We start from the raw sequence: 119,069 nt of genomic DNA on the forward strand, positions 1-119,069 counted from the left end.
ACCTATTCCTGAGCTGATCCCACTTTCCTCCATAGAAGAGGAATCGGGCTGCAGCCCTGGAAGAAGCTGACTGCTCTCCGCTCCGTTTTTGGCCTGTTCCCCACTGTTCCTGTTTGGTCTACAAGATCAAACCCCCTTTTTTTTTTCCAGCTGATCTCATTCTTCTTGGAGTTTCTATGCTCTGTGTCCAAAGCCTGAGCCAGTGTTTCTGTTCAGTTTCCAAATATGAAAGCTTCTCACCCTCTCTCTGTAGTCGGCTCCCTGCTTTGAGCTCACCTTATTCTTTAGAAGCAGAATGTCCCAGCCACAAGCTTTTAAAATTCCCTTCTTAGTCTGCACATGTTCCACTGGGACTGTTTCCCCCTCAACCCAAGAAGCTGCCACACCCTGCAACAGGCAGCCACAACCCCTCTTCTCTGGGGCCGTTCTGCCCACCATGACGGAGCCCACAGTGACCTCATGTTTGTGGAGGATCCCTGATCAGGAAAAAACGTGACTCTCAGCTGTCATACACACTTCCACACATCAGCAGGGGTTGGCATTTTCCCTTGTCTGTCTCACAAATGAATCCTGGTTCTGGCTGATGCCAGCAGCTACCACCCTAACCACCAGAGGTACAGCCACGAGGCCTGTGCCCTCCAATACAGTAGCCACTGGCTACAAATGACTATTGAGTACTTGAAATGAGGTCAGAAAAACTGAGATGTTCTGAGTGCAAAATACACACTGGGTTCTGAAGACTTAGGATAAAAAAGAAAGTAAAAGATTTCCTTCATATCTAAACAATACCATAATTTGTCTCATTAATTAATATCATAAAATCTCATTAATTTATATTGATTTCACGTTGAAAGGATAGTATTTGGAAAACGTTGGGTTAAACTCATTTTACCGGTTCTTTTTAATTTTTAACGTGTCTACTGGAAAATTTGAAATTACATATGCGGCATGCATTATATTTCTTTGCCCAGGGCTGCACTGGTTGCCTCTCCATCACTCCCACCATGTGGAAGGCTGCCCTCAAAATGCCACATGTCTGTTTCCCATAGATGCAGTAACAAGTTACCACCAACTCAGAGGCTTACAAGGGCACAAATGTATTATCTGACAGTTCTAGAGGTCAGAAGTCTGACACAGGTATACTGGGTTGAAATTAGAGTGTCATCAGGACTGTGTTCCTTTCTCAAGGCTTTAGAGGAGTGTTGACCTCCAACAATAAAACAGCCAGTAATTTTACCAGCAAAATGGGTTTATTGAGGAATAGCAAAGAATTGTAATTCCGGACATGCAACCTATAGCAAACCTCAGGCAAGTTGGGAGAACAAAGGACAGAAATGGTCTTTTACAGATGTTGGGATGGGCTGTTATAAACAGTCCATTGGAGGAGTTAAAATAAATCTCCACCCACCCCTTTTGATAAGAATAAATTTCTTCTTTTTTTTGCAGGTATCTTTTTTTTAAACATTTTTTATTGAGTTATAGTCATTTTACAATGTTGTGTCAAATTCCAGTGTAGAGCACAATTTTTCAGTTATACATGAACAGACATATATTCATTGTCACATTTTTTTTTGCTGTGAGCTACCACAGGATCTTGTATATATTTCCCTGTGTTGTACACTATAATCTTGTTTATCTATTCTACATATGCCTGTCAGTATCTACAAATTTTGAACTCCCCGTCTATCCCTTCCCACCACCCCCACCTTGGCAACCACAAGTTTGTATTCTATGTCTGTGAGTCTGTTTCTGTTTTGTATTTATGTTCTTTTTTTTTTTTTTTTTTTTAGATTCCACATATGAGCGATCTCATACAGTATTTTTCTTTCTCTTTCTGGCTTACTTCACTTAGAATGACATTCTCCAGGAACATCCACATTGCTGCAAATGGCGTTGTGTTGTAGGTTTTTATGGCTGAATAGTATTCCATTGTATAAATATACCACATCTTCTTTATCCACTCTTCTGTTGATGGACATTTAGGCTGTTTCCATGTCTTGGCTATTGTAAACAGTGCTGCTATGAACATTGGGGTGCAGGTGTCTTTTGAAGTAGGGTTCCTTAAGAATGAATTTATATCTCTTGAAATCAAAAGAGCCTCGAATGGGCCACTCTTCCCAATCCCACACCTGCCCTAATTTTCCAAACCAGCACCCCAGCCTTCTGGGGACCCCAGTGCAGGGTCCTCTTCCCTTTCCTTGTGCCACGTAGATGCGACAGCTGAGGCTTGTGGCATTAACTGAGTGCCAGCATCACAGAGGGTGGCAGGAAACAGTGCTGGGCTGAGTCCCAGGTCTTCTGGTGGCTCATGTGGCTCGTTGTCTACCCAACAGTCATTCTCCCCTTCCTCTCCCTCAATGCTGAGGGTGGCTACACAACCAGTATAACTGGTGACAGAGGTCCTCTGAGTGGGGCCTGCAGGATGGCTACTTCCCTGTCAGATCCAGTGACACTTTACCTTTGCCCTTAACTTGCCTCTATTCCTCTCTAGGACTGAAGCTCTGCCTGAAGGGACATCCGCCATCATGTGACCATAGGGACGAAGGCACCCTGTTGAGGATGACAAAGCTGAAAGGACCCTGGTCCCTGATAACCTTGCTCCAACCCTAGAACCTTGACCAGCTGTGGCTTCCTGACATCTGGACTTCTTGTCATTTGAGGAAAAAAGTCCAAAACCCTATTTACTTAAGACACTGATGTCAGGCTTCTGTGATTTTGTTACACGCAAATGTAATGGATCGTCATCTGTGTCCTTTGGGAAATTTGGTCATGGATGAAGTTTCCTGGTAGGAAAGGAAAGGGCTCAGGGACTGTCCAATCTCACCATTTTGTCCTCAAGTTTGTAAGGACAGATAGAAGGTCAGCAGAAACCTGGTGTTCCTCAGTGCTCTGGTGGGTAAATTCTAGGTGGAGTTCCTCATCACAGAGCATGAGAGCCCAAAGGATGATGGCTACCATCAGAACCATTCTTTTCACTTTACTGATGAAGAAACAGCGCTATGTCAGTTACGGTATGTTTGGCTGTCAGTAAAGAAAACTCAAGGGCTTAATTAAAAGGAATTTATTTTATTCACATAACAAATCTATGTGGTCCCAGGACTGTCAAACAGCCCCATAAAGCCAAAGCATGAGGTTGGTAAGTCTCAGATTTTTCTTGGTATTTTCTTCATTGTGCAACATAGCTGCCAAAGCTCCAAACGTCACATCCTCATTCAATGGCAACCAAAACTGGAAAGAAGGGAGGACACAAGAGTAAAGGGGAGGTGGCTTTTCTTGCAGAAGATCTCCCAGAAGGATCCCAGCAGTGTCCTTCTTCCTCCCTGCCTGGGAGTAGGTCATGTGGTTACCCCTAGTTGCATTGGAGCCTAACCAGGCAAGTAGGCAGAAGTGCTGTTTCCCCAGTCATGAGCCATTACCTGGCTGGGCACACTGCCACCAAGCCAAATCAGAGTTGTGTCGGCAAGGTGTGAGGAGAGAATGCCTGAACGTGGGGGACCAACAGGGCAATGTGGCTTGTCCAGGGTCAGACAGGGACTGACAGAGGAAACAGGAATAGAACTCCAATCCCCTCGCCACTGGTCTGTGAGTGGGAAGAACCTCTGTGTCCTGGTGCAGCAGATGCCACTGGAGTATTACAATCTTGTGTTACTAGGGGAGAACACGTAAGCCAGTCATGGTTTTCCTGTGCCCTCTGCTGGAGATTGACCCAGAATGGGTGTGTGATGCAATTCTGGCCAGTGAGCTAGACGGAAAAGCTGCTAGGGGAATTCTGGGGAATGTTCCTTCACTCTTAAAAAGACATATCCAGGAAGAAGTAGTCTCCTCTGCTAGATGTGATGACTAGAACGGTGGCAGTCATCTTGTGATCATGAGGGAAGCTGGCCGGAGAACAGAACAGGCAAAATGGAGAACAGAGCAGCACAAAAGGTGGAAGAGGCCTGGGCCTCTGTTGATGTCACTGTAGCACTGAGCCAAGCAGCCCCGGCCTGTCATACCTTGGGCCCTCTTTGTATAAGAGGCACATCTTCCTTATTGTTTAAGCCTTTTCAAGGTGAGCTTTCCATTCCTTGCAGCTGAAAGCGTTCTAACTAATCCACATGTTTCCCTCTGCTCCAGGTCCTGCTCCAGAGGCAGGTGCAGACCAGCACCAAGCAGCCCCAGTCTGGGGAAAAGCGAGGCTGCGTTCTGTGTCCACACAGCTGCGGCTCACCCCTGTGCAGCAGGCTGCTTGTGACATAACCACACTGTCCACCACAGCCAGAAAGAGGCTGAGAACTGCATTCAAAACCCCAGGCAGTGGGGAGGAGTGGTTTGTGGGGGGAACTGTGGGGGTGGCATTAAAGAAGGCCATTCCCCACCCTCAGAACCCCCACGCTGCCCCCACCATGGCCCTGCCCAGCCCAGCCTGGCTCCCAGTGACCCCGGAGACAATGCCAGCAGCCACCCACCAGCTGCTTGTGGGCCAGGTGGGGCCGAAAGGCTGGTAGTTAAGTGCTGGAGAATCCCCAGGTCCCGGGATTGACCCAGAAAGGGTTTTCGTTGTGGGAGTGTGACCATTTTGTCCCCACAGCTAGCCTGGTGCCGGATGAATACAAGCCAGTTAAGTACTTTTCTGGCAACTGATTATATAAATTTGCCTCGACATGAGCTCTTTCATGCAATGACCCAGGACCCCAAGAGGGCCCTCCCCAGCCATTTGTGTTGAAATCTTGAGAATGCTGCCTCTTTACTCACCAGGAAAGGGACCCTTTGGCAGGAAGAAGGGTCTAGAGGGAGGTACTTCATGAAGCACTTTCTTTCTTGGAGGAAATGCTGGCAGGCCTGAATGTCACTGCTCCCCGCAGGCCACCTACCACCAGCTGCCAAGCGAAGCCTGCAAACTGCAGATCTGATCGTGCCGACCACGCCACCCCAAGCCGAGACTCTGATGGTGCCCGCTGCCCTAGAATTGCCGGGCAGCAAGGAACTCCATGCTCTGCTGTTCCAGCTTCATGTAGTTGGGCTTTCGGCTTGTGTCATTCCCCGGGCCAGAGTTCCCCCACCAACCCAGGCACCCGTGCCACCCTGGTTTGGCCATCAGAGTCCTAGAGATTGGATCAGGCATGGGTATGTGACTCTTTCTGGGCCAAAGAGCATCAGCTCTGGGGCTTTTGTGGGAACCTCTGGGAAAGGGATGCCCATACCTCTGGATTTGTTGGCTGGAGAGTATACAGTTGTCCCCCAAGGGGCTCGGCCTAAGAATGAAACCATCCCAGCGGGGAGCAGATCGGAAAGGCATGATGACATTATTGGAACACCTGAATCCATCTGTGCCTGAAAGCTACCTCTGGACTTTTCAGTCACTTGAGTGAAGAAATTCTCTTTGTTCAAAAAAACGCTAAACACAAAAAACCAGTTGGAGCTGGGCTTCCTGGCATTCACCTTAAAAGGCATTCATTACTAATATAAAGGCAAGGCTCCCTGTCAGGCAGAACTAATCAATCCCTCCTTTCTCTCTCTCCAGATGCCGCTCTCACAGCACTCATGCCCAGAATTAGAATTGCTGGATCATGTAGTAATTTTATTCTTCATTTTTCGAGGAATTGCCATACACTTTTCCTAGTGGCTGTACCATTTTTACATTCCCACCAACAGCGCCCCAGGGATCCAATTTCTCCTTATCTTCACCGACACTTGTTTTTTCTACTTTCTTGACAGTAGCTATCCTAATAGGTGCAAGGTGGTATCTCAGCGTGGTTTTGATTTGTATTTCCTAAATGATTAGCAATGTTGAGCATTTTTCATGTGCTTATTGGCCATTTGTATGTCTTCTTTGGAAAAAAGTCTATTTGGGTATCTTATTATATTCTGCATTTCTCTACTAATGATTTTTGCCATCTCCTCATATGTTTCTTGGCTTTAGGATTTCCTCTTCCAAAAACTGCCTGCCCATATCCTTTATCCATTTATTTCTTGTTAATTTGGAGTAGTTCTTTATTAATTGAGACTCTACTAATCTTAATTTTAGACTTTGCACATATCTTCTCTCATTTTGTTGTGTGTCATTTGGAACAGATATTTTTAATTTCAGCATAATATCAAGTCCCCCTCCTTTTATTTTTTCTTTATGGATTGTGCTTTGATATTTTGTCTAAGAAATCTTTTCCTCCCTCTGGGTCTCAAAGATGTTCTGCTTCATATTTTTCCTATCGATGTTATAATTTGGCTGTTCACATTGATTCTTTAATCCACTATCTGAGCATCCACCTTGCATGGGATAATATCATTTTTCTCTGTAAAGTGAGTCAGAGTTTTCCCAATGAGAACAACAACTCTTTCCCCACAGGCTTGTGATGCACCATTTATCACATATTAAGCTCCCTTATAACCAGGGTCCAACTCTGAACTCTCCACGCTGTCCCAATGGCTTGTCTATTCTTTCACTAAAACCATATTGGTTTTTTGTTTGTTTTTAAGACATTGTCATTGTAGTATGCAAGTTGCCTGCCCACCCTCATTTTACTTAGGCATCCGCAGACCTTTATTTCTTCTCACATGTTTCAGAGTAAGTGTACATAGCTGAAATTTTTATTGAGATTACAGTGAAGTTATAGATTAATTTGGGGGAACTGATATCGTCATATATTGGGCCAACCCCCACCCCCAAGAGCATGAGATGACTCCTTGGGGAGTGTCTACACTCCCACTTTGTGCCCACCCAGCACTGGGTAGTTTGATAAATCAATGCTAGAGAGGAAATCCCCAAGAGGGAAGGAAAAGTGGGCCTGGAATGTTCCTCAGCACCACTCCCTCCATTCTCAGCCAAGTTGGGTAGCAGAGAGAACACCGCCTGGTGAGCCCTGGAGAGAGTGGCCAGAGCCCCTCTGCCCAGATGAATGCCAGCCTGTCTTCTTTTCCAGATGATGTACAGCAGCAAAGGAGAACACTGAATTCCAACCACAGGGAGGGCCTTTGTTCCTCTGGGCCCAGGGACTCAGTTACGTGTCCTCAGTCAGGACATTCTGAGTGATGCAGTCTGGCTTGAGCCCAGAGAGAGGCTCCCAAAGTCCAGTGAGTTTCTCTGTTTCTCCCGTGGTCAGGTCAGCCAGTCAGTCTGCATGGGAGCTGGCCTGCAGGTCTTGTGGAATGACAGCTCCGTGTTTTCTGCGCACTACGTGAAGAGAACAATGAATTCTCGGTACACCCAACTAAAATCCAGGTCTGAGAGTCACGCTTCTTTTTAAACATCCAAATTGTAGCAAACAACAAAAACAAAACACGTATCTTCCAAAGAAACAACACGACTGAGGACAGAAACTGCTAGATGACAGACCTGGTCTCTGTGGTCACAAGCCATGTGACTTTCAGGTCTGAAGCATCTGTCTTAGGCAACTTCTGAGCATTAAATCTCCCTAAGAAGGAATGGTGGGGGCTAACTGACAACTGGGAAACTCAGCTGTCTATTCAGATGGTCTTCCCAGAACAAAGGGGCGTCAGGTAAATGCAAATCTGTACTCCTAGGAGGCAACGTACAACTTCTAATTTAATTAAAGGTGGTTTTGATTTTGGGGGTTTTTTTGTTGCTGTTTTTCTTTTTCGGTTCAGAAGCTCAAGTGTACCCTGATATAAAAGAAGGGTAAGGTGGGGGACAAAATGGATTCTGAGAATGCTAAAAGGACATTGCAACTTGAGTTTAAGTGAGTGGACAGAAACATACGGCCTGGGTAGATAGGCACAAAGTGGCACAAAGAAGGTTACACCCTGGAGGGGAGGGTGGGGGCAGTCACACTAGAGCTGGCTGGAGAGGAGGGAGGAGTGTGAACCCAGCCAGGCTTGGATGTGGCTTTGCTCATGCAGTTCTGAAACTGTGGCATTGTCTGGCTGTCATTACACGGTGGAGTGGGAGGGGCAGTGCAGGAACAAAGCGCAACCATCCCCTCCTTCATTTATTCTCTACGGCTTGCCTACTACTTCTTGGTCCCCGGCTGTGTGCTGGGAACAATCAAAAGATGAATGAACCTACACAGTTTTCCTTCACCTAAAGGCCGAGACAGGAGTCGGTTATTAATCAAAAAGCCGCAGGAATAAACACACTGGTCATAGGGCCAGCTGAAACTCAGGCACCTGGTGACTGCAGCACATCCCTGGCCGTGGTCTAGGGTTCTAATGAACAAAGGAAATGACACTGAGGAGGCCTCACTTGTTTTTCATGATTCCAAACTGGCTTCCGGTGATTCTCTATCTTTTCGAAGTGTCCCCAACTTGGGATTTGCTAGAGCTTGAACTCCAGCTTGGTGGCACCCTGGGAACTGCCTTCATTAGAATCTGTTTGCCCACGTGTCCTCGTCCTTCGAGTACCCCGGTCTCGCAGACGTCTCCAGGGGTCCCCACGCACCTGCAGGTCCTGCTTGGGAAGGCGAGCAGGACCAAGCACACCGCCAGGGACTCAACGATGCATCACCGCCCACCTCGCGCCCCACCCCACGGCCCGCCACGCCCACACACGCAGCCCCGCCCCCCGCGAGAATCTCGTGGCCACGCAGCGTTTGGCTCAGCACGAGGCGGGGCAGGGCGCCGTGGGGGTGGGGCTTCAGGCCCAGCGCGCGCTCCAATTGGCTCTCAGCGCTGCCTTTTAGACAGCACGCAGAAGCCACCAGCCCGCGCCTTCCGGCCTCCTCCCCGGCTGCTGCTTTGGCGGGAGTTGGCGGGCAGGTGTGAGGTGAGATTCACTTGGCCAGGGTTGGGGTATGGGGGTCACTCCCGAGCTGGGCCGGGTCGGACCAGGCCCAGGACCGCCTAGGGGCTTTCCTGCTTTGAGCACCGGCCTGGAGGACCTTTTTGGGGGTTGGTGAAGGAGGGACAGAGCGCTGGCCCTGTAGGGCTTTCCGCGCGGATGAGCCCTTCTGTGGGGTCCATGCCTGAGGGGCAGCCCCTCAGAGACTACCACTTTGCATGGTCCTCGGCCTCCTGTCACTCTAGACCCAGAGCCACTGCGGCAGGCACCCTTCCTTGCGTCTTCAGACAGGTCAGGGAACGCGCATCGTCGGTCTGGGAGGGACCCAAGTTCTGAGCACCCCCCCCCCCCGTGCCGGCCCAGGGGTGAAGAGGTCATATTTAAGTTGTGGTTCTTTGTAGGGACATCCCAGACAAGGGAACGGGTTTGAATGTGGTCCCTTCCTTGTTCAAGGGCCCCAAACTCAGATGTGCCCCGGGACCGGGCATCAAGTGTGACTGATGTGGCGTCAAACTGGAGGGCGAAAGGGAAATGGGGACAGTGGTGTCGGGCTCCAGACAGCCAAGGCCCTGTGGGGTACATGCCAGAGATGCCAAGTCACCGCTGGACACCCTGGTTTTTTATGTAACAATCTCTGTAGTTTTGAATGTTGAGGTTAATTCGTCAAGTTTTAGAATATTGCATGGCCAAAGAAAATGGGTTAAGTGAACTGCGTTTGGCCCTCAGGTGGCCGGTTTGCCACCTCTGCTGCAGGTGTCCTGGGGGAAGGGGGTGTCCAGGCAGGAGCTGCATACTGAGATCTCCATTTGGGGGGGTCTGAGTGCTAGAAAGATATATGCCAGAACTGACCTCTAGATTGTGTGAGCTGAGTGTTGACTTAGTTGGTGAGTGGGAGTTACCCCTTGTCTTTTACTCTGCCCTTTTAGGGTTAGCACGGATCTAGTGGGGGTTAGGTTTGAGAGTGAGGTGGTCTGAGGCTGGGGAGCAGACATCCTCCTTGCAAAGCAAGCAGGACTCCTCAAATTGCAGCCTGGGCTTGGGGACTCCGTGTACCAAGTATCTGAACTGGGCTGTGAGAATATTTTCAAAGTAGGAAATGTATTTGGGATGAGTGTACCAGAGCTGTGCACTGGGGAATTGTGATCCTGTTACCGCTTGGCCTCCTGGTTCTAAACTGTGCTAACTGGGGAGAGGAGGAGAGACCTAGAGGAATTCTGGGAGAGGACGTTACAGTCAGTCTCTAGCATTTCTTGGGTCCCTCCTCTGGGCAGGGCAGAGAGATGAATCAGTGCAGCCCTTGCCCTCAGGATACTTATAGATGATGCCAGAAAATGAAATCTCAGCCCTGGAGGAGGCTTCTTGCCCAGTAAACTTGGGCTGAGGGAACCAAGAAAGAGAGGAAAAGCCCAGAGGATGATGCAGAAGTGTCATGGACTTAGAGCCGTGGGCAGAATTTGACAGGGGTGAGGTGGGGTCGGGCGATGGTGGGGAAGGAGAAGGCCCTCCCAGGTAGGTGTGTGCACTGTGTAGTGGGGGCAGGGGTAATATAACTAATTGGATCAGCCTACCCATCCGGGAAATGGTGAGAAATCAGGGTAAAAGGGTTTTTAGGGCTCAGTTTCTGGGTCAGGAGGGTTCAGTGCTGTTTTATGGAAGATAGTTGTTTGTTAGTTCAGGGGGATATTGTGGTAGGAAGGAGGAGGCTGGGAGGCACCAAGTGGGATCGCCTGTGGAGAGTGCTGTGTAAGAGGAGAGGTTGTGGTCTGTCTTATCCGCAACCAGAAGACTATTCCTTGGGAACAGATCTGTGTGGCATTTTTCTGTGTTCTGACCACCCAGCTGTCCCCCATCTAGTACCCTAGGCCCACATTCCTGTAATGATTGAGTGGATAAATGTCTGTCTCCTGGTGCAGAGGGGAAGAATAGCTGAGCAGGACTGGTAGCCTTGTGATGATGATCCTGTTCCTCTTTGGCAGTCTTATGCCTTCTTCCTGCCAATCCAGCCTTGTTTGCTCACAGAAAGGGTCTGAGTTTTCAAATACAGCCCCCATCTGTGCTGAGATGGCAGATGGCAGGGTGGATGTTGATGGTGAGACAACTGATTCCCCTAATGTTAGCCTGAGGAAGCCCTGATCTGGACACTGTGATACATTTGAGGACAGTTGGCACCGTGGTGGGGCCAGTCCAGTGTCGGGGGAGAGGGCTTTGATCTGAGCCAGCCCCCAGATTCCTGCCCTGGTTCTCACCACTGCTAACCTAGGTATTGTCTGTCTGTTCTGGGGTAGGGGTTATGGGGGTCGCTCCAGGAACCCCTGGTTGTGGTCAATACTCCAGTACCTCCTCCATCCTTCTTCCTCTTCCCAGGTCAGCTTCCTCTGGAGAGAGAGGTGGAGGTGGCTGGTTCCCAGGTCTTACAGACCCCCGTGGACACCATGTTGGAAGCCCAACTCCAGACCCAGCAGAGGAGCAGCCAGAATGGTCAGGAGGTGGTGTAGCTGTTCCTATTCCCAGAACATCCTCTGCCTCCCTTCTTGCCCTGTGCCCCCTCACTCCTGGAGCCTCCCTCCCTCTGCCAAGTACTTTGAGTCCTGTCATCTCTCCCTGTGGCCCTTTTCCAGACAAGCCTGTGGTCTTTTTCCAGACAAGCCTGTGGTCCTCCGGCTTTAGGATGAAGCTGGAGGCTGTCACCCCATTCCTGGGGAAATACCGCCCTTTTGTGGGTCGCTGCTGCCAGACCTGTACCCCTAAGAGCTGGGTGAGTAATGGTAGGGCCAGGCCCCACTTTGAGTACTGTTTGGTTGTTGGCCAGGGGCTGGCTCCTGGCTCCTGGCTCCTGGCTCCCAGGCCTGGGAGAGTTGGATGGGGAAGTACAGAGGGGGCCTGAGAGGAGGTAGGGTGTGGCCCGAGGGCTGGGATCTGACATGCTTGCATGAGTCCTGTTGTTCAGTTTTGAGGACATTGCTCACTCAGAGTCACCCAGCACTCAGCACATGCTTGAAGACCTCTGTACCTCCATGTCATGTGCTGGTGCTGATGGGACCCTGGGTTCTGTTGGGGATTCAGCGTGTTCTCTGCTGTTGATGAGAGAATTTCTCAGACTTTAATATGCTACTGTCCAAGAGGGTGAGTCTATAGAGAATGCAGCCCTTCCAGTTTGACCATGAAACCCTCTTTCTTGAGCAAGCTTCAGGATTTGGAGTCAAACATCTTTTGGGAAATGCTGTGCTATAATCCTGTCTTCTGGTAGACTCGATAGTCCTTCAGGCAAAGACCACAGAAGACAGAGCAGGGGCTTTCCTTTGCTGGTTTGCAAAGGACCCCCAAGGACATGCTGTCCCTGCCCCTCTTGGGCAGGAGTCCCTCTTCCACAGAAGCATAATGGACCTAGGCTTCTGCAGTGTGATCCTGGTGAAGGAGGAGAACACCAGGTAGTCAGAGTTGGGGGTGGGGCAGGGTGGAGGGCCGGGCCTTTGGGTGCCGGGTTGCTGGGGCCCTGCTTTGTGGTGTCATTTTCTTCCTTCAGTGAAAAAGAAGGGCCCTCCCCTCTGCTCCAAACCCACAGGCGGGGACAGACAGGGTTGGAGCTTTCCTGCTGTTCCTTCTGTGAGCATTGATGGATTGTCCACTGTGTCAGGCCCTGAACCTATACCCTACTCAGTGGAGAGAGGGGTAGGAATAGGCCACAGACTAGCAGGTGCTTCCTCTTCCTGCTCCATGATAAGCCAAGCTCAGGTGTTCCCAGGCCGTGGGACTGGGGTGTGATCCCTTCCTGATGGAATGTCCTCTGTGGGCCCTAGTCGGGAGTGGGCTCTCAGAGATCTGCCCCCTGCTCTGGGGGCTGTGCCCAGGTTTCGGGGCTGGCTGGTCCGGAGGCTCTGCTGTTTCTTGTGGTCACTGGAGCAGCACATACCCCCCTGCCAGGATGCCCCACAGAAGATCATGGAAAGCACTGGGTAAGAAGGCAGGGACTGGGGTCTGGGTACTTCTGGGATCCTTGAAGGGATGACAAAAGCTCTAGGCAGGGCTGGTTGAAAGGGCTGGTTTGTAGAATGTTAGCTTGGCCTGGGGCCCCTCAAAGACGGAAAGTGAAGACTGGAGGCTGTACCCTGGGGATGCTATGGGGCTGAGGGAGGTGACCTTAGGCCTGCTCCAGCCTGACACCACTCCCCGCGACACAACAGGGTGCAGAATGTCATCTCAGGGAGGGCCCCCGGAGGGGCTGGGGAAGGCCAGGTGCCCAGCCTTGTGAAGAAAGATGTACAGCGCATCTTGGGCCACATCCAGGCCCCACCCCGCCCTTTCCTGCTCAGGTAACTCTGTGGTGAGGGGCACTCTAGGCTGGGGCTTCTGCCTTTCTGGAGAGGGCATTGGCTGGGCTTGGGGAAAGACTGGACTTATCTCTTGGGGAGCTGGATGGTGTGTTTACCACATAGCCTGAGGGAGACACTGATCTAGACCTTTTGAAGACAGCTGGCTCCTTGATGGGATCAGTCAGGTATGGGGCAGGAGGTTTGATCTAAGCCGCCCCCAGATTCCAGCCCAAGTATGTAACTGTCCTGGGAGTGAGATCTTGGGGGTCAGCCCAAGAACCCCTGATTGTGGCCTAGATTCCAGTAACCTCTCCATCCTTCCACCTCCCCCAGGTCAGGTTCCTATGGAGAGAGGGAGAGAGATGAGGTGACAGGTTCCCCCATCTTATAGGCCCTCATGCTCCCTTCCTCATTCATCCTTTTGTTACCACCTGCTCCCTCCTGCATTTATCTGGTACAAGTCTGAGCTCCTCTTAGATTCAGGGCACTCTTCTGGGGAAATGGAGGGATGCACAGGTGAGAGTGAAGAGAGATACACATGCCTGCAGGAAGGACAGAACAAGGGCTAATGCTGAGAGTAACAGCAGGGGAGGAAGAGACCTGTAAGCCAAGGACAAAAGGGGGAAAGGAGCCAGCCTTGGGGAGGTGAGGGTTGGATGTGGGGGAAGCATTTCCTACCAGAGGGAATAGCATGAGCTGTGGCTGCAGGAAAGGGCCGGGTTTGCTCAAGAAGCTGATGTGGTTGGAAGCTGGCAAGTGACGGGGAGAGTTGTGGGAGACAAAATTGAGAGGTAGAAGGGACCAGATACTCAGGGTCATACAAGAAGTTTGGATTTGATTCCTAAGTGCAATGAGAACCAATGGAAAGGTTTTAAGCAGAGAATGACAAAATTAATTGAGGTCAAGAGTAGAGAATAGGTCATCTGAGAGGCTGTTTTGTTAGTCCAGGGGAGATGTGATGATGGGGTGACGGTAGAGGTTGGGAAAATGGATGGAGCGACCAATTATGAAACTAACAGGACTCACTGATGGATTGGGGTTGAGGTGGGAGCTGTGAGGGGAAAAGGAGGAGATTACAGAAGAGTCGGGTTTCTGTCTAAGCACCTGGGGAGGGGAGGGGGCAGGCTTGGGGAGGAGTGAGTTTGGCCGCAAAAGATGTTTTGGACACACAGAGTTTTAGAAACATGACATGCTGGTGGAGGCACCGAGGCAGGAGCTGCTTATGTATATAAGTCTGGAGCTCAGAAGGGAGGTCGGGGCCAGGAACATACATTTGCAGAGCTTTAGCACATACATGATGCTTAAACCAGGGGATGAATGAGTCATTGAGGGAAAGAGCACGCAGGGCTACACACGTCGGGTTCAGCTGTGGTCAACTGAGCAAGGACAGGAAGTAGAGATTGTTGGTGATCTATGACCAGCCCTCCAGGTGACAGTTCTTTGGCTTTGTTGCAACTTCCAGTCCCTTGACTGGACCACCTTTATGCCAGCTGTCAGCCTCCCCTCTTGTGTTTCCTGCCCTCCTGGCCTAGCTTCTATTCCAAGGCTCCTTGTGACAAAAATGCCCTTGTGAAGGAGTCACTAGGGCACAACTTGGTTGTGTTTGAACCCAGCTACTTTCTGTCTCTGTACTCAAGCAGCAAATGTCACTAGAGGAAAAAACACTGGGTGGACCTGTCTCCTTTGTAAGTGTGATTCTCAGAGGGGCACCCAGCACTCTCCAAGGCTCCAATCCAGACTGCTCCTTCTCTGACTTACCACTGTCAACCGATTTCCTCCCCCCTCCCCCCTGCCCCATGCTTCATGGAGAAATAGAAGCCATCGGATGAGGACATGCTGTGTGTCCACCACATCTGCATGCTACCTGCATCTGCGCTTCTGTCCTCATTTAAAGCCAGTCCGTGTGTTGGGCCTTTGGACAACCCCTCCCCAGAGACTCTGCCTCTTCAGTTATCCCTTTTTCTTGTTGTATCACTTAATTCCTCCCTTTTTAGTTCACCCTTCCTAGCAGTTTGCAAAAACCAGGCCAGGTTATGCCTGGAGAAGGTCTTGGTTCTCCAGTCTCCTTTGGGGTAAATGGAGGCAGGGAGATGCTCTGAGGCTGATATGAGGCAGTTGTCCCATGAGGTCTTCTTGGAAGAGCATCAGCACCTTGCCGGTGTGGGCTGTGGTGTCAGGCCCGCCTTCCAGTCCCAGCACCCCTACTTCTATCCAGCAGCATCTGTAGCCTCTCTGAGCCTCACTTTCCTCTTCTGTAAAGTGGGGACAGTAATAGCGCCCGCCGTAGAGAAGTGCTGGATGGCCCTCTGGGATGCCATGGGCTGCCTTGCGGGCTGGGCCCGCCATACCTCAGACTGGGTATCACTCTCCAGGCTCTTCAGCTGGGCAATGCTGCGGTTTCTGAACTGCCTCTTCCTGAACGTGCAGCTGCACAAGGGCCAGATGAAGATGGTCCACAAGGCCGCCCAGGCGGTAAGGCCCGCCCAGGCGGTAAGGCCTGCCCTCCATCTGGATGGGGATGGGATACTGGGGACGGAGGAGCCGAGGCTAGACCAACCCCTCAGTGGGGACCAGCCCCATCAGCTGGTGGGAAAAATCCACTGCTCTTTGACGACCTTCTCTTCGTGTCTCACGGTCCTGCTCCCATGGGGCTTTCTCTAACGGCTTTTCATCATGGTCTTAACAACCATTACGCCAGTGCATTACCTTAAAAGTTGTTGACAAAGCTCCTCTGCTTTTGGGAAATGTGCTCAGAGGAAGAACTGCTCAGCTGAACCCTCTCCCTCTGGGGTGGCCCTGGGTGTGGGGGTGCTGGGCTTCAGCTCCCTGCATCTTCAGGGCGGGGGGCGGGCGCTGTTCGGCACCTCTCTGGCTCTCCCTGGAGCAGGGCTCGCCGCTCGTCCTCCTCTCTACCCACAAGTCACTCCTGGATGGGATCCTGCTGCCCTTTGTGCTGCTCTCCCAGGGCCTGGGTGTGCTCCGTGTGGCTTGGGACCCCCGCGCCTGCTCCCCCATCCTCAGGTAAAAGTCTGTGTCCTTAAGACATACAGGGGAGAGGACCCCAGGCTGGGGCAAGGATGTGTGGGGATGTAAGGGGGTGTTGCTGACAGCAGCTCCCCAGAAACCCTCTTCCTGGCCCCTCTGCTCCCAACTTTCTGCCAGCCCAGCCTGTGGGGCTCAGATGGTGGGTCAGCTGTGGGCCCTAGGGCCATGCCTGGCCTCAGGGTATTCAAGCAGGACCCAGGCTGGCCGTGAGTGGGCCAAGGCCCTCACTAGCCTCCTGCTTGGTCCCATCTCCTAAGCCCCTTTCCTCATCTTCCTTGTGGCCCACAGGGCTCTGCTGAAGAAGCTTGGGGGACTTTTCCTGCCCTCAGAGGCCAACCTCTCCCTGGACAGCTCTGAGGGTGTTCTTGCAAGGGCTGTGGTCCAGGCGGTGAGTGCTGTGCCCCCAGTGGTGTATGTGGGGCCAGGGTACGGGGGCCTGTTGCTATTCTGGCCTTGACACTTGTCTCCCCCAACCCTGTTCCAGGCTTTGGAGCAGCTGCTGCTCAGCGGGCAGCCCCTGCTCATCTTCCTGGAGGAGCCCCCTGGGACTCAGGGGTCTCGGCTGTCAGCCCTGGGCCAGACCTGGCTGGGACTGGTGGTGCAGGGAGTCCAGGTGGGCATCGTCCCAGATGCTATGCTGGTGCCAGTGGCCGTCACCTATGACCGGGTTCCAGATGCACCCCGTGACACATACCACGTGAGACCCCTCCTGCCCTTGGAGACCCCAGGCGGACACCATCTACAGAGAGGAGGCACAATATTGTGTCCTGAGGCTGAGTCCCCTTCAGGGCTGGGGTTAAGCAGGGAGTGCAAAGGAAGTTTACCCCTACAGTCATCCTCCTGTGGCACCTGCCAAGGCTGTTACAGCCTCTCTCATTTCCTTCTCAAAAGACCCTGCTAGGGAGGGATTTCTCCTGTTCCACAGATGAAAAAATAAGCTTGGAGAGGCCATGGTTATGTACCAGTTCAGGCCCAAGATACAGCTGAGCAGCAAGCATGCCGGCCCCAGGCAAGCTGGCCCACTCAGCCCCTTCCCCCATGCAGGCCTTGCCCCCTCTGGGGCTGTGGACAGGAGCTCTGGCTGTTCTTCGGAGCCTGCGAGGCTGGGGCTGCAGCCACCGGGTCTGCATCCGTGTACATCTGGCCCAGCCCTTCTCCCTGCAGGTGTGGACCCTATTTGGCAAGGCTGGGAGTCCCTGGGGTCTGTCCTGGGGCTTCTGGCAGCCTGGCCCTCAAAGCCACTGCAGGGATAGCCTTGCCTACCTCAGATAGGCTGTGTGCAGGTTTTCTGGTGGGCCAGGGCAGGCCACCTGAGAGCCTTGTCCTGGGCAGGAATACACCATCAACGCCAGAAGCTGCTGGGGCAGCAGGCAGACCCTGGAGCAGCTGCTGCAGCCGATCGTGCTGGGCCAATGGTAGGGGCAGGGGAGTTGTGTGGATCTCGGGGGGCAAGGCAGGCAGCCCTCAGGCCCCACCTTGTAAGCTGGGACCCAATCCTCCCATAACCACAGACATCACCAGTTCTAGCCTTCCCTCACCAAGCAACCTTGGGTCACCCAGAACAGTGCCAGGCACGCCTCCCTGCCTGTCATCTGAGTGTGGGTTATGGCGCACAGGCCTGGAAAGGACTTGGGTTACATGAGCCACCTTTTTCAGGGATGGGGAAACACGTTCACCTTTGAGAAAGCTTTGGGCTTCCCCATGCTGTTTTCATGCTCAGTCCCTTTGTCCTGTGATCTGTGTCTCTATCCCAGTACCCTTGTCCCAGACACTGAGAAAGAGCAGGAGTGGACCCCAGTAACTGGGCCCCTTCTGGCTCTCAAGGAAGAGGACCAGCTCCTGGTCAGGATGCTGAGCCTCCACGTCCTGAATGGTGAGTGGAGCTCGGTCTGGCCTTTGGGGGAGGCTCTCAGAGTTGGCCAGTCGTCAGGGCCCTCCATTCCTGCCCCCTTCCTGTGTGGCCCACTTGGGACATATGAAGAGGGGTGGAACCTTGCCCTGCCCCTAAGGAGTGGGGCAGCCAGGGGGAATGTGATGGAGCTGCTGAGAGTGTGCACACAGGTGGCCGCCCAGCCCAGGCCCAGGCGCATCACTGCACTGAGGTGACCACAGCTGAATAGAATAATGTATGTAAGGGACTTAACACAGCACCTGGCACACAGGGGGCTCTTAACAGCTTTACTACCATCTTAAGTGTCCCTTCCATGGCAGAGGCTGTGGGGTTGGTGGCTAGTAGGCCTACAAGAGGCAGGGAAGGACCCTGAGCTCCCAGCTTGGCTCTCAACATATACTTGATAAATGCCAGTTCTCCACTGGGGAGGGTGGGGCCCAAGGACCAAGCCTGTTCTCCCTTTCCCAGGGGTGGAGTTGGGGGGGTGTCTGAGGGGCTGCTGGGGAGGTATGCCCTTGGCTGGAAAGACCTGCTTGGTGACGGAGGGCCCAGGCTGCTGGGCCTTGGCCCCTGACCAGCATCCCCCACCCCCGGCCCCAGCCTGCGTGGCGAGCTCGGCGGTGATGAGCACGGCCATCATGGCGACGCTGCTGCTGTTCAAGCACCGGAAGGTAGGGCACGGTGCGGTGGGGGCTGGGGAGGAGGTGCGGTCCTCCCGCTCAGCCCCTCACTGCCCACCCAGGGCGTGCTCCTGTCACAGCTCCTGGGGGAGTTCTCCTGGCTGACAGAGGAGACGCTGCTGCGTGGCTTTGACGTGGGCTTCTCAGGGCAGCTGCGGTGCCTGGTGCAGCACACGCTAAGCCTGCTGCGGGCGCACGTGGCCCTGATGCGCGTCCATCAGGGGGACTTGCTGGTGGTTCCTCGGCCCGGCCCAGGCCTCATGCACCTGGCCCGCCTGAGCGCTGGGCTGCTGCCCGCCTTCCTGAGCGAGGCTGTGGGTGGTGAGTCCCCAGGGCTTGGGGTGGGTGGGATGTGTGTAGGGGTGAGGGGAATGGCTTCTCTTCCTGACCACTGGCCCCCTCCTCCCCCAGCCTGTGCTGTGCGGGGGCTGCTGGCGGGCAGGGTGCCGCCTGAGGGGCCCTGCGAGCTGCAAGGCATCGAGCTGCTGAGCCAGAAGGAGCTGTACCGCCAGATCCTGCTCCTGTTGCACTTGCTGCCGCAGGACCTGCTGCTGCTGCAGGTCAGGCCTCTCCCGCCAACCCAGCTCAGTCCTAGGCCTCCCCTTCTTGGGTGTAGGAGGGGCCCGTGCTTGCCTGAGCACTGACCCTATGGTGTCCAGTAGATCTGGTCTGGCCTCGCCTCTGGCCAGGCCCCTGCCCAGCGCCTGGCTCTCCTGAGGCCACATGGATGCCTTTCTCCCCAGCCCTGCCAGTCTTCCTACTGCTACTGTCAGGAGGTGCTGGACCGTCTCATCCAGTGTGGGCTCCTAGTTGCTGAAGAGGTAGGAAGGGCAGCTGGAGACCAAGCCCCTGCCTGGGGCCTGGCCTCTTTCAGCCTCCCACCCTGCGTGACAGCTGCCTGGGCTCCTCCTCTGCCACCCTCTGCCTTTGGGTTTGGCAGACCCCATCTGCCCTGGGCCCACGTATAGTTATCCTGACCGGACTGGACAGATGCACCAAGGGTCTCTGCACAGCCCTGCTTACCACATTTCTTGAGGGTGGTGAGCCATGGCCCTTGAGGGTGAGTGCTCGCTTCTGCCCTGCAAGTTGGCTTGGCAGGTGTCATGGTCTTGAGTGGCCTGGGGTATCCTCTTGGGCTCCCTAGGTCTGCTTTTGCTGGTTTCACCTCCACAGGCCTGGCCAGCATGTACCCGGTCTGGGGGAGCTCAGGGCTGAACCTTGGCTGGCCTGACAGGGACCAATGGCTCCCCCAGACCCCAGGCTCCCGGCCAGCCTGTGACACAGGGCGGCAGCATTTGAGTGCAAAACTGCTGTGGAAACCAAGCGGGGACTTCACTGATAGTGACAGTGATGACTTTGAGGAAGCTGAGGGCCGGTACTTCAGGGTACGTTGGGAGAAGCCACCAGGGGAGGGAGGCAGTGGGAGCTGCTCTTACCCTGGCCTGTCTTCCTCCAGCTCAGTCAACAGTCACGCTGCCCAGACTTCTTCCTCTTCCTCTGCCGCCTGCTCAGCCCGCCACTCAAGGCTTTTGCTCAGGCTGCCACCTTCCTCCACGAGGGACAGCTGCCGGATACTGGTGAGGCCCAGCCTCAGGGGAGGCAGAGGGCTCAGGGTAGGGGCTTCGCCTGTGTGCAGCCCTGGCTCTTGGACTCCTCTCTCCTGCAGAGTCGGGCTACGTGGAGCAGCTGTTCCAGTTCTTACAGGCCACTGCCCAGGAGGAAGGGTTCTTCGGTGAGTCCCAAGCAGCCAGCCCAGGCCCTGGGAGGCAGGGAAGGTTTGCTGGTGGCTGCTGCCCCCTACTGGGCAATGAAAGTCCATTCCAGGAAGGAGGGCTACAGAATGCAGAGGCCTCTGGGTCTGGCCTTAGCCCTGTCCTCGGGCTGCTCCTTCTTTAAACAAGCGGGAGAGAGGCGTCTGCCCTCCCACCCTGCCTTGTAGCCTTCGCTTCTCTTTCCTCCAGAGTGTGCAGACCTAAATCTTGCCATCAGTGCTATCTGGACCTTCAGAGACTTGGGGGTAAGAGGGACCAGTCTCACCATCTTTTTGTCCCCTTGCCCCCACCCCCACACACACCATGATAGAGCTGCTCAAGGAAGCCCAGCTGTGCCCACCCTAGTACCCAGGGTCTCCCAAGAACAGGTGTGGCAACAGTAGTTGGAGAAGATAGAATGGTTTTCCTGCCCCTCTTGGTCTCCCAAACTGCTGACTCATCCTGCTCTCAGGTGGGGCCCTGGGGGCGGTTTGAGAGGCAGCGTTTGTGCCCAGACACCACGGTGCGAGGGCCCACAGGGCTCACTGCAGGCTTCCGGCGGGGGGGGGGGGTGCGCAGCCCCCGTGGTGAGCGCTCAGAGCCCTTCTCTGTGGCCCAGGTGCTGCGGCAGACACCCAGCCCCGCGGGCCCTGTGCTCCACCTGTCCTCTACCTTTGCCAGCCGGGACAATCAGGAAAAGCTGGAACAGTTCATCCGGCAGTTCATCTGTAGCTAGAGCTGTGGGGAGGAGCCGTGCTCAGACTGCTCAGCCCCAGAATACAGCCGCGCCCCGGAGCCAGAAGACGGCGCGGAGCTGTAGACCCTGAGCTGGGCTATAAAATCTTTTTACAGTCTGATGGTCCTTTGCCCTCACTTGCTTTCTCCATCCTTTGGTGCAGTAAATGAGAGGACTGGATGAGTCCTCTTTTCCCAAGCTCAGCAGTGTCTTTTTGGGATGTGTTTGTTTTTATCTGCTCTCTCCCTCCCCACTGAGTGAGAATGCCCTATCACGCCTTAAAACAAACCCTAAAGGAAGACAAAGAGTAGTTTATTGAGGAGAGGGCCATCTCTCCCTCACCTGGAAGAGGGGCCTTGAGAGGGCTGGCACGGGCCTCTCCCTGTGCTGGGCTCAGTGGGACGGATGCCGCCACCTCGTCTGAAGTCCAGGGCCTGCAGCAGGAGCCATCACACCACCTTGTTGATGATGACGCCTAGCTCTTCAATCTCACACTGGACTTCATCGCCCTTCTGCAACAGCGTGGGCCGCGAGGCTGTCAGTCCTTTGGTCCGGCACGCGTGCGCACACACACACATCTACACATACACAGGCGTGGATCTCAAGTCTGGGCCAACCCTGCCAGGCCTTCTGGGTCCTTCTTCCTTTCCTCCTTTAGCCAACCTACCTTGAGAAAGACAGGAGGTTTCCTGAATACTCCAACTCCTGGGGGGGTCCCAGTCAGGATGATGTCCCCTGGGTAAAGAGTGACGAACCTAGGGCAAAAGGGCCCGGTGAGACAAGGGGCTGAGGTGGCCACAACCAGGCATGGAGGGCTCGGTTTGGCCTCCAGGTGGGTGTTTGGGGTGGGGCTCCGTCCCACTTACTGGGAGATCCAGGCTATCAGCTCTTCTGTCTTAAACACCATCTGGTTGGTGTTGCTACTCTGGACCACCTCCCCATTCACTCGGCAGCAAATCTTTAAATTGTGTGGATCTGAAATACAGAAACAACACTTTGGGTTTCTCCCTTCTTTCCTGCAACCGCTTCTGATAATCAACCAGAAGATGAAAGCACAGGGCACTCCCTACCCTGGAACTTTCTGGGTGGACTCGGGCCTCCCTGTGGATCTACCACCTAGCAGAGCACCTGCCTCGTGGTCACCTGGGTGTGTCAAGGAGGGGATGTTCCAGACTCTCAAGGGGGAGAGAAAAATGCCTGGGTTTTGCCTTAAAAAAAACGGATGTTCAGCCGCAGCAGTGGCCGACAACAGCACACATATAAAATGACTTGGCATCGAGGAAGGACAGGGGGGACTCTAGCACCTGATGCCTTACACGTCAGTGTCCTGGGTAACCAGCACTTTTATCTTCACTTTTGTGTGTTTTACACAGTCACAAACACACCCCTGGGAACACAACTTAACTTTACTGATGACTGACTGCAAGGGGTGGCGCGAGAGTAAACCGCGTGGACAGGGCCCCGCCCAGATGGCTGTGCTCTGTCCTCTCAACCACTGACTTCCCAGCTCCACTGTGCCCAGGCTGCTTGTAGCCACCGCCTGGTTATGCCACACATATCCCTACTGCAGAAGATGCAGGGGCCTCTGTGACAGCCACTCTCTGTGATGCTCAAAGGCTAGCACTGCTTCCTTCCAACTTAGAGATTCTCCTAGATGGTGGCTGCTAGAGGAAGCCTGACCCACACAGCACGGCACTGATCTCTGCAGTTCACTTTGCGCATGCAGATTCACCTCTGCGATGTGGTCCTCTGTAGGGGGAGGGACAGGGAAGGAGGCCCACTGGGGAATTCGTGGCCCAGGCTGAGAGATTTGCTCTAATAGAAGGAATTAACAAAAAGGCAGCTGCGGATGGCAGGGGAGCCCACACTGAGCCACACCCCTCGCTCCTGCTTCCTGTAAAGCTGCTTTTTCTTCACTGATGTATCTAAGAGCAAGAGGAAGCACAAATGGGCTCTCAAAGACCTACCTGCTACACTGTCCTTGGTCACCAAGGCAGGGCCCAGGGGGCAGAAGGTGTCAAAGGTTTTTCCCAGCAGCCACTGCTTTCCATTGCGTCTCATTTGCCAGTCACGAGCACTCACGTCATGTGCCACAGTGAAGCCAGCCACGTGGGCCATGGCATCTGTGGCCTATGGGGGCAGGGGATGTGGCCAGACTGGAGATTAGATTGACACCAACCTTTACAACAAAGGATCTCAAAGCCTTGATCCCACGTTAGTGGCCAGAGGTCGTGGGCAGGGGCAAGGCAGCGTCAGGACCAGGTAGGTGCCAACCACTTCCCAGTGCCAAGGACAGCTGGCACCACCCCTCCACCTCACCTTAATGTGCTTGCCTTTCTTTCCAATGACCACGGCCAGCTCCACCTCCCAGTCCACCTCCTGCAGAGCGGGAAACAAGCGGTGAGCTGCCTGGCTCGGAGCCCCGTCCTTGTGCTGAGGGGCTACACACTGCGCCCCGGGGCCAGGGCCTCTTAACACTGGGGGTTGGCTGCCGGCCCACATCTGCGGGTCCATGAGCCAGAGGGAAGAGCAAGGGCGGTGCCACATGCTGACCCATAAACTCTGGGCAGTGACAGGCAGCGCTCTCCCTGTGACTGCAGCAGAGCAACATCGGCCTGGGGGAGGGAGTTTAGGAGTCACTCTTGATACTTCCAAAAAAGGATGAATACCGAGTAACAATAGCTAACCCTACTGTGTGCCAGGCTCTATTCTAAGTACTCTGATGCACTAACTCACTTAAATAACAAGAAAAAGATCAACATGCCAAAACAAATGTGGGCCAAAGGCGTGAAAAAGCAGTTCACAAAAAGAAACACATACACATGACCACAAAAAAGGAAAACATGCTCAGTCCTTTCTAGTCAGCCAAGCAGCAGCAGAGAACAGATACAATTTAGCCTTTCAAACTGGCTGCCCCAACAGCAACAGCCAGAAACACAGAAAAAAACTGGGTTCCTTGGGGAAAAGGCTAATTCCAAGACTGAGACAGAGTACAAGGTGAGCCTGGAACAGCCTGGCCATAGCAAGGAAGTGCTCAGAAAGTGATGCGGATCAGAGCCAACTTGAAGCCCCGCCACTGGCCAAATTGAGACCCTCTGAGTATCAAAAAGAATGTGATGACAGATTATAACATACTGGATAAAATTTAAAATGAGGAATTCACAGTAATAATCAAAAGAACAAGGGTTTATAAAAAAAAAGAGGGAGGCAACTTTTCTTCACAGAATGCCAGCTAGTAAGAGTAGAAGGCACAGCAGAAAAATCATCTTTTTCTAACCCTTAGTGTAATAATGGATTCAGGTAAGGATAGTCACATGGTCTCAAATTACTACTGTACAGATTGCCTATTAATTACCACAGTAAACATATCTTTACAACGGAGAGATCTCGTGAACATCATTGTAAACTAAGTGATCAAGCTTTACGAGCCTCCCAATGGGACACAATACAAGTACACAGCTACTGCTACAGACTGAAGGTTTGCCTTCCCTGCTCCCAACCCAAATTCATATAGTGAAACTCACCCCTCAGTGTGATGGTATTAGGAGGTGCGGTCTTTGAGAGGTGATCAGGTCGTAAGGGCAGAGCCCCCAGGAAGAGGATTAGTGCCCTTATAAAAAGAGATCCTATGCCGGGTTCAATCCCCAGTACCTCCATTAAAAGTAAAATAAAAAATAAATAAGTAAAAAGAAATTAGGACTCCCAGTCCTCACCCTAAGAAATTCAGATTTAATTTGGCCTGGGTTGATACTCAGGCATCCATTGTTTAAAAAAAATAAAAAATTTTAAAAATAAAAATGAAGAGATTCCAGAGAGTTCCCTTCTCCCATGTGAGAACACAGCAAAGAGACAGTCGTCTATGGACCAGGAAGCAGGCCCTCACCAGGCACCAAACCTGCTGGCGCCTTGATCTTGGACTTTCCAGCCTTCAGAACTGTAAGAACTAAACGTCTAACTGATAGGCCATCTATTCTACAGTATTTTGTTATAGCAGCCGACCAGCCTAAGACACCTGTGTAGAACTCGACAAAAACGTTTAACCTGAATCTAATCATGAGGAACCAACCACACTAACCCAGAGTGTAGGTCATACTAGGGGACAGCTTGCCTGGCTTCCTCAAAATGTCTGTCATAAAAGATACAAAGGGGGTAGGGCCATTGCTTGAGGTCAGGGGTCAGCAAACTTTGGTTCACAGACAGAGTCCTTGCTTGCTGTCCGTTTCTGTAAACAAAGCTTTCCTGGAACACAGCCACGTTCATTCATTCACTATCAGCCACGCTGCTTTCACACGACAATGGCAAAGCCGAACTGTTTCAACAGACACTATATGGCAAAGTCTAATTAAAGGCACAAAAGAGACATAACCAAACACAAGGTGTGACCTTGACTGATCCTGGCCTAACAAAAAACAAACAGTACCCAAATTAAAAGTCATCTTTGGGGGCAACTGGGAATATTCCCAACTAGACTATATATCAGGTATTATTCACGTAAATTTTCTTAGTTGTGATAATGGTGTCACTGTCCTTATTCTTAGGAGATGCATGTTGAAGTTCCCATGAGTGAACTGTCTTAACGTCCGTAACTTACTTTCAAATGTTCTTCCCAGTACCCCCTCCAAAAAATGTGTGTGTGCATGTGGGAAAAGAGGGCGCGAGGAAGAGGGGATGAGGGAGAGAGACAGAGAAACAGAGACAGAAAGGTGGGGGGGGGAATGGGGGAGTAGGGGGAGGGCGGAGGGGAGACAGAGACAAAGACAGAGAGAGAGGTGGGGGAGGGAGAGGGAGGAGGAGAGAGGAAGCAAATATGACAAAAGGTTAACAGTGAAATCTAGGAGAACAGTCTGTGGGTAGTCACTGCCTTATTTTTCAACTTTCCTATAATTTCCAAAATATTTCTAAATCAAAAATTTGAAAGAAAAACTAACCAGTGTTAGTAAGGTGGTGGAGATGTAAAGTGCTTTTGTAACTTTTCGAAGGTCACTTTGGCTGATTTCTCAAAAGTTTTGAAACCCTGTCTACATTTTGACAAAGACATTCAAATTCTAAGAGTTTATTCAAAGGAAATAATCATATATCCATGGGTGGGCAAGTTCTTCTCTATAAGGATGTTCACTGCAACATTATTTGTAAATGCTAAAAACTGGAAATAACCTATCTAGCAATATGAGAACAAATGAAGAAATTATGGCCATTGATACAACAGAAAACCAAGCAGTAACCTAAAACGTGTCGGAAGAGAATATTTAATGGCATGAGAAATGTTCTTGGTGGAGACTTAAGTACATGGTAGTCATACGTACAGTATAAACAGAAACAGGACTGGAAAAACACTGAGATGATTTACAGCAGACCAGTAATGTTGCAAGCCCTGGGCAGTGGAGCCGCGGGTGACTTTTTATTTCTTTATGTTTATCTGTATTTTATTAACTTTCTATAATGCAGGTATTTTACTTTTGTAATCAAGAAGATAGAAACTACTATCTTTCTTTTCCTGAGTCCAATCTTATTACTGTATAACCCCCTGGAGTTTCTATTTAATACACTACTGAACAGGTGGCTCCTTTAGGCTGGACGCTGAGCACCTGCGTGAGGGCCCGCAGCAACCTGGGGGGACAGTGGGGAGGCACCAACCTGGCTCTCAGGCGGGAGGACCACCTCATCATAGGGCCCCACGACGGAGCTGGCAAACTTGCTGAAGATGATGGGCTCCTTGGGCACAGGCACGTTCTGCTCTTTGCAGTGGTCCACGTAGTTCATGCCCACGCACACCACCTTGTCTGGCCGTGTGACTGGGGCCAGGAAGGTCACCTCCGAGCGTGGGAGGACCGGCAGTTGGGCAGCCAGGGCTCTGCAGAGATCAGAGCAGGAGAGAGGGGCTGGCGGGGAGCAGGCCGGCAATCCTGGGGGTACGCTGGGGAGATTCTGCAGCAGCTACAAGTTTTGCTTTTTAAAATATATTTTCTAGATCAACTATCAGAGTCAGTGTGAAAATCAAGCCCAGCTATTGTCCTTTGATATCAGAGCACTACTTATATTAATCCAGCGCTGACTTCCCTTCCCCAATAGGTGATACATGTCCATGTAAGAGAATTCCAAAAGCACAAATGGATTGAATAATGGAGCAGTCTCTCTTCTCCCCCACCTCCCAGCCACCCGGCTCCACCCCTGCGTCCTGCGTAGCTCTTCCCAGCCACTCTATGTAAGCTCTTCTCCCGTCTTTTTTATGCGTATGATAGCACACTATATACATCTTTTAAAAAATATGTATTTTAGAGATCCTTACAGATCTCTCCTAACAGTATACAACGTCCTCTTTTTCACGTGGCTGCATGTTCCTGCACAGTAGAGATACGCCCAATTCTGATGGGGGCATGAAAATAGTTTCTAATCTTGCGAGCACACGAAAGTAGGGGGAAAATACTGTTACCCACACTGTGTGCTGTCAAACAACTGTTATTTTTGCCAATTTAATTAATGAAAATGACATCTCAGAGTGACTTTTAATTTATTGTTCATCAATACCTTTAGACCAGACTCCATAGGGCTCCTGGCTTTGGGAGGCCCCCACCTAATCCAGGCCAAACCCAAGAACCATCTTTAAGGAAACCTCTTTGTAGTCTTCTCTCCGCTAGGAGCCAAGTCCAATCACTCTCAGCCTCCCAAGATACCTCTTAGGACCCCAGGTCCCAGCCCCTCAGGCAGGCAGGAACTTAATCCCCCAGGAAGGCAGTGTGACAAAGTAGAATTCTGGCTCTACCACCAAATGTGTGGCCTTGGGAACAGTCAATCATCCTCCCTGGGCCTCAGTTTCCCCCTCGGGAAACTGAGAATGATGTTATGTAAAATTCCTAGGGCTCTTCACTAAGAGAACAAGTGAGAAAGGAAAGCCTGGGTTACCCAGCTCCCAGGCAAAAGAGCCACCCGCTGGTTCTGTTTCCCAGGGCAGGGATGTGGATGGGAGGAGCGGGGAGGGAACAGGGCAGCTGCTGCAGGGCAATGCTCCCTGCTGACTTACCTTCCTGCCACTGAGAGAGCTGCCTCCCCCTGCTCCAGGAACTCCACCATTGTCTTGGGCAGCGTGGGGTCAAAGGCGTTGAGGTTGATGACCCCCCCGCCATTCCCTGACTCCAAGCCCAGATGCGGGCCCGTCAGGTGGGGTGCCTGGAACTGCACCAGTCTCATGTCCCTGGAGGGTTGAAAGGGCCACCTCTGAGCCTGCAGCAGAGCCGTGAGCAAGCGTCTTCTACCAGAGGCCAGCATCAGAGCCTATGAAGAAAAAACTGGGTCGCAGGGGACAGAGGGAACCCCAAACTGTCACCAGGATACCCCAAGTTCCTCGAGCTACAGCTCAAGTCCTTTCACCCCATCAGCCATTCCTGGCACACCACACGGGAAGTGGTCCAGATTTATGTTATTTCACTCTGTTACGGAAATGACAGGCCAGCAAGAAACAAGCACCATTCAGAGGGTTGGAGTACTCAGATTTATTACGCCAGCAGGCTCAGAGGGGCTTCTGCTCCGAAGCTCTGAGCACCTCCAAGACATGTGCATGAGATTTTATAGGGTTAATTACAAGCTTGGGGTATTCGGCCAATAGGCATGGAACAGCTTTAGCAGCATCATTATCACAAAAGTAGAGGCAGGAAGGCAGCAAGCCAACATTTCAAGGCCAGATATGTCTGTTTGAAAATCCAGCTGGTTAGCAAAAAAAAAAAAAAAGACAGGGAATCAGCAAACCGACACTTATTAACTTAGATTTACAAGTTAGCCCAGCAGAACTTCGATCCGTAAACCGACACCTGTTACACTTAGATTTATGAGTTATCTTGTTAGCCCAGCCCGGCTTCTCCTTCTCAACTCCGTATACTTTATAAGGTGATTTTTCGCTCAGTGTATGTAATGAAGCATTTCTAGAGAAGCAACTACTTCACGCCAGCCACTAAGCTAGGTCCCAGGGATTCCAGTCTCCCTTTGATCAGTGCTTTCTGAAAGCTTAGGCTGTACCTGGCACCACTGAGACACTGGGCAAACAATGCAGGTCAGACACACTCAGCCCTGTCATCCTGCCTGCCTGAGACACTGATGTTAACAACTGACGCTGTAAGTAGGGTCAGCAATTGGGGCTACTGCTCTGGAGATCAAGGGCTCTGCCTCTGTCTAGTTTCTTGAGGAAGTGATGCTAAGCTGAGCTGGCCTCGGCTAAAGTAAGCAGAACTAGGAATTAGTTAAGAGGAGGGCCTAAGGGAGGGAAGCAGCTCAGGGCCAGACTGAGTGCTTAGCGTGCAAGAGGTCCTGGGGTCAATCCCAAGCACCCCCACGGTGGGGAAAAAAGAACGAGTGGAGCCCAGCATGAGCAAGTGGCCAGAGGCGAAACTGGCTTCACAGATGCAAAATTTTTAAATGCCAACTTGATCCTGTAACCTTCCTACTTAAAATGCTTCCTGCTGTTCACATGATCAAGCCAGAACCCCCACCAGGCTGTCCCAGTCTTTAGGAGCAGCACCGCCTGCCTTTCTAGGCAGTAATTATTTAGTTGCTCCTGTAGTAGGGCGGCTTAAGGAGAGAGGCTGCAGACAAAGGGCAGGGTCTGGGCCTGACAGGCATCACTGGGCTGTGTCCTGAGTTCTGGGGCCACGACCGTCTCTCACTGCTGAGCCACAATGCCCAACACTGCACCTGGCACACAGAAGGCTCTCAGCTACTCTGCTGAATGAACAAATGCCAGAAGCAGGGGCTTGACTTTTCACTACTTGGGAAAGCTTGGTGATTATCAACCTCGGAAGGAGTGACTGTGCCTTCATTCCTCAAATCACTCAGAAAGTATGAACGAGGCTCAGGTGTTGTTTTGAGTTCTAGGCTCCACTCAGACAAACCCCATTCTCTTCTTTTGTTTCTAAGTCTGGTCTCCATTCCAAGAGTCCCTCTCCTGTATAGTTCCTTGCTTTTAAAAGCAGCCGTTTATGCTCAGGTGAGTGCAGGTAATCCCAGACTCCTGGTTCTCACCCTGATAATTCAATCTGCCTTCTTCAGTTAAAGACTCATCAGATTCAAGTCAATGATCTAATCATTGTGCTGACAAATTAGTTTAGCCAGAAAACCAGGTGCTTTGAACCTCCTACCCTCCTGTCTTACACAAGCACCAACCATACCAGGGGCTGTTCAAGCTAACGTGCACGCGCTCGGATACTCCACACACTAAGATTATTACCTTGCTGTAACTGCTCCCACTGAATGCTGGAACTTACTTGAAGCGCTTTACTTACAATGTCTGATTTAACTCTCCTGACAGCTGCGGAAGATAGGGACTGTTAGTCCCATTTTACAGATGAAAAAACTACTCAGAGAGGTTAATTAAGGGATTTGCCCAAGTTCCCAAGGAGAGGAAAGCGCTGGAACTTGAATCCAAATACAGGTGACACTGAAGTTCTTTGGGCTAAAGTATCCTAAGGTTGTTGGCAGTGGGATACTTTAGCCCAGAGGTTGTGACAAGAAATAGGAACCTCCAACAGGCGATATTCTAGAGGGCCAGGGGCACCCGGTGTACCATCAGCTTTGCTTCGGGAAACTTGATCTCCTGCTAGCTACTGCCTCAGGGATAAGGCTGGTCACCTGCTCTCCGAGATAACTACAGGCCTCATTGACTGTCCCTCCCACAGGACAGGCACTTGCAGGTTCTCATTCCGCCCTACAGCAACCCCCTCAGGCAGAGCGCCTCATTTTACAGAAGGGCCACTGAGGCTTGAGGAGGTGTCACTTGCCAAGATACCAGTTAGAACGTGGTCCCGTCGCTTCTGCGGAAACCACTGTGCCGCAGACCCCGAGCTCAAACCAACTCCAGAAAAAGGTCCTTAAGCAGAGAGGCAGGGACATGAGGCCAGCAAAGGCGCAGGCTTCGCAAGCCTGAGAGACAAGGGTTTGCACCTGGGACCGCGTCCCTCCCATCCACTTGCCTGGGTCCCTGTGCCGGTCCAGTTTCCCTGTACGCCCAGCTCCGTGCCCTGCATCAGTGGGTGCTCAGGAGGGCCGGCCCGCCCGCCCGGTCCGTCTGGTCCTGCCCTCAGCGGGAGGCCCGGAGGGAGGCTGAGCCCCGACGCGCCCCGCCGTTTGGCCCAAACCTAACCTACCTGGAGCCCTGTGCTGTCGGGCTAGAACTCGCGGTCTCAGGGCCAAGGTCAGCGGGCGCCTGGGCGCTGGTCGGGCGTTCGGGAGACCGCGACCAGCCCACAGTTCTAACGCGGCAGCGCGCCGTGCGGCTCCTCAAATAAGACGTCAGCAGAGGCGGGCGCTCCCTGGTGATGTCACAGGACAACAGCCAATAGCAGGGCGCCTCTTTTCGGCGCCGGAAGCCAAGTCGCGGAGGGGGCGGGCCCAGCGCTGGAGAGTGGGTTGTCACTCACGCCCTCCTCCAGGCCTGTGGGTGGGGACAGGACTCAGGCGTGGGCAGCCGCAGACCCTTTCCCGGAGGCAGTCGCTCTCTGGGCGCTCTGCTCTTGCACGAGTTAGAAAGCGAGTGCTTCCTGAAACTTTCCGTCCCGGGCGCCTCGCTGGCCTTGCCGCTTCTGGCCCTGCATCTGGTCCAGGCACCGATCTGATCGTTGAGCAAAATGCAGTGGAGACGAGATTACCGCGTGCTGGTTGACAAAGACAGATCTTTTTGCCTTCCCATTGTGCCTTATCATTGAAGGCAGGAGGGGTGCTTGCACCCATTTTACAAATGGGGAACCTTAGGCTGGAAGTGTTTAGCTTAAGGTGACACTGGCAATGTGAGTAGTGGGACCAGCATTCTTGATCCCAAGAGAGACAGGAGGGAAGGGGGCAGGGCACAAGCATTAAAAGAATGACACAGCAACTGAGGATACGACATAAACTGATATCATATATTTGTCTTTGTCTGACTTACTTCACTTAGTATGATCATGTCTAGGTCCATCCATAAGACTATTCTTAAGAGTGAAGAAGTTCTCACCCTTTCCCCAAGGGTCTTAGTATCCATCACTGGCTACATTAATTGCTCTCCGAATTTAGTAGCAGTCCCCCTGAATATTCTGTTGCCTAAATTGTGAAAGTAAGTTATGACCCCTCTGTGTAAAGTAAAATTGGGAAGAGAGAAGCGCATGGGGAGCATGTCCAGATGTAACAATCAAATAGAAAACACACAAAGCTACTCAGTTCTTTTTTCTGTAACTGGTCACAAGGCCATAACTGATATGAACGGCTTTCTTCTTTCACTGCACACTGTGTATTTACCCTGCCCTCAATGAGATCCTTGCCTGGCTGGGTTCTTTACCTAGAGGAGTAACCTAAAATTTTATTCCCCAAAGGTTTGAGCCCATAATCATCCTGCCTTTTTTGGTTACTATAGGTTTTCATTAACCTTTCCTAATGCTGTATTTTTCATTAAACTTTATGACTAATATGTGTCCTGTAAAGGCAAATGTCTGTCCCTTCCATGATGGAGAAGGTCCAATGCAAACAACCTGCTGCCAGATGGCTGGCTGGTGCCCAGGGGGAATGGTACCATAACAGGGATCAATTTGGTCTCTGCTGTTGGAAAATTAGACAGTTAGCAGTGGCATTAGCCAGCTCAGCCTTGGTGATGGGAAGTCCACACTGCTGAGGCCATGCATGGGCTCTGTTCCCGCCATCCTGGTCACTTTGTTCATGGGTGCATTGAGCAAGCACTAGGATGGCTGGGAAGAGGAGCTAGCTGACATCTGTAGAGGACATCATTCTGTCCACCTGATTACTAAGTGTCTCCTCTACAGAGGATGTCTTTTGGTGGGCATTCCATGTACATTAGTATCTTCACAGTCTGTGCCCAGTCAGAGAGGTCAATCTACACACTTCTCCAGACTTTCTTGTCAATGATTATGATGATTAATTTTATGTGTTAACTTTGCTTGGCCCTGGTGCCCAGAAATCTGGTCAAATATTATTCTGGATGTTTCTGTGAGAGTGTTTTTTTGGATAAAATTAACGTTTAACTCAGTGGACTTTGAGTGAAGCGGATTGCTCTCCAATGTGGTTGGGCCTCACCTAATCAGTTGAAAACCTTACTAGAACAAAGACTGACTCCCCTGAGGAAGAAGGAATTTTACCAGCAGATGGCCTTTTGATTCAAACTGCAGCTTTTGCCAGAGTCTTCAGCCTGCTGGTCTACCCCATTAGATTTTGGGGGGGGGGGCATGCAAATCCTCCACAATCACATAAGTCAGTTCCTTAAAATTTATTTATCTATCTATCTATGTTTATTCTATTCTCTGGTGAGCCTTGACTAATTCTCCAATTTTTCATTCCTGTTCTATCCAAGTCCTTGAGCATGAAGCCAAACCATTAATAACTGATCATGAATCAATAACCAGTAGATTCATACTTCTGGTTATCTCCTGCTCTAGAAAATTGAATATACTGCCCTAAGTTCTATGCACAGGGAGGATTTTTCTTTACCACTGACCTTCAGGGTCATCCTTGAATGAGATGGTCTTGCTGCAACTTATAACTTTTGGGCAGTATCAGCATTATATCATGCAGACCCATCTGTAAACCATGCTTGAGTATTTTCATCCTCAGTAAACTAGTCCTAAAGAAAATCCCAGGAAGCCTTAGTCAGAGGAGCCTTAGAAGGAGAGGCAGTGCGACTGGAATTTGTTTAAAGGAACCTGAGCCAGCTGCTCCTGCAACTTAGTAGTACCTCCCACACCTGCCCGAGCTCGGCCTGTTCCATTCAGCCGTTTGCATTTGATGACAGGTTGCCACTGCACGTCCACCCTTTTGACTAGGGGGATCCAACAACACCCAGATTGCTCTGGAAAGCTCAGGCCGTACAGCTACCTGATATCCCATGGCCAGGTGTTCTGTTTCTACCAAAGCCCAACAGCAAGCCAGAACTGTTTCCCAAAAGGAGAGTAGTTATCTCAGAAGAAGGTATGGACGTGCTGTGGAGTCCTAGAGTCTGACATGGTGATTCTTCTGTTGGTGCTTCCCAGAGGCTCCATTATGGCACCTTGATTTGCCACAAACTCTGAAACTGGCAGATGACTCCTTCCCCAGTCACTGTCTGCACATGCACGAGAGACCTAGAACCAGAATCGCTGTGAGATGTAAGGCTAATCCGGGCCGGCTCTGCAGCAGTGTTTGACCACATCAGCCTCCTTGCTGGTTCTCTGCATCCACTCTGCCCCCTCCAATCTGGGGTCCAGTTTCAGCCAGAGGAGGATTTTCAAAACACTGATGTGACAGTACTCTCATCAGTGGCTTCCTGCTGCTCTCAGGATGAAATCGAAACCTTCAGAGGACCTCTCCCACTATGTGCGGGCTCCGTGCCGCCACCCTCTCCACTCCATCCGCACGTGCACCCACGATTCCGGGATCTGGCCCCATCAACCCAGCGCCTGATGGGGCAGGGCAGTCTCCCTCCTACCCTGCAACCCTTTACCTGACTTACTCCGACTTATTTGTCAACAAAAAAGTTAATCAGTCGATCTAAGAAAAACATAGAAATTTTTATTTGAGCCAAACTGAGGATTGTAATCTGGGAGCAGCATCTCAGAACAAAAGGCATTTCCATTCCTTACACCCTCTTCCACCGAAAACGTGCCTCCCATTTTCCTTGCATCCTGAAATGTTTCCCTTATTAGTTTAGTAGCTTTAGTTACATATATTATAATTCTTAACCTTAAAACCTTAATCTCTAGCGAAAACCAAGAAGTAAGTAATTGTGAACTGTTTGCCATACCAATGTTTCCTGATTGGTACTTATGAATATATTTTATAACTTCTAGAAGCATACACTCTCTCATAGAATTTCTTTCCTCAATGTGGTACAAGGATTGGTGGGTTTGGGATTATTTCTGGAGCCACGCCTCTGGTCCTGTAAAGACTGGATTTGTAAAACAAGAATAGCTGTTTTGAATTCCTCAGAAGACTGGGTGGCCTCCTCAATGAGAACAAAGGCCTGGCACACCCATTCACCTATGTTGCAATGTTTTACTCTCCCTCATTTAGCTTAGGGATGAAAACCCTGCAAAAAAAAAAAACTCCTATCAGGGTACGAATACCAGCTATGATCAGTTTAGTCAGGCGGGTAGCCTCCCATTTTGGTAGTCCACTTACAAACACTTCTGAGGATCCTCCCCGGGTTTAAGAATTTCTTTAACCATGGCTCTCAATTCAGCCTTTGATCTGAAGAAGCTTGCCTACAGCCTCAGGTGGTCCCATTTCTAAAGGTAACCCTTCAATAATGTCTTCTGTTTTGGGGAGGTTTTTTGTCTTTTTTTTTTTTTTTTTTTTTTTTACCTGAAGTACAGTCAATTACAATGTGTCAATTTCTGGCATACAGCACAATGTCACAGTCATGCAGATACGTATATACAATAAAGTCTTCTGAATGGAAAGGCAGTTCAGACCGAAGGTGACTACAACGAGTACTCAAATAAAGGAGGAAAGAGGGGACCCGGATAATCATTAATCTTTTGTTAGCCTTCTACAACAAATCTATCCATGAGGTTATTTTGGAACTTGGAAGTCTTTGGGAGCATCTGCATATCAAGTGAAATAGATACAATAGTTTAAGATGAGAGCTCCCTAAATTTTAGGAATTTAGATGTTTCTCCACTTCAAAGGATCCAAGGAGCTAGCACTACAAATATTTTTCCCGGCTAACCTAATTTTAGAGAAGAGAAAAACACTTACCACTCTTGTTTCCACTAGAAACTGTAGGCACAGATTCAGAAGACTGCCAGCTTTAACTCCTGCTCAAATTGTTTTGGAGTGCCAAGAGAACCCCCTCTTGGCTATTTCAGAATCCGGTTTCCTTTAGTATGTAATTTAGTAGTTGCAAGCATATGTAATCAAGAAAGGCCCTATGGGGCCTTCCCAAGACAGACCTGTGCCCCACATTCTCTGCTGTAGCTCCCCTCTGAAGTACCCAGGTAATACTATATGAGTCACGTTTCCTGAGTTGTTTCATGGATGCTAAAGAAGAAATTAACTGGATAATCATCAATACGTAGCCCCCAGACCTACTGGCTCCTAAGGAGTGATAATGTTAACCCCTGTGACACCTTGTTATCTCCCCATCAACCAGTCAGAGAATTGTGCACAAGGTGATCACAAACTGGGACTCCCTTCCCCCACCTGGCCTTTAAAAACACTTTGCTGAAACACCTCGGGGAGTTCAGGCTTTTTGAGCACTAGCCGTCCCAGATTGTATGACGCCCTACAATAAATGCTGCACTTTCCTTCACCACAGCCCGGTGTCGGTAGATTGGCTTTACTGCGCACGGGTGAGCAGACCCAGGTTTGGTTCAGTAACACGTACATAAACCCAGCTGGTATTCCTAACTGGCTTTGGTGGGGGAAGGTGGATCCTACTCAAGACTCTATTCATGAGGAGTCTAGAGATTGGGGGACTTGTTAAGTTGCAGTCTGATTTTGAACTCAAGGGCTGACATGCCCCCTCCCTCCCCTCATCTTGTTTGTTCTCTCTTCATCCCTCCATCAGGCCATCTTCCGCACTGGCTTCATCCCCATGGGTCCTCACAGTGACAAAATGGCAGCAACAGCTCCAGGACTCACACCGCAGCTTCAGAGAGTGAGAGAGCAGTGTCTTTCCCCAGCATTCCCAGCACAGGCCTCCCTGGGCCTCGTTGGCTGTAACTGGGTTGGGTGTCCACCCCTCAACCAGCCACTCTGACCGGGGATAGGGAATGCACCAGCTGACTGGGGCCTGGCCTTGGAGGTTGGGTGGATCCCTGGACTGCATGGACAGAGAGTAGAGGAGGGATCCCCAGGCAAGACTGGGGGGCACTGGCAGGAGACAAGGGAGGATGCAGGGGAGGCAGAAGACTGATGTCCAGCCAGCTGACCTTCCTCATTGCCCCCATGGTGTCTGTGTCGGCTAGAGAGAAGTTCTGAAGGCCTCTTACTGCCAGGGGAGTGGAGGGGCTCTGTCAGACAGGGGGATGGGTCGACAGAGATCCTGCATCCACAGGGGTTCAACAGCGTTCAAAGCCAGCAGAGAACTGAACACAGGGAGCCCTGTGCCTGGGTCGAGGTGTGAGAGCAGAGACAGGTAGGCCTGGGGCAGGTGAGTTAGAGGGAAGCTGGGCCTTCCTGCTGGAGGAACAGACAGAACAAAAGGGCAGTTGGCAGGGAGCCCAGGTCTAAGACTGACAGCCCTCAGAGGTCAGGACAGCTGTCAGGGGGAGGTTCATGGGTCGGATGGTCCTCTGACCAGTGTCACCACCACCCACAAGAGGGCTGGGTTCAGATGTCCACTCAGGAGGCCCTGAAACCCTTCCAGGGCCACACGAGGCCTTCCTGTGAGGCCCACTCCCATTACACCACCCCTTCTCTGGCCTCTCAGCTCTGGCCAAGAGCTAGGTAGTTTCTTCCAGATTCCTCATCTTGGCCTGGCTGGCTCTGTTTCCGGACCACAGGCACCATTCCCTGTGCAGACTGGGCCCTGCCTGCACCCTGCTCTCTTCTCCGATCGCTGAATCCTGCAGAGTGCACTCTGCAGCCAGCCAGCCTGCACATTCTCAGTACAACCAGCGGGTTCAGACAAAGTCTATGTGATTAGAGCTGAGCACGTGACACCAGAGCCGGCTGGCCTCCGGTGCTCCCCTAACTCGAAGGGCTAGGACCCCTGTGAGTGGGCTAGAGGCTGGGAGGGGGACCCAGGACCTGCTTTGGGCTGGCAACAGTATCCGTGGCCTTGGGGGCTTGCCTGGGATGTTCGGGCAGTGAAAAGACCGTGCCCAAGATGTCAGAACCTGGCTCAAGGAGGGCCCCGCACTAGGTCTCAAAGCCTTACTGACTCAGGTCCTGTCTGAAATGTGGCCACGAGGGAAGCTGTGAGGGAAGGCGGGACAGGCGAGGGAACACAGGCTGCCTTGGGCTCTAAGCCGACATCCCAAATACTTACATCAGCAAGGGCCCCTCCTCCTCAACCCCTCACCTGGCGCCTATTTCCTCTTGCTTTGATCACAATCCTATGGGACGTCCAAGTCCTCCTTGGTGAGCTTGGTCGCCTAGTCTGCAGCGTCCCTCATGACCCGAATCACTGCCTTGGACATTTTGCCTTCCGGGTGCCCTCCCACCCCGGACTTGTATTTCCCCAAAGCAAAGACTGTGGCTCGTCCACCGTGGTCTCCCCACGTTGCCGCCCACGCCCGGTAGGTGGAAGCTGTTTACTAAATGTAGACTGACACCTCCCTTCTTGTGGACCTGGGCACTCGGAACTTGGAGGAGGATCATGGGGGTGTCACTGCCTGAGGGGAAGGAGGAGGCAGAAATCCCACCCAAAGCAGACACGCAATGACTAGAAGCCCTCGGAGAGCAAACAGCTCTTGGGAGCCTCTGAGGTAGCGGGGATCTTGGAAGGGCAAACAGTGTTGATGCCATTAGTGAGGGCTCCAGGCCGCCGAGTCGGAGACAGGATTGTTCCGGGAGATTGCAACAAGACGTGCGTCCTCAGGAGTGCAGAGGGGAGGGCGTGGTGATTTTACAGTTTGGTTCTGTGAGGCTCACGTCTCAGCTGTTTGAAGCCTGCTCTGCACACGCCTCCTTCCCAGAGGGTCTCCCACGGCCCAGGTGGCTGTCTGCTGTCTGGCCCTCTGGTCCCTACAGGGGCCTGGGAAGGATGTGTGTGGGGTTTTCAAGCTTTTTTTTTTTCCGTTTTAGGATTTTCAAAAGCCTAATAGATAAGGCTAGGCCTGTGAAACCAAACATGCACTTTATTTGCTTCAGGCTGGAATTAAGTCAGCCTTGTGTGGTAACAGCTGTGTCGTTTGATGACAGTTATGTGTGTCCTAGTTAACAAAATACAGCTGACAGTGTGGCCTCTCTGCCAGCGCCCAGCTCAGTGGACCCTGGGCGTGCCTGTGGAATTGTTACTTGATAAATGCAGTTTTCTGAGGGAAAGCCATGTGGAAAATGAGGCAGAAATATGAAAATGTCTTTGGGGCCGTGAAAGAAATAAGTAGCTTTGCTTCCAAGTAACTTCCTCGGGGACCTAAGGGCAGGAAATTGATGAGGAGGCCGGTGTGTGGTGCAGTCGCCCCCTGGTGGCCTTTGAGGAGCACAGCACCTAGAACCAATAGAACCTCAGGTGAAGAAGGAAGAGGAACCACGGACCTTCTAAATCGTAGACTTTGCTCTGGAAAGCTGTGCAGCAGAGCAGGGTGGGGAAGGGTACAGTTGCCTTACCCAATGTTTCTGGCCCTCACTTTTCCCAAACCCCTGCTAAAAAGGTAACAAGGGGCCTCCTCCATAGGTTGTGAGAGGGGAGGAGTCAAGCCAGGCCCCCGTGACGCTCAGCGCTTGCTCCAGGCCCCAGGCAGGTCAGCGTGGCCGCGCAGTGAAGGGTGGCAGGTGGGTGGGGTGTGTGGGCAGGAAGAGAAGATGTCTTCAGGCAAATTCTGCTTCTGCCCTGTGACCTTCACCCTCCAGCCAAGGGGAAACACAGAAATGACTTCCTGGAACTGGCAGAGAAAAATGATCTGGGAATGAAACACAAATGGCACCTCGAGGAGTCCCCCTACCTTGCAGATCTGTTCAGAGGCTGCCGGGCTGGCGCATCTCACAAAGGCTTCCCAACCATGGGAACCACGCATCTGAAAATTGGCAAATGCTACAATTCGGGGAATGTTAGACAGTTACCAGCACAGCACTGGGCAGCAGCCACGGTTAATAGCAGCGGGGATGGGAGGGGCTGGAAAACCAGAGTCGGGACAAAGCCAACAAGAGTCCCCCTCCTTTTGTCAAGTTTATTTTATTAAAATATACAGGACCGAATATTGGTGGGCGCTGAGAATAGAAACCACCCTCCCAGGCCGCACCCAAGGGAGACACTTCTGCCATGCAGACATGCGGCCAGTCCGTGTCCCAGCGCGGGAGACAGACCCCTCCTTGTTGGACGTACAGCCAGTCTGGCCCAAGGCCAAGGAGGGCAGGGCCATGATGGTGACCCTCTCTCCTTTGACCTTGGCCCCTTAGAAGCAAAGCCACACCAGCTGGGAGGGGGGAGAAGATCCCTGAGCCAGGGAAAGCTGATGCCCTCCTGGAGGAGGGGAGAGGGAGCCCCCAGTCAGACTGGACATGGGTGTCAGTGCAACTCCAAGGGGCAGGCCCACCTGTGTGTGGGTGCCAAGAGGTCCCCACCGCGGCCGAGCCAGGCTAATCTCCATGGCCTCTGCCACCCCCCTCTTCCTCTGAGGGCCCTGCTCACCCTTGGGCCAGGCCTGAGCAGAGGTGGGGCGGCGGCCGATGGAATGTATGGTTTGGGAATGTTCCTCGGAAGGGCCTGTGCTGCCGGGGACAGGGGTTCCATCTCAGGCGGCCTGGCGGTGGGACAGCCCCTCTCTCTCTCTGCAGAAGGTTTCTGTAGACCTGCCATCCAGCCGCAGGCCCCTCGGCCCTCACTGTTGGCGCTGGCTTCAAGCTGACATCAGCCTCCATCCCCAGAGCAGAACCCAGCCAAGCAGAATCCCCGGGGTTTGTGCTTTTGAATGTTAGTGAGATGGGCTGGGCCAGGGATTGGGGGGGGATGGGCTTTGAGCCCCCACGACTCTGAGGCACAGAACCGACCCCCATGCTTCTTCCCCAGGGCCACCAGATGGGGGTTGGTAGGACCCAGGCCTCAGCCCGCCAGGAGGGCCTTGCCTTGAGAAGCAGTGTCCTAGGAATCCCCCGGGGGCTGCAGCCTGAGCTGGTGGGGCCCTTGTGCTTTTTGTATGGGGTTGGGGTGAGCCTGCGTGGAGGGGTGGCCACATGGCTTCCAGACCCTAACCGGGAAGAGTGGGGCTCATCCAAGCTGCTGGGCAGAGGGAGATGGGCCCACAGCAAAGAGGGAGGGAGAAGCCCCTTCCCAGGCCTGCTCTGCCCCCCACACTCCCTGGCTGTGGGCCCTGAGTTGTGTGACCTCTTTTCAGGACCTAGGAAGGTATGGATGCTTGAGGGGGTGTGGGCAGCCCTACCCGCTGCACCCCACCGAGCCAGCCCTAGCAAGGGAAGGCTCCTCCGGTCCCAGTGAAGTTGGCAGAGAGTTCCCCTCAGGTTGTCCACCAAGAAACCCAGTCCCCTGCCTGAAGGGCCCTCTTCTGGGGATGGAGGAGACGGGAGCCCACTGGCCCCGCAGCAGCGGGGCTCACCAGCTCAGTGGGCTGGCAGGCGTCCTGGGACCCAGGGCAGCGCTTCCAGGAAGCAGCGGGCTTGTCTAATCACCACGTCTTTCCTGGGCTGAACTCCCCCGACCCCCAGCTGCCCTTCTGGGGTCCTAAGGTGAGGGCCATTCTGGAACTGTAGTCAGTGGGCGGGGAGTGGCTGGGGGGGACAGGAAGGCCGGAGCAGCCCCAAAACAGCCCAATGTGGTGGGAAAGGCTTGCAGATGGGAGGGGCCTTTGCTTTGGAGACTGGAACCTCCTCTGTAGGGGAGGCAACACTCAGAGGCCAGCGGCCTGAAGACACTGCCGTTTCAGCTGCCCGCCCAGAGGCGGCCTCACCCACTGGCCTGGGAGGGGGCTGGCTGGGGTGTGTGGCTCTCACCACCTGGACCCAGCCCCTCCCTCACCTCTGCCCCCCAACCTGCCAGCCCAGAGGAAGGGTGTTTGAGAGTGTGTGTGTGTGTGTGTGTGTGTGTGTGTGTGTGTGTGTGTGTGTCTGTCTGGAGCAAACTATTCACTTTTTGCAAATATATTAGAAAAAAGTTTCTCATGGAGGTGGCTCCTGGCAGGATTGAGGTTTCTATGGGGCAGAGGTGGCAACAGCCACTCAGGGACCCCTCCCCTCGCCCTCCCCAACAACACGTGCCCTAGATGACGTTCTCGAATAGCTGCATGGAGCTCATGATGTCCTTGTCCTGCGAGGAGAGAGGACGAGAGGCCTGGTCAGCCCTGGTGGGCAGTGCCTGAATCCGACCTCGCCCTGAGCAGAGTCTCGTCAGGGACTTGGAGCCCCCCAGTCACTGGCCAGTCCCTCCGGGCGAAGGGGGAGCTGGTCAGGCACAGCCTGTCTCCAGCCCCACGGCCGGACTGCTGGCCCGTCCGGGAGCTGCTAACTCACTGATGGACAAACCCCCCACCCCGACTGGCTGCGCACTTGGATGGAGGTCGGGAGCAACCAAGGGGCCGCTCGGGGACTGAGGCAGGTGACCGAGGCCCATATCCTGCCCCCTGAAGGGCGCTCTGCAGAGGAGGGTCAGCAGCAAGGCTGGGGGGTGCTCCAGCCTCCTTCTCACTGCGTGACCCCGTCCCGAGGGCCCCAGGTCTCCCCACTGATGCGAGGCACTGAGGGACAGCGCGCTGGGCTGGGCTGGGCGGGGGGCTGGCAGGAGCGGGTTGGGGGGTGGGCTCAGGTGAAAGGGGGCAAGTGGAGACTGGAGGTGAGGAGGGGACAGGCAGGGGCAGGACATGAGGTGTCTTCAAGCCCTGATGTTGCCTACCTTCTGACAGGTTTCCAGGAACTCATCAATGGTCACCACCCCGTCCTGATTCCGGTCCATTTTCTGCAACCCAAGCCATGCCTTCAGTAAGGCTGTGGCCCACCAGGGCCGGCCCCTGCCCCCGGCTTGAGGACATGGCATTGAGTGGGTGGGTGGGCTCCCTCCGTCCCAGCCTGTCCCCTGCCCTGGATCCAGGCCGCGTAAAGTGCCCTCCTCAGCCACCCCCACCGCACAGTCTACCTCTCTGGCATCTCCCTAGTCGGCCCCTGACCTGCAGCCACTTCCCGGCAGCTTTCCTGGGCTCACGCCCCCCAGAACGCATCCCCGCTCGTTGGACCCCTGCACCTCCCTGACGGGCAGCCTGGCAGGTGGAGCGGCTGAGGCACAGGTGGCCGCATGTCTACAGGGCCCCCAGCAAGTGGGAGGAGGAGGCTTCAGCCCTGTCAGTCCCCATGGACACAGAGCAGTCACCCCAACCCACTCCTCTCGCAGGGAGGTCCCTCGTAGGACTGGGAGAGCTCTCGGAAGGCACCGGAACACTGGCCCAGGGTGTCAGCTGCCTCGGAATCCAGGCACCCCCACCTGCTCTGAGATGTGGTTCACAGACTGGGCAGTGGGGATGGTTGTGAATGGCTTCTCAGGATCCTGACCACCAGCAAGGTGAGTCTCCTTGTGGGAGGGGGAGGCTCAGAGGGGAATGGCAGGCCCAGGGCTGCCCGAAGGGCAGCAGCCCCTTCCCTGTGCAGCCGGGCTGCAGCGCTCACCCGGAAGAACCTCTCCACGTGCTCCAGGGGCGCGTCCTCCCGCAGGATGGGGTAGGTGTGGCGGCCCATCATGTCATAGATGGACTTTATGATGGCCAGCATCTCCTGCAGGGGGCCAGAGGGGCTGGCATGAGCCTGGCTGCAAAGAGGTGGGGTGGTGGGGACTGAAGGTCTGAGGGGCGGGGGTGGCATTAAAGGGGGGCACCTCCAGGGCAGTGGTGGGTAAGCAAGTGGGGCTGTGTGAGCTGGAAAGAGACAAGCTCTCCCCCATCCAGTCTGCCCAGCTAAGCTTCTGACTCTCCAAGAAGCTGGAGATAGATTCTTATGCGCAATCTCCAGAATTGGAAACAGTAGCAACCATTTCATGTACCAAAGTGTTTGGGCCAAACAAAATCAGACTGGGCCCGTGGGTGAGTGCCCCACACCCCCGTTTCACCCTGCCTTAAGGGACCACACTGCTCACCCGTAATTGGTGGGAGCCAAGACCAGCTCCACAACCCCTGCCCTCAGCTTCTCCACTGGTGTCTCCCCAAGGACCTCCCCGTGAGGAAGGATGAGCAGGGACACTGGTTGGATGGGACAGAGACATGTGGCGAGGAGCACACAAATTCCAGGCCCCCCGCACCCAGGAATGTAGGTCTGAGAGCCCAGGAGAGGAGGAGAGCCCCCTGGCCGGCTGCCCCTCCAGGCATCTCTGGATGGGGAGGGGAGGCAGGGAGCCAGGGCAGCAGGAGAGGGGAGGAGAGAGGTGGTGGGGGGCAGACAGGCGCCGGCCAACCCTCTACCTCTTTGGTGATGTAACCATCCTTGTTAATGTCGTAGAGGTTAAAGGCCCACTTGAGTTTCTCGTGGACTGTTCCTCGCAGGAGGATGGAGAGGCCGACCACAAAGTCCTGTGGAAAAAGAGGAGGGGGAGGAGTGACAATCCGGCGCCCAGAGTCTATTTCCAGTTCGCTGTGTGGCTTCCACTGAAATTCACACCTGTACAGGGGAGGCACCTCCATCACAGTGGGCGGATGGTGTCTGCCAGGTCGATGTTGCGTGAGTCTGCGGTGTGTCTGCATGTCTGTGCGTGTGCGAGCGTGTGTGTGTGGCGGGGATGGCATGGTGGCTGGTACTGATCTGCTCAAAGACATTCAGACATAATGCTGTCTTAGACCCACGTGTGTTGCCGCTGACAGAGGAGCCCGGGGCTGCTCTTTTATTGAAGGGGCGCTCTATTTTCAGTTTATCAAGTGTCTACATGTCAAGGTGCCTGAAAAGTTATAGCTTAAAAACTAACAGTGCTCAGCTCTGGAGTCACGCCGTACCTGGGTGTAATCCCCTCTGAGGTGTGACAGATAGTTTATCACTCATGTGACAAGACGTGAATGGTCAAATGGCTTCTGTGTGAAAACCTCAACTGTTGTAACAGTTGGTGGGAGGTTTGTAGGGTAAGCCCTCCCTGCCCCATGGGGTCCCCCCAGGCTGCTCTGACAGAAGAGAAGAGAAGGGGGTCTGGAAGTGGGGGTGGAGGGTGGCAGACGGTGGAGGGACAGGACCAAAGCATCAAGGGGCTTGGTCCCCACTCAAATTTTAGATTTTCTGGATCAGAGGAAGCCTGTATCAGAGAAAGATTAAGGGAAAGAGAGAAAAGCTGTTTTGGAAGAAACAAAAATTATTCCAGGAGGGGAAAAAAAAAAACTTAACCAAAACTCTTCAATTCAGAGGGTAGAAATCTGGCACCCCCCACACTAAGAATTGGATGCAATAAAAAAGGAATAATTGGGTACAAGACAGCGCTCCTGGGAATGAAAAATAAGAAAGCAAAATAACAGACTCAGAAGGGTTGGAAAAGCACGTAGAATCTTCCATCAAATAGTGCGAGAAGGCAGAGCTGGAAAATAGGAGACAAAAGCGGGTAACGAGAGGTCCACCCAAGAAGGACCAGCTGTTGGCCAGCAGGAGTTTCAGGAAGAGCCAGAGGGCAGGGAGGGGCGCGTGTCCAAGAGGGAATGAAGACTTTCCTGGAACAGAAGGCTGTGAGTACCCCGGTCCCATAAGGCCTAACAATGCGTGGAGATAGCCTGCAGTGTGGACTGCAGGCACATTATCATGATGACAGTTCAGAAAATTGGCTGCAAAGACAGGATCCTACAAGCTCCCAAAGAGAAAAGCAAAACCAAACAGAAAAAAAAAATCAGGTTCTGGACACAGGGTCGGGAATCAGGAGGCTTTGCCTTTTGATGGCAACACTGGGGGCAAGAGGCCAGTGGAGCGATGCGGCCAACGCTCTGAAGGAGAACAGCTTCCCACCGTAGCTCTGGTCCACACGACAGATCAAGCAAGAGTGAGGACAGAACGAAGGCACTCCCAGGCATCTGAAGACCCAGAAGTTACCCCATGTACTCATTCCTAGGAAACTCCAGGAAGACGTACTCCTGAAAAGAGAGAGTAAAGCAAGGAAGAAGAAGATGAAGGCCTACAGGACCAGGAGACCCAACCCAGGAGAGAGGAGAAGAGGTCCCCAGAGGGCACGCAGTTCTGATGGATGATGGAGCCGGTCGGAGGCTGGAGAGGCGTCCTTAGGGAGATGCCCGTTCACACGACTGGAGAAGCGCCGGGGCTGAATTAACGATGAGGCCACAGACTGCAGGCAGATGACAACTCAGGACCACTGTTCACCGCAGGCAAAACAAAAACATGTGCAGGAAATGGAAACGTAATCATAGTTCCCTACCAGGCTCAGCTGGGGATCAAATTCACATCATGATAGTAAACCGAGAGTGCTTATCTAATCTGAATCCTTTAGTTCTGGAAAGCCAGGGGATGGGAAAAGTGTGTGTGTGCGCGGGACACTCAACTCCCGGCACCCACGCAGAGAGACAACAGGCAGCATCTAAAACTGGGCCATCGAGAAGGAGCAATAAATGGATGCTATTAGGTGACAAGGAGAAAAACAGTGACAATCGGCTAAAACAAGGATGTGGTTGCTTCCTCGGGCGTGTCTGGGGGCTGGTAACTCTGTTTTCCCAAAGCACACCCTGTAAGTCTCCTGGAGCCTTAAAATTGTGTGTGTGTCTTTATAAGTAAAGAAGATGAAGACACACAGAAGGAGAAACAGTGTGATAGTTCTTACGTGCCTGCATCTGGGGAGTGCTAACCACTGCGGCTCGCGTATGATTTATAGAGATAGTGGAGAGTCAGAGCATCCTTGAAGTCACGTCATGCCCTCTTCCCTGGGGTCTGATTTGGGCTTTCCCAGGGGGAAGAAAAGATGCAGGCTCCGACTCGGCACAGCAGGGAATGGTGGGTCCCAAACACCCTTCCTGTGTGGGCATGGGAGGGACCTGGCATCACTGTCCTCCCATCCAGCCTTCTCAGATGCTGCATAGAAGCCCTCGTGGTCAGCCACAATGGAGGAATGTCCCTACTCAGTGTCCTTTAGCATGTGTGTGTAGCATAGTAGTGACGGTGCTAGGAGAGGTGGGTGGGAATGTCCCCGCGAGGCCACTGGCCCGTCCTCAATAACTCACAGGTGACCCCAAGTCCAGCCAGCCCATGTCTGGGTGCTTGCTGTTTCTAAATATCCAGCCACTCGCTGGCTTTAAATTTCCAGGCGCACACGGCAGTTTCATGTGGGACCGTTGCTAGTTGGAGCTCCTTGCGCTCACTGCCGGGGGGTATGAAACCCATCATGCCCACAGCCCTGCTCTGCACTGTCCCTAAGGCAAGGCCCAGGGAGGATGCGGGGCTCCCCAGGGACACAGTGGCACTGGCTGGGACACCCCAGAGTGTACATGAGGGGCGCCCCGTAGAGTGCAGAGCAGGAGGTTGTGGGGGGTGGCAAGTGTGATTAGATCCGGAGCTGCAGGCCCTCGCTTGGGTCCTGAGGTCACCAGCTTGGCCAGGGGCACAGGGGGCGAGTCACTGTAGGAGGAGAGGGCAGCCAGCAGCGCGGAGGTTTGCTCGGTTTGCCATTTACTCTTCTAGGTGCAGGCAGGGAAGTTACAACGTTTCACCATATCAATAAACTCTAATTAATACATGTCTTATCTCAAGGATATACAGAAAGGAGGGCGATCATTGTAAGTATCAATAAGGTGACCTGACTCTGCTTTTAGGGCAGGCTGAGAGGTTCGGTCTGAGGCAGTGGGGAGGGCTGAGTGTCTCCCCAACACCCCCATCCTTCCTGGGAGATACATGCCCTCCTCCCTTCTTGTAAGTCTTCCCAGAGAGGAGCACTGATATCAAGGAGAGCTGAAGGCCTGAGATCCTGTAAGAGATTCACAGCCCCTGGGAAGGCGCCTGGCAGAGAGGCGACAGCACCTCCCCCTGCAAACCCTCTGCTGACCACCTTAAAGGGGCCACCAGACCCTCCCTTGGGGAGTGAGAGCGATGACCACAGGAGAGTGACAGAGACCATCTGACACCTGCCACTGTGCAGGGAAGGGCCCTGCTAAGCCGATTGACCATCTGGTTTCTGAACAACAGACACCACCATCAGAGCCCTGGCTGGGCCCATCACACAACTGCTTCTCACTCACAGAGGCCTCAGGTGCCTCTTAAAGGACACCCAAGGAACTGGCCACAGGGGTGAGACCAGGGGAGGACGATGGATTTTCCCTGTTTACTCCTTCGTACTGACTGGCATTACTGAAAATAAAAAAGCTAAAAACACGGTAGGTTTACATACTCACACACACACTAGCCCTAAGAATGTGGCCCGGGGAGGGCGGGGACCCGGTGGTCCCAGAGCGAGGTGGCCTTGGGCTGCTCCCCCCGAGCCCCAGGCCCAGGTGTCAGTGAGCTGGGCTGGCTGGAGGCACAAGAAGTTAAGCATCTCACAGCATCGTGAGTTATTATTACCCCGGCGGGTCCAGGCAGGGGCTTTCTGAGCTGGCTGCCACCTCTGCCGATTTCCTGTCAGCCGCCCTTGGCCTTGGAAGCCAAGCTGGGCGGTTATCGATCAAGCCCGGCTATGAGCAAGGTTTTCCTCTCCGAAGAGGTTTCAGCTTTTCGCCTGCAGCTATTTTTAGGGGCCTGGGCTCCACAGCTGGGGCCTCTCTCAAACGATCCCATGTGGCTGGCCCTCGGTGGAGCCCAGACGAGGCCCTGGTGTCGGTGGAGGTGGGGCCAGGCTTCTCTTTCCCGACAGCGGGGAGCACCAGGCTGGCTCACAGTGCCCGCTGGGAGGACCTGGCAGGCTGCGCAGGCCGGGCTGCTCTGCCTGTGTTCTGGCAAGGGGGTAAGTTCCGGGGCGGGCTGCCCAGATCCCATCAGCACAGACCTGTCGTTAAACCTTGCCTCCTTCTCAAATGCAAATTCACGCTGGGTCACTACCAGCCTCAATGTGCCTGAATAGCTCCCTTGGCTTGGCGGGGCTGGAATGGAAGGAAAGGCTGAGAATAGGGTGGCCAGACAGCAAAACCAAAGTTCGGTGATTTCAGTCAGGCCCAGGGCCAGCCAAGCACAGTCCACTCGTCTTGTTCCCTGGGTGACACGCTGGACCATTTAACCCAGGGTCATGTCTGAGCCTCTGGATGGCCCTGAGAGGGTGGCACCAGGGCCGAGAGATGCCCCTCACCCCACCCCCACAAGTTGCAGGACCAGGGGACATGGGAGGGGTCAACAGGGACCTACCTCAAAGTGGATGGCCCCATTCCCATCTGCGTCGAAGGCGTTGAAGAGGAAGTGCGCGTAGGTGGTGGCATCTGGGGAGACCAAGGGTGCGGGCTGGGAGGGTTGGGGCTGCCTGGCGCCTGAGCTCCAACCCCAAGCAGCCCCACTGGACATCCCAGCTGCATCCTGGGCTGGATTCCCCACTTCCTACTGGACAGAGGCAGCATCAGGCAAGGGGTGGTGGGGAGGATGGGGGGGTGAGGGTCCCCTCCCATAAAAGGGATGCCCACCCTCTGCAGGGCTGCCCCAGGGAAGCAGGAACTTTGGGGAGAAATGGGGTGGGGGGGAGGGACAGCCTCCGACTCACCTCCCTGAGGAAAGAACTGTGAGTAAATGAGTTTGAACGTATCTTCATCCACCAGGCCCGTGGGGCACTCCTGCAGCAGGAAGGCACCCCTCTCAGCGACCTCAGCCACCCCAGCACCACACCCAGACTCCACAGGGCCGGGCCCCTCTCAGCCCTCTGGGGGACACCTGCTGCCGAGGCACCACTGGCTCCACTGAGCCCCAGGCTGGGGAAATCCTGGTTGGGTGGGCATGGCAGGAGGGGCAGACAGGGGTGGAAATGATGGTAGCAGGTGGCCTCATACCAAGTTCATCCGTCCACATGCTCCTCCCAGCATAGAGACACACAGAAAGGAGCATGGTGCCTTCTGAACACTGATTCTGGGACCTGGCCCACCCCTCAGACAGCTCTCCCACAAAACTTCAGCCCCATAAATATTTACTGCCCCTGGGATATTTACTGTGCCCTGGAAATTTTCCAGAAGGTCTGCCTACACCAAAGTCCCTCCTTCCTGGAGCCAGGGACAGGAGGGCCGGCAGATCGGGGCCTCTCCCAGGGGAATGGGGAGCACTCACGTTCTTGAAGCCCCTGTAGAGGGACTGCAGCTCCTTCTTGGTGAACTTGGTCTGTGCCTGCAGCTGGTCCAGCCTCTCCGGCTGGTGGCGTACTGCGGACAGCTCCAGCTCACTGTCGCTGCTGTCTGGAGGAAGACACAGACCCAGGAAATGGAACATGTGCCCGGGCTCCCCCATCTCACTCCAGTGTGGGTGCTCGGCCATGGGCAGAAGTAGGGGGTGGAGAGACTCTCCTTGCATGACTACCATGTATGGCTGCACAGGCTGTGCACTGTACAAATGCACGGGCTCTAGTGGAACAGCACACTCAGCCATTGTGCCTCAGGGCCTCTCTGCTGCCTGGTTCCTTACACAGAGACCTCCCTATTTGCCTCACCACCCTGTGTGACCACCCTCTCAGCCACACAGATGGGGGTGAGGGTTGGGAGCTGGTCTTGTCCTGGGGAAACACTGAACAAGAAGAGGTGGAAGGGAAAAAAGACAGAAGACAGGCACAGGGGACCCTCAACCTTCAAGACCTAATTCCCGGACCACTCCTCCATGCAGCCCTCCCTGATTTCTCTCAGGAATGGAGAAGGCACTCCCTCTTGGCCCATCCAGCCTAACATGCCGCTGCGGCTACATTTGGTATGGGGGCTTTATTCACATCTGAATAGGAGGTCAAGGGCCTGGAGGGCACGGCCAGGTCTTTTCTTTCATAACATTTCATCAAAATGTTGACTAATCATGGCTAACTTTTCAGAGGTGGGGGAAGTTTCAGATGATCTTTACTTTTTTGCTTATGGTCTACATTTTCCTAACTTACTTTGGTACGGCACACATCAACTTTACAACGTCAAATAAAGCTCTAGGCAAACAGCGTGGAGTCCTACCCTTGCTGAGCAGCAGCCTCACGTTACAGAAATTCCCACTGAGATGGGCAGCACCATCCCCACTGCATTGTCATCACCCTGGCTGCCCTCGTGCCCCTCAGAACTGTGAGTCCATGGTTATCTGCACAGCTGTGTGCTTGCTCCCAGGGCAGGGGAGCCCTGCGGGGCGGCCTCCCTGCACGGCGCACTGTGTCCCTGCAGAGCCTTGCACAGCCGCCCCGAGCCTGCTGAGCCCTGTGCTGGGCCTGCTCGGCACCTGGGCCTTGACCGTGAGCACTGCCTGCTCTCACTAACCTCAAGAGCTCCCTGCAAACTGTCCAGCAATCAGGTTGTATCACCTTTGTCCATGCATGCACCCATTCCACATAACAGCTATTTCCTATCTCCCTTCTCTAAATTCCTAGTACCTCCTCCCCCATCCTCATCTCAAGTTACTTCCTACTTCACTGAGAACACAGAAGCCACAAAAGAAAAATTTCCCAAGCTCCCAACATCACACCTACTCACCCACCTGCATCTGGACCAGACATCCTCCTCCTCTGGGATCAACTGTCCCTGTTTTGGCCTAAGGCAAACACCTCCACTTGCTCAGTGGGTCCCAAGCCCTCTCACCTACTCAAGGATGTGGCTCCAGCAATTCTCCCCACTATTTCTTCATCATCTTTCTTCCCATCCTTCTGGATCGTCCCCATCTTATACAGACATACTGTTAAATCTGGCAACCCTTAATCAAATTAACTATAAGCAAATCTTGCAAGCTAGCAATTCTGCTCTGAGTAAACATCTCAGATAGAATCTTACCCAGCTAAGGGACCTGACAACAGTTGGAAGTTGGAAGCTTCCAGGGGTCCTTCACAGGCAGGACGGGCAGGCACGATACGGGGGATGCCCACCAGGGAGAACTGTGCAGAGGATTACAGAGGCACACAGCAGCATAGATGAGTATTAAAAATAAGGTACTTACTTCAGTTAAGAGGCAGACATTTTAGACTGAATATAAAAGCAGGACCCAACTATACGCTGGTTACAAAAATGATATTCTTAATGCAAAGACACAGAAAAATTTAAAATAAAAGAGTAGGGGAGGGTGTAGCTCAGTGATGGAGCACATGCTTAGCATGCACGAGATCCTGGGTTCCATCCCCAGTACCTCCATTAAATTTTTAAAAAGTCAGACATAAAAGAGTTCATACTATAGGATTCCATTTATATGAAATTACAGGATGGGCAACACTAATCCAGGGCAATAGAAAGCAGTAGAGCCGGTGGTGGTTAAAAGAGTATACACAATTGTCAAAACTCACTGAACTGAACACTCAACATCTGTGCATTGTGTTGTATGTCAGTCGTACGTCAGTTAAAAAAAAATTCTGCTTAGACTTTTGCCTTTGGTCATGACAGGGTGGTGAGTGTCAGCCTTATCTCCTCACCACAAACAACTTGAAAACTGGAAGAACTATGTGGGACAAGGGTCTGCAGACTTTGGGCTACAGCACAAGACTACAATCTTTGGAAGAAGGGAAATACATCAAGTGAGCTCCACATTCACCCTGGATACTGGCTGGGGACACACTCTGGCCCCCGACATGGCGAAGTGCTGACGAGGTGGAGATCAGAGTTTGGGGCTGCTGAGACAGATTTGCAGAGCAGGGTCCTGGAGAGGAGGGAGCTGCACAGAGGGGTGACCCTGGAAGCCTGTGTGGGGGTTTCCCTTGGGGTCTTGGCCGAGGGCTGGGCCACGCGTGCTCTGAATGAGACTCTGTAAGGACCAGCTGTGCGCAGTTGTTGGGGCTAGTAGGGCAGAGAGCTGAAAAGATGTATCAGACTTCATGCAATGATGAAAAAAGTTGGAGTTCTGGCCCAGCTAGGATGGCTACCTCCCTAAGCACCCCAGGCACTCAGCTGAAACCCCAGAAAGGCCAAGCTTTAGGAGAAAGGACCATGCCCTGGGCTAAGGGCCATGCTCTAGTGCTAAAGCCAAAATCAAAACAAACCCAGTCTAACAAAGTTTAAAATAAAGTCTGTCCAGATCAAGGGATCTGCCAGTAATGTAACTGCATGCCAAACTAAAATCCGATGGCCTTATATTAAGATAATACAGTCCAGATTCCCTACCACATAGCACCCACAATTTCCACCGTATAATAAAGAATGAAAAGCCATGAGAAGGAGGATAATATGACCCATAATCAAGACATAAAGCAGTCAGCAGAATTATTTGTCTTTTATTATTAGAATTATTTTTTTTAAACTTTAAAACAATTACTACCAATTTGTTGAAAGCATAAAGGGAAAGAAAAGAGAAGAAATGGGATTCTCAGCAGAGAAGGAAAAGCATTAGAAAAGAACCAAATGGAACTTCTAAACCTGAAAAAAAAAAAACCTCAATATCTAAAATAAAAAATTCACATGATGAATGTAAGATTAGTTTAGACATTACAGAAAAAGAAGTCTGTGACCTTAAAGACAATTCAATAGAAATTACCCAAGCTGAAAACAAAGAGAAAAAGATCTTAATAAAACCATATAGAGTCTCAATGATAGGTCAAGATTGACAACATCTCATGAAGTTAATAAACAACTAATTTACTCCTCAGCCCCTGGGGGCCAAAAAATAAAATAAGAGAAAAATTCCAAACCAGCAGCTATTTCTTTCATTGAAAAATGAAAACCAAGAAAACAAAACTGTCTTAGCCCTACTTCCCCTTAAGCTGTTCTCTTTCTCTCTCCTTAAATTCACTCTCTCTACTTCCTCTCCTCTTATTCTCCCTTGAGCTCGCTCCCCTGGGGCATGTGCCCTGCTACTCCATACAAATGGCCTTTCAAAGATCACCAGTGATCTCCATACCACTAATCCAGTGATCAAGACAGTCATCTGGATTCCTAAATCACACAGGGCAATACAAGAATGAAAATGACAATGCGGGTAAACCCTGAGGGTATTATGCTAAGTGAGGTAAGTCAGACACAGGAAGACAAACACAGTATGATCTCATGTATATGTGGAATCTAAATAAAAGCCAAACTCATAGAAACAGAAGAGTAGACTGGTGGTTGCCAGGGGTTGGGGAGGTGGGGGAGATGGGGAGAGGTTGGTCAAAGGGTACAAACTTACAGCTGTAAGAAGAATACATTCTGGGGACCTAACGTACAGCGTGGAGATGACCCTTAGCAGTACGTACTGTACACGGGAAAGTTGCTGTGGGAGGAGATCTTAAACGTTCTCACCTCACCACAGTAACAAAAAGATGGTAATTATGTGAGTTGATGGATATTTCAACTCACCTTATTGTGCTGATCATTTCATAAACTTACACAAAGGGTTAATTATCTCAATACAGCTGGAAAAACAAACAAACAAAAAGAAAGAAAATTATATGCCCATTTCGCTTTTGAACATAGATGCAAAATCTTAAACCAAATGTTAAGTAACTGAATCCAATTGTATTTATTTCAAAAAACAAAACAAAAAGGGATACCAGGATCGAGAAGGTTTTATCTGTACGAGTAGGAGAGAAAATCATGAAAATCCTAATTCAGAAGAGAGAAACTTCTAAGTGAAGTAAGCAAGAAAGAGAAAGAAAAATACCATATGAGATCGCTCATATGTGGAATCTAAAAAAAAAAAAAAACAAAACATAAATACAAAACAGAAACAGACTCATAGACATAGAATACAAACTTATGGTTGCCAAGGGGGCGAGGGTTGGGAAGGGACAGACTGGGATTTTAAAATGTAGAATAGATAAACAAGATTATACTGTATAGCACAGGGAAATATACACAAGATCTTGTGGTAGCTCACAGCAAAAAAAATGACAATGAATATATGTACTTTCATGCATAACTGAAAAATTGTGCACTACACTGGAATTTGACACAACATAGTAAAATGACTATTACTCAATAAAACAATGTTAAAAAAAAAAGAGAAACATCCACATCTATTTATAATTAAAATAAACAAAAACTCTAAGCAAACTAGGAGTCAAAGGGAACTTTTTAAACTTGATGTAGCTTATATTTGCAAATCAAATATTTATTTGCACAAAATATTAGGTTTAACAGCAAAGGCTCAGACACACTCTCTTTAAGACTTGGGACAAGCCAAGGTTGGCCACAGTTACCACAAACTGATGTCCTGCCAATGCTCTAAGGAAATTTCGAAAAAGAGAAAAAAAGATCAAAAACCAACCCCCCCAAAACAAAAAAAAATCCAAAACACAAAAACAGTGTAAGAGTTAGGAAATATAACTTAAAACTAACACCATTTGTGGATGATATGGTCCCTACAGGGACCAAAAGAATCAATAAACATGAGAGTTCAGACTGCCAGATGCAAGATTAATTTATGAAATCAAAAGCAATTTTCTACACCAGTAATAACCACCTAGAAAATATAATAAAAAAGATAACATTCATAATAGCAATAAAAACTAAAAAGGCATCTAAGTATTAGCCAAAACTCAAAGGATGCCTAATAGAAAGATCATCTGAATAAATGAGGCATTCCATCTTGGACAGGACCATAATAACACTATAAAGATGTTATTTCTCCTGTGATAAATTACAGATTCAATGCCACCTCAATCAAAGATCCAGGTGGATTTTTTGAGGGCCTTGATGAATTTCCTCTGAAATGTATAATGGGGAATAAAAAAAATCCATAAAAATCTAGAAAGGAAGACTGCAGAGGAAGTTTTCCCTATTACATACTAAGACATACAATCACTGTAATAAAAATTGTGTGGTTTGGTCCAAGAACAAACAAACACACAAACTGATAGACCAGAGAGCTCAAAAAGACACCGAGGTACAGAGGGAAGCTCACAGAAGCTTTGTGGAAAGGCCAGATTGTTTAGTAGATGGTGTGAGGGAAACTTGCTCATCACACAGCAAATAAATCTGGACCCCTTCCTTACGCCACAAGCAAAAGTGGGCTCCAGCTGAACTGAAGACCCAAATATGAAAGGTAAGCTGTAGCATAAAAATGAAAGGTAAAAGGGTATCTTGCTAACCTAAGGGTAGGGGAAGACATCTTAAAACCAGAAAGGAAAAAACCTGACGAATGCCATTACATCGAAATTAAGGATTTCTGTTCAACACAGGGTACCATGGCCAGTTAGAGACACTCAACAGAATGGGAGGAGACAGCATGCAGTCTTTACAACTGATGAGAGAAGAATGTCTAGAACTGACAACCATCAGAAAAGTAAACCAGAAAGATGAATAAATACATGAAAGATGGTTCAACCTCATTAATAAACAGGAAAATGCAAATTACAACAAGGATGCAACACCTCCCGGATTGACAGGAAATAATAACAATGAAATAAGAAGGCTGACAATGCCAAGTGCTGGAGAGGACCTAGATCAATGGTCGTTTTCAAACATGCTGGTGAGTGTGCAAACTGGGACAACCACTGTGGAAAACCATTTGCATTTTCATACGAATGACATATGTATACCTGCGTACCCTCGGGCACAGTAATCCTCCCCCAGGTATATACGCCAGAGAAACTCCATGCCCAGGAGTCCCTGCAGCACTCCAGCTTGAACCAATCAAATGTCCCCTGACAGCAGAGCAGATACATAGATTGTGGGGCATCCTCTGGAAGAAATATTAAACAGCTGTGAAAAATGAATGAACTATAGCAACACACAGCAATATGGTGAGTCTTAGAAACATTGCTAGATGAAAAAACAGTCCTAGGAGACCAGTCTGATTCCATTTGTTAAATAAAATTCAAAACCAAGAATAAACAAACAATATATTTATAGGGAGACATAAGGGATAACTATATAAATAAGAACAAAAATCCAGGAGTGACAAGCACAAATCTGGCTGGTGGTCACCTCTAGGGTGAGAGAGGAAAGTCACTCTGAGAGGCAGGCTGGTGACTCTCTGGTTCTGGTAATCATCGCATTATTCTTTGTGACTCACATATCAGATATATATGCATTTATTAGAGATTAACTGAAATGTTTAAAAATAATTAGATTCTCCAGGGCAAGGAGGGGGAGAGAGAACACCTCTGATCGGGATTAAAGATCAGACACTTGGAAAATTATAAAAGGACAGCAATCCTAAGAGAAATGCACAGAAAATTTACAGATAAGGAAACAGAAAAAGCTCATGAGCACAAATAGGGGTGTTCAAAATCATTAGTATGAAAAATGGTATGATGTGAGAACAATGAGAGAAAAAAGTTATACTCATTGAACCTGCAAAATCTGAAAGTTCCTTACAGAGTCAAGCTATCGTGGGATGTGGGCTAACTTCTACCCGAGCTCCAGACTCACCTGCCTGCTTGCCACCTGCACTTGGAGATGTAGGAGCTTCTCAAGTGGAACAAATCCAAACTGAGATCCTGATCTCCCCCCTAAAACCTGCTTCACCCACAGCCTTCCCCAGCTCCGCTGACGGCAGCTCCATCCTACCGGGTGCTTAGGCTAAAACCCTGGGTATAGACCTTCTTCCCAACATTCAATCCCCGTGCAAACCCTGCCTGCTCCACTCTCAGCCTGCACCTGCCTCTCCCACCTCCACTGCCCCCACTAGGGTCCAGGGCTCCATCATCCCTCCTGGGGTGTCTCCCTGCTTCTGCCCTGGATCCTGTGGGTCTATGGCGTGTGCCTATTTCTCTGTTTACTGGTGCTATGGACTTGTGTCCCCCACTTCCCCAGTTCATATGTTTAAGCCCTGACTTCCCAACGTGATAAAGTTTTTAGGAGGTAATTAGGATTAAATGAGATTTAAAGGTGGGGCCCTAACCCAATAGAATTGGTTCCCTTATAAGAGGAAGAGAGATCTCCTGCCCCCATCCCCATGCACACACCAAGGAAAGGCCACGGGAGGACATAGCAAGCAGGTGGCCATCTGCACACCAAGAAGAGGGGCCTCACCAGAAACCAACACCGCTGACACTTTGATCTGGGGCTTCTGGCCTCCAGAATTGTGACAACAGAAATTTCTGTTGTGTGAGTTCCCCAGTCCGTGCTCTTCTGTTATGGCAGCCCGAGCAGAACAATACAAGTGGTCTATGGTCAGTCTCTCCCTCTACCACGGGGACCTTGACAGGTCCTTCTATTGGCTCAGTGCTGCACCCAGCCCTGGAACAATGCCTGCATGTGGGGGCTGCACCATAACACACGCTGGGTGGCTGGCCCCCCCAGCTATGTTTCCTGTTTCAGAAGACCTAAATAGGCATTTCTCCAAAGAAGACATACAGATGACCAATAGGCACATGAAAAGCTGCTCAATATCACTAATTATCAGAGAAATGCAAAAGTACAATGAGGTATCATCTCACACTGGTCAGAATGGCCACCATTTAAAAGTCCACAAATAATAAATCCTGCAGAGGGTGTGGAGAAAAGGGAACCCTCCTACACTGCTGGTGGGAAGGTAATTTGGTGTAGCTACTATGGAAATCAGTATGTATGAAGATTTCTTAAAAAACTAAAAATAGATTTACCCTATGATCCAGCAATCCCACTCCTGGACATACAGCCAAAGAGAACTCTAATTCAAAAAGGTACATGCACCCCAATGTTCATAGCAGCAGTATTTACAATAGCCAAGACATGGAAGCAACTTAAATGTCCATCGACAGATGAATGGTGGTACATATACAATGGAATACTACGTGGCCATAAAAAGGAATGAAATGTCATTTGCAGCAAATGGATGGACCTAGAGATTATCATACTAAGTGAAGTAGGTCAGACAGAGAAAGACAAATATCCTATGATCTCACTTATATGTGGAATCTTAAAGAAATGATACAGATGAACTCATTTACAAAACAGAAAGAGACTCACAGACATAGAAAACAAACTTACAGTTACCAAAGGGGAAGGGGAAGAGGGCTAAATTAGGAATGTGGGATTAGCAGATACCAACTACTATATATAAAATAGATAAACAATAAGGACCTATTGTATAGCACAGGGAACTATATTCAATATCTTGTAATAACCTATAATGAAAAAGAATGTGTACATATTATATGAATAACTGAATTACTGAGCTGTACACCAGAAACTAATACAACACTGTAAATCAACTGTACTTCAATTAAAAAAATAAATTAAAAAAAACGGGAAACATTATTTATAAATGGGAAAATACAAACATCTATGCAGTCCCCCAGGGGAAGGTCATGGACTTCCTTACCCCAAGGCTGTTTTAACACGAAGCTTAGTCTAATTCACTGATGGAGGCTCTACACTCCCTTCATTCTTGGGGCCTCTGAGTCCTCCGTGTGGTCCCCACACTAGTGACCTAACGTCACGCCCCTCCTTAGTGAGTGTGCACCGAGGAGGGAAGCTGCGGTGACTGTGCATAATTCAAATGCGGCCTCTGGGGACCAGGAGGGACGTGGGTCCTAACACCGCCTCAGGGACCTGCCTCTTAGGGATACAAGAACCCAGCCCCTGAGAGACACAGCTGGGCCTGAAATTGTCCAGGGTGCCTGTGGTTGACAGTTCACGTGGGCCTGGGGAGAGGAAGCTGGGCCTCGAGCACACAGTGAAACGGGGCTCCCACCCTAACCTGCTGTGGCTGAGGGGCGCTTTTTGGCCTACCCCAAAGCATGAAGCTGGTATGAACTCCCTGGGCTGGCCCTGAAACCTTTGCAAGGCTCCCTTGTGGGCTGCAGGATCTTCTCTTGAGCCGACTTCACCTCCAGCCATCACCCATCTTTGCTCTCATTCACAGCAAAACCCCAAGTGCTGTTCCCACTCGCAGGCTCCCACCCCTCTTGAACCCGGCTGGTGGATCTCACTCCTCACTTACTCTCTGCTGGTCAAGTGACATCTAGACTTTGGGGTCCCACAGAGGAGCCCCGGGGATTGCCGTGCGGTAAGGGGAGGCCGGTGGGGCAGGACTCCCTTCACAATCCAAGCAATATGTTGGGAGGGCAGGCTTCTAAGTAAAGCTTCATTTGAGGTTCTGTGGCTAAGTGGCCTTGAAACCTCTGACTGTGTCTGGATGTGCGGCAGTCAGGCGCTGACTTGGGGTGGGAGGGAGGGGGCCTTGCGCAAGTCTCCCAGCCTGCAGCCACATCAGGCCTGGGCTCCAGCCCATCTACCTGTCCTGCGGAAGCCTCCCCACGCAGAGCCCCCCTCTCTCCTGCCCTTTCCCGAGCCTGTCCCAGGGGGCCTGTGGGCAGCAGCTCGAGCCAGTTGGGACTCAGGAGCCCTGGCCGTACAGAGCACGTGGTGCAGGACGCCCACCGTGGTGAATTGCCTAGCAAGTGCCTCCTCCTCTCCCACCAATTTCTAGTCCACAGTTAGTGACCGGTGACCCTGGGGAGCACTCAGGACAGGACATTTTCAGTAAGAAATGACGAGAGCTAATGCATACAGCCCTGACTCCATGCCGGGCCCTGCTTTGTGAGCTTGGCACCCATTTATGCAGCTCTACGAGGGAGACTTTTCCCTCTTTGGATTTGAACCCAGACAGCTGCCTCCACTTTGGGCTCTAGACACCTGCACTGTCAGAGGCTGGGACGCACTGCTGTGTCCAAAGACTCCTGGACACTGTGGAGTTAGAGACGTAGCCAGGAGGGTATACTAGAGTTCAAAAAGGTCCTGGCTCTGCCCCTCCCTGAGCCTCAGTTTCCCCATCTGTAAAATGGGCCTGCTGTTGAGGACAAAATGATGATGTGCACCAAGTGCCTAGTGTAGACAGTGATCACAAGGTGCTGGCCACTGTTATTGGCATCAGTGTCCCAGATCTGGAAACTCTGCCCAGGGGCTGCAGGAGGCCTGAGGGCCTTGCAGTTTACCAAGAGTGGTGGATCCTGCCAGGGAAAAGGGCATCCAGGATGCTCAGAGCATCACCAGGCCCCCAGCAGAGGTAGGAGAGGGTGCTGGGGGAAGAAGAACAGGAGAAGGAGCAGGAGGAGGAACGGTGGACCCGTGGGCCTTCTCCAAGCCAAGAGTTGGCTGCAGACCCACCAGGCTCCCAGGTCACTTTGCAAGGCCAGGCCCCCCCATGGCCGGCTGTGCACAGAGGGCAACTAGGGACAGCTGAGGCGGGGTGGTGGGCCAGGATATCACCGCCTTGGGCACTCCCCATGCTCCCCCTCACACTCTCTTCTCTTTACCCCCCCGAGACTCGGGCCCCTACAATCCAGCCTCCCTGTCCCCACCCCAGCCAGAGGGACCCTCCCCTCAGAGGGCACCTCCCAGGGCTGCCCTAAAGGGAGGGCCAAGACCCTGCACTGCTTGTGTTCCTGGCAGCCTCACACTGCCTGGCATACACTGGGTGCCCAATAAGTGGCTGACAATGGCATATGATTTACACTGACTCAACACCTGCTGTTTGCCAGACAGTGCTGGGCACTCTGGGACCACAGCGTATGGACACAAGTCCTTGCTGCCCTCAGAGAGCTGATCACATTGGGTGGGGACAGGGACACAGAAGATTTCAGGACAGTATCTTCTCTAATACACCCAGAGGGGCAGGGAGCCAGAGGGGTCAGGGAAAGTTCCTTACAGATGAGGAAGCAGTCAGAGAGGAAAGTGACTTGCCCAAGTTAATGACAGCTTGTTAGTGGCCACGTGAGAGCTGAAAGATGGCTCTCCTCGCCCCTGGCCAGTGCTCCTCCTAGAACAAGGTTTCTCAACCTCACCACAGACATTTGGGCCTGACCATTCTTGGTGGTGAGGGGCTGCCTGCGCCTTGCAGGCTGTTTATTTAGCCACATCCCCGGCCTCTACCCACTCAATGCCAGTAGCACCCACCTCACCCCCAACAACTGTGACAGTCCAAAATGCTTCCAGACATCACTGAACATCCACTAAGCACCCAAACTGCTCAGTTGAGAGCCACTAGTCTTGAACTTGGGAAATGTGAACTGAGACAGCAGAGGCAGCAGCCAAAGCCAAGCCCTGGGCCACAGTTATGGACAAGAAGTCTGTGGCAGGGCTGTGGCAGGCCTGCGAACCAGCACCAGCTCACCAGTCCAGGCTCACTTTTTACCAGTGTGCCCGCCCTTGAGTCTCTTAGGCTGGAGTCTCACTGTAACTTTTTCAAAGTGCTTGAAGTTCACCACGCGCCTGTGGGGTGTACGGGGGAACAATTTTATTATTATTCTCATTCTACAGAGGAATTTGAGGCTTGAGGGGCTTAGATGCAACAAAGTCACCCAGTAAGCTAGTGGCCAGCCCAGGCTGGAGCTCCCCCTGACAGAGTCGCCCAGGGACAGAGAGCGACAGGCAGAGAAAGGAAGGCCTTTCAACTTCCGCATCTACTTCTAGAAGCCTGCATCCTTAGAACCCAAATCCATTAGTTCTTAACAATCCCCAGGGACACCCTAACTCTGGTCTCTTACAGAGGAGAACTACGGAGGCTCAGAGGGGACAAGAGACACACCCCACTGCACATGTGCATGCTTGGAGGGCAGCTGGGCACCAGCACTCTTCCCTCGGTGCCAGCTCACATCCAGGCTGGGGCTGAAGGCCCTGGGCTCCTCACAGCCCATGACAGTACCCTAGACACTGGCCAATTGGCCTTCCCAGGCACTTAGCGGGTACCAGTCCTCAGCAACACGGAACTGGAACGTAAAACTCCCTCCCTCTGATGCAAGCAGGGGAGGCCTGTCTAAGTGAGAAAATGTTTTCAACTGTGAATCAATTCTGCTATTAAGAGTAATCATTCTGTCGTTAATTATTAGTGATAGCAATGGTTCACAAAGTTAGTGCATTTATTACACACCAAAAATGATTCTGGGGGCCATTAAAGCCCTACTGACTGGTTAAAAGTCTGCTACTGCCCTATGGGGCAGGAATTATTATTGGTCCCACTTTACAGAACAGCCAAACTGAGGCTCAGAAAGGTTAAGGGAATTTTATAGCCAGTATGTGTGGGTGACAGGATCCCAGCTCAGACCAGGCTGACTCTGAGGCTCTGCGCTCCTCCCCCTGCAGCCAGGCCCCAGAATGCCAAGGGGCACAAGTGGGCAAATATACCAGAAAAGACAAACTCATTAGAGCCTAAGGTGGGCTTTTCAGCAAGTTGAATAAAGCATCTGTAGTGTGCATCCAATTACCTTGTAAAGAAATCCCTTGTCCTTAGAAATCACAAAGGTAAACTTCAGGCGGCCAGACCCGTGAGCACATCGGACTCAGTTAAGAAGGGTTTATAGTACTTAAGTAGAGAGAGGCTGGCTCGTGCTCCCGGCCCCTGGTGGTCCCAGGAGGGCCCAGGAAATGACAAAGAGCAGTGTAGGGGCCATGGCTTCCCAGGTACCAAACACTCCCATTCCCACCACAGGCTCCAGGTAGAGAAAGGATAGGGGATGGGGGTGGGCTGGTGCCCCACAGGAGGCATGTTCCTCAGGGCACAGCAGCGTGGGATGCCCACCCACCCCCACCCCTATTTCCTAGTAAGTCCCCTAGATTCCCCCTGCCGGGGTCAGTATCCATCCAGCCAAGTGCAGGCCCAGTTTGGGTAATTTTCTTCCCCAACTAAAATGTAAAGTTCAAGGTGGCACCTCTCAGAACTGCCTTGAGCAAGTCCCTTCTCTCTGGGCCTCCTGAACTCACCTAGAAAAGGTGTGATGGAGCCCAATGGCTTCTGAGGGGCCCAGGTAAAGAGCCAGCCCTGGGCTCTGAAGGCAGAATAGAGCCTGGGCCTTGCTTCCTGGCCCTGTGCCCCTTCCTGCTCTCAGCAGCCCTTTGAAGGGGTTTGGGGGCACATCCCCAGGCTGGAGGGGCTGCTGGGCTGTTCAGAGGCAACCTCGAGTTCTCCCTCCTCCCCTCTGGCTTCTGGGTTTCAGTCCCAGGAGCTGGAGCCTGGCAAGGTCAGCAGAGTGCTGAGGTAGGCAGGAGGCCCATCCTCCTCTAAGAGGACAGCAGGGGCAGACAGGTGACAGGCATGGGACAGGATGGACCCTTCTCCACAGGCCAGGTACAGAGCTGTAGAGGATAAGTTACAGCCCTGGTGGGTCAAGGTCCCCTTCACAAGGGGTGTGTCCTGGAGCAGTTCCTTCTCCTAACCCGCCCAGAAGTGGGAAGGAGGTACCAAGTGGGGAAGCAGCTCCAAGGGTACTTGTCGGGGGTATCTGTTGGGGATCCCAGGGAGGCCGTCAACGTCTGCTTTTAGAGTAGGTCTGTCTCCTCAGCTAATGTTTTATTGAGACAGTGGCGCCTCAGGGTTTGGTTACTGATGCCGTGGGCCTGAGCCTTGCCTGGGGAAGGGGAACTGGATGTGGGCTGGGGGCGGAAGGGACGGCCCCATCACGCGCAGAGGTTTTATATTACTCGCCGCTGTAGTCAGACGCCCTGGGCTGAGGGTCCTTCCTGTAATCTTCACCCTGTGCCACCTCCCACCGCCGGGCGGCCAAGCCGGCTGCGATCACCGGGGGCCGCTCGGACTGGCAGGCCTAGGACAGTCAGGGATGCCCGCTCAAGGTGTCACCGGCATCCTCGCTCACACCCACCCCAAGCGCCGCGACCCCATCCCCTCGGAGCCCGAGCCTTCTCTGCCCCCTTAGTCCCAGTCACAGCCCTCCGGAGTCAGGAGCGGGCGGCGGCCGAGGCGGCCAGCGCGGCGGAGGGCAGCGTCCCCGAGGGCCGCTCCTCGCCGGACCCAGATACCCGCGCCCCGGAGCGCATGTGCTGCTCCCTCCCCACAGACCCCTGGCCCCCTGGGGAGGGCAGCGGAGGGGCGGGTGGCCACGCTTTACCTTCCATGGACATGGGCTCCAGGATGCCGAACTGCTTGAGGACGGCGATGAACAGCAGCACCACCACGGCCATGGCGCACAACTCCATGCCCTGGATGCCCATGGCGGCCCGGGCTGCCTGGGGCCGGGGCGTGCCCCTTGCCCGCGCGCTGCCTCGGGAGCACCGGGGCCGGTGCAGCCCGCCCGGTCTCTAGGGGAGGCCGCGGCTCACATGCCCCCCGGCAGGCGGGGCTGCGGATGTCGACCCGGCCGGGGCCCCGCGGAGGGCGGCGGCGGCGGCGAGCTGGGGCCCGCAGAGAGGTTGGACGCGGCGCGGCAGCGGAGCCCGAGCGCAACTTTGCGAGTCAGCCGGCAAACTTCGAGGCGCGGCGGCGGCGCGGAGCGCAGCTCGGGTGGCGGGAGCGGGCCAGAGGCGCCTCCATGCCCGGCGCGGGCGCCGCGCCTCTTTCGCCAACCCCCCCTCCAGCCCCACGGGCTCCGGGGCGCGGGGGAGCGGCGGCGGCGGGAGTCCCCGGCGCTCCCGGGGGCACCAGCCTCCATCGCGGCTCCCCGCGCGCTCATTGGCCTAGGCGCGGCGACCACCCGGGGAGGAGTCCCCTGCGGCCCCCCCTCGCGAGCCCAGGAAGGGGCGGAGGGAGGCAGCCCCGCCCCGCACGGTCCAGCCCCTGGACGGAACCTGGCGCACAGCCACCGCTCCCCGGCCAGCCCCCGGGAGGCCGCGCGGTCGGTAGTTTCACCGAAATGCCCGTGCAGGTGGGGGCCGAGTGGCTGGGGAGGGGGCTGGAGAGGAAGGGAGCCGCAGCGTCGCTCTCCGTGGAGAGTCGGGGTTCCACTCTCCTGGCTGAGAGGAGCTTGAGCCTGGCCGCCGCCGCTTTCCGCCCCGCGGGCCAGCGCCGAGGTGGCTTTAGGAGGATCCGGGAAGCCCTCTTGCCCCAGGGTATTTCCCACAACCATCAGCCCTCGGCCGGAGATTGAACTTGGCCCCCGTTGAAAATGGAAAAGTTGGTATCCAAAGTTCTCCGGTTTTGGAAACCCGCATGCGCTCGAGGCTTTAGCAGGGAGTTGGGCCTCGGCATTAGCGTCTACGGAGATGAGTTCAAGTCCTGACTTTGCTGCGTGACCTTGGTTGAGTTACGGACTTGCAGCCTCCTCGTCCTCCGTAAAGAGGGGCTGGTGCCTGCCTTTCCGGCTGTGGGAAAGAGCTGAGCGGATGCCAAATGCTATGCGCGGGCAGTTCAAGAGAGTGCTAATTCGTTTGTGGATCGCTTTCTTCCTGCCCGGGGACACTGAGCAGGAAAGAAAAGCCACGAAAAGGAAGGAGAAAGGAAGGGGAGAGGAGACAGCGTGGCAGAGCGAAGCCCAGAATCCTCCAAGCCCCCAAACTCCGGGACTTGAGGGAGTGACTCTCTGCTGCCCTCCAGCGGGCGCTGCGCACCGCGGTGTCCTCATCAGCCCGGGACTCCAGAGCTCTGGAAGCGCGAGCGGCGGTGAACACCGAGTTCTTCTGTTTTCTGGCGTCTTAGTGGAGGGGGATATCCAGCCCCGCACCAAGCCTGTGAGCGTGAGCCCTGTTTGGACCTATATCCTGAACAGTAGCAGCTTCCATTTGTGGAGCCTCTGCTAGCCGCTCTGTCATTCATTCAACAATACTAAGCGTGTACTGCGATCCAGGCGCAGAGGTCAATTACCACGGTGCGGTGGGAAACCGCAGCGTACGCGGCTGAGGGCCCCTGCTGGAGCTGGCGTACGGGAGCCAAGCTTTTAGGTTTACTTGCAGTCCTTAAGGGCTCCCCAGTGGGCATTCCTCTTCCCCTATTTTACAGGTCAGGAAACCGAGACCTAGAAAGTGGATTATGGAAGGGGACACAGGTACAGCCCAAGCCCGCTGGATTCCGGAGCAGGCGCTGTCCCAGGACACTGCACTGCTTCCAGGGGACAGCCAAGCGGAGAGAGGCTGCGGCGTTTCCTTCAGCCTGCACAACTCAACCTCGCTGTTTAACACACCTGGTGGAAGACTGAGTTATTGGAGGTTTTTTTTTTTAAAAAAAAACACTGTAAATGCACAGCTTTCGATTCCATTTAAGTGGGCCTGCGGTGAGTCTCTGCTGACCAAAGGCAAGAGTTCTAAGTAGAGATGCTAACGGTTGCCGGAGAACGTGGCTCTGTTGGAGCCCACGAGTTGCTTGTGTATAAAATCTAGAAAGGTTAAGAAACCTCCCGCCATCTCGTTTACACATAAGTGCTGTGCAAAGTCTAGCCCGTGACCAAGCTAGTTCTCACCAATCCTCACTCAACAGCCCCGTTAAGAGCCCCGTGGTACATAACCTCTCTGAGTCTGTTCCTCATCCATAACGTGGGGGTGATAATCCAGCCTTTCCAGGGGCTTGTAAAGGATTGAAGACAAGGGCTGGGATGTGTCACATGATGGCCCCTGTTCGCGGAGCGGGGTGTGTACAGGGTACAAGACCTAAGATAGACAGGAGGTCAGAGATAAGAGCAAGCAAAGAAAGCCATCTTGGGGGTCCTCCTGAGCTGCCCCACCCCTGCTCCCCTGCCTCAGTTTCCCCGGTGCTCCTAAGCATCTCCCCCAAGCAAGCTTCAATGACTGCTTATAAACAAATACTGAGCTAGAAACGAGACATTGATCCCTTGGCTATGCAGCGTAAAATATTAACGATGTCTAAGTGGATACTAGAGCTGAGAGCAGAATGTCCGCTCGGCATCAGCAGCCCGGGCCAGGGGCCTAATGGATGGGAAGCTGACTCTCCTGCTCGCTCACTAGCCTGGGGCCTGCCAGCTCTGGGGCCAACCCAGGTCCACTGAGGCTGGGCCGACAGCCCAGTCACACACCCCAGGACCTGGAGAGGGGAGCTTAGACAATCCCCCAAGCCCTGTATTTCCTCCCACAGCATAAGGTGCCAGGCCAGGCCTTTCCCGCCTGCCGCTAGCTCCCCTCCCCAGTGGGGCGGGGTGGGGGGTTGTTTGCCCTGGCATTCATTCTCCCCTTTCCCCCCCTCCCCATGCCTCCTGGAGCAGGGAACCAGCTGGGTGTTGGCCGTGTTCCCTGCCAGCTCCCTTCCCTGGGGGAGGCCCAGGCTGAGGGGAGGGGCACAGACAGAGAAATCTCTGCAGGGCTGGGGGCTGAGGGCTGCCGCAGAGGTAGGGAAATGAGGAGCAGAGTGGAGGGAAGAGCTGGCTCTTCCTCAGATGACAGGGGAAGCCTGGGGGACCCTGAGCCCTGGCTTGAGACCTCAGGAGATGTGGGAAGCCCTGGGGGCACTGGCGTCCTGGTCTAATTTAGAAAGTCTGAGAGCCCCAGCTGCTTTGGGGCAGAGCAGGGTGCACTCCAAACCTGAGGTCATCCTTCTGCCTGGAATATTTTTTTCCATTCTTACCTGGAATATTTTTTATGCCACTTGAGTTCTGCCTCCAGGAAGCCAACTTGGATTATTCCAGCCCTACATTAACCCTCTCTCTGAACCCCCATGGCCTCTGGGCTGCATGAGCCACGCCTTCCATGTGGTCTTTCGGGTATCGGCCCAGACAGCTTCCACACAGCCCGTGTTCCTGTTTTCTCACCACGGCTGCCAGGCAGGCTCCCGGGGGCTGGACCCCGGCGGTTTGTCCAGCATTCATTGGATGCCCCCAGCCTAGTGTTCCTGACTGCCTAGCTGCTCAAGGAATTCAAGAGTTCTTTTGCCTCTTAAGGGAGGGACCAGGACGGACCCTGGCTGTTTTAGGAACACATTCCCTGCAAACAGCCCAGCAAGCTGTTCCTGTCCCAGCTCCCCCGGAGGGCAGGCTTCTCTTGGTTCTAGTGCATTCTACTGGGTAGAGCAGGCATTATGCAGTTTATTCATCCTTCTCATATTTCATAACAACCAGACCAGAGTGGAATTCCACTGCCAAAGAAACCCCTCTAGGACTCCTCCCCGTGGTGTCCCAGGGCTCCTCGCGTGCAGCGCAGCCAAAGCTGAACTCTCATTCTTACCCCAAACCAGTGCCTCCTCAAGCTCCCTGTCTCAGCTGCTCAGGTTAAAACCCTGGCTCTTAGACTGGGCTCTGCCTGTCCTCACTCCTGCCCAGTCTGTCACCAAGCCCTGGCATTGTGCCCCTTTCTCATCCATCTCTGCTCCTGGTAGCAACCACCCTGGCCACACCATTGTCCCTCTCTCCTGGACTCCTGACACCATCCCCCAATTTCTCTCCCCACCTCCTCTCTGCCCACTTCTCCGTTCAGCAACCAGAGTAGTCATCTCAACATGAACATCAGAGCCTGTCCTTCCCTTGCTTAAAACCACCAGTGGCTCTGACTCAACACTGGTTGTGTTTGCCTGGTTGGTATTCCTCTCCCTGACCTGGTAACAGTGCCCCGATTTCCTTTGCAGAATCTGCTGCCCCTGCCAGCCTCGGGGCAGGGATTTCAGAGGTTTGGGGACATGATTGGTCGATCAGCATCAATTCCTCTTCTTCCACTCTACTCCACCCCTCTACTGCCATGGGATTGGCTCAGGGATGGGCACCAGATGGGAGCCAGGATGGTGGGCGACCTCCATGGCAATCAGGAGAGAGGCATTCTCTTTCACTATGGCAGCTAAGTGGCCTCCCTGCCACCATGTGAGAACAGAGAGCCTGAGAATGTAGTCACCTCATGAGAAAGCAGAGCAAAAGGTGGAGAGAAAGGCTGGGTCCAGTAGACAGTGCTATGTGCCTGGATCCAGCTGTGCCTGATGGCAGATCCAAACCTTTATCTTTCAGTTATATGAGCCAATAAATCCCCCTATTGTCGCTTAAGCGAGTGTGAGTTGGGTTGCTGTCCCTTGCAACCAAGATGGTCCTGATTCATGCATTCTCCATTACTGACAGAACAAAGACCGAAATCCATAACAAGCCCCTTAAGAGCAGCTGACATCTACTGAGCACTTACTGTGTACCAGGCACTGGAACACAGCTCATCTCCCTGACTCCTCCCAGATCCTGATAAGGTCGGGACTTGATAAGAAAGAGGAAGACACCGAAGCACAGAGTGGTTAATGCTTCGTTTCAGGCCGTGAGGCTGATAAACCATAGCATCAGGATGTGAACCCAAGCAGTCCAGCTCCAGAGGTGATTTTCATTCAGCACCACCTGTGTGGTCAGGCTCCTCCTCTCCTTTGCTCTCACGACCCCAGCCACGCATGCAGCTACCTCCGTGAGCCCGGACTGTCCCACCCCAGGTCTCTGTGTGGGCTCTTCCCTGAGCCGCGGTGCTGTCCCTCCTCCTCCTCTTCACCCACCCTACTCGTCCTTTGGGTCTCAGCTTACTGTTATGTCTGCAGGGGTGTCTCCCCTGCCTCCCCTTATTAGTCTCTACATGGCCCCCATCATATCCCCTTTCTGCAGTTACTGCGATGTGAATTTAGATATTTACTTGCTCATTTATTTGTTTCTGCTCTCCCACCAGAGTACAAGCTTCCTGAAGATCCGGGTGTTAACTGCCTTGTATAAGTGTTTATGAAATTTCAGATGATGCCTTTTCTCCAATTATTTTGGCAGAGAGTGTCCTGTGTCACTAGCAAGAGCACTGGACCGGGAGTGCAGGAGAACCAGGGCCAAGTCAATAGTTCCAGCCCTACGAAGACTTGGCCAAAGCACAGCACTTCTCCCAGCCTTCTTTTCCTTCTTGTAAAATGGGGTGCCTTGGTGATATTTACCTGCCTGTCACACCGTGAGCTATGAGCATCTGACAAGCTGATGGATGTGAAAGCATCCCAAGACACAACTGAAGAACCTTGTTCCTGGAGAAGCCTGCCTTATCAGGGCCAGGACCACCTAGGAAGTGACAGCAAGGGGGTCCAGTTATCTTTGCCTTATGGCATCACCCAAGCCCTCAATCAAACAGACCTGTAGGGTCACACAGAACCCATTCTCACAATCTCTGTTCCTGTCCAACTACAGATGAAATGTGAGAGATTTATGGTAGCGGGTAATAGAAAACCTCCATTCATTAGTTTAAATTGTAGGGAATTGCTCCATGTCACACATAAGAAGTCCAGCAGGAGGCTGACTCCAGGGACAGTCATCTCAGATCCAGCAGTATCATTAAGGACTGAGTTCTTGTATCTACCCACAGTGCCAGCCTCAGAGCATCTACCTTATTCACAGCCTGCTGACCTCATGATCACAAGAGAGATGCCTAGTTCCAGACATCACATCCTGACAAGACAACGTCCTGGGAGAGAAGGGACCAACTCTTCTGATGTTTCTTTCTTATATTGAGGGAGACTTTTCTGTTAAGCTTCTCATGAACAATCCTTCATATTTCATTGGCTTGAATTGTTTCACACACCATCCCTAAACCAGTTGCTGGCAAAAAGAGTGAGACCATCACTGTAGCAGAGACTGCTAGCCCTCCACAAAAACTCATTCTCTTCTCTTCTATAGTAAAAAAAAAAAAAAAAAAAAAAAAAAAAGTCTTACAGCATCACCCAAGTCCTCAAACAGACCCAGTAAGGTAGGGACTTGACTCTCTGGCACATGGCTGCCTGATGGTGGTAGCATTTCTCAGACCCCTTTGCAATTTGGTGTGGCCATGTGACTAAGTTCTTGCCAGTGGAAGTGATGGGTGCTGCTCTGGGCACAGAGGTCTTAAGACAAGTCTGCTACTCATCATCTCTTCTTTTTTCCCACCGGCTGGAGCCCAGACATGTTGATGACCAGCCTCAGCCATGCAGACCATGACAAACCAGGGAGGGGCCGGGGGGTTGAGGGCAGGGGATGGAGCCACAAGACGGAAGGGCCCTGACTCCCTGAATGACCACATGGAGCAGAGCCTCCCACCAATCCTGACCACTCGTTGTGAGCTGTTAAGGGATAAAGAAAGAAACTTTAAAAAATTCCTTAAGGAAAGAGATGAGATCAGTTGAGAGCTGGCTATTTTGAAAGCAGAAATGGAAGGGAAGAGGGAGGTATCAGATATTGGAGGCTTCACGGTGTTGGAAGAGGAAACCGCTTTTGGACCAAAGAGAAGAGAAAAATGCAAAAAGCATCTTTCAAAGTTCCTCTAAGTGTTCTCAGCCAAACAAAGGTGGCCTCAAGAGACAGAGAGTGATGGGTAAGACAAGGGAGCCAAGAAATAAAGAAGCTCTCAGAACTATATTCAGAAAAGAACTGTGATAATGGTTACTGACCAAGGAACCGACTGGAAACAAATGGACCAGAAACTGACCAAGTCTTTGAGGCAATCATATTGTGGTCAGAAGCCTGGCTCCCAAAAGCCTGTGACTGATTAAGATTTACAGTACCTCTCCCAACTTACACTAGCAGCAAACTTGGGCAGCTCTACAACCTCAAAGGAGGGCACACCTCCCAACACCTCCTACTTCCAATGTGGCTAAGGGGGAAATTGACAGGGAAGGTCCTCCTGGAGGGCAAAGCTGGGTCGGGGGAGGACGGGGACGAAGCGTGGTTCCAGACAGCGAAACTGAGGTGGCCAGTTGACTTTCTCATTTCACTGCCAGGACAGGTAGCCCAGGAATCCTCACTCTCCAAATCCATGTGCTTCCTGAATTCAGATAGTGAGAGTTATGTCTAGTGCGTTCAGGTTATGAGTAGTGTAATGCATTATCCAAATGTATCTGATCCCTGAGTTTTGGATAACATCCATGAGAGTCCACGAAGAAAAGATATCTCAAAAAATTATCTGAATCTGCTCCATTCCTGAGTTTGGACAGGGAGAGTTCTGACAGCAGTGATACTGGTATTTGTCATTTCTGTCTAGCAAGATTTAATCATTGCAATGGATCACTGTCTACTGTGTGTTTCCTATTCTTACCTCATCTCCTTTTAGGGAGGGACGAAGTGTGTTATATACATGGAAAAAGGATGGTCATGGGTGTTTGCTGGTGAACAGGGACAGAGACCACCAAAGTCCATTCTACCCTTTTGTGGTGATAGATAGAGTTGTTACTGAACACATGTAGCTTGGAACTGCCTTTCCAAAACCCCCACAGCCTGGAAACGTGATTAAGTTTCCTCCAGCAGAATGTGAGCAGAGGTGAAGAGCGCCCCTTCTGGCTGGAGCCCTTACTGCACTGGGCATTGCTTCCTGCCCCATTCCTACAGCTGGAGCCCAAACGTGGCAGGGACCAGCCTTAATCATGTAATAGTGACACAGCCCTAGGGGTTGGCAGAGCCACAAGGTGAACGGCATCTGGGCCCTGAATGTCTTTGTAGGGCAAAGTCTCCCACCAACCTGAACACAGACCTCAAGAAGGTCACAGAGAGAGAAATAAACTTTGTTCTTAAGCTACAGGCTTTTGGGCATCTCATTGTTACAGCACCAGATCCACCTTAATTAATGCCAACATGATGGCTCAGATCAGTCAGACCCGCCCCCCTGGGGCGAGTAGGAAGGCCCAGCTCTTTTTGGGGCTGAAGAGGGAAGGGAGACACCAGAATCTGGGGCTGAAACCAGAACTCTCTAAAGAGGGAGAAGATCAGCGGTAGATTGGGGCAGACAATTAGTACCCCTCTCATTGCAGCCTCTGGGCCCGAGGCCCAAGGTCTCACCCCTCCCCTACTGAGTGGGGCTATTAAGGGTCAACTTCCTCCAATGGAGGGTTTTAAAAAGGCTTCAGACTGTGTCTCACTTACCTCTACTGATAGGTCTGTCCTTGGGTGGGGTTTAGACAAGTCCATGCCACTAGCAATTATTGAGCCCTTGCTCTGGGTGGGTGGTCCTGGTGAGGGTTTTGCAGAGTCAGCCTCTTGTGAAGACATTTCTCAGATGGGCCATTAGCAAAGCTCAAGGTCAAGAATACCCACTGCCACTAACTGAGCCAGGTATCTGCTAGGTGCTTTACAAGAACTACCTGGTTTCATCCTCACGTCAACTCTATTGATGGAGGAAATTATGCCATTTACCCCTGTGGCAGAGACTTCTGGTTACATAGACTTAGTATCTGTACTTCCTTTCTGTCTAACAGAATCATAATTTTGTTGGAGGCAATAACGTGCTCTGCTAAAAGAAAGAAAAGAAAAAAACTACATTTCCCAGCTTCCTTTGTGGCTGGAGATGGCCATGTGACCCAGTTTGGACCAATGAGATATAATGAGAAGGCACTGGGTGGGGCTCCTAGGAAACCATCCTAAAAAGAGGGGGATGGACTTTTTTTGCACTTCTCTGCCCTTCTTTCTGGAATGGGGTTATGATGGCTGTACCTGGAGCCATGAGAGAAAAATACAAGTTCCTGGATGCTGATGCCTTGAGCTGCCAACTAAACCTAACAACTACCTGCCTCTCAATTTCTTATTACTTGAGAAAATGAAACCCCTGTCTCATTTAAGTCATCATTACTTAGGTTTTCTTTTCCACGAAGCCTCAATTTCTTTGCCCCAAGTGCTCACAGCTGGTAAGGGGCAGAGCTGTGGTTTGGATTCATCCTGAAGGCAGTGCCACAGAGAGATGGCTGGTGTGCCCTCAAACTCCTGCCTCCCCATCCTGCCCTTGAGGTGTGCCTTGCCAGTTGCCAGTCTTGGGGCTGGGAACTTCCTGCTGCTTCTCACCACCTCCAGGTTGCCCCACCTCCTAGCCTGATGGTTGGCCTGGTTTTCGTGGCCTCAGTCCTCATCAGCACCCCCCAGCCTAGCTCTGTCCCTGCTGCTCAGAGGACAAGCCTGGAGGCAGAGAAGCCCACGATGAGGACAGAGGAGAGCTTGGGTGGAAGATGAGTGTGGCCTGGACTGAGGTGGAGGCAGAAGGTCTGGACAGGGGGGAACCTCACTGACAGTGAAGCCGGCAGATTCCACACATCCCACCCAAATGCAGCTAGGGCGGAAAACCTGTACCTTTAAGGGCTATGCTGATACTGTGATTTTTTTTTTCTTGTAACTTATAACAAAATTGTAAAAAAAAAATTGAGATAGTTTTTAAGTGGCAATGTAGTGTAATGGTTAATAGTGCAGGCTTTGTATTCAGGCTGCATGGGGTCAAATCCTGGCTTTCCCCACTTATTAATTATGTGATCTGAGGCAAGTCACTTAGCCTTAACATGACTCAGTTTCCACAACTATAAGTGGAAATGGTGATAACTATATCACAGAGTGAGTGTGAGGGTCAAAAGTTAGTTCATCTAAAACACTTAAAGCAGTGTGTCCTTTGCCCATATAAGGTTCTCAGTAAGGGCTGTAGCTTCTGTTGTTATTACAGAGAAAGGACTTACTGTATATCCCAGTGATGCTCAGAGACCAAGCAGGAGTTTGGGTGAGTTTGAATACATCTGTGTTTTTAACCAAACAGATGCCATTACCTCTCTCAGCCTCTTGGGTGCAGAAAAGGAAGTTCCAATCATGGTGGAGTAACTAGTGTCAGACTTACCTTACCCCTGAAAACAACTATAAAATCTGGACAAACTATTTAAAGCAACCCCACGCGGACATTGGACAGCAATTAACATAGGGCGGTGATCCTCACGAGAAGGACTCACACTCACCGATTCCCAAGTTCATTTCATCTTTATCCCTGAGCGTGTCTCCCAAAACACTAGTGCTGGTGGTCACACCGGATGGAGGAAAAAGAGATCAGCGTGCAGAACCGCTAAAGTGGCCATGATTTCAGGGGGAAAAGGGGGAAAGGAGAAGCCAAAGAGAAAGATCAGTCCCAAAAATCAACATGAAAATATACCGTGGGTCCTTGGCCAATTCTCAGGCTGTATGTGAGCAGGGAGAGACTCCAGGAGGGCTTGCAGAGAATAACCGCTCCGGGAGCTGATTGCTGAACAGACATTTCAGACATCTACAGCCCCGAGGAAGCACTGAGGTTCAGGCCCAGCCAAAACAGGGGACACTGATGAACCCCTGCACCTTCTGCTTCTCTCATCCAGAAAGGTCACATTTTAGGATTAAGGCCATGCCTTAAGAGAAGAGCTACATTCTATAAATAAGGAAAAATCTGAAACAGATCTGCCTACATAAAGCCTAAAAGCAAACTTTGACAGAAGTCGTGTGATTTGCCAGGATTTTAACTGTCTGCTGAAACAAAGCTTAACACTCTTTACAGGGAGAGAAGCTGATCCAGAGGCTCTTCAGCATATCATTTGTAATTTTCAGCTTGCAATAAAAAAAAACTGCTAGACATGAGAAGAAGGAAAAAGTGGCTGATCACGGAGTTAATAGAAACAGAACCCAGAGATGACCCAGATGTTGGAATTAGCAGATAAAGACTTCAAAATAACTATAATATAAATGTTTATGTTAATATTAATGTTTTTTAAAATGGAAAAAGAAGTGGATAAGATGAATGAAAAGATGAAGTTTAAATTTTAACAGAGAATTGGGATCTTGTATCGGTTAGGGTTTGGTAAGGGCCGCAGAACTACCACGAGGGGTATGGAATAAGGCTTTATCATAAGAATGAGCCCTGGGGAAGGGTATAGCTCAAGTGGTAGAGCACATGCTTAGCATGCACGAGGTCCTGGGTTCAATCCCTAGTCCCTCCTGTAAAAATAAGTAAACCTAATTACCTCCCCACCCCCAAATAAAAAATAAGTAATACAATAATAAATAAATAAAAATATATTTTAAAGAAATAAGAATGAGTCCTTACACAACTGTGGCAGCCGGGGAAGAAGTCTCTGGAAGGCTGTTCCCTCTGCACATCCCGGAAGTGGCTGTAGGTCAGCAGCACCAGAAGAAAGGGGAAAAAACTGACACGAAGTGCAAGCCAGAACAAACTGGAGCCTACATCTGTCTCTGACTGCCTCCAACCTTCACAACACAGGTGACCCACAGAAGCTGATACCACCTGCCACACAGAGCTGCACTTGCGCCTGACCCAGTCTTCAACAGAAAATTAAAAGTGATGCCAAGAAACGAGAAAATTTAGCTCACACTCAGGAAAAAAAGGCAGACAATAGACAATGTCTCTAAGAATCACTAGATGCTGGGTTTAGCAGACAAAGACTTCAAAGTAGCTATTAAAAATATATTTAAAAAACTATAGGAGGGGAGGGTGTAGCTCAGTGACATGGCACATGCCTAGCATGCATGAGGTCCTCGGTTCAATCCCCAGTACCTCCAAATAAATAAGCAAATAGATAAATGAAAACCTAATTACCCCTACCACCCAAAAAAAGCCTATATATAAAATAGAAAAATAAGGACCTACTGTATAGCACAGGGAACTATATTTAATTTCTTGTAATAGCATATAATGGAAAAGAATCTGAACAGAAAAAATACATATGTATGTGAATGTATAAGTGAGTCACTTTGCTGCATACCTGAAACTAACATTGTAAATCAACTACACTTCAATAAAATACAAAACAAAATAAAATATATGTATTCAAAAAACTTAAGGAAACCATATTTTAAAAATTAAAGGAAAATATGACCTGTGATTTAGTGGATGGAGAATCTAAATAAAGCAATAGAAAATATGGGGGGAGGGTATAGCTCAGTGGTAGAGTGTGTGCTTAGCATGCACAAGGTCCTGGGTTCAATCCCCAGTACCTCCATTAAAGAAAAAAAAAAGAAAATATGAAAGAACCAAATGGAAATTCTGGAAACGAAAAGTGAAATAACCAAAATTTTAAAAATTCATTAGAGGGGCTCAATAGCAGATTGGAGCTGGCAGAAGAATCAGTGAACCAGAAGATAGATTAATAGGAATCATCAAACCTGAAGAACAGAGAGAAAAAACACTGAAGAAAGATGAAAAGAGTCTCAGATACTTGTGGGCAAATATTAAACATACCAACGTATCTGTGATGAGAGTCGCAGAGGAATAAGAGAGAGAGAGAAAGGAGCAGATAAAATATTTGAAGAAATAATAGCCCCCAATTCCCCAGTTTGAATGAAAAACATAAATCCACAGTTCCAGGAAGCACAAATAATCCAAAATAGGATCATGAAGGTATCTAAACCTATACATATCACAGTCAAAGTCATTTGTATTTGCAATACAAAGACAAAGAGAAAACCTTGAAAGCAGAGAGAACCCTTGAAAGCAAGAGAAAAATGACATATCACAATCAGACAACAATATGAATTTAAGCTGACTTCTTATCAGAAATTATAGAGGCTGGAAAGCAGTGGAATGACATAATCAAGGCACTGAAAGAAAAGGTAAACTATCATCCAAGAATTCTTTATTCAGCAAAAACTATTCTTCAAAAATGAAGATAAAGATATTGCCAGATAAACAAAGAACGAGAGAATTCACTGCTATCAGACCTGCCTTATAAGACATACTAAAGGAAGTCCTTCAGACTGAAAGGAAATAAATCAAATCTGCAGGAAAAAAATTAAAGTTACCACAAGTTGTAATTATGTGGATGCATTTAAAAGACTACAGAAATATTTTTATGATTTCTACTCTTGAGTTTTTTAAAAGATACAAGTTTGCATAAACTAATAATTGTAACACTGTATGTTTTGGCTTATAACATATATAGTGATATATGTGATGTAATATATTTGAATATAATATTGGTGATGATAATAGCATACAGGAGGAGAGAGAAAAAGAAAATACACTGGAGGAAAGTTTTCATATTTTACCGGAATTAAGTTAATATTTTGAAGTAAATTGTAATAAATTAAAATGTATATTGTAATCCCAAGAAGATCCAGTAAGCAAGTAACTCAAAATAATAGTTTTAAAAATCAACAGAATTTAAATGGTACACTGAAAAAAAATTTGTTTAACGCAACAGACGGCAGTAAAGAAAGAACAGAGAACAAAGAATAGACAAGTAGTAAAATGGCAGATGTAAATTCAACCATGTCGATAATCACAGTAAATAATTCCAGTAAATGCGGATGGGCTAAAAATGAAAGAAAAAAATGGAAAAGAATATAAGGAAGATGTGAGACAAAGAACAAAGTTTAAGAAGCCTAGCAAATGTGTAATTAGAGTCCCAGAAGAAGAGGAGAGAGAAAGGGATGGAATTAGAATTTGAAGAAATAATGGAAGAAAAATTTCCAAAACTGAAGAAAGCTATCAAACCACAGTTTCAATAACCTCAACAAAACCCAGGCAAAATAAACACAAAGAAAACCACAGCTCAGCACATCTTGGTCAAACTGCTGGAAACCAAAGGTAAAGAGAAAACTTTGAATGTATCCAGAGGAAAAAAGACATTCAGGGGAATGACAGTACAAATGATGGTAGAGTTAGGGACCAAGACCATAAAAGCCAGAATTCAATGGAATAACATTTTGCTCTAAGAGGAATAACCAGCCATCCTATAATTCTATACCCAGCAAAAACATCCTTCAAAAAAATAAAGGACAAATTAAGACATTCAGAGTTTAAAACTGAGAGAATTTGTCATCCATAGACAATGTTCCACAAGAAGTACTAAAGAGATGAAGTTCCCCATGTTGGAACCAGCTTCTAGGAATAAGTCTTTGCCCATCATAGGAATCATGGGATCTCTCAGCATCTTGGACCAGAATCAGGGCCAGCGGTCTCTGGAAGGAAAGGAACTTCATGCTTCTTAATTAAGCAATTCTAGGTTCCATGGTTCTCATGGTCTGGAAAGACTTGGCAGGCATGAGAGAACTGAGCTACTTGACCATGTGGACACTTCTCCAAGTGTCACTGTGGTGGTGGACCCCTCACTGACTACTTATGGGAAAACTCTCTTTTGATTACCCAGTGATCTGATTCCCCCTTAGTGAGGACCTCTCTTCATACCTCCATCCGGATACAAGGCATATTCAAATCCTCGTTTATTGTCCCAGGGGTTTACAAGAGTCTAGTAATACTGATAGGGTGATGGAATGAGGGATGTTTGAGGGTACCGTGTCCTCAGAGCCCCTCCTACTTACTCCCTCATCCAATGTGATGGGAAATTCCTGTTCCCTCTTGCACTTGGAGGATGTCTCAGCTCTTCTTGTGTCTTTTCTTATCCTTACTCCGCTCCAGCCCAGGGCAACCAACTAGCCCCAGAATGACAGGACCGGATAAGGCCGGCCGCAGCAACCTCACTTCAGACCCTTAGAGTTTATACAACGTCCACCATGTTGATTTGTGAGTTTCTCTGGGTAAATTATATTTCTTGGCTGAACTTGTCTTTCCCACCTCTCTGTGTTGGCAAAAGGACTGGGTAATGATGAGTCAGGAGATCTAGGGTTGTGTAACCTAAGCTACGTTACTTCTCTCCTCCTTGGGCCTCAGCTCTTCATCTCCAAAGTGGGAGAAATAATCCTTAATCCCAGGTCTGCCCCCTCAGATTGCTGTCATGAGTCTCAGGTGCACCAGTGCACATGTGAATGCTCTGTGCACGGAGGGGCTCCATTAAATAGTGCTGGGTTATCTTAATATCGTGTTGAATCAAGGCTAGGGCCCTATGCACAAAAGGTACATGGGGAGCATCATTGGCTTCCCTGAGCATCACTCAGATAATGCTTGCTCCCCCTGGCATTCACCCCAGTCACACAGGGTCATCAATCCTCATGCTTTATGACACTGATGCTAAGTGCTCTCAAGTCACATCCTTGCTGCTAATCTGTGAAGATGTCTGGACATAAGCATTTCTTTGTTTGAACTCGAGCCAAGGGCCCAAGGGTGTCTTGGGGAATTTCCATCCGGGACGCCTGGTGCCAGTTTCTCGGCTTCTGCGGTCGCCTCTGGCAGCTCAGGGAGGTATGTTTATTACAGATGCCCTGCGTCAGCTGGATGCGGATAAGTTACTTGGGAATCAAGACCTTGGGATCTGAGGTGAAAAAGCCAGAGCCCAGGACTGGGAGCTGGAGGTCCTGGATCTGAGTCCCACCTTTGCCTCCCAGTCTGTCCATTCTTCTCTCTGAAGGAATTGGATCATCATGGTAAGAGTAGCAGCTTCACTTACTGAGTGCTTACCACGTGCCAGGCCCTCTCCTGGGCATCTACATATGTAATAGCATTTAACCCTCACAACACCCCTAGTAGACCCCCCAGTCACAACTGCAGAGAACAGAGGGTGCAGGACTTGCCCTGCGCGCTGCTCTCCAGAAGCGCGGGGATTCCAGCCCGGGCATGTGCTCTGCGAAGCTCCTTGGAAATGCTCAAGCAGTCTCCCTTCTTGGAAGGCTGGATCGGCACAGGGAGGGGACCCGTGAGGCCATTCTGGAGGAGAGTTCAGGGCCCAGAGGAGTCTCTTAGCTAGACCCAGAGAAGGAAATACGGTTTTTGATTCTTCTTTCAATCTGAAGAGATGCACAAGTTCAGAGTTAGAAGTGCCCTAGGTTCATTCACGCATTTACCCGTTCAACAGATAATTTACTGAGTGTGTGCTCAGTGCCTGGCAGACACAGCATTAAACATGCAGACACACCACTGGCCGCAAGGAGCTTAGGTTCCCGAGGGGAGGCAGCCAGCGGAACAGTTGTAACAGGGCATGGCAGAGACCGCGATGGGAGAAATACATCAGGGGGGCTCCCCGGCCAGACCCTGGGTCCAGAGCAGGTTTCCCACAGGAGGCTTGGATGTTCCCAGGCCAAGGTCTGAGGGTAGAGAAGGGTGTGCGGAGGATCTGGGGCCGGGCTGGGGCGCCCCAGGATGGGAGAGTGCACAGCGGTGTGAGCAGGGGTGGGCGGGGCACTGAAAGTGAGCCAGTGTCACGGCCATAGGGGCGAGGCAGGGCCTGGCAGGGGCCCAAGGTCCAGCCTGAGTTGGGACAGGGCTTTACCCCCAGGGCAATGGAGCATTTGGTTTGTTTTGGTTTCCTTCATAGCGACCACTCCAGCGGGCGGGCGGCAAGACTAGATTAGGGGAGGGAGAGGCTGCAGTGACGTCCTCCCAACTCCCATTTCACAGATGAGACAAGTGAGGCCCGGCCAGGAGCTGTGAAGTCACGCACTGCCCAGTGGGGACAAGAGCCCAGGCTCCTCAATTCCTTGGCCGAGGGTCATTCCTCGGCCTTTCCCTTGCCTGGACTTGAACATCTAGAAGCTACCTGGCAGCAGCTTGAGGGGGTGGGAGGGGCAGGCACAGCTTACTGCCACCCCAGCAGTGGGAGGGACAGGCCTCTGGCTGCCCCATGCTGTACCCGAGCATCCAGGGCACAAAGACGGGGCTCAGTGCTGCCCCGGGGTTCCCTGAAGCAAGCATCCTAGTCTCGTCTCATGCCTCACACGTTTACCAAAAGAACAGATGCTAGAGTCCAGATTTCTAAATCGTGTGTGAAAAGTTGTGTGTGTACAGCTGCCCACCCTAGCTGAAGCAGCAGGTAGAGGAGTCAGTGACAGAATTCACGGGAGACAGGACACTTCACGTTACACGTCAGGAGCAGTTTCGCAGCTATCATTTCCCCAGGCCCCTAAAACCTGGGAGGCAGCCAGAAATGTCAGGGATGTAATTACGATTCCCTCTTAACAGATGAGAAGAGCAAGGCCTGGCTGGGCTGGGGTTGGGGTTGGGGGGGTGCAAAATGTCTTCCCAAACATCCCAAAAAGAGAACCGAGATCTGCCTGAGTCCAAAGCCAGCCAGGGCTCTTAACCACCACGTGGTCCTCAAAACAGAGTGAGTCAGTTCATTAAACCGCCTCTGACTAGCACTTCTCAAACGTGTTTGCAACAGAACCTCTTTTCACAGGACACGTCTTAACATCCCGGGGCCCCCACCCGGAGAAACTGTTCGACCTGTTTGCTTCTAGGGACTAGACAGCGTGTCTTAGCGTGAGTCCAGCTCTGGAGTCAGGCAGACCCTCCTCCTGGCTGTGGGGCCCTGGAGAAGCTCATTTCCCGTCTCCCCTGGGTCCCTCACTGCGTGGGTGGGAAGAGAAAATCAAATGACACTCAGAATTTTTCTATTAATATTCCCTTTTCTCTGTCCCCCCAGTACCTGCTTTCTGGAACTCCTTTTAGATGAAAATTGAAACTACTCAACTCTCCTCCAGGACCCTTAATTCTGTTTCATATTTTCATCTCTTTATCTTTTAGGGTAATCATTCTGCTGTTCAACCCATCTACAACATTTTCTACATTTCAGCAATTAAAGTTCCAAGACAGTTGATTCTGACTGTATACATATGACGTCCTCTGGGATCTCTGAGAATATTAAATACACTCATTCTGTTCTATGCTTTTTCTTTTGTCTCAGTCACTCTGTTGATTTGTGTGTTAAGTCTTCACTTCATCGAGCTTAGTGCCTCTATCTGCTGTTGTTGGTTTTCCTCAAATGTTGGCTGGCTCTCCACAAGGGATTTTTAGGGCAATGAAATTATTCTGTATGATACTACAGTGGCGGCTACATGTCATTAGGCATTTGTCAAAACCCATAGAATGTACAACATCAAGAGTGAACCCTAATGTAAACTATGGACTTCGGCCGATAAAAATGTGTCCACGCTGGTTCATTAACTATACCTAATATGCCACACTGATGAGGGATGTTGAGGGTTGGGGAGTATATACGTGTGGGTGGGGAGGGCTATGTGCAAACTCTCTTTATTTTCTGCTCAGTTCTGCTGTGAACCTGAAACTGCTCTAAAAGAATAAAGTCTATTAAAAAAAAAAAAAGTTGGGTGGCTCTGGAGCCTGTGTTCACATCTGCATGTGAAGTGTGTGTGGACCCATCTCTGCAGGGAGGGTGGGGTGGGTGCTGTATGGCGTGGACCCCCCACTCGCCCCCTGGACTAGGCTCCCCATGCTTCTTGGGCATTGCCAGCCTCCCTGGAAACTGACCTACCTCTTGGGTCCACGTGCCCACACTTAGCCCTGGGCTGCTGTGGGCACCTCTGTGCACAGACGGGTGGTGGGGGCGGTCCCTCACCTGGATACTGCTACTTCTATACCTCTTCTGTCTTTGATGCCCCCACCCAAGTCCAAAGGCTGCGACACTCTCTAGGCCCCTTTGCACAGTGATTTCTTTCTTTGGTGTGAGCCCACCTGCCTTCTGCTTTTTGGTGATTCTTCCTAATTTCTGGCTCACTGAGGGTACCCCATCTTCATTCTTTTCTGCCTTTTCTGGAAGCAGATGTGCAGTGTGCTGTCTTGGCCCAGTCTCCCTCACCTAACACGGAAAGCACTAGCAGGGGCTGGACCTCAGTAACTCCCTCCTCTCTCAGGTTTTTGAGAAATACTCATGAAGGAGCCACTTCCTGAGCCCCGGTGCATGCTGGGCCCTGAGCAGAGACGCTCGCCCTGATCCTGCTCTACACTTGCCTGCAGTCTGGTTTATCCACTGGTAGGGATGCTACTCAGCACCAAACAAGGGACCTTGTAAAGGCCTCAACCCAGACTACGATGGGAAGGAGAACCCCTGAGCCTTCAACCCCAAACCACCCCCACTGGCTGCACAGTGAACCTAACCTATCCCATATGTTCACTGTTTCCCTGAGATTCTTAGTGGAGGAAATCGACAAACAAGGAAACAGTCAGACCTCCGTTAGAAACCCACATGAGCCAAAATAGGCCTTATGCGTGTATCTTTTTTTTTTTCCCGCAAGGGCCACATTCACCAGCGTCCACGTCCCCCGCCACACGTGCTGGCGCGACAGAGGTCCCAGACGCAGGCACTTACACATATTTTTAAACAGTGGACTCAGAGTAGACTCAAATCACCAGTACGTTCCCCCAGGGAGTGCTGCATCTGGCCCTGGCCTCAGCAACCACTGATGTGTCGCATGCTCCTCATAGGCTTGGTTCTGGGTGATTCATCCAGAGCTTAGGGGGTCAGTCCTTCCCTTGTGTTCCCCTGTCCAAGCCTCCTCTTGTCATCTGAAGGCTGAGATGCGGTTTTAGGGCTCCCTTCATTAAACTTACTCAGGCAAAGGGATTTATTGGCCCTTAAACCAAACTGCAGGAAGAGAAGAAAAGAAACATGGGCTCAAACTGTGACTCACGTTCCAGCTCTGCACGTCAGCCTCACTCTCCCCAGATGGCTTCTTCCATGTGGCTTCATACTCAGCTACTAGAAGCCACCAGGCCTGTGTGTTATGGCCTCTGTGTTCCAACTTGGGGCCACTCATGTCAAAAGACCTGGGAAAGGCTCTCCAGGCACCTGCCCTGGCCAGTGGGTTCTCCCGCTATGACTGGCTGGCTGAGTCAGGGGTTCACCTCTATACGCATGTGAAAATCTGGGGGCCCTCATCCCAATCAATGAGTAGAAAAAAATGAAGGTCTGGAACGTGAACAAGTGCTTTTCTGGATAGAATAAACAACAGAAGAAGCGTTCTGCAGACACCAGGGGCCAAGCTCAGGGTGTGCGTGCAGGAGTCAGAGATCTTTAAATGTCAGCATGCATGTCTGGCTTGGCCCTGGACCACTTCTGTCCAGTCTTTGGACTTTAAATCCATCCCGTGTTTGTGCTAATGACTCCCAATTTAATCTTTCCAGTCCCAACCTCTCTCCTATCCAACCTGCCGAATGCCCCCACAATACCTGCAGGAGGGTGTTTTTGGATGCTTCAAACTTACCACGCTATACAGCTGAGCTATTGCCACCCCCCACTGCCCCCGATGCCAGGCCCGCTGGAGGGCAAACGGAGGGTTTTCCAACCACGATGAATAATCTCAGATCTCCAGACGCTCAGGACAAAAACCTTGACCTATCCGTTATCCTGGGCTCCCCCTCTTTCTCTTACACCTTACAAGTCGTCCATCAGTAAATCTTTTTGGCTCCACCTTCAAAATGCCTCCAGGACCCGCCTGCTTCTCACACCTCTGTCACCAGCCCCTGGTACCTGATGACCAAACAGCCCAGCCACCCTCCCAGCCCTGAGGCTTATTCTCCATCAGCAGCGGGAGGAGGGGCAGCTCCCAGCACTGCACCACTCAGATCCCTGGGTTCCGCCTCACTCCCACGACCAGCGAGGCCCCCGCAGGGATGCACAGGCCCCTCTCAGTCTGCCCTCAGGCCCTCTGAACATCTTCATGCCAGCCACCTCCCTGTTCCACAGACACGCCAGCTCGCCCCCACTCCTGGGCTCTGGCTTTTGCCATGTCTCTGCCTGGAAAGCGCTCCCTTTTGCTCATCTTTCACCCCTCAGGTCTGTATTCAAATGCCATGGTTCCTCAAAGCCCTTCCCTAGGCGCCCCTATCTGTCTTTCCTGCCCCATGTAATTTCTGTAGCCCTACTCCTTTCTAACTATAATTTATTTATCAATCTCATTTTACATCCTATAAACTCTAGAGGGATTTTGATCTGTCTGGTTCCCCGCAGTGGTCCCAGGGCCCAGGGTAGCACCTGGTGGACAAACTCACGATTTGCTGAGTGAAACCGGATGCTCTCAGCCTGGCCTGGGGCTGGAGGGCAGGGACTCCCAGAAGTTTACACTGGATGGGCACCAGCCCAGAGACCTCAGGGATGGGGACCCTGGCCTAGTGGTTCCTCTAGGACAGGCCACCACACTGGTTCCTTCCTTGGGGCTCCTGCCACGGGGTCCGCCCCAGCCAGGCCTGGCCCAAGTGGCCATGAAGATTTCACTGGGCGGATGCTCTGCTTGAGGGGGTCAGGCGACTCTCCCCTAGTACCCCGTGTCACCCTGCCTGGGCCCTGAGGAAGAAGGGAAGTGGAGATATTAGGTGCAGATATTAGGAGATCAGAGTGGTGCTCTGGTCACCCAGCCAGGCATGGGGGGGACACAGCGCAGTCTCCCAGCCCCCCTTAATGGAGATGGCCCCTAGAGGGCGCTGGGGAGCGCCCACAGCCAGGAAGCCCCAACACGGGAGACCTCGCGTCCAAGAGACGCTCCGCTATTGATCTGGCTCCACCCCCAACCCTCAGCGCAGGCAGGAGCAGCTTCCAGCCTGAGGCCTGTCCAGGGACCCATTCAGGATGGCCTTCCCTGTCGCCTCAAGATGCCTCAAGATGTCCTCACCCCTCCCCTCCCATTCTTCAGGGCTGCAGGGCTCCCTGGGGGCCGTGGCCGCACCTTCCTGCCTCCTCTCAGCTGCTCCAGCCTCTTGTCCTTGAGGACGCTGCAGCCAGAAAGGGAGACCCGGGAACCCAGCCCCCGGGCCCTCCCGGAAGCGGTCACAGGCCGGGCCAGGGGGCCAGCGTCTGCAGCAGAAACGGGGTGAGGCGTCCCCGGCAGGGAGGACGCGAGGAGGAGGCCCCTGAGTAGGCATTTTCAGGTTTGCGTTTGGAGACAATTAGGAGCTGAATTATTAAAGACTCGTGAGAGAAGAGAAAGCATGAGTAAGCAGGACTCACAGCAGGACACAGGATCGAAGGCGATCAATCCCATAATGGCTGTAAATATTTACTCGGCTTCATTGTGAATGTGTGCGCCAGCTGCGCTAGTTTAACACAGGGGTCCCTGCCCCGCAGGCCCCCATCAGGCCGCCCAGAGGGGTGCAGCTTCAGCCCCACTCCCTGAGCCAGGCCTGCCCTGGGTGAGGGGCCCCCATGCCCCAGGCTCCCTGGGCTGAGTGCTGTATCTTATTTAATCTTTACGGCAGCCCAGAAAGGAGGGTTCTCCTATCTTTCCTCCCCGTATTACGGATGAGAAAACAGGCTCAGACAGGTGGAGTGACTTGCCTAAGGTCACACAGCTGGTAAGTGGCAGAGCCAGGACTGGAGTCCAGGCCCCTCCCACCCTTTCTAGGAACCCCTGGGTTACACTGAGACCTACCCATTCTCTGCTCTCTTCTCCTCCTCCATGGCATCATCTCTTCCTTCCACAGGCCACTAAGATGTGCCCTGTCCCAGCCAGAAGCCCACATGCCTGAGGCATGTCTAAAGACCACAGCCGAAAGGGAGCCCGGCTTCTGTTTACTCCTCTGCAGGTGCGCTCTGCCCAGCAGCCCCTCCACCCTGACGTCCTGGCTGTAAGGGCCTGCACGGCAGGCTGTCCCAGGGGTCACTCAGCTGATCTCTAAGGACCAAGGATGTTGCTGCAAGAACAGCATCTGCTCTCCTTCCCAAAACACAGGCAGTCTTGAAGCCCACATGGATCACAGAGGATGTGTGGGTGAACATGTGTGCGCACACACACTCAGACACGCATACACGTGCGCGCACACACAGCTGAGACAGCACACAGCAGTTCCCAGCCTCCCCTCAGACTCACCTCAGCCACCTCCCTTGTGAGTTCTGTGCTTGGAAAGAGCTCGGCTGCCCCTCCCCCCGCACACCCCACACACCTCCTCGAGGTGCTGAGACAGGGCCCTAGCCTCTCTGGGTCCCTCATACTTCCCCGAGCAGGGACACTGAGGCTGAGGTAGCTGCATGGAGGAGAGGACCAAGCACTGTCCTGGGAGTTCCCAGACCTAGACCTTGGACAGCCCACATTCTCTTCCCAGGCCTCAGTTTTCCCATTTGTACCAAGAGAACTCAGTAGGTCAGAGAGGAAGGCCACAGGAGCTGGGGGAGGGCGGAGTCTGCCACTGTATTTGGTGCATCTTCTCAGGCCCAGGGAAGATGGGGGAGGGGTGATTTTTAGATCCCCATGGTGGGGGGGAACAAGGATAAACTGCACCCAGACCCTTGCTTCTGCTCCCATCTCCCCAGAGGGCGCAGACCACCTGGAGCTCCAGATTTGCCCAGCACAAGGCATCAGGTCCCAAAATATTTCCAACTCAGGCTTGGCCCTAACAGCCCAACCACAGCGGGTTCCCAGGTGTGCTGCAGGGAGAGGTTAGATGGGGCACTGCAGGGTGGGGGGAGGGTAGAGGGGCCGGCTTCCGGGGCTTCTCTCCCCTCCCTGCTGGCCTCAAGCCCTGTTCTGTGCCAGGCACAGGGGGTGCTTCATAGATGTGAGTTGGATGGATGGACAAATCCTTCCCTCTGTCGACCTCAGGTACCTCGGACGGCCCCTTGCTCGGGCCACAGCAGGTGCCCAGAAGCCTCACAGATTGTGACTGGACATGAAACAGTGACCCTGCTTCCAGGCGTACTGGGTGTGTGAGTGTGTATATGTTGGAGTGTGTGCGTGTGCGTGTGCAGGTGTGCCTGTCACCTCAGAGCCATTGAACTGGGATCCCTGAATGCAGTGGGGCTCCTGGGATGCAGCGTGGCAGAGCCAATGGCCAGAGACGAGGTGGGCCTGGTTAGCATAGTCTGCTGGCAAGACCTCTGGCCTTGGCTCACTGACCCGGGTCCCTAGACCTGAAATGGATGGGTGGCCTCCTGAAGTCTTACTGCTTTACATACAAGGAAAAGCTCTAGGTCTGGGGAACAGCATCTGGCTTGAATTCCCAAAAAAGACAGTGATCTTTGCAAACACCATTTGATCAGGCACTTGGTACGTGCAGGGCATGGTGGAGACTGATAGAGTGAGTCCTGGGAGGAGCTGACATTTGAGGGGGAGAAAGACTAAGAGGACAGGACGGGATGTGCTCATATCCTCTCCGGGAAGAGCAGGGCTGCGGGGCCAGAACCTACTCCAGGTTCAGAGGAAACCACCAGGGGATTTTGACTTATTTCAGTTTGCAAAGCTGCCGCAGGCTGCTCTTTGTGTGGAACATGCCTGCAAGGGCCACCTGTAGGGAAAGACCTGTGGCAGGAGAGGCGGGACTGAGAAAAGGAAATGAGGAAAGAGCTATAAAGAGCAGGTACCCTCTGGAGTTTCCCACCACCCTTACAAGTGTGGCCAGAGGCTCACAGAAGTGAACTGACCTGCCCGGTTACTGGCTGATGGGGCAGAGCTGCCAGGGGACCTGACCTCCCAAAGCCCTCACACCCCAGCTCAAGGCTCCTGGTGTCTCCAGCCACCCCTGACCTGCCCCTGCCCAAGCTCCTCGCTCCCCTCTGGGGGCAGCCCCTCTGTTTCAAGGGTGGTGGATGATGGTGGCCTTGCCCTGTGAGCCCCTCACCTAGCTGGGGGGCCCTCCTCATGCAATCACGCCGCTGTCAGCCAGACCCCAGGCTGCCCATGGCTTCCAGGTTTCTCCTGACCCTCTCACTGCTCTTTCTTTTTTCTTTTGAAAACTTAGAGGTGGTGTGAGGCTTCCCTTGGCTCTTCCCTCCTGCCGGGCTGTGCTGGGTCAACACTCTGGACGATTCCTTCCCTGGTTTCTCCTTTCTTCCTTCCCTCCCTCCTTCACTCACCTACTCTTGGCTGAGCTCTGTTCCAAGGCTTGTGTGGTCTCTGTCACCTCCCACTCCAGTCCTAGGGTTCTGGTCACTGCTCAGGCCCAATCCTTCGCTTGTCCTTCTCTGGACAGGACAGCTCTCAGCCTGGGGGGACCCAGATCTGTTGATCCACCAACATGTCTGCACCCTGCTCTGCAGGGAAGCAGGGGACAATGTCCTCCATGGAGCCCAGCCAGGACACCTGCCCTCCCCATCTTGTCCCTGGCCTCCACCTGTCACACCTATCACTGGAGTCCTCTTTCAGCCTCCCAGCTCAGCCTCAGCCAGGCAGGGGTCTGCTACTGTGGTCCCCAGGCTTTTATAGACCCCTCAAATTTCCCTTCAAATTTGGAAGAGTCCATAAAAGTGTCATCTTCTATTTTGCAATGCAACGGCATTAAAAACAAACATATTAAAAAAAAAAAAAAAACCCACTACTCTCTACCTTCAGCATTATTTCAAAAGAGGATGAAGATGTGAGCCATTGGAAGGGGAAACCTCCAGTTTACTGACAATTCAGTGCCGGTCTTTCCGCATTTCACTGCAGAGCCTGTCTGAGCCTGGTTCCTCATCCACAGGAGAAGGACAGCTTAGAAGAGCTCCTTTGTAACACCCTAGGATTCACCCTGCCCTGCTGAGGCCTCTGGAAGTGACCTGAGGAGGCACACTGCCACCCGGGTGCGCTGAGCCCTAGTGACTGGGGCAGGCACTTCACGGGCCGCAGAGGGGCGGGGAGGCCTGCTGGGGAGAGGGTTCCAGCCTGTCCCGGCTTAGCTCAGGGCATGAAGAGACAGGATGTATCCTGGAAGAGAGGTGGTAGCCCAGGAACCTCAGATCCCTGTGTCCCTAAGCCTCAAAGCTGTGAAGGCCCCAAAGTGTGAAGATGCCACAGCGGTGAAGGAGGGTTGGTGTCCGAAAATACAGAGCTAGTGATTTAAGATTAAAATAGTCCCGCGTGGAGGACCCGTTGGCCCCTGCTGCCCCCTGGTGGGCAGATGAGGGAATGCCTGTCAGGAGCGCGCAGGCAAGGAGGGAAGCAGGCAGGCAGAGCGGGAGGCGGGGCCCATGGGTACCAGGCTCGCCAGCCTGTAAGCTCTGTCCGGGAGTCCCAGTCGCCCGGTCACCAGGGTTCTGCCTTTTCCCTGGGCCACCCCAAGTGCAACACAAACATTTCCTCCCACCCTGGAGAGTCTGGAAGCTACTCCTGTTTTCCTTCCCCGCCATTCCAAATAACCCCCAGTCCCCCTCCACCCCAGAGGGCAGGGAATTGGACCCCACAGCAACAGGGGACCCCCCCCCCCAAACACACACACCATGCTGGGGTAGGGGTCTGGCACAGGACCAAGGGGCCCCTGTGTCTGGGCAGGTGACTCCCAAACACCTTTCTGGGGGTCTCCCTGCCCCAACTTTCCAGTCAGTGCCCAATGAGCCCTTCCCACTCACCCTACCTCTGTGTCCCCATCCACCTCCTCCTACCCATTCTGGTATGGCCATTTGGAGGCAGGCAGTGGGGGAGGCCAGGTAGGCCAGAGCAGAGGCAAGAACCACAGCTGCCCATTATACCTGGAGAAACCCAATCCCCCTGCTAATGCTGAGGAAGAGCACCAGGATGCTCAAGGTTGGCTTTAAATGAGATTTACTGCATTAGCAAGGCCCTAGGGAGAAGTTTGGGAGGTCCTCTGAGTTCTGGAAGAGCACAGGACCCAGAAAGAGCATCCAAGGAGAAGCCAGGAAGAGGCAGGAGTGGGCAATGGCCCTAAAGGCAGGAGCCACAGACACACCCTCAAGCTCACAGGCCCCTGTGCCTGGGCAAGGGGTACGGGGGGAAAATACAGAATTTAGAGCTGGTCCTTGACCTTGAAAATTGCCCTCTCTAGTTCTAACTTTGCAGATAAGGAAACTGAGGCCCAGGAAGGTGGAAACCCCAGCTCAGAGTCACACAGTAAGTTCCCATTATCACCAGCCATGCCACTAAAACCACACGGGGTAGCATTACCCTAGCCCTTTCTGGTAGAATCCTCAAAACCACCCTCCGTTGTACCTGTTCAATGAATGAGGAAATCGAGGCTCAGAGAGACCAAGTAACTTGCCCAAAGTCACACACCAACAAAAAGGAAGCCAACACAGGAGACCACCATGGTAGCAAGGTGGAGAAGGTAAAAGGCCGTGCCACAGGTGCAGAGGTTTTCGTGTACAGATGACAACAACCTTCTTAATGACCTCATTATTCTTGTGACCCTTTTACAGATGAGGGAGGAAACAGGCTCGGAGAGGTTAGGAGCAATTTGCTTCATGCCGAGCTCTGTTACGTATTTAAGTAAAGGAGGCCACTGGACTGAGGTTCCTCTCTAACGCCTTGGTAGCCTCCGGAAGAGCCTCAACCTCAGCCAGAGTCAGTGTCCTCAGACCCGAGAAGATAAAAGTTGAGAACAAGCAATCACAAACAGCATACTAGGCTTCCCCAAATAAGACAACCAGTTGAGCTACCACCAATCAAATAATGTCCTTGTCTCACTTCTGCATCTCCTTTATAAAACCCCTCCCCTAGCTCCTGTTGGTGGAGGGCTCCTGACCATCTTCGGTCTGGCACTACCTGATTCAAATCAGCATATGCTCGAATAAACTCTTGAAAATGATAGTTTGCCTTTGTTTACCTTTTAACAGCTCTTGTGTCTGGAGCAGGATGTGAAGGCGACGCCCCACGCGCCTTGGCTAACGGCCCCCAGGAGCAACAAGCAGCAAGCACCTGCTGGGCCCTTTTCACTTGCTGATTTCTCACTGCACCTGAAGGTCATGGGTGGGTCCCTCTTGGATAACTGAGCTCCACAGCTTTTGCATTATGAGCTCCCCAACTTCATTTGAGCATTTCTTTTACCAGACTGGGACTCAGAGTTGGACTGGGTCCAACTTAAACATTTTGAACTCGCTGACTTAAACTGGAATGGGTTGAACTTAAACTGAACTGAGGCCTCAGGTAAGTAAAATTTTGTTTCAAGGAAAGGAGAGGAAGGAGAAAATGGGTTTCCCTGAGTCCAAAGAATCTGGGACTCCTCCAACCGGGCTAACTGTGTGTAGAAATGTTACAGGCCCAGAATTTGTGTGTGTCTGTGGGTTAACCTCACCAAAGATAATCTTGAATTACAGTGGCTTGCAGTGAGGAAATTTTAACCTAGATAAACTTATCCATTTACAAGATGCCCTAGAGAAAAATGGGTCCCAAACTTCGACTGAGTGGGGGTCAAAAGATTGCATATATGAGACTGCCTTTCCCAACAATTTTCAAATAAGATAAAATACTGAAACATTAATCACTGAACATACGTTTATCTAAAAACAATGGGATGCATTTTTGATTGGTATGAAGAATCTTCCAAGACTAAATGAATCAAAATTGTCTCTTTTAAAGAGTTCCGTACTGCCAGAAATATTTACTGTTTGTCCCAGCTAAAACCTGATAAAATATTGGAAAAGATTTTTTCTTTAAGAGAAGCTCTGTGGTCAGAAATTGGCTGAATTGGAGACATATTCAGAGCCTGTTAGGAAGTTTTTTGAAACGTTCTTTCCTAAGCTAAAATAGAACTATGTATCCAGAGGGAAAGGCAACATTCTGAAGCCTTTGTGGAACAATTTATTAAAACATTCCAAAGATACACAGCTCTAAAACTAGAACATAGAAATCTTTTGATTTCCGTCTTAGATGGAAATCTACTTCCTGACATGAAGCAAATTGGATGGGTGGATCCAGCTCCTTGATACCATCCAGGGGACAACCCCATTCTTTGAGGAATTGAAAACAACTTCGCGTCTTTCAAATCAAGTCTTCAGAAGAACAGAAATGCAGATTTAGAATCAATTCAAAGCCCACCTGTTCTTTTTAGCAATTCCAAGAGAGAAGAGCACAGAGTGCTGGTTACCAAACCCGGGGGGGGGGGGGGGGGGGACCTCTGAACTCTTTTGCCCACTGCATCTTGATATTGGCATCTTCAAGGAGAACAGCACAGTCAAGCATTGGGTGAAATGCTTTACTTACAAAGGGAAGGCACAGAGCAAGGCTGATTCTGATAATGGGCTCTGGTCCCCCATGGCCAGCAGGTGTCTCCCAGCAGCTGACACAGGGCAACTGACCTATGAACACCCCTTTCGTGACACAATGGAAGAACCCTGTCCCCTCCCTGCAGAGGACAGGTACAACAATGGGTTGGCCAGTCACCATAGGATGCACACACTTTAAGCAGAGACAAAGGAATATTCCGAATTAAACAAGGAGAGATATTCCCACACAAGGAACTAAGCCCAACACAAGATGTGAGGACTCTATGTTTTGGTAAATTGTTCTAGGCCCAAACCTTATTCTTACGTGACTGAGTGGGGATCAAAAGACTGCATATATGAGACTGCCTTTCCCAACAATTTTTGAATAAGATAAAATACCAAAACACTAATTACTGAACATAGGTTTACCTACTTTTGGCTTCTTACTACAGAGGGACTAAAGATATTTGGGTCTGTTAATAAATATGTTTGGTGCCATATTGGAAATTTTACTATGAGGAAGAATATGCTTCTAGAAATTATGAAATGTGTCAGTAAGTTTACCAACCTACAGAGTGCTGGTGTAACAGTTTGCAATTGCTCATTTCTTATTCTCACTGGAAATTAAGGTTTCTAAGAGTTAAGAAGTCTAATCAATATTAAAACCATGAGAAATAATACGAGAAATAAGTCTGCATACAAGAAGAGTAGGATGCTTTTTGGTAAGAAAAGGTATGCAATATGGAAATGCATTTTTTTAAGGGAAAAGAGAGCTATTTTGTTTTAAAGTAGAAGAATTTGTTGTTTTAGAATGGTAAATTGTACAAAATTTCTAGAGATCTGATATGTCCTGATATGATGTTACCATAATTCTAGTTACTATCTTAAAATGTTGTGTCACAGAAATAATAAAAATTCCTTGTTAACTACCTGCATTATAGTGAACTCTCATCAGACATTTAGCTATAACCACTTTTAAGTCTTTTGACATTTATAGACAGTTATGGTTTGAATCTGACGCTTTTCCTCTTCCAAGAGATTCATGGAAAGAATTCTTACAAGTTCAGATTTCTGATAACTTTAAGATCATACCGCCGAATTGAGTCAGAATTTTCAGAACTTAAAGGGAGAACCTGATGGATTCACAAAACTACTGACCGGAGATCAAGCATTAATCGAGAATTAATGACATGGGACTGAATGCAGTGATGAGGATCATTATGTTTTATGAGTCTGTTTGAAACATTGCTGATGTTTCAATGGTTTGTTTTCCAGATTTGATTTCCCCTTTCTCCTTTCTTTTAAGTTACCAATATCACAGCAATCTGGTAAAGTATACTTTTGAAACAAAAACAGAATGTATTTACCTTTTTCTCTCTACTTGATTGCTCCAGAATTTGGAAACTCTTATTGAATATTCTTGTTCTTTACGACAATATAGGTATTTGCATAAATCAATAAGAATCTGTTCTCCTTGCAACAGATTTTTGTCTTGGACAAGTTGTTGACTTGGCTTCTTAGACGAAAGAGGCTTTTAAAAAATTTAGTACACTACGGTTGACTTTGGAGCCAGTGAAGTCCCTAGGCAGCACCAAGCTTTAAATAGAATATCATACTTAAGAATGGACATAAAATTACTACTCTTGCTGCTCTTGTGTAAATAATCAGGCCAGGTTTAATGAGACCAGACTTATTTTGCAAACAGGTTCATTGTACTGTGGTTATCTTTGCTAGAAATTGGGGTAATTGTAGGGAGAAAAATTATGTTCCTGTGGAAAACTACACAACACAGCCTTGTGGAGATCAGATTCTAGTCCTGTTCGTTGTCTTGAGGTTTTGTTATCTACCTGTGAACTGGACTGGATCCTAAATTCTTCTAGTTTCCTCCAATGTCTGGCTACAACTCTCCAAACACTGACCTTTTTTTTCCCCCCAATCCCTGCAAACTGAAGCTGGACGATTTGATATGAACTTCAGAGAAACCACCACGACGGCTCCCATGTGGATGCGCTTTGTGCCTGTTGCTATGTGGACCACTCAGAACATTCCTAGAATAGCCGGTGACACCACCAGAGACATTTAAACTACAAAAGATGCTTCGAACTCAACGTCTACGAGCCCAGCATCTAGAGATCTTCTCGGCTGGTCATCCTCTGGACTCAGAAACTGATTTATAATCTGTCCCAACCATTATCCTTTGTTTTCCTTTTGTTTCCATTGCAATGGAAACAAACACATAAATACACGATTGCTTGCACCTCTTATGCCTGACTTTGAGAGCTCACCGGCAACACCTCTTCCTGAAATGAGACTCAACTGTTGAACTGAACTGAGCTATTCTTAGGACTAAGAGACTGGTCCAGTGAAATGGAGCTGTCTACCAACTCAAACCCTCGATTATGCAAGTTCTTGGAGAAATTTCAAAGGCGAGGAATGAAGAGTTGAAAAATGTACCACCCCTAAATAGGCCTCTCTGGGTCAGGGATTATTTCAGAGGACAGGGTGGTCTTGGATAATAGAATAGTTGTAGACTGCTTGCTGGCTAGACAAGGAGGAGCTTGGGCTGTAACAATGGTCTCCTTCTGAATCCGGACCAACAACTCTGGTAAAGCAAAGTTAAATACAAGAAATTAACAAACAAGACATTTGGCTAAAAAGGGTTGATGCCTCCTCAGGTGCATTCTTTGATTTATTTGACATCAGCTGGTTTGGTTCATGGGGACCCTCACTAAGCAGTGTACTTAGTCTCTTGTTTCTGCCCTCCTAAGAGTCACCCCTTGCGGTCTCCCTGGTGGACTATGTTCTCTCAAGGGTCTTAAATACATGTTTGATGCCATCAGCCGTACGTCAGATGGTCTCACTGCGCTTAGAGAAACAGAAACAAGGTGGACAACGAGATGAAGAACAAAAGCAATTCTTCCATGGCCCGACATCACACCCTGTGAGTTTCACCAGGAGACAAGTCACGTGAGCGCGACGGAGAGCGGCAGGAATACCAAATTGTTGGCCTGCCTCTTGTGTATCTGAAGATGACCAAGGAGAGGGATTGTTAAAGTAATTACCCATGGGACTGAGGTGGCTCCAAGGCCTTGGTCGCTTATGCAAGCAAACCGAAACCTAAACCAGAATCGATGCACTCGAATCCGAGAAAATGAAATTTATGACCAATCAACAGCCAACTAGGCTTTCCCAGTTAACACAGCCGCCTGCTCTACGACCAGCCGATCTCCTTTCTTTCCTTCGGCGTCTTCTCCGTTAAGACCTCCCCACTCGCCCCTGTCACTGGAACCTCCTAACTCCCTGTGGTTTGGTGCTGCCCAGTTCAAATAAACTCTTGAAAATTTTAATGTGCCATTTCCTTTTACCTTTTAACAGCTATGAGTGGCAGAGTAAACATTCTTTGTTGTTTAAAAATTGTTTTTAAATTGTGGAAATAAAGCCCAAGAGCGCTGGGTGACCTTCCCGGCCCCGGTGGGGCCCTGTCCAGTCCTGCCCTGGGGCATCTGACTGTCCAGGGGAGCAGGACTAAGCAGTGCATTTGGTCAGGGCCTACGCGTTTTACATGACCATAAAGCTGATAAGGTGATGATTTCCTCTTCTCTCTGGCAGAGATGATAACCCCCCAGGGGGTGGCTTCACTGCCCTGGATCTTTCTTAGATTCCGTAGCTGAGCAGTGACATCTCGGCGTTCCTTTTTTCCCCACCCTCTCTAAAAATCCCTGTGTGTCTTTGCCTTTTGCACTGGCTTTTTCGCTCTGTTGGTTCCCTTATTAAGAACTTCAACAGAACCTGACACACACTCACTGTCTATTGGCAGGAGAATGATATTTTTAACACATCGAGAATGATGCTTTGACAATTCAAGCCAGCTGTGCCCAACTTTGTCTGCAACCTTGGGTCTCTGCTGCCTCCATCTGGAGCCTGAGCCCTATTTCCTGGATCCTGGCCCCTTCCTGCCTCTGCCCGACACCTGCCTTGCCTCTGCGAGTCCTGGCCTGGGCACCTGTTGCAGGGTGCGGTAAGAGTCAAGCTCTCCCCCATCTTGATGTGGACTCCATGTCTCATATCCAGGTAGTAAATGTGATTTTTTCCTGTTAGGTTGGGGCAGAGGTCTCAAAGGCCAAGACCAGCCATGCAGGTCATACTAAGGGACTGGGAAACTGACTCTTTGATTCACCCCTCCTCACCCCGCCGGAGGGCAGAGGAGGGCTGGTGAGGCGAGGACGGGAATGAATGTCTTTGGAAAAGCTGGTTGGTGTGCTGGGTTGTTTTCCCTCCTCCTCGCACCCAGAGGGCTTCAGTCCTCTGTCCAGGTGAGGGGCTTCTGGGAAGCCAGTGGGGACCTGGGCGTGTGTTCCTTGAGTTTGGGGGATGCAGGGCCAGGTGGGTCTGACCCACACCTGGAGGAGGTCCGGGTCACTGGCCAGGGGCCTCCAGGGTGAAGGGAGGGACCTGGACACCCACCCAGGGATGATCATGAGGCAGAGGGTGCATATCTGCAGGGCTTCCTCGGACCCTGTGCAAGAGAGCTGGGGATCCATCCTCCTCCAAAAAAGGCTGCCTGGAGAGGAGAGTCTCTACAGCTGGGAGACGAGGCTAGAGGGCACCATCAACATCGCTGGGCAGTGGCATCAGCCTGGCCCCAGCACCACGCTGGTAGCAAAGTGGAGGAGTGGAGGTGCCTGGGACCTGCCCACACCCTGCCTTCCCTTAGGCCTGAGATGAGTCGGCGGGAGGGGATCCCAGAGTGAATGAGGGTCTGGAGCTCTGAGGCTTCCCTGAGCACCAGCTCGCCCTTAAAGATGACCACCAGATCTGCACAAAATGTATCTGAAGGGCTGGGTCAGAGGTGACAGTCACACCTCCTCCAGCTTGTCCCACAGGTGATGGTGAGCATTTGTGTCTTTAGCAGCCACCACGTCGCTTTCAGCCTTGTCTCGGGTTCACACCCAGCCTGCTCTGACCTCCCAGCTCCCTGCTCCCAGGCAGCTCCTCCCACCCCCCCCATCCTGTGAATCCCTGAACCAGCATCCCCTGGAGCTGGAAGGGGCTCAGAGGTAGACCAGCGAGCCCAGGCTTTTGTGATCATTGTCAGCTGAGGGACTGGAAGGCAGGCTCTGTACTAGGCACTGGGAATACCGCAGAGAACAAACAGGCGACAAAGCCTAGCCTCTGGAGAGGGGACAAAAGTCAGGCTTACACGCCCAGCCCCGCGGGCCCTCAGCACTTTGTCCCTCAGAGTCTACGTGCATCGTTGAGCAGCAGACGCAGCTTTTAGCTTGTCACGTGTCACATGTCTACACTGATTCGTGTTTATGTTTTAGGGATTTTGTTTGATTTCTCTTTAGGGAATCATGTGATTTCTTTAGCCTCTTTTCCCTCCCCCCCCCCCAATAACAGGACAGGACAAAAGGGCCGGCAAGCCCCAAGCTGCTGAGGGTCTCTCCTTCCAGGGTCTGAAGGTCCTGACACCATCGCTCCCCCAGGCTTCCTGCCAAGGAAACTCCAGGTCCCCACACGCAGGAGCCCCTCTCCCAGTGCCTGCCTCCTGGTCCACGTGGCCCAGCATTGGATCTGCTCAGCCTCTGAGCATCTGCCCCAGAGGGGAGCGGGGAGGCAAGGGAGGCAGAGCGGAAGTGGGACACGGCCTGCGTAGACTCCCCCTTGGGCTCCTCCCTGGGCCTGGGTCTGAGAGTGCAGGCTCCTGGAGAGCCCCCTTGTGTCCCTGCTAGAAACTGCAGGTTGGTGGATTTTCTAGATTTTGAAAGAAGGCTGTCACTGACTGAGCAGCTGCTACACACTTTGCTCATTTTTTTAATCCTCGCTGCAGATGTCATTTCTGTCTTTGATGAGGGATGAGGGAAGCGGACAGGGCAGTGAGGTTGGTGTGTGAAGGCAGGTAGGCTGGCCCCAGAGATGCAGCCAGCTCCCTCCCAGCCTGGGCTGTGAGCCCTGGAGAAGGAAACTCCCTCCCCACCTCCTCTCCCACCTCAAGCCCAGGAGTGGGGGAGGCCGGGCTTGGCACCCACTGCCCACAGGTCATGGGGCAGGACTCTAATGCTGAGAGTCCCTTCCAGGCCTGCTCCCATGGCCACTGCCCCCCAGTCATCCCTGCCCTATTCAAGGTGGGCACAGTCCTGAGCCCCTGACCTGACCCTTCCTGCACATTTGTCCCCGGTCCTGCCAGAGCAGCCCTCACCTCGAGCCAGGTTCCCGGAGATGAAGCGGAAGAAGAAGGTGACGATGTGGCCCAGGTGCTGCTTGCAGCCATGCTGGCACTCCCGGAGCCTCAGTGCAGGTCCCTGGGCCGCGCCAGGGGCCTTGCTGCGCTCTGCCATCCCCCAGCCGCCGGGCCCAGGAGCCCCTCTCCTGCGCTCCCTCTGCCCAATCAGCCACAGTGCAGGCCCCCAGCCTGTGCTGCCCCTCCTCTGCCTGCTTCTCTCCAACCAGGCACTCAGAGCCTTTCTTCTAGAACTCTCTCTCTCCTCGACGTGTGGTCTGTCTCTGTGTCTCTCAATCTCAGTATCAATCCTGTGGATCTCAGCCTGTCCCTCAGTGTCTCGGCCTCTCTGGCCTGTCCTTCCCCTCCTTTGTGCTCTGTCCCCACCTCCTGCTCTCTCCCAGGACCACCTGCCCCTCAGCCCAGCCCAGAGACCCGGGGGGCCGGCCAGTGTCCTGCTCCCCCCACTGCGGGGGTCAGCCATACTCCTGCCCCAGGGCCAGCCCTTCACCTTGCACCCGGCTCTGGCTCCTCAGGGCCCGGGTGCTCACTCTTCCCAGAGCTGGAAGGGCCCCTGCAGCTTCCAGGGCTGGGAGGGTGTGAGGGCGGGGGTGGGCATCGCTCCTGAGCTCCCTGCACCAACGGGGGAGGTGCCATTGGTGTGATTTTCAGCTGAGGGTGTGATCTCACTGCAAAGGGGCCTCATCCAGGTCCCAGGGCTTCTGCACAGCCAGAAAGGGAGCAGCCCTGTTCCCCTCCAGCCCCCTACCCAGGAGTCGCAGGGGCCAGGGACCCTGGGCAGGGCTGGGGGATGGGTGGGGCCCTGGCCCTTGGCTAGCTCTTCACCTCTGACCTCTGCTCACTGACCCCATCCCCCAGCCCTGCTGGTGTCTCTGTAGAGTGGAGAAAGGGGAGATGGGAAGGGGTCCCTCTGATGAGGGAAGTAAGGGGAAACCAGGTGTGTGACTGAAGTAGGCATTGCTGATGACCCCCCCCACCCCCACATTCGCTGAGCACCCAGTGTGTGCAGGCAACTCCCTAAGGCCCTTCTGGGCACCAGTGCGTTCAGTCATCAAAACAACCCCACGGGCTACGTGTGGCAGAGAACCCCCTTCGGCATTCATTCTCCTCTGTTTTTTCACGTAGAGAATTCAGATTTGGTTGGGGGTGGATATGTACCCAGTTTTTTAAAACGCCATCCCCCACCTTCCTTGCAGTCAGAGTGACTCAGTTCTGGCCAGTGAAATGTAGGCATACATCTTCCAGAGATTTCTGTGACAGTTGCTTTCCTGACACAGGCTCTATCACTTCCTCCTTTCACTCGATTCCTCTTTCCTCTTGCCTGGAACAAAGCCGTGATGGCTGGAGCCAAAGCAACTACATTGCAACTGTGAGGGAAAGCACCAAAACCCCAAAGACCTTGACTCAGATATCCCGAAGCTGCTAACCCAGTGCCAGCCACTGCCTAGCCCAGATTTCTCATATGGGAGATAACATACTTCTGTTTAAATCAAGCCCCTGTTGTTTGGGGTTTCTGTTACAAGCAAGGCCGGCCAAGTTAAAATATCCCCTCCAGAATGAAAGGCAAACTGCTGCCTCTGTACTCCCAGCCATGAAAGCAAGTGCAGGGTTCGATGGGCCTTCTTGTGCAGGCCTGGCCACCAGACAGGGAAGTGTGCAGCTCCAGACTGTCCCTGAGCACAGGCAAAGGCCGTGCAGCAGGCCCAGGCCATGAACAAGCAGCTCTGCCCGTTGGGCCTGCTGACCCAGCACACTCCATGGCGCACAGTGTGTCTAAGGCAAGTTAGGAGGCTCTGCAGGGCCCAGGGCAGGCCCCAATGGGAGCCTCTGGTTTCGAGCGAAGCGCCCCAATGGGAGCCTCTGGTTTCGAGCGAAGCCATGTTTTCTTTGGCAAAAATCTCTTCTTTCAGCATACAGCTAGTGGCTCACTACTGGGCTCCCAGGGAGATGGAACGCCTGACTGTGGGACGCCAGGTGGTCCTGAGACCTGAGCTGCCCATCAGGAACCGAGTGTCAACCTCTCCCCTAGCTCTAACGGCGCATGCGTGCACAGCACTCCAGCATCACATGCAGGTGCTGTGTGTGATATTAGGGTCGGGGGTCCAGAAAGCTCTGGGAGGTGTATGCTTATGCCTGGGACTCAGACCCCCATGGTAACAGCTGCATTGTCACCTTGCCCTCAACTCACATCTGTGGCTCTGTGGAGAGCTCCCAAGACCACCTGAAGAGGAAAAGCATGCATGTGTAATTTATAGACAGAGCTGCAGGAAATGATGGCACCCAACACGTCTAAGTGGACACGGTGGTCCACTCAGTGGGAAGGGCAGTGGAGAAAGGAAATCTTCCTGGTGGGCAGAATATTGAGTGTATCTTCTTGCCCAAGTCGCCTGGAAGGAGAGGTGACCTGAGGTAGATTTACGTTACTCAGGGGTGGTTACTCACCACGTGTGCAGGGGTCAGGGAGCTGGAGGGAAGACTGGAGGAGTGGCGATTGGGAGGCGTGAAAATTTCTCCAAAGGCGGAGATGTTCTCCAAAGGGCAACCGGGCTGAGGAGGCGCTGAGAGTCTGGTACACAAGATGGCCTGTGTGTGCACATCAGTTAGCCTGTGTTCCTAGACGCTCAGCACTGCCCATGAACAAAGGGCCGGGATGGACTAGGCTTACTCACAGATTCAATAAAAGAACTTCCCTCACCGGGCTGATTTGGATACAGCTGTTGTCAAGTTCCCAGCCAGCCGGCAGGATGACAAGCCAGCCACTAGGTGGCAGGTCAGTGACACTGTTTCCCCTCCGGCCATTCATTCTTTGTGAAATTGACATGTATTTGAATATGAACCTTCCTTCCTGCTCACCTTGTTTTTGCCAACATCACCCATCACAGTGTCTCGCAGATCATTACTACTGACCCAAAGTCTCATTTTACAGCGAAGAATTGTGGCCAAAGGCCAGTGCTTACAAGACCCACTGGCCTCACCCTATTTCCATGCCCAGAAGCAGCTGGCCTTACAGACGAGTGGAAAAGCCTACTGCACACTGGTTCCAGCACCGTCTCCTTCTCTGGTCCTCTAGAGTTTCTGTGAACTTCCCGAGAGCCTAGAGTAAATGCCTCTCTGCTTAAACCAGCCTGGATTCAGCTGTCTTTCACCAAGATTCCAGGTTATTCTGTGTGTGATATTATTATTCCAGTTTTACAGTTAAAGGCCCTCAATCCTACAGTCCTCGTGGGAGCCAGACTTGAGAAGCAGGTCTGTCTGGTTGGTGTCTCAGCTGTGCCCCTAGAGAGACGGCCCAGCATCCTGCCAGGAAGGACTTTTAGATGCTGGGGAGACAAGCAGAGCAGCTCAGAGTCCGGCCTCTGGGGCACTGAGGATGGCCCCCCAGTGCTGGGGAAGGACACACACCTCAGTGGCGGATGGGGGAGCCACGACACCTGCTCTGTGCTGCCTGGTCCTGGGCCCACCTGTCTTAGAGGCCACCACTGCTGACTGGCTCCCGACTCCATGCTGGGGACTTCACAGCCCAGGAGTGACCGCTGGGGCACAGCCACAGCTGGCCTGGCCCGTCTGGTGCATACCAGCCCCTGACTCCCACCTCTTCCTTGCCGAAGCTCAGGGACACTATGCGTTTCTCTGGGCCTGGGCCTTGGCTTCCGTTCCAGGATGTCCCAGAAATCTGTCTCTGGCCACTTCTGCTGAATGGAAAAGCCCTGACAACAAGGGCATAGTGTCTGCGCCACCTGCCCGCCTTCTGCAGGCGCCCGCCCAGGACACCCAGCTGGGCCTGGCCAGTGTAGGGACAGCTACACTGAATGGCACAATTGTTCTCTGCACCCAGAGCTGGGGGTGGGGGTGGGGGGGGGGTCCTGAAGGAGCAGAGGCACCTCGTCTGTGCACAGCTGAGCGTTTCACAAGCACACAGAGCCCTCGGTGTGACCACGCCAGCATTGGGTCCTCAAGGGACACGCATGGGACGTGTTTGGGCTGTGGAGCTGAGGCCCTGGAGCGATGCCCAGTCTCAGAGACAGGGGTGCGCTGGGGTCCCGGCTCCTCGGCCGGGAAGGGTGGCTGTTGCCTCCTCAGACCCTGAGGCTCCCCCTTCCCACAGCTCCCGAGAGAAAAGACCAGGAGGACACACGTGAGGGTGGGCGCCCTGCCCGCAGCGCATGGAGGGCGCTCCAGGTTAGTGCCCTCGCTGGGCCCCTGGCCCGTGTGACCCGCTGACTTGTGTGACCTCCCGTGCGTCAGTCTCCTCTTTAGTTTTAGTGAAACAGAGTGACCCTCCATGCCTGCCTTGTACAACTGAGGATCTCGTTTTCCATGCCCCACATGTCCCCTCGGGGCCTCAGGTGCCTGGTAAACGTGTCACCAGGGGAACAGGCAGGGCTGGACAAAGCTGGTGATGGTGTCCTGGGCCCTGCATCCCTTCCCCGGCTGCACTGCTGCAGGGCTGGACCAGCCATTCAGCAAAGGCTTCCAGACAGCTCGAGAAGGAGCTGAAGAGAAAAGACCCTCCCATCTAGGAACCCATCTAAGCTAAAGGTGGGGCCTGGGGCAGGTCCCCTCAGCCCCCTCTCTTCGTGACCCTGACCACACCAAGCCTGCCCCTGGCTTGCTCTCCTCCACACTCAGCTGTGCAAAAGGCCTCAGCGAGGGGTGACCCACCACACCCAGCCGTCCTGAAGCACCACTGTTGCCAGATGTTTCTCCTAGAAGTTGGAAGCTGGAGACGGAGCTCAGCAGGAAAGAGGCCTGAGGGTGGGGATAGGGGATGCTGGGAGGAGAGGACCAGGGAGGGAGAGACAGGCACTGGGGTAGCCGAGGGGCTGCAAGAGCCACAGGAGGAAAGGGGGAGCCTGTGCTGCTTCCAAGAAAATCCTGGAGACGCAGGTGGGGAGGAATTTGAGCCTCGAGCTGTGTCCCCAGAGCAGATACTAGACCACCAGGCATACACAGCCCACCACACGGGGGCGCCATGCACCCCCTGCTCCCTGTTTCTACCCCGGTGGAAAATTGAATTGCTTTTCCCCTGCTGCAGAGAAACATCGCCCTGACAACGTGGGCTTCCCGGTTAAGCTGGTGCATGCACTTTTGGTGACTTCACGTTTCTGCCCTGTCCGGAGAACTGGGGAGCACACATGGACCCCAGAGGCATTCACAGGCACCAGCACCTCCGTGGGGGCCGTTGTGGGAAAGGGACGGGTGGAGAGCAACAAGGGTGACAGCAGCACAGATGGGCAGGGGCCGGGATGAGGCTGGGAGTGCCCTGGAGTTGGGGTGTAGGTAAGGCGCGGGGCGGCATGCACACGCTGCTGGCCACACCCCAATCAACCTGGGAGGCCGGGGCCATGAATATCCCCATTCTCCAGCTGAGGGGACTGAGGCTGCCTGGAAATCACAGCAAGTGTCTGAGACAACAAACAAGACGCAGCTGTCAGGGGCCAAATCTGCACCTTTTCCTTCAAGTCTAAGAGGCAGACCTTCTGCAGGCCTGTGTGTGTGGTCACAGGAGCGCGTGTGGTGCGTGGGCCAGCGTGTGGCGTGCACGCCCGTGTGTGAAGTGTGTACACCCACATGTGATTGGTGGGTGTGCACGGGTATGAGGTGCACGGGTGCACGTGTGTGAGAGTACAGAGCTTACACAAGGTCCCCTCTGCGTCTCCTGCTCCATCACAAGCACCGAATACCCACAACAGCAAGTGCGGACAGCGGTTCCTGCCAGTTCCCTGACGAGCTCCCGGGACAGAGCCTGAGGTAAAGAGCCAACATCAGCCCCTGGGGCGCCCTGGGCAGGACTGAGGAGGGGCGGGAGCCAGGGCTTTCTCCTCACCAGGCCCCTCATGCGTGATTGCTCGCAGGTTGGTATCAGCCCCTCTTTTCACAGAAAAGGATGAGTGTGCCACTCAAGCTTCCCCAGCCGGCGAGGCTCTGAAGCCCAGCTCCATCCTCCCAGCTGGGAAGACTCCATCGAGGTCCTAGTCCTCTGTCCCCACCTCCCTGGCTCCCGCCTTGAGCTCAGTGCCCTTCACGGAGCAGGCACCAATGGATGGGGACAGGTGTGAATGAATAGACACTTCTCCCAGCAGAGACGGAGGTGGTGTGGCCCAGGCTGGGGTCCCCCAGTGGTCTCTGAGTCCTTGGAGCTCAGAACAGATCCCCGCCCTCTTCCCAGCCAGCCCAGCCCCTACCTGAGCCCTGCGGGGCTGCACTGGACAGGATCCACTTGACCAGGCAGCACCGCATCAGGGCCTGGCGGGTGAGCCTCGGCCGCTGCCACTTGACGCCCTCCTTCTTGCTCAGCGGTGTGCGCCCTGGGTCGCCCAGGAGACTGCCATCCGACGCCTTCATCACCTCCTGCAGCAGGAACAGGCAGAGCTGCCCTGAGCCCTTGCTCAGCACACAGAGGGGCCCTCCAGATCATCCTCAGGCCAGTCCCAAGGCCATCCTTAACTCCACCCAGGGTCTTGCCTTCCCGGGATTCGTGCCAGGAGCCCCCAGGCCAGCTGGAGAACTCCCAGGACTCTGGTGTTGCCGGCACTGCCCACCTCCTGCCCAGTCTCTCAGCAGCCCCACCCTCTCTCCCCAAGAGCCCTCGGTCAGTACGTGGTAAGGCCACCTTGCAGGCACAGTGTCCGCTAGAGAAAGCAGCAAAGAAGTCACGCACGTGCACACAGACACACACACACACACACGTGCACACAGGCCCTGCCCAGGCTGTGTAAGAGGGAGAACTGCTGCATGATTAATGGTCTTATTCAGGAGAGAAATGAATAAAGTTTTTATTTTGGACCGGGAGTGGGGAGGGGAAGATGGGCAGCTGATGCTTCATTATTTCATGATTTCTTTGCTGTGGGCTCTGCACGTGGGGTTAGTGGAGAACGTCAGAGAGAGAAACTGAGGTGGGCCCAGAGCCTCGGGCAGGAGGGGTCCCCGTGGTGATGGAACTGTTCTGTATCCTGACTGGGGGGCTGGAAACACAAACCGACATAACGTGATAGAAGCGCACAGCCCTAACCCATGCACACACACGAGTGCTCATAAAACTGGGTAAATGGTAGGCAGGGGCTGTTTTATTTTTTACAACTGCGTGCGAGTCTGCAATGATCTCAAAGTTTCAGTTTAAAACCACTCTCATACGTCCTGCCAAGCCCGTGGGTCTGTGGGGAGCAAGGGAGGGACAGAAAGGGCACCCACCATGCAGCAGGCAGAGTTAGGTGCTTGGAGAGGGGCCTTATTTAATGCTCAAACCAACCTTTTGAGGTTCCTGAGGCCCTCCTCCAAATTAACCAAATTCTGTGACAGGTCTTTCTCATCCCCTCGCACCACGCTCACCAGGTTCCCCAGGCTGGGCCCGAGTGTTCTCTGTCGCCCAAGGTCAATGAGGAGTCAACCCAATTTGCTCAGCTTCAGGTGCGTCGGGGCTTTGGCTGGAGGTCCCTGGCTCCAGGGAGAGGAGCACCTGGGAGAACCTCCAGCCTGGTGCAGGGGATGGTGACTTCGACTCTGGGCGCCCAGAGCACCCCTCTAGCTCCAGAGAAGGATAACTGTCCGCTTTGACAAAGACGGTGTGGCCTCAGCTCAGAGCCCAGCAGGCCACGTGGCGGGGGAGAGGCAGGAATTTAACGCTGTGGTTTTGTTTTAGGCATTGTTATGGTTACTTCGGCGACTTATGGTTACAGTTATGACTTAAAAGATAAGTGATTCTCTTTTATATGAATTTATTGCAATTTAAAATGTGAGTTCCTTTAAAGAAAAAATAAGAAGCAACAGCAGACAAGGCAAAATCTGTGGAGGCGGAGTACAAAAGGCTAGGAAACCTGGGAGGCCGAGGGGCCGCTCGGCTCAGGGGGCTGGACCCCGCTGGGGCGGGGCTGACCCCGCACGGCGGCCACTCGCTGCACGTGGCTACTGAACGCTTGAAGTGAGGCTAGTCCAGGTTTGGACGTGCCATCCGTGCAAATACACGCCGGGTTTCAAATTCTTCCTAGCAGAACGTAAACCAGCTCACTACTAATTTTTATCTGATTACACACTGAAATGATATTTACATTGGGTTAAATAAAATATATTATTAAAAATATTTTTTAAACCTTTCTTTAATGTGCCTGCCTGACCATTTGAAATGACACCTGTGGCCTGTAATACCTTTCTATTGGCCAGCACTGTGCTGGATGGTTCTCAGATGGTTCGGATGGTTTGGGGCAGCCTCCTGTTGCTAGGACACCCAGCTCCTCTCTCCAACCCAAGTCCAGGATAGGGTCAGTCAGAGTTGCTTCAGAAAGGTGGTCTGGTGGATGTGGAGGAGAACTGGGGACAATGAGGCAGGAGGCCAACTTGGGGGGCTGCCCAAGTTGAGGGGGATATGGTGGGGGTCTGAGCCAGGCCCAGGCAGTGGGTTTGGTGGCAGAAGTATTCATGTGATGAGTATTCGGATTCGCTGTAGATGTGGGTATTGATGGGAGTCAAGGTGACTCCCCAATAATTGTGATACCATCACAGGAAGCAAAACAACTCCTCATGCCTCACAGCTCCCCCCAAATGTGGTCCAGACCCTTCACAAGAAGCATCCACTCTCAACCAACCTCTGAGAGTTTCCAGACCATAGAGAGAGGCCAGATCATTTTAGATAAACCACGGGGACTTGGACCGGGACATCCCACCTTGTGGCTCCCCACTCCCCACAGGCCCCCAGAAAGACCAGTAGCCCACAGGGTGGCTACCCATGCTCACTGCCCCCTGCCCAGGGTGCACAGCTCTGTCCTGTGGAGGTCCACGGAGGCTGGATCTGCGAGCCGCTGGCTCAGTCTCTGTGGTTCTCATCAGCGGGGCTCCAGAGAGTCCCCAGAAAGCATCTCAGAGAAGGCTTGGCAGAGGTACTTATGGGCACGTGGCAACCTCTAGGGTGAAAACATCCAGGCTCCCTTTCCCAGAGGTAATATCATTGAGCTAATGCATATGCAGAAGGCACAGCTAACTTCTCCCTAATGTTTACAGGTGTTTTTACGTGCAATATAGCATGAATGGCTTTGCGAGGGCCACCAGGACCCCTTGGATGCTGGTTCAGAAGACACACTCAGCTGGGGAGGGGGGATTTCAAGCAGCTTGATGTTATGTCAGTCAGTCAAGTACAGTAGGAAGAGGTCTATGCAGCCAGCCAGAGACTCAAATCCCTGGCCCTCATCTCCTGACTGGGTGACCTTGGACAAAGTACTTGACCACTCTGAGCCTCAGTTGGCTCATCTGTAAAATGGGGATAATATGCCTTCACAGGACGAGGGGTAAGGTTAAATGAGGTGACAGGTACAAAGCCCCCAGGAGGAGTGATTAGCGCTATTCTTCACACTTCTGCTGCTGAGGGAGGGCCCGGCTGCCCAGTGCAAGGGGCAGGCCAAGCCCACTGCCCAAGCTGTCGCTCTGCTCCGCTGGCTGAGCATCAAAATCACCTGGGAGATTTCCCCTCCTCCGCCTGCCCGGGGGCTGCTTTATTTGACTGAGTGGGGCCTGCGCTGCTCTATTTTTAATAAAGCTCCACAGTCGATCTGAAAGTGCAGCTAAGGTTTAGAGTGTATATCCCACCAGATAGGAAATTCTGAGCCTTGTCTGTGGGAGGAAGGGGGTCTCAGGTTCTCAGCCTCCCTCCCCGCTGGGGGGCTGCCTCCAGGTCAGAGCCTGGGCCAGCGGGGACACGCAGGCCTGCTCAGATGTGGGGCTGCCTGGCACCCTGACCCCATCCATGGGGACGGCTGCAGGCAGGCTCCCAGAGCGCCCACTTGTCTTCGCTTGCTCTATTTCCATCACTAGGGACAGATGGCAGGAAGTGGCCGTGGGCGTTGTGTCGTGCGGGCCCCAAGGATTTGGGATGGGAAGGCTTTGGGGAGCCTTGAATCTCCACCCACCCCTGGGCATGGACAGATGCAGGCCAGGCAGCTTGCCTCCCAAGGGGGGAGCTGAGATTGTCATGAGTCCCTGCAGAACTCACACGTGCACATGTGCACACGTGCACACGTGCACACAAGCCTGGGCGCCACCCCTCCCAGAGCACTGGAGCAGGGAGGGGAGGACTGAGTTGCCCTGCCTCCTGATGGTTGTCACCTTGCCAGGACACAAGCTCCTCCCCTGTCCCTCACTGCCCAGGCAATGAGAGTTTCTCACCGACCCAGGGTGGACTCGAGATGCTCATTGACAACATTCTCCTGTCTGGGTGCCCTTCCCGGGCTCTACTCAGTAATCAAAAAATAATGACATTGACACTCCTGTCATTTATGGAGCTCTGGCTGTGCGCCAGGGGCCGCACTAAGCGGGCTGGTGTAGGATCTTATTCATCTAGGAGGCTTCTGATATTTCCTCCAGGAAAACGAGGAGACCATGGAACAGAGGGGCTAAGTAACTTGTCAGAGGACACACAGCTACTGTGTGAGGGGGCTGGGACTGAGCCCAGATCTGCTGCTGCAGAGCCAGATAGCAGCTGACAAGGTGCGGCTGCGTTACCTCCGCAGCCACCCCTGCACCTGGCTGGGCCCGTCAATTCCAGGTGGTGGGGATGGGCTCTGTGATAGGCCAGGGGGCATATACGTGGGGCAGAGGATCTGCATCACAGCATCACGGCGCTTTTTGCGGTGGCCCCCACCTCTGCCCTCCGCCCTGACTGCTCAGCCCAGGACCCGACCTCGGGTGGGAGCCCAGCAGAGGTTATGAGCATATCTGAGGCCCAGGTGGGGAGACTGAGGCCCAGGGAGGGGATGGACCCTGCCCAAGCACACAGAGTCACCTGGGCAGAGTTGGGACTGGAACTGGCTCTCTGAGGTCACTGCCCATTTTGAAGAGAGGATCTTAAAACAGGGCCAGCATGGGCTGGGCACAGTGCATGACACCAGCAGGAGGAACTGGAATTTACCCCTTGCCTGCCCTAGAGGCATGTGCTGGAGGCAGAGGGCAGGGGGTGGAGGGTAGAGCTGGAGAGGAGGCCGGCAAGGACCAGCAGCTGCTCGGTCTAGCTGAGCCCAGCACAGGTACGGCGGCCTGATGGAGGGGAGGGCTGGGCAGAGACTTCAGGCAACAGATCAGAGTGGCGAGGCTGGGCCACCTGGGAGGTGGGACAGGCCCCCTCTCTGCTCTCCTGCTCAGCTCAGCTCAGATCCCCTCTCCAATTTTGGCAACTACAGGTCCTCTTGGTTCTCTCCCTGTCATGTGGCTGCCCTGTGCTGTTCTAGAACGTGGGTTGACCACAGCTGACAGATGCACCTGTTCCGGGGAAACATCCCTCAGCTGGCGATGGGGTGATGGGGGGGTGGGCAGCACAGTGACTCACTCCACACTGTGTCCTCCTTCCTGCTCTGTCTCCTTCCTGCCCAGGGCCGGACAACCAGCAAAGGAAGACTTGCCAAGTTCTTTCCCTTCTCCTTTCTTTGCCTTGGAAACCAAGGTTGCCTCTCTCCCTCACAGAGGCCACATTCAGGGCTCTGCAGCTGCTCTTGGGCATCACCAGAGATGCCCTGGGGTGAGGTGGGAGAGCCGATGGGCCCCAAGCCAGCCAGAGTCAGCAAAGTAGCTCCTACTCTCGCAGAAGATTTTGATAGGAAAGGGATCCTGATTTCAAAATACTGGGGTCTTTTCCTTTGCAGCTATGGATCCCCAGCCCAGAAAAGGGCTATGGCTGGCTCAAGGTCACATGACTAATCCAGGGGACAGGGCCAGGGGTGGGGTCTGACTTGGGTGCACTCACTAAAGGGTTCAGAGGGTGCAACGGGCCACAAGCCAATGGAGCCAGCCCCTAGCTGGCCTGCGGCACCTCCTCAGCTGCCTGGTTACAGACACGCCCCTCTCTCCCTGTAGTCTTTTCCCATGACCTCCCCATCCTTCCACCCGCTAAGCCCTAGGGAACTGAGTTTTGGAGTAAGACAGAGCAGGCTTCAAATTACAGCTGTAACATTTCTTAGCTTGCAATCTAGAATGGGCCTCAGTTTCCTCATCTGTAAAGTGGGTACAATACCAAGATCTGCCTGGGGAGCTGCATGGGGGTCCAGGGAGATGATACAGGTGCAGGGCCTGTTGAGAAGACCATGGAGGGAGGAGTTGCTACCTCAGGGCTCCTGCCCCTTCAGCCCTGACCTTGTCCCAGGCTCCACCTACAGAGCTATTAGAGCCCCTTCACTCCCCATCCCAACTCCCGGGCTTTGATTACTATCTTTGGAAATAGGGGAGAAAACTAGGGCCCACCTCCCAAAAGTGCCCTGCAAGAAGGCAGGAACCTGGGCAGGTAGATGGTCCCGGGGAACATGCTGGGCCATGAAGACGTCCCTCCCTGAAGTCCTGGGAGCAGAGCAAGGGTTCTGTTGGCTCCTTTCTCCTAGGAGCTCAGGGAGTTCAAATCCCGGTGCTGTGCTGGATGAGCCGCTCCCCTTCTCCGAGCCTCTTGTTTGTAGAAGGGGAAGTGGCAATACTTGCCCCCACCCTGGGACATTGTGAGGATCTGCAAACGACAGTGACAGACATCTGGGGGTGGAAGAGTTGGGCCAACTCCCAGCCTGTGCTCTAAATTGTAGTCCCTGCTGTCACCAGGAAGGAAGGTGGTTTTCACAGCCCTCTGCTGACCTTGGTAAGGGACACAGTGGTGGCTTTCCTAGGACTACTGCCCTGCCTGGCCCAGCAGCAGATGTGGGACCCCCCTAGTCTCTGGCCAGGCCAGCCACAGGAAAGCCCCCGGCAGGCACAGCGAGATCCACTGGTTGTGGGGGAGGGTGGAGGCCAGTGTGGGGTCACAGTGGCCAAGATGCACCTGCAGGACTTGGGTCACTCACTCCACCCAGCTGGCAGGGACAGGGAGTGACCTCCTGGCAGGTAGGGACAGCAGAGGAAAGGCAAGAGAAGGAGGACTGTCCCCTGCCTGGTGGACAGAGCAGGCTGCGGGCACATCTGTATGCAGTCTGACTCAGGAGAAATCCCCTCCTCTGTGTGCACGCAACTCACGCAGCGTGGGTAGTGTGGGCACAGTCACAGGGCACAGGTGTGCACTGCATGCTCATACCGACGCCTGCGGATGCACGTGAACTATGCTGGCTGGGGCTCGTGTGTGCAGGGAGCACATAGTGTGTGAGCCTGTGACAAGTGCTAAGTTTCTCTACTTCTGCCCTGTCTGCCTGGAGGTTGCTGGGGAGACTTAAGGTGAGAAAGAGAGTACTTTTTTAACATGCCCTCTCCCAGGCTCAGAGGGTTTCACGTCATTACCTCTGCCAATCCTCCTAGCACCCCTGAGAGATGGAGCAGACAGAGAAGGGGTGGGCTGGGGCTCTGGGGCAGTTGCCTGGAGCCAGCAACCACAAGCCCACTCTGGGCTGCTTTTCCTCATGGGTGACAGAGACACAGGAAGCCATCTCTGGAGGTGGGAGTTGGGGAGAAACTCAGATGCCAGCCCAGTAAACATTCTTCATTCTTCACAAAACCCTGATTTTATCTGAGGTGTCTTTTTGTGTTGTGTTTTGTTTTCTTTCCTTTTTTTTTTTTTTTTTTTTTTTTGCCATTCCTTCTTTCTACTTCCTGCTGCCTGTGTGTGCTGGCTGGAGCTCTGGCAGCCATTTTGGACCTTAAGGTAACCTCAAGAATGGAAGCCAGTGAGACAGATGGAGCCTGAGTCCCTGCTGACCGTAGGGCCTCCATGCCAACCCTCTAGTGCCTCCCTCCGGGACTTCTGCATGAGAGAGAAATGCAACCAACCTTGTTCAAACCACTGCTATTTGGGCTGCTCTGTTACAAGCAGCCAGATCTAATCCTGGTGTTTTTTTTTCTTCCTTTCAATGTAAAACTGTCTCAAATATGTGGGGAGCTGGCAAGGTATCAGGACAGATTCTCTGGGAGTTGAGTATATTCCTGGGGTTGGCTTATTTTCCTGTCCCTTGTTATTCTTCATTTAACTATTCTTTATCCTTCCCAACACCCCATCACCATTTCTTGTCCTCTATCCCAGGTATTTTCCCTGCACTCTCTGCCTCCAACCTCCCAGCAGCCCCACAGAGTGGGAACCACCTGCATGTGTCCTTGTCAGGGCTCTCATAGCCCTTTAGGAAGTGGACATTCATTAATTACTTGAATAATTAAAAGATGCACTCATCCACCAGCCTTCAAGCATAAGATACCCCAGCACTCAACTTTTCCCCAACCCTAAGAGCTGTGGGCCCAGGCTCAGGGTCAGGGTCAGCACCTGGGCACCTGCTCAGGGGGCTTAACTGAACCACGTGGGTGACCCCAAGCTCCTGCTCCATCCAGCTTCGTTCCATAAACACCTAAATCCTCTGCCGTACAAAGGGGACCCCAGGAGTCCAGCCTCCCAGCCAAGACACCCCAACACTTACTTTTCCGAAAAGCGACCCTACAGGGGAAAGTAGGGAAACGGGGTCAAAGGAAAAGGCACAACAAGGTCCCCTGGTCCAGGGCAACACCCAGAAGCCCGAACTCCCCGTCCTGGTGCAGCCCCCAGCACCCCCACCCCAGCACCTACCTTGGCCCGCTGCATCCTGGGCACCGGAGGAAACTGTTGCCGGCCTCCCCTCTTCGCAGCGGAGGCGAACAGGACTGCCAGGTCGGGCTGGCAGCTGCCTCATGTTTGCTTGGACCCAGACGTAATTGTCACTGGCGGCTCCTCGCCCGCCCCCTACCCACCCGCCCTCCCTGCACGCTTCTGCCCTAGGCTCCACCCCTTCTGCTCTGCCTCCTTCCTCGCTCAGCCTCTCTCCGTGTGTGTCTCTCTCATATTTTCCATCTCTCCCCGGCTCCCTGTCCCACGCCCTCTGATGGATGCTTTTTCTAACCCTGCGTGTCAGCCTGTTGAAGTCCCGCTCTCTGGGTCTCCCCTCTCCCCCTCTGCCCTTGTTGCTGGCCGCCTCTCTCTGTGCGCCACCCCCACTGTCTGTCTCTTTCTCTAACGCACACACTCGGGACAGGGACGGGGACGGGTGGAGGGTGCAGAGAGCCTGGACTGGGGGAGGGGAACTACGGCACAACTTCCTGTCCCAACAGGGGGAGGGGGCAGCACTGGAGCCCTGGAGAGCCTCTCAAAGCATTTTCCAGAACAGGGCAGCCCCGCCCCTCCTTGCTGCCCCCTCCCTCATCCTACTGGCCCCTCCTTTTGGACACCAGGTGAAGTAACCCCAGATGACCTCGGGCATTGCCATCAAGGAGAGCCGTCTCCCTGGTATCCTGCCAGCCGCTCTGCAGGTGACCTCTAGACACCCCTTGTGTCTGGAGCATCCTCCCGGTGGGGACATCTTTCTGGGCTCAATGGCCCCACCGATGGGGGCTCATCACCCAGAGATGGTGACTGCTACCAAGGTTGCATCACAAGGGTCACAGGCCGGGGTCCTTCAGTCTCTTTCATCTGTGCCCCACCCTTACCTGTCTCCTTTGCCCCACACAGGGCCTTGCAGTGGGGCAGCCCTCCCCAAACCTGAGCTCCTTATGCTCTCCAGCCAGCCTGTCCTCTGTCCTTGTTATCTGTGTCCGAGGCTGGGACCACATCAGGGCAGCTGGGACCATATGAGGCACCAGGCCAGACCTCCTGGGGGTGGTGGTGGAGTAAATGGGTGAGGGCCCCTGGGCGTCATGGAGAGGGGGAATCCTTCCTGCCCCTCAGGAGGGCAACCCCTGGGTATTTGCTTAGCCCCTGGGGAAACCGCCCAGGAGCCAGGTGCCCAAAACCTCAGCCAAGTTTCCCTTTTCTGCACCCCAGGAAGGAGCCAGCCTGTGCCACTGGTTCCCATGGAAACAGAGCCCTGAGACACCCCCTCCTCTGCAGGCACAAGAGCACTTGCAGGCCCTTCTCCATTTGCGTGTGTGTATGCGCGTGCGTGTGTGTGTGTGTGTGTTTGAGCCGGCCGATCAGCTCCAACTTTCAGATCCTAGGAGTAAAAAATTAGCCTGGAGCTGTTGACCCACCAAGGGAGGAGGAGTATTTCTAGAGTAGGAGGTGGTCCAGGTGTCTGGCCTGGCTGGACTTCCAGGACCGCCCGGGCCTCATACTCAGTGAACTCTGGAGCTGCCCCCCACCGCTGCACCCTGGGGAGAGGTGCGGGCAAGCCCCCTGCAGCTGTCAGGTCAGGGTCAGAGGCTGAGCTCCATGAGAGCCAGGGAGGCCTTTTACCTAGTGACCTTGGCTCTGAGCAAGCAGGGACACCCTGATCATGACGGGTCCTCAAAGTGGCCTTGGGAAGGGAAGTGCGGTCATCTCTGCTGATGACAAAAGTGAGACCCAGAAAAGTTAAATGATTTCCCCAAGGTCACAGGCTAGAAAGTGACAAAGCAGGTACAGAAAGCCTGTTCCTTTCATCCCGAAGTGAGCACGTAGCTAAGACACTGCCAAACCTCCCATGCTCCATACATCAGCCTGGAAACTTGCCAGCATGCCGCCCAGGACAGGCCTGGCCTTAATTATGTCCTGGTCTGCGGAGGTAGAACCAGAGAAGCACCCCCCACGCCCCCCACCTTGGTGCACTGGCTGAACTTCCACCACCCAGAGATGCATTTTTCCAAATTAACAAGTTAATTCAAGCTTAAAGCTGCAACAAATCAGGAATTACTGCCTACCTCTCCAGACCTGGGGAATCTTCTACTGCAGTTGCCATCAAGGGGGTGCCACGCATAAAACACACATGGAGGGATGTGCCCCGCCATGACCTCTTCCTCCCCTGGCACCTGCAGGGGCTTTTCTAGAGCACTTCCGGCTTGTCCGCACAGGGCCGTGGGGAATGCAGGACTGAGAAAGGCCAGGAGAGCATGGAGGTCAAGGACATTCCAGAGCCCGGCTCCTCACGTGGGCCCCAGCGGGCCCAACAGCAGTGTGGGCACGTGGGCAGAGTCTAACTCTCCCTGAGAATGGGAGTTTCCGGAGATTCTTTGGCAAGTGCATCAGACCCAAAAAAGGCTGCAGGAGGACCTTGCCCTGTCGGCCATGAGCTCGTCAGCCTGATGGGTTTCAGCTGTGGTTTTCCTCACGGTGGGAAGCCCGAGGATGAGGGAGTTTGGAAGGGGGAAGGGATGATGTCAAGCCTGGAGGAAGGTTGAGTTTCCTTATGTCACAACATGTGAGTGGCCTGCATTTGAGAGCAGGCAGTGACAAGCAGCTTAGCTGGGGGGCTTCACTCTAATCCCATCTTGGTGAGGGCTCACGCCAGCCCCACCCCCAAGTCTCGGGGTCTTCTGGAGCTTCCTCAACTGCTTTTCACAATCCTCTCCACTCTAGACCCAAGTTCAAATCCTTCCTCCTCAGGCACTTTTGTAAACATGAAAGACGTTTTCACATATTGAGGCATAGGGAAGTCATTCTGGCTCATACATGTGTTCACTTGAATTTGATGCTAATCAAACAGGCTGTTTGTGGCCTATCAAACAGACTTTGCACATCTGCTTTTATTACTAAAGAAAAGGGCTCATGAACCAGAAGTAAAGAATGTTCATGTTAAAAATAAAGATTAAATGCCCCTCCTCCTGGGATGCCAATGCTGGTCCTCCTTTGATGATAAGACTCCCTTCCCAGGTGCCAAGGCCACACTGTACATGCTGGTCTGTTTTTTGAAACCTTGAAGAAAGTTATTCCTGACTCGTGTCATATTCTTTGCCCTGACGAGATATAAAACTGTGCTGAAAACCTTGCTTCTTCAGAGCAGTTTCCTGAAGTCATCTGGGAAGCGGACTTCTGGGCTGGTCCTCAATTTGGCTCAAATAAAACTCTTTTCTGTTCTTATTACTGATTGTTTATTGATTCTTTTCAACGACATATCCCAAACCTGGCTCCATGGAGTCCCCAGTCTGTATCTTTTCTCCAGACCCTTTTGGGCCCCGGTTCTGCCTGCCCCTGGCCAAGGGGTTAGAGACAGACAGACAGACAGACAGACAGACAGAGACAGAGATGCTTAGCACAGTTTCAGTGCTGGTCTCTTAGTCAGGTCATGTGAAGGGCCTAGCACACTTCCTGGTTTATACTCAGAGCTCAGTAAATCAAACGCTCTTTGTTTGCCCCCTCAGGTAGCCTGAGCCAGCCTCTAGCCATGTGGCCCTTCCTTTGCACACCCAGAGCCAGCCAGAACTACCCTGGCCAGCCACCTGGGACCTGATGCCCTGGCCCATGTGGCATTTGGCAGAATCTGCCACTCATGGCTCATAGCCTTTGCTCTGGGATGGCCAGGCTGGCAGAACTCCCAGGCCCTCCAATCTGTCACCCCTGCTGCCACAGGGACAGCAAGGACACTCGGATCACACCTCCTTGGAGACGGAGCCTCCCTCCCACACTCCCACGGGGAGCGTGGACTGGCAGTGTGCCCAGGAGGACACCTCCACGGCCACCGCGTTAGGGCATCTGAATCCAAGGCCTGGCAGTGCTTCCACTTGGGGCTTTATCTGCCCAACCATGAGACAAGGATGACAATCCCACCCTCTTCAGGGAATGTCACGAGAACAGATGACACTGTGACCACGAAAGGGCTTTGCTTCACACATAAAGTAGGATGAGCATCTTAGGATCTCAGCATTTTAAAACTGGGAAAATATGTAATATATTTCTCTTTGTGGCTATTTCTGTCACCTGCAGAGCGCCAGCCCCACCCCCAGGTTACCAGAGCCTACAGTGATGCTTTCCATGCTAAGCTCCTTTGAAACGTCCATGTTCAAGATAAACAACAAGTTTCTACTGTGTAGCACAGGGAACTATATTCAAGATCTTGTAGTAACCTACAATGAAAAAGAATATGAAAACGAATACATGTATGTATATGTGTGACTGAACTGTTATGCTGTACACCAGAAATCTACACATTGTAAACTGACTACACTTCAATTAAAAAAAAAAAAAAAATATATATATATATGAAAGTCTATGTTCAACTGGCTGGGCCAAGGTTTCTTAATATTAAATTCAATGAGTGGCAGCCTTTCCCAAGTCACAGGGGAAAAAATCAGTTAATGATTTAGGATTATTACTTCTGATCATGGTGGCCAGGTAATTTGGACTAAATTCCCAACTGAGGACAACTAAAAGCTGCTCAAAAAATATATATATATTTAGGGGGGAGTAGGTATAGCTCAGTGGTAGAGTGCACAGTTAGCATGCAGGAGGTGCTGGGTTCAATCCCCAGGATCTCCAGTAAGAAAATAATAATAAAATTAAAAATTTAAATAAACAAACACACACACACACATTTAAGTTTGATTTGGGAGTGTCAGGGAGCAAACAAGGCAGTAAAATCACCAGGCCAAGACCTAGGAAAAGAAAGAAACCCAGTGACATGTGCCTGGCATCTGGGGCAACTTTCTCCCTTCTGCTGATCCCAGAAGACAAGGCAAAGATGCTCAGCAGAGCTGTTTACAGCCTCTGGGACTAAGGAGGTCAAAACTAGGCCCA

At 52.3% G+C, this 119,069-nt stretch overlaps 3 protein-coding genes and 1 non-coding gene across 18 annotated transcripts; 2 read left to right on the top strand and 2 right to left on the bottom strand.

Moving 5' to 3' along the window:
- The first annotated feature begins 5,162 nt into the window (after positions 1-5,162).
- Positions 5,163-21,285, top strand: GPAT2 (glycerol-3-phosphate acyltransferase 2, mitochondrial). 7 transcript variants are annotated; one of them, XM_045519588.2, is made up of 22 exons: positions 5,200-8,698; positions 11,078-11,191; positions 11,355-11,468; positions 12,068-12,141; positions 12,562-12,666; positions 12,895-13,023; positions 15,396-15,495; positions 15,911-16,044; positions 16,357-16,456; positions 16,553-16,765; positions 17,113-17,232; positions 17,401-17,483; positions 17,823-17,941; positions 18,560-18,630; positions 18,702-18,960; positions 19,051-19,199; positions 19,383-19,460; positions 19,893-20,024; positions 20,096-20,216; positions 20,306-20,371; positions 20,601-20,656; positions 21,010-21,285. In XM_045519588.2, the coding sequence occupies exons 1-22, from the start codon at positions 8,159-8,161 to the stop codon at positions 21,124-21,126; spliced, it is 2,994 nt and encodes a 997-aa protein (XP_045375544.2). In that variant the 5' UTR covers positions 5,200-8,158; the 3' UTR covers positions 21,127-21,285. The 7 variants fall into 7 exon arrangements, with proteins under 7 accessions (XP_074210506.1, XP_074210503.1, XP_045375544.2 ...); XM_045519591.2 differs by having other exon boundaries at positions 8,617-8,698; positions 11,078-11,199; positions 19,893-20,216; XM_074354406.1 differs by lacking the exon at positions 5,200-8,698 and having other exon boundaries at positions 11,029-11,199.
- LOC105072164 (oxaloacetate tautomerase FAHD2A, mitochondrial) lies at positions 18,180-31,411 on the bottom strand. 7 transcript variants are annotated; one of them, XR_012502931.1, is made up of 10 exons: positions 31,254-31,411; positions 28,145-28,395; positions 26,761-26,977; positions 23,446-23,505; positions 23,094-23,256; positions 21,993-22,101; positions 21,794-21,881; positions 21,469-21,704; positions 19,663-20,398; positions 18,180-19,452 (listed from the first exon to the last, which is right to left on the bottom strand). XR_012502931.1 is itself a non-coding variant. In XM_045519592.2 (9 exons), exons 3-9 carry the CDS (start codon positions 28,387-28,389, stop codon positions 21,576-21,578), a joined length of 1,011 nt encoding a protein of 336 aa, XP_045375548.1. In that variant the 5' UTR covers positions 28,390-28,395; positions 30,338-30,418; positions 31,254-31,406; the 3' UTR covers positions 21,423-21,575. The 7 variants fall into 7 exon arrangements, 4 of the variants coding, with proteins under 4 accessions (XP_045375548.1, XP_010957320.1, XP_010957317.1 ...); XR_012502930.1 differs by having other exon boundaries at positions 18,180-20,347; XR_012502929.1 differs by having other exon boundaries at positions 18,180-20,398.
- Positions 31,412-39,885: 8,474 nt separating this feature from the next.
- KCNIP3 (potassium voltage-gated channel interacting protein 3) lies at positions 39,886-116,427 on the bottom strand. 3 transcript variants are annotated; one of them, XM_045519586.2, is made up of 9 exons: positions 116,261-116,427; positions 105,877-106,042; positions 49,858-49,982; positions 49,304-49,373; positions 48,958-49,028; positions 44,121-44,228; positions 43,336-43,440; positions 42,572-42,634; positions 39,886-41,989 (listed from the first exon to the last, which is right to left on the bottom strand). In XM_045519586.2, the coding sequence occupies exons 1-9, from the start codon at positions 116,345-116,347 to the stop codon at positions 41,942-41,944; spliced, it is 843 nt and encodes a 280-aa protein (XP_045375542.1). In that variant the 5' UTR covers positions 116,348-116,427; the 3' UTR covers positions 39,886-41,941. The 3 variants fall into 3 exon arrangements, with proteins under 3 accessions (XP_045375542.1, XP_010957316.1, XP_074210599.1); XM_010959014.3 differs by lacking the exon at positions 116,261-116,427 and adding an exon at positions 114,180-114,320; XM_074354498.1 differs by lacking the exons at positions 105,877-106,042; positions 116,261-116,427 and adding an exon at positions 64,430-66,400.
- TRNAA-AGC (transfer RNA alanine (anticodon AGC)) lies at positions 76,854-76,926 on the top strand. The gene has a single exon. It is a non-coding gene; the product is annotated as a tRNA-Ala (tRNA).
- Positions 116,428-119,069: the final 2,642 nt, after the last annotated feature.

This window comes from Camelus bactrianus, chromosome 28, assembly GCF_048773025.1.
Source record: "Camelus bactrianus isolate YW-2024 breed Bactrian camel chromosome 28, ASM4877302v1, whole genome shotgun sequence".
Lineage (NCBI taxonomy): Eukaryota > Metazoa > Chordata > Mammalia > Artiodactyla > Camelidae > Camelus > Camelus bactrianus.

Bases quoted from the DNA above. Each gene is read 5' to 3' on its own strand.
- GPAT2 (XM_074354402.1), top strand. From the start codon at position 8,159: ATGACACTGAGGAGGCCTCACTTGTTTTTCATGATTCCAAACTGGCTT. The intron at 15,496-15,910 runs GTAAGGCCCGCC...TCCCTGGAGCAG, and splicing joins TCCACAAGGCCGCCCAGGCG to GGCTCGCCGCTCGTCCTCCT. The intron at 17,484-17,822 runs GTAGGGGCAGGG...TCTCTATCCCAG, and splicing joins CCGATCGTGCTGGGCCAATG to TACCCTTGTCCCAGACACTG.
- LOC105072164 (XM_010959015.3), bottom strand. From the start codon at position 28,389: ATGCTGGCCTCTGGTAGAAGACGCTTGCTCACGGCTCTGCTGCAGGCT. The intron at 23,506-26,760 runs GTTGGTGCCTCC...CCCGCTCTGCAG, and splicing joins TCCTCCCGCCTGAGAGCCAG to GAGGTGGACTGGGAGGTGGA. The intron at 22,102-23,093 runs GTAGGTCTTTGA...TCTGTATTTCAG, and splicing joins GACCAAGGACAGTGTAGCAG to ATCCACACAATTTAAAGATT.
- KCNIP3 (XM_045519586.2), bottom strand. From the start codon at position 116,347: ATGGCGGGGCACATCCCTCCATGTGTGTTTTATGCGTGGCACCCCCTT. The intron at 44,229-48,957 runs GTAGGTCCCTGT...CTTTTTCCACAG, and splicing joins ATGGGGCCATCCACTTTGAG to GACTTTGTGGTCGGCCTCTC. The intron at 43,441-44,120 runs GTAGAGGGTTGG...GGCCCCCTGCAG, and splicing joins ATGGTTACATCACCAAAGAG to GAGATGCTGGCCATCATAAA.